Here is a 142,538-nt window from a genome sequence, read left to right as displayed (position 1 = left end):
GCTACAAAGTGTGTTCTCCACGGCAGGCATTTTGGTTTGGATTTGTTTGTCTTTATGTGTAAGATATCCTTTGTCAGGCCTTCCTGTTAACCGTTTTATTTGGATAATACATAACATATTTGTGTGATTAACCTTTGTGATAGTTTCTTGCATACGTACAATGCAGTGTTGACTGCCATGTACGCGCGTACATGATTGTGACCCATTTCACAAAATCCCTTCCACCACAAAAATATCCATGTGCACGACGGACTGCAAAGTCTATTTCTACAATGTGTAATACATAAAAACAACAATACCACCACCCATGCCCCCAAGGTCTTCTCCACCCAATTACCCAAAGGCTAACGTAACAAGAAAACTCTTTCTTGGAACCTCACAAGGGAATCCTCAATTTGGAAGTTCCATCATAGAAATCTGCCTCATTTTATGACAAGGACTTCATTCCTCTTGTGTAAAGCATGTTTTCTGGCAAGGAAAACTGGACAACATTGTAAATGGTAACTTACTGCTTGTAATCCAATTGTCCTCAAATGAGAAAATGTTTGCAGATAAAAAATTCCCCAGCATCCCAGGCAAGACAAGAAAACTTGTAATTGAGTAACATCTGCATAACAACCAATGGCAACCAGCACAAATTTAATCTTCTTAGTAGCGGTTGTGTGAGTCTAATCTAAAACGCCGATTTGGTCTCTCCCGGAGGTTGTGATTATGCCCTGTATTCCTGGGTAGTTCGTTTATATCAAAGACCTGTTGGAAGATTACTGCAGTCAGTTTCCGGACGGCTCAATCAAAATCTCTCATGATTCCCGCTCAGCTAGCCTTAAATTTTACACACACCTGGATAGTTAATAAGCTGGTACAATCCCCTGGAACAATTGATCCCTTCATCTCGATCTGATCTCCCACCCTGAACCTGGCCAGGTTAAGGTTATTCAGTTGTGGATCACCTACCAGACGCATTGGCGTGGGCTGATTGGCCATGAAATATGCAAAAGGATCAACAGTTGGTTTCCCGCACACATAGCTTAGAGTAGGGAAATGACAAACATTCAATTCGCTGGCATCTACAGCAATCAGAAATCCATGATCTGATTTGTTCCCACCAGGCAAAAAGTCACTTGTGATTGCCACTCTGCCCCCCACATGCATTCTCTCCGTTGCATCCGGTTCCCCCAGGTGGATACATAGCAATCCAGAATGCGGAATCCAATTGCCGTTGTCGGATGTAATAGTTGGGAATGGTATATTTTGTGTAAGGATCAGAGTTCCTGAAAGCAGAATTTGTGTGGTGGATGGCAGAATAACTTCTGGTCTGGGTGTATTACAGAGATTTATATTATAACGTCTCATTTGTTGTGGGTAAATTCTAGCTTGGGAGTTACGTGAGAAGATGACACTATTAAAACTAATCATATCACCATGACTGCTTCGTGGGGTATTTGTGTCTAAGAAGCAATTTGCAAAAATTTTCATCATTGTGTGTATAATTTGTTGTAGGTGAATATCAGGAAACAAAGGACTGGCTGGCAAGAAATTCCTTTTATGGTTGTGCTGGCATGGTGATATACATCAGGGCCTTCCAGTTTTTGGGTAGTACATCAAATTTATCTTGGCAGCAGAAATAGCTGATATTACACCTGAGTCATCTTTGGAGTCATTATTCTGTTTTACCACTTGAAGATATCCCACCGCCGGAGCTTAATCCTACCATTCTCCGCCCCTATGATTGCTGCCCGTTTAATCATCACACATAATTAGATCAGAAGATCATTCAGAGTTGGATCTTGTTTGAATCTCCATACAAACTTGACTTCCCTGCCAGTGCATCTTTTGATGTCCACCATCATGTACGCACGTACATGATGGGGATGCTTCTTGTTTCCTCTATCTCCAGTTATGTAAAGAATCATGCATGCGCAGACTGAATCATGGGAATACATATGCCCACATGATACAACCTCAGTTCCAGAGGGGAAATAGAATTTCGTACAACTCACTTGAATACAGATTTCATTTCTGCCTTCGCTTGCCCGTACATGACAATGTACTGAGCAAATTGTTTCCTTGCATGTGCCTCCCTGCTATTGAATCTGTTATATAAACATTTCATTTCATAGATATGTATGTAGTCTATTCAAGTGAATTCTAACTTTGTGATCCTTTCAGCGTGATTTCATAGCCAGCAAACTCTGAACAATTGATACACTATACTTTCCAAGATTCGTCACATCAGGCAAATTTTGTATTTGCATGTTCCTTGTGAGAGAGATGTCAAAAAATCACCTCACATGTTTAAGTTCTCAACATGATTTTGTCTGGGTCTGTTTGGGTCCAGATTGGACCTCACCATCATATCCCCTGCTCAAATCGACGTGTACCCAAATAGCAAATCACAGTTGATTACTCAACATGCTGCCTGATATTCATAACGTCATCCAGTTCCCACTTCCCATTTGTTCATTCAAAGGCTTTTCATGTCATTTAGATGTACAAAGCCTCATATGAGGATCCTAACCATCTAGATTCCGAAATTTCTACTCAACTGGACCACATCTCCCTGATCTCCCACTGGCATCTTTCTGATGAACTGTTGCGAAATATTAATGAGGCAAGGGCTTGTTTTGTCATTTTATCATTGAGGACCGTTGAGTACTACATATATGTATTTCCAGTCTGATGTGCTGTTTTATTTTCAATTGGTAGGGTTTTTTGATCTTCTTGTCTGCTCGCTCGCTCTTTGAATTCGTTGCTTACAGCATCACTCTCCCACCGCGCGCCCCTCATTTCAAATGCTTGATCTAGACCCGCTGCTCCTTCCGGTGAGTGCCTCGCACCTGTTTGTACCTCAGCTAACGAACGATCCGAACCTCGTTTTTGAATGTGAGTGTTGCTCTCTAGAGCAAAGACCTCATTCTTCTGTAATCTTCTCCTGGAATCGCTCAACAACCCCTGCCTGCAGTTTTCAGAACCTCTACAACTTGCCTATCAACTCTGATCACTCGTCTGCATCTGTTGTTCAACCCCCACCTCAATTGTTTCATTGCGCGAGCGCTCATCCACCCATCAACCCAGGAGTATCCTGTATCATCCATGGAGCTAACGGATATTGGTTTCAGCAAAGATAGATCAGGAGCGGGCGTAAGAACACCTTTCCCTTCATCTATCCTACAGCGTTGATTTGATAACAGCGCTGATATCCTCTTAAATGACCCATTCTGATTGTTTGCTCCAGGAGAACGATTTGGCTCTTGAACAGGACAGTTCCCCTGCAAGCCCACCTTGGTTTCCTGGAGCTTTTGCACTTCGGGATCAACCCCATCGCCCGATTCCACTTATTTCGGCCTGCCAATCTGTAACAGGTGCAATCGATGCCCCAGCTCCTCTCTTAGTCCACTTTACCGATCGGTGGTCACATCATCCCCTTGTGTACTCCTATCCCACCCGCCAGAGAATCATGTCGACTTCCTTTCCCCTACAGCCCCCATTTCCTCGGACAAGAAGCGGCTCAACGGTGTACTTCCCCCTCATTGATCCCCCAACCATCTTTTCCTTTGGCGGATTGTTCGATGGTGCCTTACAAGGCGATCTATACTCATTCAGCATTGATCCTGCTGTCTCAACACCAAACTTAACCGCAAAACTTGTCGCCACGCGAGGTCCCGCCCCAACTCCTCGATCTGAACCACTTTTAGCTGCAGCAGATGGTCATCTGTTCCTCTGGGGTGGCATGACAGAAGAACCAGGTCGTGCCGAGCAAGATACACGCATCTATTCCCTCTCGCTATCGACTAGTTCCTGGAGTCAATACACAGTCTCAGGACCCTTTCCAGCTGCGACGTTTGGATCAACAACAACGATATTTGAAGGATTCTTTTACGTTTACGCCGGGACTGACATGAATGGATTGGCTCACGATTGCCTTTGGCGAATTGACATCGACCATTGCAAGCTTGTCTCTCTTTCTGGCCTCTACATGATCTCAAAGCTGAGAGCGTCTTCTATTTCAATGTATATCTCTCCAGTGACCTCCAACTTGCTATGGGAGAATGTTTCATACCCCCGTAGCCCAGCAGCGCGAACAGGCCATTCAGCCATTGTATATGCTTGCTCATGGATCGTTTTTGGTGGTTTGAACGGCGAAAACGTTTTCAACGATATATGGACGTTCGATTTTGGTAAAAAGGAGTGGACATCTGTAGCTTGTTCGGGATCTCTTCCCCCTCCACGCCAACAGCACTCAGCACTTTGACTTGGCAAGAAAATGTTTGTTTTTGGCGGAGTAGATGGCCAAACTTTGAAACTGTGCAACATGTGGGCCTTGGACCTCCTGAGTGAGTATCTCTTCTGCTTATTGGTCCAATTGTGCCTTGCTTACCCTGCACCTGAACACGAGCTTCTTTGTCATATGTAGGTTATGCTTGGTATGAGGTCGCTTGCGAAGGAGGTGCAGAAATGATGACTATCGGCCAACTCACAGCGGCGTGGGATGAAACGATTTACTTATTGGGTAGCAACACTACCACTGCCGGCCTGCCCCTTTGTCATTCGCTCTACCACACGCTTGACTGCTCAAAAATAACTTCATCATCCACACCATCCCGGGATTTCCAGCTAGTATTCGGGGATGTCTGCGAAACTGTTGTGGCGCTGCCACATGAACTGTACCCGACAAACGATCTACCGTGAGTTTTCCTCTGATAGATTCCCTCAATCCTCATGGCTCCCCAAGAATTGGTGTTTTGTAGAGTTAGTGCAGTAGGCGTGCATATCATCCGTGCCACGGCTAATTCTACAAGGCACTGATTCTTGGGGAAGCCGTTGGACCAGGGAGGTTCTGGTGTTATGTACGAGTAGTGCGGTCGGCGTGCACATCAACCGTGCCACGGCTACTCCTATGTACACCACACCTCTTCTGCATTACCACCAAGCGGTGCTCAAGATTATTTGGACCGGCTATTCTCGTTGTATCTCCCTTCTTGTAGTGAATTGTGTAATGTTTTTTTGGCTGATATAAACTCTTCATTTGTTTATTCAGCCCAGGCAAACGCTCACGAATGGGCAAGGACGCTAAGCGATTTGCGCGAGAAAAGGCAAAAAGAGAAGCACCTGTTTGTATCCCCGGCCAGCACAACAACATACACCACCGTACCGTGCCACCTTCTTGTCAACACGATCCGTGCCCTGATGAAGTCATTACAACTGACCAAACAATCAGAGAACATTAAGTATCCCTGACGCATGGCGTTTGCATCGTTGCGCCGAACAACCTTCCTCCGTTCTGCATGGCAGCTTGGTATCCATTCAAAACAATGGCGGCCAGCGAGAAAAAAGGTTGGGAAAAATTTGTCCTTCACCTCCTTAGCCGAATCGACTATGTTTCCGAAATCAACACCAACGGGCCCCAAATTCGTGGATCTTTATGGGGCGATGGCTGGCGGAAATGTTCAAAGAACACTGAACACTTTGGACGGTTTTGCTCCGTGGAGTTTTTGCGGAAACAGATGAAGCTCCTGAAATTTGACCCAGAGGACCAGAAAGCCCGACTCCTTGAAGCTGGACAGTGGATCTCTGACAAATTGAGAAGCTTTGCGCCTGGCGTCCACGACTCAAATCAAAAGCTGCTCATCACTAATCAGTACCCTTCGATGAATCACACGGAGTATGGCGAACCCTATACATCGGCCGACTTCTCCTCTTTCCTGACCTTTACCATGTACGACTTTTACAATCATCCGCACACCGATAACGATGTGAACGACTGGACGCTTGTTGGTTGGATTCCGATCTTCAACCCAAAAAACTCGGATAATCCTCAGATCTTGGCCGATGAAATGTTTGACATGGAGGGGGGTCAGTTCTCCTTTTGTGATTTTCAAGTCTGTCTAGACTTGAACAAAACCCTTGGTGTTACACTGTGCGTATTCAGATCTCAAGACTACCGCCATCAAACTCTGCCTGGCTGTTCCCCTTCTGGAATGTATACCAGAATTGGATTTTCTTGTCAGATAAACAGGAGAATGGCTAATGCTATTACCGCTTATATCAATGGCTTATATAAAAAAGATTTAGACATTGGTGGCTTGCAGAATCAAATTGACAATGCAAACGCTCCTCCAAAGAAAAGAAATAAATAGTTGTTTTCCAAATCTTTTTACAATTAGTTTTAAATGAAATGTCATGATTTCCTCTTTTTTTTATGTTCCTTAATTTCCAAACTCTTCATCCAACCCATGTCTTGAAGTGATCTGTCTTCAATCCAATTCAAGTTTCCTTCTCAAATGTCCCAAACAGTGCTTTGATCCACATCAATTTGTGACAATGTATCTCATCAGTTGTGAAAGTCAATTTCTGACGAATGAATGGTTTGGATGAATGTGGAATATTAAGTTTTTGATGAAGAACCGGTCAAGTTTCTTTCTCAACAGAATCAATATACCACGCTGAAAATAGTCAAAGTGCTCATGCGGTGTGCTTAAACATTTGTGAAAGTAACTGAGATTAAGATTTCTGGTTCAAATTGACCAAACATATGTGCATTTATGTATGAGTTTTGTCACTTTCTTTCCTTTGGACAATTTGAAACATCACAAGCATTTCTCACTGCATTTTGTATTTGAGGATGAAATCATATATCACAAACCATTCCAACAACTCCCTCAATCCCTTGGCTTTATACTGCAATTGTAATCTGATAAACAATAAATCTTTGTGGAGATTAATTGGGCTTTATTTAAGCCATTCAGAGCTGTAATCAATTTAGACAAGGTGTTTTTAGCACTTGTTTCACTGTAGTTAATCCATGGATAATTCTATGCAAGAATGACTGTGTAACAACGTGAAAATGGAATTATCAAAAATTGGATCAATTCAACATGCCATGAACAACAGCTGGCATCATTGAAATTTAGTACTTCAGCAAGATAAGGTTATTTAGTTGTACATTGAAGCCACTAAGCATTAGCATTAACTATTATTTCTAGGTGCAAGTTGAATGGTTTGTTTGTGCTCAACTGCAAGAAACAACATATCCTTTTCAGAAACATTTGTCACTTCCCGCTGGTGCAATAAACAAATGGCCACAAATAATTCAATTATACTTACAGGAAACTGCTTTGATATGTTCCAGTTCATTTACAACTGATTTGAATTTGAGTTCTGGGTTATATTTCAAGATGAGTTATGGATGATTCCCAAATTAGTTTGAATTCAGTTATGAATTACTTATTGATACTGTCTGGAAGAGTTCAGGGTGAGCTGTGCATCAGTTCTGAATAATTTTCCCCTGTGACAAGAAGACTTTTGGGATGAGTTCCAGACCACTTATGGATGATCTTCCTCACTATATACATCACTGCTTAAGCTATATTTACTAAAGGCCTCCAGCACAGTTATGGAAAAAAATTCACGTAGGGCACTCCCTGGAGAGTGGGAACATATCTCCCCTGGTGTGAGAGGATTCCACCAGTGATCAAGAATGTACTCAGTCGCATCCTTCCGGCTGCCGAGACGGTGTAGTTTTGGCGGGTGAGTCAAGGATTCCCCCGGTCAAGGCTGTACTTAGTTGCATCCTTCCGGCTGTTGAGACGGTGCTTCTGCGGCGGCTGAGATGACTCCGGCGGTGCTTATGCATGTGCCAACCGCCACATACATAAGCATCAATGATGAGCGTGGTACAATTGCTACCCTATTGATGATGAGCACAGACAATGTGAATTGGTGTCAGACGCGTCATGATTTGCATCTCCTGGGCTGGTCTCAAGAATGATATCACGGCGCGGGACTTTCAGCCTGCACCTGGGTCCAACGATTTGCATAAATAGCAGCCGTGTTCCCGCCGTTGGTTGCTGCCCAGGGTTCCAAGGCTGGAGCGCATCAGCGTACGCCATGCCCCTCAAATATCTAGCTAGGTGCATCGGCGCTGAGGCTGACTTGAAACTAGGGGAAAACGCGGCGCAAACGCCGCGCAATCAGTGATAGGAAAAGGGGTGAGGGTATGCATGAGAGCAACTGGGGTCAATTTGGCTCCAGGATGATCTCTGGGTCCCTGAAGAAATAAACTGTATAACATAGCATTGAAGGCCCATATTGTATATACATGTGCAAAACATATTAATTGGGGATTGTTCTGCTGGTGCACAATTCCAAGGAAGATTCCTCCAAGCAGTTAATAATGGTAGCTGCTTTCCGGGGGGGCTTTCCAAATGGGTACACCTTGTAAGAAGTGAGACGACTAAGAGCAGGCGAAGTAGCCTTGCTTCTGAGCTGATTGGAACAAATAGAGATGAAGGGCACAAGGCCTGAGATAGAGGTGATAGAGAAGGGATCGGCTAGAGATATGAGAATGAGGAATCCTGGGGCGTTAAACATGCATTGTGTTAGCATGCAGCCTGGTTGCAGTGCAACTGAGTCTGAGAGAGAAATACCTCTGAGTATCTGCACACTGGTTTCGGCAGCTTGTCCGTTATTACGATGGAGATGAAGAAGTCCTGTTAAGACTACACAAGCAGCACTCATGTTAGCTCTTCCGTGCATTTAGCAACGGTGATGGATGCAATAGATCTAGACAGCTTACTTGTTGTTTGGTGAACTGATGCAAGCGTTGAGGCTGAAGGGGCTGTTGGTAATTCTACGAGATAGCGAGCTGTTTGGAGTAAGCAATGATTAGTCTGGTGCCAAATCTCCTGCTCAAACGGCTCTCTTAAATACTCACAGGATCAAATCTTTGGGACCTGTGGCTGCTCTGACGTTGTTACGTTCCGAGTCCGGGTGTTGCGCCCTCGGAGTATTGTCGCTTGTTTTACCTGCTGTAGCGGGAGTGAGACAATCTGATCAATAAGATGTGGCTTGTGTCTGGAGGGATGAAACAGAGGCTTACGTTGCGGTGCGTCGAAGCTTGTATCTCCCCTGCGCCTCTTGGCGCCTTGCGCAGCGGAATCTGTATTCCGACAGGCTGGGTTGCCTTGAGCAGGTATGCTCGAGGCAGAATAAGGGGCTGTGATGACTCCGATGGCTTGGAGAGATCTTCTGATTGAGCATCTTCCAGTTGGCTTGGTCAGGAAATCTGCGAAGTTTTTGATCGTTCAAATGTAGTGAAGAACAATGAGCTTTGAAGTGACGAGTTCACGGACGAAGTGGAGTCTGATGTCCATGTGCTTGGTGCGGAATCCGTTTTGCGAAATTTCACTTTTTGCAAGGTCAATCGCGCCTTGGTTGTCAACGCCTACAAACAGCTGGTGGGGCGTGTAGTCAAGGCCTATTTCCTTGATGAGGTTTGATAGCCAAGCTATTTCACGACCTAAGTCTGACAGAGCCTTGTATTCTGCTTCTGTCGATGAGAGTGATACGGTGGATTGCCTGGATGCCTTCCAGGAGATGAGTTGTGATCTTGTTAGAACTGCATATCCGGTGGCCAATCTTCTTGTGTCTGGGCAGTTGCCCCAGTCCGAGTCGACATGTGCTCGAATTTCTAGGCTGGGTGACTTAGTGAAGACAAGCCCCACATGTTTCGTGCTGAGGAGATAACAAAACACCTGTTGCGCAGCCTGGTAGTGCTGTATGCCTGGCTTCTCCAGGTGCTGCAATAGGACACTGACAGCGTACGAGATGTCTGGGCGGGTGAGGACGCTTAGGTAGTTGAGCGATCCGATCAGAGCTCGGTAGTTTACATTGAGTCTTGCTAGTTCCTCAATCTCATCCGTTGTTGCTGATCTGAGATGAGTTCTTGGGTTCATCGGGCACAAGGCAGGTGTTAACAAGTCGAGGCCGAATTCAGACAGTTTTCTTTCAATGTATTGGGTTTGATGAATGTGAAGGTGATTTTTGGTCCTGTCAATGTTCATTCCAAGTAGAAATGACGCCTCGCCGAGATACTTGATGTCAAATTCACGTTCCATTTCATCCTTAAAGACAGCAGGGTTGCTGCTGACGACAACGATGTCATCAACATGGCAATATAGCCAGGTGGGAGTGCCGGAGGTTCAAAAGAACACGCAGGGATCTGCCACTGAGGCAGAGAAGCCAATGGTCTTCAGGTAGTCGCTTAGTCTTTTGTACCAGACTAGAGATGCCTGCTTGAGTCCGTAGATAGCCTTTTTAAGCTCAAAGATTGTTCCCGTTGGGCAGTTGTAACCTTGAGGAGGGATCAGGGTTACCGTGTCTTGAAGCGGACAAGTCAAAAACGCGCTTCTCACGTCAAGCTGGTGAATGCATAGGTTGTTGTTGACCGCAAAAGATAGGATGAGACAAAGAGATGCAGGCTTCCCATTTGGAGCTTACTTTAGTTCAAAGTTGACACTGAACATTTGACGGAACCCCTGGGCGCAGATTCTCGCCTTGTATTCAACAACCTGGTTGTCCGGGCCGAGCTTCTTGCAATAGGCCCAGGTGGATGCAATCGGATTGTCAGTGGGTCTTCTTTTCCTTTTGATCCAGACTTGGTGCTTTCTCATGTTATTTATCTCTTTCAGTTCCGCTTCAATCCATTTTTGACTGTCCTGGCACTTCATCGCGTGATGGTGAGATTTTGGATCATTCAAGATAGCCACATAGCAAACGGGTCTGCGAGACCGTTTTCCCTTGATGATGTTGTCTTGCAATACCGAGCTGTCGATATTTTCTGCAGGAGTGAAGTCTTTGATATACACCCAGCGTTTTCCGGGTTCAGGACTGATCGGATGTGATTCCACCAGGGGCTGATTGAGTTCATCATCTATCTCAATTGTTGCATGTGATTCATCATGATCAACGCTCGGAGATTCATCAAATGGAAGGATGGGGTCCGAGTTAAAGATTGGCAGAGCTGATTTGGAATTTTCTTGCGCTTCATGACTTCTGTTTATTGCTTGACAGACCGGAAAAATGTTCTCTTCAAATCTGACTTGCCTTGTGATCATTATTGTCTGATCCTCATGGCGCAGAATGCGGTAGGCGGAGAAGTCGTTGGCATAGCCTATTAGGGTGCCTTCCCAAGCAATGGGGTCAAACTTGTTGTCCCGCTTGACTTTTTCCTTGAGGATCCAAGCGCGGCAGCCAAATGGTTTAAAGAAAGCAATGTTTGGGCGCAATTTCAGGAAGAGGGTGATGGGGGCTGTCCTGGATTTTGACAGTGACGGTAGTGAATTAGTTGTAGCGGCAGCAGTGATCACCGCCTTCCCCCACCATTCTGCCGCCATGTGGGAATGCAGAAGAATGCATCGAGTCATTTCAATTATCGTTCTGTTTGCTTGTTCGGCAATCTTGTTGTGCTGAGGAGTGTAAAGAGGGGATACATTGTATTGTATTCCTTCTTGCTGGAGGATTTCACCAAGGGCCTTGTTGCAGAATTCTCCCCCTCCATCGGTCACAATTTTCTTAATCTGATTGCCGGTTTGTTTTTTGAATCTTATCTTGAAGTCAATGATTGAAGCAACGGCATCCGACTTTTCTTTCAAGAGACCGACATGAATGAAACCGGAGTGCTGGTCGACAAGTGTTAAGAAGTAACGGAATCCCCTGTTGGTTGCTGGTCGAATTGGTCCGACCAAGTTGCCGTGGACAACTTCAAGAGTCTTTTCGGTAGGCGAAAAGCTTCCTTTGAATGGTAATTTAACCATCTTTCCTTGCATACATGCGGAGCAGGCGGTCTTTTCCCTTGTCATGTTTTGCTCGCCGATGATCGTCCTTATTTGTGCTGCGCTGGCATGTCCAAGTCTTTGGTGCCAGGTCATGAAGGTGTTGGCGGGGGCAATGACAGTGGTGTTGAAGGAAGAATAGGATGGTGGTAACTTGACGCCTTCGATCTTGAACAAGTTGTCTTCTGTGTTGATCAAGATTTTGTGCTTGTTGTTCAGCCGGAAGATCATCTTTCCTTCTTTTTTTGTTATCTCGGCTTGCTCCTTGATGAGCTGAGCAAAAGAGACTAAGTTTGTCAAAAGATTGGGAACAAAGAGGGCATTGCAAAGAATGACAGTTGGACTGTTCTCAATTTCGAGCTTGACCGTGCCTTGACGAGTTCCTACCATTTCTGGATTCTCCTGCCCCGTACCGGTGACTATTGGTACGTTCACCTCGAAAGAGTCGGTAAAGTAACTGATTGAGTTGAACATGTGCTGGCTTGCGCCAGAGTCCAAGATGACCGAGTTCTTCTTGACCTTGTGATCAGTCGTTTGATATGCAAAGCTTTGTGTTGCTCCTGATCCTCCTGTGGTGGTGTTCAGGTTGGTCGCCCTTTTCTTTGTCGGGCAAAGCTCAGGGTGCAGCGTCCAGCATTGCTCCTCCGTGTGCATGGCGTCTGGATTGTGCCTTCCCTGTTTGCAGGCCGTAAAAGGCCTCTTTCTTGGGTTTGTCGTTGTTGAAAGCGCTGTTCCGGCAGGCGGATCAGATCCTGGACCGCTGGAGATTGTTTTGAGTCGCGTGACCTGCTCGTGGTTGGCGATTAATCTCAGTTTGTCAAGGAGCAAGAATGGGTTGGCCAGCGTTTGCATGTCCCCAAGAATTCTCTCCATGATTATCGGTCTTCTTTCAGTTATAGTTTCGATAATACTGACGCTGATGAGTTCATTCATCACATTGAGACCAATGGTACTGATTTCGGCTAGCACTGCTTCAACCTTTATAATGTATTTGAGCAAGTTTTTGTTGTACAAAATTTGCAGATATTGCGACCAGACTCTGTATATGCCGTAGATTGTTGCGGTAGCGTAGTTGGTTTTCAAACGCATCCATATCTTGTAAGGATCTTGGCCACACGTGCTGCTGAGACTGGTTAGGATTTCCGGGACGATCTTGGAGTTGAGGATTAGCCAAGCTTCAAGTTTCTGCTCTTTGACTTTCTTGTCGGTTGACTCCGAGGTATCCTTTTCAACAACGGGCCAGAGTTTCTTGTATTCCATGTATGCGCTCATTGCGTTTTGCCAGTTCGCGTAATTGCTGCCATTAAACGTGGGTATGACAATTATTTCCTTTTCTTCCTTCAATTTCAAAGTGACAGTCGTCGCGGGGTTTGGCATGCTGATCGGTGGAAGGGAACCTTGGCGCGTGGCAGTTGGCATCTTCAGTCCTGCTCCCAGTTGCTAGTTTTGAGATGAGGTCGTTTGAGCCGTTCGAGACTGTAAATCTGTAAGAAGTGAGACAACTAAGAGCAGGCGAAGTAGCCTTGCTTCTGAGCTGATTGGAACAAAGAGAGATGAAGGGCACGTGGCCTGAGATAGAGGTGATAGAGAAGGGATTGGCTAGAGATATGAGAATGAGGAATCCTGGGGCGTTAAACATGCATTGCGTTAGCATGCAGCCTGGTTGCAGTGCAACTGAGTCTGAGAGAAAAATACCTCTGAGTATCTGCACACTGGTTTCGGCGGCTTGTCCGTTATTACGATGGAGATGAAGAAGTCCTGTTAAGACTACACAAGCAGCACTCATGTTAGCTCTTCCGTGCATTTAGCAACGGTGATGGATGCAATAGATCTAGACAGCTTACTTGTTGTTTGGTGAACTGATGCAAGCGTTGAGGCTGAAGGGGCTGTTGGTAATTCTATGAGATAGCAAGCTGTTTGGAGTAAGCAATGATTAGTCTGGTGCCAAATCTCCTGCTCAAACTGCTCTCTTAAATACTCACAGGATCAAATCTTTGGGACCTGTGGCTGCTCTGACGTTGTTACGTTCCGAGTCCGGGTGTTGCGCCCTCAGAGTCTTGTCGCTCGTTTTACCTGCTGTAGCGGGAGTGAGACGATCTGATCAATAAGATGTGGCTTGTGTCTGGAGGGATGAAACAGAGGCTTACGTTGCGGTGCGTCGAAGCTTGTATCTCCCCTGCGCCTCTTGGCGCCTTGCGCAGCGGAATCTGTATTCCGACACACCTTTGTACTTGGCGGGATGGCTAGGGACAGTTAAAACTACGTGGTGTCAGACGCTTTGTGAATGATATTCCGCATAAGGTGGTGCGTATGTTTCCTTTGTTGAAAAGCGTCGGGCTGAGATCGGCAGCCCGTGACTAAGTGCGAGCAGATGAGCGGACTCGCGGTCACTACCCAGATTGGGAGTCCTGGGGCTGATCGTGGCATGACTTCATGGAAGATGACCCCATGTTACCATTCCTGTGGGAGGACCGGGAAACAGCAGCTGCGCGTGTTTTCTGATTTGCTTAAATAGGGCTCTTGTTTTTGCCATGAAACACCCCCGGTCTGCTAATTAGGCTGTAGCGCATCAGCGCAAGCCCTCCAACCCATATAAATTTGTTTGTGCGCATTGGCGTCTGAACCCAGAGCATCAGCTCAGTACCAAACTGCTTTGGGCACCAGCCCTCCAGGGGCTGAGCATCAGCTCTACCCCGCCCCGCGGCTTCGCCGCAGAATTGCTTCTTCAACTGAGTGGGCGGCTTCGCCGCGAAATTGCTCCTCCGAATGAGTGGGCGGCTTCGCCGCAACCCAACTTGCGGCCCCAAGGTGCCAGGTTCTTGAAGAAACAGCAAGAGTTAAATTAAATAATACAAACAAACACCAAAATTACCCGCATTGGGGCCTTGGGGCATCAGCCCAACGATCCTTTTTTCACTGTTGCATCAGCACAGTTTCTTTGCTAGAGCATCAGCTCCCCACCAAGCACCAGCTTCCGTGCAGCTCCGAGGCCGCCAGCGGCTTCGCCGCGAAATTGCTGCTCCAGCGTTCGGGGCGGCTCCGCCGCCAAACGCGGCTTTGCCGCGACCCAACTTGCGGTCTCAAGGGCCCAGGATCCTGGAGAAACAGGGAGAGTAAATATTAGTGATTGTGTTGAAGCTGTGAAGTGAAAATCCTAGTGAGGATATCGTGTAGTGTTTGTGTTCGTTTGGTTTTGAGTACATAGTTTTTTTTCTTTATCTCAATACCCCTCAGTACCTTTCCAGTCCGACATATTTTCCTTCGTCATGGCTCCAGTAAACCGATCCCCTAGCTCTATTGCTACTCGGTCCACAAACGCAGCGGCAGCCGCTTTAAGCAGCAATGCGGCTGGCAAACGAGTTGCACGTAGTCCACCGCCAACCTCGGACGATGAAATCAACACCGTCAGGGCACCACGAGAAGAACCGCGTCAACCTGCTCCCAGAATCAATCTGCCAGACGATGACGCCGCTCTCCCTCCCGATTTCTCCTACGCGTTGGATCCCCGAAATAAGGATCAGATCATTAAGCATGCGCATCATCTGTTTCCCGAAGCAAAGAAACTTGTACCATTGGGCTCAAATTTCCGTACCTGGATGACAAAGATGGAGGAATTAGCTGATTTTGCTCTTGACTACCGTAATTTTTACTTTGAAGATTTTTCCCGTCATCCGGTCAACCATATCGCGCGTGTCATCTTTCGCATTGCTCTATCCGACGAGATCAAGGAAGATATCAATCATCGAGATTCCTGCTACGCCATCATGCCCTCCATTCAGTGCTGCTTTACCACGTTCAGCCGAGCAGCCCAAATCAATCGATGGGCGGCTTTAAAATCTATTGAATGCAACCAGGGGGTTCCGGCCACTGCGGTCGCAGCTACATATCGTCGGCAATTGTTAGATCTCAAAGAATCGGGTGCTTCATTGACCCAGGATTCAATCTTTGGGATGATGCTTCAAGAGTCAATTGCCCAGGGTTCGGCCTTAAGACAGGAATTCGACTACCGAGTCAATCAGGAGCTAGTCGCACGTTGACAAATTCCGCTTCTCTTCGTAGAGATGATCGATTTGTTGAATGATTGTCAAGAGAAAGTTCGCGGTAGGGAACAGGCACATCGCGGTTCAGTTCCCCCTTCTACCTTTGAGGCTGAACCAAACCACACGCCAGCTTGAAACAATTCTGTCGAAAGCCATCCGGACAATGTCTATACTCTCGCCACTCGACCTGCGAAATTCAAGAACGTCTCTTCTCAAGTCAGGCATTGCTTTCGCTGTGGATCCAGCGGCCACCTGATTGGTACTTGTCCAGTTCCCCCTGAAACGGTGCAGAAAACCTCGACGGCCAACCATCCGGCTCAAAATCATTTGCAAACACCTCAGTACCAGGCTTACTACCCGATCCTGGCTCCTCCGGTCCCCGGTTTTGGTTTTCAACAGTTTTATCAACCAATAGTGCATACTGGGAATAGCCCTGCGAACACTGGTTGACCTGTTTATCCGCAAAGTTCACAACCTTGACCAGCAGCTCGTGAAGCGTCTGCGGAGATCCCCTCGGATGCGCCACAGATGTTTGTTATGCAACCGGCTCCACAAATGTTCACCATGTCTCCCGACGCGCCTCCGATGATCAACATGCAGCCCGCCCCACATATGTATGCTGTACCTGTCCTCAGGATGCGCCTCCAATGTTCAACATGCAACCTGCTCCTCAAATGAACGCAATGGAATGTGATTTTGGTCCAACTCCGCCTGCATTTGGGGATTTGTCTATTTTGACCGCGTCACCAACAGCCTACGCTGCCTCTCCCACCATTTTCAACACCGGAGCTACCCATCACCTAACCGGTGACAGGTTAGCACTCACAAATTTTATGATGCTAAGCAAACCTGTTCCGCTCCGAGTAGCCACTAATGGGCCACCCCGTTTCATTACAGCCAAGGGAACGCTGACTTTCCCGGGGGACACTTCAACCCCTACACTGATTAATGATGTGTTGTTTTACCCCAAAGCCGCCAACACTCTCATTTCACCGGCGGCGTTGCGCTTAGCAGGTTTTTCTCTCTCATATCATGCTGATTCTTTTTACATCTCGCGTGGATCTCACTTTTGGACCAAATCGTCTCTTAACTCAATTTCTTGGAAGTGGGAACTTCCAGCACCTTTTCACACTGTTGTTCATCAGCCTGTTTTCCCTGGTACTACACATTCTCCCGTCTTGCCTACACGCTCTTCTGTGTTGTGTTCCCCTCCTTCTGTCGCTACCATACCTGTACTTTCCTCCATGTCTGTCGCTACCCCAAATGTTTTGACTGTCAATACCTCAAATTTTCCTCATCCTTCAACCTGTACGCCGCCGGAATGGACTGCCTGTCATTGTATCAGCTGCAAATTTGAAACATGATCCTGTGCCTTTTGAATTCTCCATTCCGGTGGCAACTTCTCTCCCATTTGAGATGCCTCGCCTAACGGCAGATGAGGCATATCTTCTACATGTCCATAGACAATTTGGGCATGCAAGTCTCCGCACGATCCGGCCTATGATGTCTTTAGGGGTGGCTCTGGGCTTTCCCAAATCTCTTCCTCGTGGCAAGATTCAGTGTCCCTCCTGCATGATCTCCAAAAGCGTCAACAGAAACACGTTGACTTCCAACCACCGCGATTTCCAACCTATGGACGCTTGGAACGTTGACCTCGTTGGTCCTTTCGAGATTCCTGCGTTAGGTGGTGGTTTATATGTTTTGACTATACGGGATATCGGCTCTGGATATGCCGAAATCAAAGTCCTTGTCAAGAAAAACAAGGCCTGTGGTGTTCTTCAAGAGACTATATTGCAGCTGGAGCGCCGGACGGGCCGCCCTTTGAAGATTCTGCAATCGGATAACGGTGGCAAATTCAATAGTAAAATTCTCGGCGATTTCCTGACAGGAAAAGGGATTACTACGGAAAGATCGGTGGCATATCATCATTATCAAAACGGGACCATCGAGCGCTTTAATCGTACGTTACAGGACATGTGACGGACCATTTTGCTGGATAGTACCCTTCCAAAAGAATTCTGGGGTCTAGCTTTTGTGTGGGCCTGTTATACTCTGAACCGCATCCCGAATGCGGCTAGCGGTGATGTGACGCCTTTTGAGAAGTTGTTTGGCATTAAGCCAAATGTTGATAGGCTCCGCCCTTTTGGCTCCCTTGCCTTTGTCCACGTTCCTGCTGAGAAAAGACGGAAACTTGACGATCAAGCTCTACGGGGGTATGCTGTCTTTTACCTTTCTGAATCAAAGGGTTGGGGATTCTGGGTTCTGGAACTCGGCTCGTACTGTCATTCTGCGGTAGCAACTTTTCCGGATTTCCCTAGCTTGATTTCTTCCTCACCAAATTTCTTGTTTGCGGATTTGCTGGTCATGCAGCTTGGTAATTTTGTGGATGAGGAACTAGTCCAGTCCCAAGACGATTTGGTTGACATGATTATTGCTTGTACTCCGGAGATCTTCAATGCATCCATCCCTACAACATACAAGCAAGCGCAAAAAGATGTTGATTCCTTGCGTTGGATGGTCGCTATTAAGGAAGAACTGGCTAATCTAGCGCGGCTTGAGGTCTAGTCGGTGAAACCTGTACCAAAGGGCACCAAGGTTCTCCGTGCGAAATGGGTTTTTGCCAGAAAAGTTTTGGCCGCTGGTATTGTGATCCGTTTTAAAGCCAGGTATGTGGCAAAAGGCTTCGCGCAGGTTGAGGGTGAGCTATTTCATGGGACGTTTGCCCCAACTGCTACGTTTGTGTCAATGCGCCTTGTTTTATCAATTGCGGCGCTTAATGGATGGCCTGTCCACACATTTGACTTTGTTGCCGCCTATCTTAACTCGCCTATCAATGAAGAAGTATGGGTGGCGGCGCCGGAAGGCTTGGATGTCCCGTCGGGACATGCCTGTCTCCTGCATAAAGCGCTTTATGGAACCCAACAGGCTGCGTGATGCTGGTGGCAGAACCTGTCCGCGACTTTAGGCCGTTTAGGATATGAAAGCTCACAATTCGACAGCAGTGTCTATGTCCTACGCGAATGTGATGGTCCTTTTGTTATTTTGATCCATGTCAATGACGGTATTGTTACGGGGTTGTCTTCGGAAATTCTTAGGGAATTGGAGTGTGCCTTGTTGGATTGTTTAGAGATAAAATGGTCTAGCAGTCTATCTGACATTGTAGGGCTTAAGGTTGCTCGTGACCAGCGCGGTTTTTCCTTGGAACAACCAAAATTGGTATCAAAGCTGTTATTGCTCCATTGGGATGGTGCTAGTCATGCAAAAACTCCGCTGCCTTCCAGAAATCTCCCTCTCACCTGCATGACTGGACCAGGTATTGACTCCTTGAAGTATCTATCTATCATTGGTTTCTTAAGCTACCTCTCTGCCAGATCACGTCCCAATATCACGTTTGGTGTAAACTTCCTTTCTCGCTTTTCTAAATGTCCAGGTACAGAGCACTGGAAATGCCTTCACCATCTGGTCAACTATGTAGCTGCTACTTGGGATCAGGTGTTACACCTCAAGCCTAATTCCTCCAGCCCTCGACTAGTTTGTTTTGCGGATGCAAACTGGGGGGGTGAGTTCTCCCAATCCAACTATGGGATCCTTGTATTATTCCATGGTTGTCCGATACACTGGGTAGCAAGGCGACTTGCGACTATTGCGTTGTCCACTGCCCATGCCGAATACATGGCGCTGGGCCATGGGACAAAACAACTTTTATGAATCCGCCATCTTCTTACGGACATGACCGGTCAGGAAACAATGGGACATCTATACTGCAACAATCAGGCAGCTGTGAAAATTTGTTCTGATGAGACGTCTAACAAACAAACGCGGCACACGGATCACAGATTTTATATCACAAACCAGGCGCTTTTTTGAAAACAAGTTTCTCTCAGTTGGGTGGATACTAAACAACAATTTGCCAACATTTTTACCAAAAATTTACCGCCAGCAATACATAAGTATCAGTTTTAGGTGGTCCTTGGAGCGGTCTTGTCGAGTGGGGGGGTGTTGTAGGCCGTTACGTAATATGCCATTACGTTACATCCCACAGTGTTACAGTAAGTCATGATGCAATGACTTACTGTAGACATGAGACTTTCCCATGTCATACTCAACTAGACAGCCATGCTATATTACATACACACTACAGAGCATGTATATATATAGCCTATGTTTCCTTCATTTTGTATTTCTTTATTCCATTCTTGTTGTTCATTCCTACAAGAAATACATACTCTCAGTGTCAGGCTCTATTATTAAGTCCCTTGGTTTTTCAAATTTTCAAATTCATAACCTATTAATATTCTACATGTGCATGTATAATCAACAAACTTATAGTATATAGAAACCTTGTGTTAGTTGACTCATTAGTTTCCTTTTTACTTATTGTTGAGTTTTTGTCCTCTTGTCCTCCTCATATTGCCTTCTGCCTCCTATTCCCTTTCCTTTCCTCACTCAAGTGATTCCTTCTGATTCCCTTCTCTCACTTCTTATGCTCACACACTTCCTATGATCTGGTATGTTGTTGTCATGATTGTTTTTCCGTACTTGCCATGTGACATTGTTCCCTGCCAAGATTAGACTATTTATCTTTCCCAATGTTCCTTATTCTCTGATGTGCGCGCGCTCTGCAAGTGACAGTTCTGTTTCATTTGTGATATCTCTAAGAGTTCAAGATCCTTCTATTCATTTCTACATATTCATTTTCCTTCTCAACCACAAGTTGATCCATGTATGTAGTCTACATAAACATAGCCTACCACTTGCAATCAACACCATTGGTTCTTCCTCATTTTTCCCGCACCTCCATCCTGAGCCAATCCAGTGAGCCCTCAACCCTCACTGCCCTCTCTTGAGCCCACTTGCTCATCTTTTGCTTCCTTGTGCTGCGGTACTCAGTCAAAATCTCAACACTTATCTTCTCAAGCCCCTTCATCTTAGTGGGTGCTGTTATCATACTGAATATTCATATAGACTATAGTCAACCCCAAGTTGAACATCTTTTAACCATACCATCTAACCCAGCTGGTTCCAATTTAATCAAGCTCATTGGTTCTCTCCTTCATTCATGCCATGCCACTGTTGAGTCACCCTGATTGTGTCATGTGAGCAAAACTGGAACGGCTGCAGCACAAAGTAGTTTGGAGGGTCCCTGCGGGACGGCGTCCCCTTTCCAATAGAGGGACTTTGTCAAGTTAGACAAAGTAGTGGTATAAGGAGGTATTGCAGTGATTTTAATAATAAAGGTACTTTTGCATGAAAGCCTGTGTGACACCCAATCAGGTCCACCAAAACTTGACCAGGGGTCACAAGAGGTTGCATTACAACACTGTCCATATATTTCTGGAAAACTGGGCCTCCATCCCTTCTTTTTCAATGACCAAGAAATTTGAATTGATTTTTTCTGGTTAAATGTACCATGAAACAATTGGGGTGAACAAGAAGCAGGCAAAAGAAATCTAACTTCAAACAAAATTCTTGCCATACACTGATAGAAATTGGAAGAACTTCCTGTTGATCAAGCAGCACCATTTGTTAATAAAAGGGGTTATTTCCAGAATACTAATGGAATCCATAATATTTTACCAATTTTGCCTGAAAACTGATGAGAGCCTGGGTCCATGTGATGGCAGGACACAAGAATTTTGGGGGGCTTTTAAATGTATTCCAAATGTAAGAAATATAAGTAGAACAAGAGAAAGAAAGGATATGAAAGAGATGGTATAAATGATGATGATCTGAGTTCAATTTATGATGGTGGGAAATAGCATCTCCTGGCTATGCTACAACCTTAAGGGTTGAAATCAAAGCTGTGCTGGAGGTGTAAAAGCCTCATGGCACAAATGGCTGCAAGGAAATTTCTTTTGGTCAAACTAGGCTGTATAAAATTGATGCCCCAAATGGAATCCCTTCTGGTAAACAAGGTTGTATAACCTTGATGGCCAGAGGGGAATTTCTTCTGGTCAAAAAGGTTGTATAAGTTTAGGGTCAGCCTTTTTGCACACCAAGAAATACCCCCCCCCCCCCCCACAAACCAAATAATATGTGCACTCAAACATTTCTTGGAGTGCACACCGAGTAACACCCAAAACAGCTGTTTTTGGGGTGCATTGCTCTGCATTCCATAAATGCTGGTGTGCATGGTTACACACTCCATCAAACTTTGGAGTGCATACCTATGGACTCCAATCATCACAAGTCATAAGGGAGAATAAACCTTCAGGCTAGTTCAGCATGAATGGTCAGAGCGTTCATCTGGAGGACTTTACCCTCTTGGAGAAAGAGCATTCTCCTCTGGATGACTGGTCAAGCAGTTAATGAGAGGGTTAATTGCTCCGGATGATTCAACCGGCCATCCGGAGGACTTTACCCACTTAATTTCCAGTTAACCGGTCATTGAGAAGAAGGATACACCTTCTGGATGACTGGTCAACCGGTCATCAGGAGGGTGTGCAATCACTCAATGACTGGTTCATTTGGAGGAATTTGCCCTCTCAATAACCGGGCAACCTGTCACTGTGCTGGACGGCCGGTTGAACCAGTCAGGAGCCGTGCAATCTGGGATCTCCGCAGATGTTAGTTTAGACCCAAAAATTCTAGATTTTTGCAGGGAAATCTAGCTTATTGGGGTCTAGATCACTTTGCGAGGCCCACAGATCTCGACCGGAAGTCATCCAGTGAATGCCATTGCATGCACTCCAGGGTTTTGGATTACCTGACTCACACCTCAAGGTTCTCGGAGGGCACAGGTACACACTCAACCATTTAGAGTGCACAGACATGCACAACTTTTTGGCGTGCGCGCGGGGGGGGGGGGGGGCTTTTTGGTGTGCAAAAAGGCTGACCCATTATCTCTTCTTCCAGTGGTTGACCGTACTATGTAGATACGCGCAGGAGAGTAGCATTCTGCAAGGTTATATATTAACCTGTAGATCTCCGTGATGGAGGTGATAGAAAACCAAGCAGCGCTGGTGAAAAGGTCAGCATAAGAGTAACTCTGAGTAAGCAATTATCAGAGCCGCATCAGACCTCATCTGATACCTAATTGTCAAAGTCTTATAACAAGCTCATTGTACGTGAATACATGAATAAACGAGTGAGCCTTTTTGACAACGATATGCGATACTCACATGAACATCTTTGATGAAATACGTAGTATATGTGGAACAAGAGGATGGCAGCATTTCAAAATCAATTAAGCATAGGAAAAAGTCGACGGATATGTGTATATATGTGTGGGTGTACAGGGGGAGTATAGGAAACAAACAATCCAAAGAGAGAGATGAGTGCGACTTAGGCAAACACCTTGCGCTTCTCAAGCTCATCGTCTGGCCGCATCTGCTTCATGATCTCCTTACGTGCCTCCCTGGAACTTTCCTGCTCCTTGCGACCGACGTACTTGAGTGCAGCTTCGGACTTCTGCTCCTTGAGGACTTGGATGGGCGGCACAAAGTCTGAATCCCCCAAACAAATAGATAGAAAATACGATCATCGATATCGCATGTTAGTTACCCCTTCTTATGGCTTACATTGATGCAGGTTTGCAGGATGGGGAATTCGGATCGTACCTTTGTTTTCCCATAGACATGGTCCAGAGAAACTGCCCTCAAATAACTTTATTGGCGTCAATACAAACCGGGGCCCGATCTCGGTCAAGCTCAAGTCGTCAGCCTCGCTCGTCTTTTTCTTGTTAGCCGCCGTGGGATCAATCGTTGATTTTTGTAAGATCTAGAACACACAGAAGAAATCATATGAGATCAGGATGTGTCTTTTTGTGATGTTGATTGATTCTTCATGCTGGGGCTGGTGACGGTAGGGAGGAGGCTGTACTTGATAGTTTCGGAACCAGATCTTTCCGTCAACGATCGAGAAACTGATAATGTGGTCCACAAAGGGTTTCGCTTTCCGGGCCGTCTTAGGTACCGCAAACACCTACAATTCAACCCATCAAATGGAAAAACCCCGCTCTCAGTCAGTTCAAACACGCGCAGACAGCTAGATTTTCTTCCTTTGGCCGCGTTCAAAAAGAAAGATGTAGATGTACGTTCGTCAAGACTTCCTTGCACACTTTCCAGTGCGCCTCGTCCTCGAATTCTTTCCCAAAGGTGACTATCGGACGGGATCCTTTGAGACAATTTCCTATGGATGATCCAAGAAAAATTCGAAACAAGAAACAGTTATTCAGTGATATTAGGTATGGTTTTCAACTGGTCTGTTTTGTTATTCACCAGTCATCTTCATCTCGTCCATCGTGTGAACATTGACAACATGGAAGCGGATTGAGGGGCCGTTGGGACATCGGGTGGCCCACAGGTAGAGATCGGAGTGTCGACGAGCCTCGAAGTAGAGGGCATGGTTGCACGAGTTCAGGTCTGCCAATTCGTTGATTGACGGGAGGGCATGCTTTGAGTCCAATTTAGCGTCTGGCCAGCAACAACACCCAGAGATTATTTGGTCAGCGGGGTTATGGAGTATGGAGTACTGAGAGGAGAGACATACCTTTTTTACCGTGAGTGATCAGATTCGCAAGGTCGTTCATCAGGTGTCGCATTCGGTAAGTGATCCCTCGCGAGCAGAGGATCAAGACCTTCGACTTGTATGGCCTCGACGGTCTCGTCAGCGCTCTTCCTTCGCCATCTTCCTCCCCTAGGTCGGCATTCTTTCGTTTCTTGTTCGCAGCGGCGGCCAGAGTGGTTGCTTGGGCGGATCGAGAGGCCATCGTAAGTACTAGTGGGTGTTGGGTGGTGCTTAGGAAGTGGAATTGATAAAAAATGAGTTCATGAACTTCTGTGCGAAGGGTTTATGCATATTCAATATCCATCCACACCCCGACCACCCATCGACCACCTCTCGATGCGATCTTGTCGATAACTTTGGGGTTGAATCCTGGAAAACTTCATCCAATTCACGCCCGGGCCTGCCCTGGATGCTAGTAGTTTATCTACCAGGTATGTGATCTACAAGAGCCACAATAGGGGGGCTCACAATAGGATAAAAATAAAATTTGATAGTCAATTTTAAGGCCTTTATCAACAACTTTTTAGGCCCCGTTTGGCAGCAATAATGTTATGTGATGTCGCAAATGTGATACACATCACTCTTGAATTTCACATCTTTCAACATAACACAAGTGTTTGGCTGCCACTGCTTGCCTTACATAACAAGCTCCATGGCCGGTAAATACCGGCCATCGAGCGTACATACCGGCAAGGCCAATTGAGTGCTTAACTCCTCTTGACAATGGCCGGTACACGGTCATCAAAGGGAATACAGAGTCCCTTTTGGGGAACACATAGTCCCCTCAATGACCATTGGTCATTTGGATGACCAATGGTCATTGAGGAGAATATGTACACAGTCCCTTCAATGACCAATGGTCATCAAGGAGAATACATAGTCCCTTTGATGACCAATGGTCATCGGGGAGAATACACAGTCCCTTTGATGACTGATGGTCATTGAGGGGAATACATAAATACATAGTCCCTTCAATGACCAATGGTCATTGGGGGAATACATGGGCCCTTCAATGACCAATGGTCATTGAGGGGAATGTCCCTTTGATGACTATCAGTCATTGATGGCCAATTGTGATGGATTGGTCATCAATCTCAATGACTGGTTGTGTTGGCCCATCCGTTGGAGTGTGTACTCTGCTTGTGGACCGGTACAAAGTCTGTACCGGCCATTGAGGGGAGTAACAGAGGTAGAGTTGGGGGTGTGTTGTGTAAGGGTGCCAATATCACCCCAAATACACCCCCAGGGGTACTATATTGGAAATGGCGGGGATGATGAGGAGTGATGAGGAAAGCTGTGATGACCCTCATAACTTCTCAAATCTGCCAAACATGTGAGTGATATGATATGGGCCTTGGTGAGGCCCGGTTAAAGAAAAGCAGTGGTTATTACATAACATCACTGCTGCCAAACGGGGCCTTAAAAATATGGCAAGTTGTGCAGGATTGGATGTCCCCTGAAAATTAGAACAACTCCCTCATGTTTTAAAAAATTGTTCAAAAAGGCCTTAAAATTGACTCTAAAGTTTTATTTTTATCCTATTTTGATTGAATTACTTTGTGAACAACTTTTTCACTCTCTCCCCCATCCATCAGATTGAAATCCTTGCAACAAGCATGCCTCAAATTCTTGGCACTTGAAAATCAAATATCTGATATACTGGCATCTGGAATCTGGCACTTCTTTCATGGAATTTCACTTAGTCTTGCTCTTCCATCTTGTCTTTCTATTACCTGTCTAACTGCTGTCACTCATAGTGTCAGATCATGTGATTCCCTTACATACTTGTGGATATACATCTTGTTTCTGGTCCCACAACTTGATCATAGCCTGTCTAGTATATTTAATCTGGTGTATTACACAATAATAAAAACTCATCAGCCCTGACCAAAACTGTTCCTTTGAGGACACTTAATCCTTCCAAGACTTACCTCAACAACACATGAGCCTCATTGAGTAAGTAAGCTGGTCCTTTTTCAGAAATCACCTGCTATGGCTAAAGCCAATCTTCCCACCTCTTTCTTTGTCTCCTTAATCTCAGCAACTTCACCCAACAATTGAATGTTAAATCCAAGAGGGATGATCATGTACTATTAGCAAGTAGGCAAGCACTTCAACTCTGAACTAGTGTGGAATATCTTGAAAAAAAATCCAAAATTTGAAAGTCTCAATGGCAAAGATAAAAACACCCAACCTTCTAACATGCCCCAATCACAAGCACCAGATATTCTTTCACCAACAAAAAAATTAGATTCTGATGATACTGCTGGAGCTCCAAGATCAAAGGACTGGGAAAAACCTTTGGGTATTAACCAAGCCAAGTGCAAAGTTAGTAATGATGAATACAAGCAAAATTAGATAGAGCTGCTTGAATCTTGTGAGAAGCAGCCAAGCAGACTGCAGGAGCAAAAGTGTGAATCAAGAAGCTCAACTTGAAAGCTGAAGCAAAATTCAAGCCAGGTGTGTTTCTTTGGATCAAGAGAAGAATGAAATACAGATTTATTTCAAAATTTGGATAACTGCACTGAAAATTAGACTAGAGGTTAGCTGATGGCACCCTGTGCTCACTACTTACATGAGAAAACAAAATATAAAACAAAAAAAAACACAATGACAAAAGGAAAAGAAACGGACAGATTGGAGCGGAGCAAAACACTGTAACCTTACCATCTTGATCTTGAAAGGTATTAAATGTCTTGAGTTCTAACATGTACACTATGAATCCTGAGGCAGAGGTGGAGCTGAAATTTGAAAAATTGTGGAACTTCTGCAAGCTGAATTTTGAGACTGTGAGTGTGATATTGCACACCACAACAGGTACCTTTAAGGTCAGACAGGCAACTGCCTAAATGCACCAGGTACCTACCAGCTTGTGCCCAGAGCCATCCCTACCCTGTAGGGAATGCATTTTGCACCCAGGTACCTGTGGTGGTTGCAGGTGCCTGCCTAAATTTTCACGGAGATTAAACACCTGCACCTGCACCTGGTACCTGTTGGCGAGTACCTGCACAGCAACAAGGGCACTGGGTACCTGGATACAAGTACCTGTTTTCCATCTCTAAATCATGTCATATAACAATGATGAAAGCCTCAGGATAGATGATAAGTGGTCTATGCTGTGTGAAACTGCAGCCCTCAACTTACAGTGGTGGAGTGGCACAGCTGACTTGATCTCTATTCAGAATGATTTTCAAAATTAGTATTTAAAACTCCCAAATGTTGGCTGGCAGCTCCCAAAAAAGGTGTGACCCAACAACAGACCCAGGTGGAAGTTTGGAGAATGTTTGAGAGCCAGTCCTCTAAATTTAAACCCAAATTTGGGAGTTGTTGGCCAATCTTTGGGAGTTGTTTTTCCAACCCTCTAAGATAATAACTGTGTTTGGCAGGGACATGTTTACATAATCCCATCCAAAGCCATCTATGCAGTTATGATTTAATTTGGAAGACCACTATTCCCTTGTGGCTCTGAAGTCAACTTACAAACCCTTCACAGGTCAACTTGGAAACCATTCAAGATTCTCAAGTTATCTTGAGAACCATTTTTGGCTCTGAAGTTTGACTGAAGAACCACTTTTTTTCTCAAGTCAACTGGGGGACTAAAGAGTAAGATTAATCAAGATGGATTCAAAAAATCAAAACATCCTGATCAAGACAAGTTGACACCTCCAAGTTTTCTTCAACTTGATGAGACTATGGTTTTTCACAAAAACAGCTTGAGAAAAAAAGGACAGCTGCTGTGAGCTAAGGAGGCCTTTATGGGAGGCCAAAAAAAGGAGGAGTGGTGGAAAAGGAAAGAATTAAGCACCTGAGAATACCAGAACAGCTGCGGTGAGCTAAGCCTAAGGAGGCCGTTATGGGAGGCCAACAATTGGAGAAGCAAAGGAAAAGGAAATAATTGAGCACCTAGTCAGGTGCGCAAGGATTGACAAGGAAGTTGAGTCATGAAATTGAATAGTGAAGAGGGCAGAGTGAAAGAGAAAGAGAATAAAAATACAGGCAAACCTGAGAAAACCAGAAAAGCTTCTGTGATCTAAGGAGGCCATTATGGGAGGCCAACAAAGGGAGAAGCAGAGGAAAAGGAAAGAATTAAGCACCTAGTGAGGTGCGCAAGGAGTGACAACTAAAATAAGTGAGTAAAAAAAGAGCCATGGATAAAACAATTCAATAGGTTAGGTACATGCATCTAAACCCAAAATAATTATAAACTAGGTTTTACTGGTTTTGCTCCACCTGACTACCTTGCCGCAGTCATCCACCTGACCCCTTCTCTGGCCTGTAACACCATGTGAATTTCACTGAAATAGAGCTGCACCCATGGTCTAAACCACCTTGTAGAATCATTCAAACATGTGGGGTCAAAATATTCACTCAAACCAAACTCAGCATAAGCTTTAGCATTACACCTCTCCAACAGATTTAAAAATACTGTCTGGATGGGGGAGTGCTTAGGAAGGTTCAATTGTGATATTTTATTGATTTTTCTGATTGGTTGATTTGCTGATGTCATAAACATTTAGTGCTACACTGCAGCATTTTTTTAAGAAAAAAACAGAATGCTGATGGTGTATCAGCAAAGCTGCTGAAACTCAGACATGAGCTGTCCTAGTTGTAAAGACCTCTGTGCAGCCAAGTCAGTATATCAGCATCTCTACATCAGAGCCTTTGGGACAAGTTGGAGGTTCATCAAGCCCCAGCTCCCTTGACTTCCTTTTTACTGGTCTGAAGGCCCATTTTTTCCTATTGGGAATCTTAAATTTACCAGCATCTGTAAATTTACTGGCAAAGATAGATATGTTGCTTCAACAGATTCTCACCATAGTTGAGTTTTCTGAACAGCTTTTCTTTACAACTTGTGAGAGGAATGTTCAAAACTAACCTTGTTTATTTGCATAGAATTGTGTGATCATTGGCCTAACCTTTTCAATTCCCATGGAAAAATGGGGTTCAAAAGCCGCAAAGGAAGAAGCCGACTTACAAGAATTGCCTGCCTTTCTTGATAAAATGATGTTTCCAGAAATCACCCCAAGCCATGCATCAATCAGTCAACCACATGTCCATGATCAGAACCTTTGTGGTGATAGAAAGGAACAGGCACAGATTCTCACCATAGTTGAGTTAGCGTAACAGCTTTTCTTTAAAATCTGCAAGAGGAATGATCAATATAGCACTGAGCTTATCTTTATATATCTGCAACATAAACTTGTGCTTTGCGTTTAATCTTCTAAATACCCATGTAGAAAGTCTGCACAAGCCGCAAAGCAGGAAGCAAATCTGGGAGTCTCACGGGTCAAAATGGTACAAACCCGTGCATCTGCCAGTCAAGCAGCCATCCATGAAGAATCTGTCAATGACACCACGTCAAGACAAATTAGATCAAAAAATCATCCCAAGCCCCAAGATTTGATAGACTTGGAATCCTCTAGAACTGACTTAAAGGAAGCCACATTTCCTGAAGATGTTGCCATGAGTAAAATCACCACAGTTGAACGTGATATGCCGCTACTGCGCCTTCAGGTTTTTATGGCACTGTATTTCACTGCTATGGCGAGCGCTAGTGCCGTGTACATGTACGCACCCGGTCCCAGCGAGGTTGACCCTGAAGTCATCACCCGTTTGTGTTTGGTTTGTTTCAGTCACGTTTTTGGCATAGGCTTCCTCTTGACTCTCTTTGCTACGAGATCTAACTTAACACAAGTCCCCCCTGGTGGGAGCGCTGTGGCTGGCGGCGAAGCCGCCCCTCCCGCAGGGAGGGACTTGTGCATTATCCCAAATTTTACGCGGGAGCAGAAAGTTCATTTGGCTGAGAGGTTTTTAAAATTTTTACAGCTCCTCCCCCAGCCTCTCCACCAATATGCCCTTTGTTGACCACTGTACACAACATTGGACCGGGAGCGGTCCCTCCCGGTCAAGAATTGCATACCACAGCCGACCGGGAGCAGTCCCTCCCGGTCAACAGTCACCTCCAACAGGCGACCGGGAGCGGCCCCTCCCGGTCAACATCAACATACACATGTCAACCGGGAGGAGTCCCTCCCGGTCGAGAATTGCATACCACAGTCGACCGGGAGCAGTCCCTCCCGGTCAACAGTCACCTCCAACAGGCAACCGGGAGCGGCCCCTCCTGGTTGACATCAACATACACATGTCGACCGGGAGGAGTCCCTCCCAGTTGACATCACCATACACATGTCGACCGGGAGGAGTCCCTCCCGGTCAAGAATCGCATACCACAGTCAACCGGATGTGTATGCTGATGTCAACCGGGAGGGACTCCTCCTGGTCGACATGTGTATGTTGATGTCAACCGGGAGGGGCCGCTCCTGGTCGCCTGTTGGAGGTGACTGTTGACCGGGAGGGACTGCTCCCGGTTGACTGTGGTAGGTGATTCTCAACCGGGAGGGACTCCTTCCGGTCAACATGTGTATGCTGATGTCGACCGGGAGGGAGTCCTCCAAGTGCTTGTTTGTCTGGTCCTCTTGACCCGGGAGGAGGGGCTGATGCTGCCTGACAAGCCCAATGGATCCCAGCTGAGCAGTTTCCTCAGACACCATGCAGATCCCAGCTGAGCAATTGCCTCAAAGCTCAGCTTGTCTAGTGCACTGTGCCCTACAAGAAGTTGAGCAACTTCCAAATATTCCAGGGTGTTCCAGCCTGGGATTAGTTTGTATGAACCTGGTTCTAATTGATTATTGAATTGAGTATGCTGCATGTCAACTGGCAGTGCTTTCTTGAGTTTTTTTCACAGTGGTAACTCCCTGAATATCCAGTTTCCACTACTCAGGCAAGCAAACACCCCTTTTCTACAGGCCCTGACTGCTATTACAGAGGGCAATTAAATACACTAGCTCTTATCTAGGCCCCTCTGTATTATCTCTTTTAGCTATTTTTTGCCTCCTTCCATTATAATTGCAGTTCACATAGCTAGAAGATGTTAGTCTTGGTATCACCGCTCTGACAATCTCCCCCAGCTTCCATAGATCCACAATTTTCATGCTTCCTCCTGGAAGCCCGGCCCCATCTCTTGCATAAACTTGGCTAATTCTTTTCCTGAGCCTTTGCCAGAAAGCTCCCTAGAGGCTTGGAAAAACAGCTCCCAAAACTTGGGAAAACAACTCCAAACAATTGGTTACGTTGGCAGGGCCTTTTCTTGACCAACTCCCCAATGTTCACTGGGACTCCTTTTTGGGAGTTGGTGGGAGAAATTTTGGAGTAGTCACCCAACCGTCCCCAACATGATTAGAGAATGCTGGAGTCAGCTTCACCTCACCTGCCACCTACTCACCGCAACTTTATCAACATTCAAAGAGGTTTGCTTGGAATGACTGTTCAGAGCAGTTATGGTATTCAAAATTGCATATGTCACTATTTACATAAAATCATAAAACCAATTTTGGCTGGGAGATGTCAGCATGCATAAAACTTCAAGTGACATCTCCCAGCCAAAATTGCAGTTTATGATTTTATGTAAAAAAATCTTATGCAATTTTGAATACCATAAGTCCCAAGGCAACCCATAACAGCAGGGACAGATGAGCAGAAAAAAATAACTCTGAAGAAAAGGTTCAAATGTGTGCAGTTATCAGAGGTCATGCTGGATCATCGGATGGGGGCGGATTCAAATTTGCAATTATCGCCGACGTCAACCTGGGTGGTCGATTAGCTCAGTTGGTTAGAGCGCCGTACTAATAATACTGTGTTGTACATGCGGATGTCATGGGTTCGACCCCCATATTGACCACTTCCCACGCCGTGGGCCTTTCTTTTTGCCTTTTGAGAACAACTAATTCGGAAAACCCAATAAGACGGAGGAGGTACAACAGGAGTACAACATCATGTCGCGATACAGTATTATGGATCAACCGGACAGCAACGATTCCCAATGGATTTTTCGGCCCTGAAACGAGTCCGCAGGGGTGAAAGGCGAATGGCGGCGGGAAAGAGGAGGAGAATGGGCAGGAGAAGGCTGGGAAAGGGGGAGTTGTTGGGAGGGCGGATGCGGGCGATGGGCGGCTGGTGCGTCGCCCCGTCTCGAGGCGACGTCTGAGGGCTGCCCGAACTTGTAGAGCGGATAACACGTGGGCCGGCCGTGGGCACACGAGAAGGGGAGCCGCGCTCGGCCGAGCTCCGTCAACAGCTTTCGGCTCTCACTGGGCGTCAGTTTATCTCCAAACATTATCGAGCCTGTTCCCGCCAGCAGAAAAAGAAGCAACATCAACCGGGAGCCCGGGAGTAGCTCTCCCCTGAATTCGGCCGAGGTTCTGGGGAAGGATGGTGCGAATGTGGGGATTGGGGTTGGGTAAGGGTCGGGAGGAACTCACCTCGACAGGCTTTAGAGTTGAGCAAATGGACCAAGACCGCGGGACAATCCTTGACGGAGGCGAACCAGTCCCTATGAGGATCGGGGAGGATGGCATGATGATCGATCAGGCGAAGGTTGTGGTCGCGGAAGCGATCCTCGAAGAAGCCCAAACAGCCCCGCAAGATCGTTTTGAGGCACTCGAACTGGCCATCCGTGCATTGGACACGCGGCCAGATGAGCTCAGGGACGGCCCGCATAAAGATTTGCTTGGGCCCCCCGTCGTCCTCTTCCTCTTCTCCTCGAGCTTCATCGACCGACGCCGATCCCGTCAATGTTTGCTCGTATATAAACCCCCACCGACCAAACAGTTTCTTGAACTTCAACAGCCCATCAAATTCGTTCCGATTTACCAGGATGGGCACGGAGTTTCCCGGATGTATCCCGCTTTCGGGGGCTTGTGTCTGGTCTTCTGGGTGCTTGTTTTTGGGGTTTAGCTCCTTGACGGCGAAGGTGCCGCTGCAGACGTCTTGGAGGAAGCGCTCGATCCGGATCCGCTCATGGACGGCGTGCTGATCAAAGGCCACGATCAGCCCGTCTTCCGGGCCATGATCGGGACGGCAATGGCCATCGATTTTGGCAATGATGAACTTCTTGTCGAGTTGTCCGATCACCGCGAACTTGGAGGCGTCTGCGAGTTGAGCGAGATCTATCCGGAACTCTGCGTCTGCGTTTTCGATCGTGACCCCGTCGAACTTGTGCGAGTGGCTTCGTTTCTTGCCGCATTCGGGATGGAAACTCGGCTGAGGACTGTGGCTTTCAATCTCGCCATCCATTGCCGTACTGTTCACATGTGTCGAATCGCTTGAAGGCTTGTACGCAAACCGTGACTTCAAGTCAGGTATCATGCTGTGCAGGCTAGGCGGCTGCCCAGAGGATGTAGCAGAGGACTTGATACTCTGGGCATGAGCCGAGCAGCCCGCCGAGTTTTTAGGGTTGGTCTTGTCACCGCCTATGCGCAAGTTTGTTTTGGGGACACAAGCTTTATGCTGAACCGTTTTGTGGGGAGAACGATTAATGTGCTTTTTGGGGGGAGCGGAAAACCGATCGGTGAGAGAAATCGATTGCGGAGCACTCGGGCGTGTGGGTGAATTGGGCGGAGATAGGCGAGGCCGCTTGGTGACAGGCCATCGCGACTGAAGAGTCCGCTTCACTGCACTATCTTGCTGGGGCTTTTGGTCAATACTGGAGGCTGACAGAGCGTGTTTAACTGGCGGAAACGCTTGGGAAAAGATGCGAGATGCGATTCGGTTCATTTTCTCTTCAGTCTGAGGAACCAGATACTGCTCCTTCTCGTCCAAAAAATCAGCAACAAAGTCGTGATCGGGTCGGGTGGGATTGGGAAGAGAGGTGAAGAGGAGCAAGTAGACTGGATGACGGTCGACCGAAGAAGCCCCGTTTTTGGGGGCTGAATTGGTTTTAGTCCCCTGCGATGTGCGTGCGGCCGAAGATCGAGAGGTCTACAAAGGCAGAAACTGGCTGTTCTTCAGCTACAGACAGCCCGACTAATAAACAGATTAAATGGTTTGCTTACATCTTGTGACAGTTGCCCAGCAAAGAGGCTGGCGAGACCCCGATGGACCAAGCTATCAGAAGTGATCAGCACTCGGTCCAAATCTGGTATATGTCCAAATGGCGAGAGTCAGTCGGAGGTATGATCAGAAGACAGCGAGAGCGCGACTGACAAATTAGCTGGATCGCCCGACTGGAATGTCGCTTCCTGCTAAACAGACCAGTGACTTGTAGCCCATCCATCGACACATCCAAGGGGATGGAGTCCTGTGTAGGTTGCCGCCAAACAGCAATCGCGGCGTGAGAAGAGAAAGAATGCACAGTTTGAAAACAGTCTTCTTTTCACAGACGCTCACGAGAACAAACTGCTGGCCAAAGATTTTGCCGAATGTGCTTGAAGATAGCCCGGTCTACGATAAGTGCGAAGGGTTAAAACAACTCTGAAAGTAGGATGGGCGGAGTACAGCTGAGCTTATCTACCTTCGAGAGCCGATAGAAGGAGCCCGTGGAGTTGGGAGCTGCTAGAGTTTGATGGGATGAGTTTCGGAGGATGAAGGTGATGTGGGGGTAGACGATGGCCAGGGATTGGAGCGCAAGACGCGCTTCCTCCCATTGTCGTTTAAGTCGTTGTTGGTGTCGCGCTGGATCGTTTTCGCGGATCTGACGGACCGGAAGCTGGAGAAGATGAAGAGAGGGCAGGAGACTCAATCTTAAGAGCCTCCTCGGCCAACATCAGATTGAAGAGGAGCGGGACTGACGTTGTGGAAGAGGTCCCGGACTGTGGTCGTTGTGCCATGATTGTGACGGCGAGAGGTTTTGGCGGGGGCAGAGAAGATGACTTTGCCTTCCTGTGTGGACACGTGATACGATGGGATACCGGATTAGCGGGGCTGTGTGGATATGGGTTTCTCGCGTATCGGCAGCGCGCAGGAGAGAGGGTGAGGACTGAACTCTGAACAGGGTTTGATGGGTGTAGCTTGCATCAGCGTGTCGAGAGCAGATGTCGAGCAGCGAAAGATGGGCCAGCGAGTCCAGGACCCGATGTTGAGGGAGCGAAAGATACGACGGGATCTGCGCTCCAGACGATTGCGTCGTGCTTCGAGACGAGACCAACGCATCTAAACGTCCAACCCGGAGACAGAGAGATATGTTTTTTTTCAGAAAGAGTTCGAGGGATTCGTTGGGTGGGCATAAAAAAAAGGAAGACTGACTGGAATCGAATCTGCCGAACAAGTTGACCAAGCGAGTATCGAGGCCCACGCCATTATCGTCGACGCAGATGGCGCCGACGGCGGGGTCGATCGAGCCCGAGATGGTATTCGCGCCCGAACTGATGGCGATCTCGAGCAGGGCTTGGAGCGCATGGGTGAACGAGGGGAGGTAGACGCCCGAGCGGAGCAAGCCGACCGAGTGTGCGTCCAGGGCCTGCAGCTGTCCGTCCATCGTGGATTCCTGCCAAGGCAATCCAGCTCAGCAGTCGACCGGAGTGGATGGAAATGGGTTGCCCATATCACTCCCCATGACTGGCAACGGACATCCGCCCAGTCCGACCTGGCCAACTCCAACACGCCCATCCCATCCAATCCAGGCGAATGTGTGCAAGCTGTGCCTATAAATTCCAAACTGATTGCACCTTCCGCCGCCACCACACCTGAAACAGCGCACCATTGCATCCAATTCGGAAGACGCAGTGCCACTAAGATCAGGCTCCATTCTCAACACAGTCACCGAAAACCAGCCAGTCAGCCCGGCCGACACGAAGGAAGCGGCGCGCAAGATGGCAAGAACCCCTAGCAAATCCACCAAGGGCAAAGGTATGCAGCTTCTGATTGTCGATCTACATGTCCAGAGACTGATTTCCTGCGTGCACACATCCAGAAGCCGGTTCACGGGTTTCCCCATACCATCGGCTGAGCGCCGGGGAGCTCGAGAAGAGGGCCGAGGAGCGCGAGAGGAAGGCCGAGGAGCGCGAGAAGAGGGCCGAAGAGCGGCTCAAGGCAGTGGAGAAGAAGATTGACCTGCTCGGGAGGAGGATGGACAGGATCGAAGAGTGGGGCGACCACACCGAAAACCAGATGGACGAATTGGAAATAATACTGTCAGCCTTTGCTAAATGCGCTCGTGGGCTCCGGACAGTCAATAGTGAACCAGCTCCTCAACTGCGCCGCTCCCCAAGAAATCTTCCCACCACATCCAATGTCTGAGATCACATTTTCCTTGGCTACCTTCCATGCATACATACTACTCAACTTCTCTGTTGCCAAATACCAATTAACCTTGTCCACACATGCTCCAACACCCAATACATTGGTGAACATAAATTCACGCGCTACCTGAATGTGTCTTGAGGCTTTTCTTGAACTTGTCTAAGATAAGTTCACATAAGTTGACATTTGTTCACTATTTTTTTTTTTTTTTTTTTTTTTTTTTAAGTGAAATTTGGCCTATGGCATTGCACACTATGAATCTAGGTAACATCTACGTGACATGGGGCGTACACAATACTTATGACAAACACAACTACAGGATTGCTAGTGTTATGAGAGGTGGGGGTGGATATTGATGTAAACGAGATAACAGAAGAGAAGGGGAAAGGAGAATTGAAAGAGAGGGGGTTGTGTCTGGGAAACCAGGGAGGTCAAATCAATGAGGGAGTTGTTCAGAGAATCGGTTGGAGTCGATGAGGAATTTTGCCAATGCCACCTCAGCTCTTCGATTGCCAAGAACCAAGTCGAGTCTATCCGCTCTGAAACGGATTCGTAAGAGCCGCAGGTGCCTTCGCAATGCCCTCCTCTGAACTCGAGCACTCGGGCAGAAGTTCATAAGGTGGAAACTTGTTTCTCTTGCTCCACAATTGGGGCAGAGTGGATTGAATGACCTGCAAATTTTAAAAAGATGGCTTTTCAGTGCGTTATGACCAGAAGCCAACTGATTTATCAAAGAACTAATGGCAATATGTAGACCCAACAAGACTGCGGGTTTGGGAGAGAGGCCTGCTGTTGCAGTCCGATGCACTTTTTTGAAATTTCCCTTGACGGCTAGATTCTGTGTGGAGGGGGACTCCAATGCATCCTTAGCAAGTTCATCCGCGAGTTCTTTACCCAAGATGTCCCTGTGACTGGGGCACCACACAAAAGTGATTTTCAAATGCCCTGGCAGCTCTGACAATGCCAACCGTATTTGCTCAAAAAGCCATTGACCTGGTTTAGGGGCTCCCAAGTCGCCGGTTCTTATGAGTACACCTTGGTTGTCCACGAAGATCAATAGGTGAAGGACCGATGAATCCACGATCATTTTAGCCAATCCCAGAGCCGCCAGGACACCTGCCACCTCGCTTTCGTGGTTAGACACAAGCCTGTTGCCTCCTAATGCAAATGAGCTAAATGCATTTTTGGCCGGGCAAACAGCCGCCCCCGCACCTCCCTTCTCAGGGTGGAACGACCCGTCACTGAAAACTAGCAATCTTGTCGGGTCAAACTGATACATTGAAACAAGGGACTTAACCGCGGTAATTGCTTCCTCCTTGGAAGCTTCCAGATTCATGAATTCCAGCGTTCTCGGAACCAAGGAGCCGAAATCAAAGTAAAGATGGACCATCTCCGGGTCCATCCCCATCGCCTCTTCCACCAAGTCAGACGCCAGACCCACTCTTGCCGAGTCTGCAAGGCGTGTCGCAGGATCGGATCTGCTACGTAAAACAAAGGAGCGCACAATGTTGTTTGCTTTCAGTGTAATGCATTTCCTGAAAAAGAAGGCAAAACAGGTCTTTGAAATTTCATTAGCGAAGTCCGGTACAGCTGATCGATCTTGAATGAATTTGTTTGAGGTTGACTTGAAAACACCGAGGGTGAAGATACCCGCTAGTCGGTTGATCTTGTGTGCCAATGCTGTAACCTTGCCTTTGTTAGGAATGGTCGCCCAGAGAGAAGCCCCATACAAAATCCTAGGGAAGAGAACACATCGAATCAGCTTAACCCTGTCCGCTTCTTTAGTGCCCCAGCAAGAGTTGCCAAAGATCCTCAGCTGGTTTATTGTTCTGTGGGCCTTTTCCTCCAAGGCCTTGAAATTCCGATTGAACAGGAGTTTGCTATCGAGCCAAACTCCTAGCCACTTCACCTTGCTTGCCGGTTTGAGGGTCTGACTGCCAAAAGGGAACAAAACATCAGCAGCTATCTTTTTCTTGGTTAACCAAAGAAACTGGGCCTTGGCCTGATCAAAAATTGCACCATGGGGCACGCCCCACTTCAGGGAGCGGTGACCCTCCTCAATCAACGACGCCCTTGCTGAATCCGCCGTGTTTGCCGCGACAAGATGGACAACATTGTCCACGTAGCCTATTGACACTGTGTCTGAAGAATTAGAGAATGTTTTGTTCAGCAAGGAGTTGTTGTATAGAATATACAGGATTACCGAGAGGGGAGATCCTTGGGGGAGGCCAATTTCAATAGGGAACGCTTCGGACACAAAGTCATCGAGTCTGATTGTTGTCAACCTGTCTTTCAAGAAGTCTGCGATGATCAGCACAAGGTAAGTCGGGCATCTCAGCTGGAAAAGGTAGTGGATGAGTCTGGAGGGGTGGACAGAGGGGTACGCCAACTTCACGTCAAGAAACAGTGCGGCAACCACCTTTCCCTCCCTCCACTTATTCTTAACCCAATGTTCCAAAGCAAATAAAGCGTCTTCTGTGCCAGATCCCTTTCTGCCACCAAAATGTCCATCGGCCAACACGCCTGCACCTTCAGCCCATGCCGTGAGTCTTCTGGCCAGGATAAGCTCGAATAGCTTGCTCATGGAACCCAGTAGCGCAATCGGACGATAAGCTGCGGGGTTTGTATAGTCGGGCTTCCCCTGCTTCCGGATGATGGCGGTGACCGCAATCTTCCAGGAACGCGGATATTTGCTCTTGATTAGAATGTCATTGTACAAATCGGCCAGCTTTACTGATAGGGGTTCAGAAAGGGACTTAAGAAGCTCATTCGCCAATCCATCTATTCCCGGAGCCTTCTTGGGTCTGATTCGCCGGATCGCCGATAGAACCTCCTTTGTAGTCACTGGGGGGTAGCTAACGAACCTGCAAGATAAATCAAACTGAGTATCCGAGATGTCTATGGGTACTTGTGAAACTGAAGTGCCATCGAAAAGTAACTTAGCCTGTTGTGATTTCTCATGAACAACCAAGCCTCCTGGGCCTTTGAGTGGGAGGACTTCTCCTCCTGCCGACTTTGCGGAGAAACGGAGGACCCGATAGAGGTCGCCCTCTGAAGGGTCCTCCAGTAACCTCCACCAACTGCGTTGTTTAAGGGAGTTCACGAGGGAAAGGAAGTAGTTGTTCCATTGACGGTAACATTCAATGGACTCGGGCGACTTAGCTATGAGCATCCACCTTCGGGCGCTGTTCCGGGTACGCAAGACGGGGTCCAGCGTCTTACTGCACCACCAAGTTTTGGTCTTGGTCCTGTCGGCTCGTACTCGTCTACCCAACGTCTCCTGCACAGATTTGAGGAAGGTCGTCAGCTGTTCGGCCTGCCCATCCGGCACATCACTTGCTGGGGGGTTCAAAGCAGATAACTTAGCAGATATAGATTTAAGTTTATTGCCATCAAGTTCCGCCCATCTGGGGGGGCACCAACGAAAAGGCGGGGTGGGCTTTTTGACCGAGAGGAGAGCGTGGAGGGCCTGATGATCCAAACCAAAATTCTCGCTCGAGACTGACACTGCTCTGACCAGCTTCGCGCCTAAGAAATTCGCCCAGGTCAGATCGATTGTTGATCCCCTTCCTTTTGTCGAAAAGAAGGTTGGTACATGTTTAGGTGAAGCCAAACAAAAACCAAAAGCTGAAAGATAACTTAGCAGGTGCCTTGCTTCCGGTTCGACCTTCCGAATTCCAGGGGGGTTCCAGTGCCGATGGTGCAGATTTGCATCCATCGCAATGATTGTCGCGTGTTGCCTGGAGTAGTGCAATGTCAGCCAATTTTGCAGTTCCCCTACTGAGGAGAATGAAGACGGGGGATTGTAAATATTAAGAAGTCGGAAAACTTTCCCGGATTGGGTCACTTCCAGTCCAATCATGTTCTGTGATCCACCCTCCAGTAGCCTAATGGCCTCTGATGGAACTGATCGCCGAACGTAAATAACAGCCTTATGCCGCTCCCGCCAGCATGTCGGAGTATGCTCATAAGCTACAAACGAGCGCCAAGCCAAATGCTGCGGGGGGCAAAGATCAATCGGGTTAACCCAGGGTTCTTGGATGAGGAGGAAATCAAAAGAAGAGGAGGAATTGAGAAGACTTAGCGTGACAGCTTTCGCGACGTGGCAATTTAACTGTAAAAAAGAAAATGAGTCAGCATCAGGGTGAAGGAAAGAGGTTGCCGCCAAGGTGTCTTGACGAAGGGGATCAAGGAAATCGGCCGGAGGGGGGCAGGGTTGAGAGGATGCAGTGATGAGAGGTGGTTGATTTTGGGGAGGATGACGATCGGGGGTTCCGGAGGTTGTACCGATCATTGAGAGGGGGGGCGTTTTTTGTCGAACCAGGCCTTCTTGAAGGGGCAGGCCATGTTGAAAGGGGTGTGGTCGGCGTTGGTGATGCCTTCTAGCTTGTTCTTGATGCCTTCTTGGCAGAGGATGCAAGTCTTGACGCCGCCGATGCCTTCTGGGCATTCATTTGTCGGGTGGCTACACGCGCATTTAGCGCATCGCGCCGGCTCACGACACCATTTACCGAAGTGTCCCATTCTCAGGCATTTGAAGCATTGAGGGGGCCTCGGCTTGAAACACTCGGTTCGATGGTAGTCGTAGTTCAGGAAGATCCCTGAATTTTGAAGTCGGCGAGCCAAATCCTTGTTGGTGAAAGCCAACACCAAGGAGCCGGCCTTCTTGGCCGACGGCTCGTTCGATCCCATCCAGCGGACGCGGGCTAAGTCGGTCGCCTGGAAATTGTTTTCGGAGGCCAGCAAGGCGAGGTTAACAGGCTTGCTGATGTCAAAGGACTTAGGAACTCCGTGCGCCATGATCGAATACGTGCTAGGAGTTGCCTCAAGATCGGGGTGAACTGCTTTGGACCACACGTGTTTGTTGTCCATGAGCCACTTCTGGTGAGACTTGTTCTTCGTGTAAAATGAAACGTCACCGGATGGGAGCATGCTGACTCCTCGGACCGCGACAGCCTCCCCATCAACTCGTGCTTCAAGACCGAGGAGGGTCTCGTTCGTCTTCTGAACCAAATAGGCGCTGGGTACATCTTTCAAGGTTGTATTCGCCGGGTTGGAGTGGATGATGACCCGCTTCGGTTTCAGCGATGCCAGAACTTGTTTGGGTGGGGGACGCGTCGTTGGCGCGGCGATCAGACCAGCAAGCGTCGGCGGCGCATGGATAGAACCATCAAGATTGGTCGACGCGGCAGACGCGAAGGACTTTCCTAAGCTTGTCCCGGGTTTGGGCCCGCTCTTCAAGAGTTTCTCGAACGCCGCCATGCGTTCGATGATCGGATCAACCTTGGCATCCATCTTGGCGTTGAGCTGATCGATGGTGGCCTCGAGGCGGTGAATCATCCTCTCGTTGTTCGTCGAGAGTTCCAGCAATAGGTCCACGAATTTCGCGTCCAACAAAACCGCGCCATTCGCGTCGCGTTCGCCAAGTGCCTTGGTGAGCAGGATGTGAAGGCTGGATGCGGGGGGTTGAGTGACCGGGCGGGGCGGAAGTCGGACCTCCAGGTCGTCCATCATCTCCGAGTCGCCTGCGTTTGGCGCGCCTCGAGGTGGGTCGGGGGGGCGGTGGGCGGGAAGCATGAGCTGCCCGGAAGGAAGGGGGGAAGGGAAGAGAGCTTTTCTGATTATTGGGGGGAGGGGGTGGTGATTTGTGGAATTTTCGGCGCGTGGGGTGGTGTTTTTTGTGGTTCGCGTCACAGCACGACGCGAACCACAAAAAACACCACCCCACGCGCCGAGCTAGCGTGTCGTAACGGAGATCTGCGCTCCGGACGAGGTGACATCGGGTAGCTTCTTGGGGACATAAAAGAGCATAAAAGCCGGAAGGTTTCGTCACTCTTGAGCCTCAGATAACATCAGCTCGCAACTGTTTGCCGGATATTGCCACAATCATTCATTACCCTACAGCAATAAGCTCGCCCTCACTCTTTCGGGAAATTATAACGAAGTCAGGCGCTTTTAGGCAGCTACAAACCAATCAACGAAAGACTTATTCGTAAGCCATCTCGTGTTCTTGATCCATGAATGCAAGCGTTGGCTAATTCTTCTTCCTGCGCCCATGTTCCTGTGGTCCGCAAATCCGGCTTACCCCTAATCCGAGAAGACTTGAAGATTATCAGGATGCAGACCTTCCATGGAATCGGATCCCCATTAGTTCTCCTCTTCGTCATGATCGCGGCCGCCCAATTAACTTTGGGCGTAATTATTACCCCTCGCGGCTCGCCAGACCTGGCGACCGGGAGGGTGACTGGAAGTTGCCAGGTCACCGGACATTGTGATCATCGTAACTCACATTAAGGACGAGGTCGGACAGCGAACAGTCATTGATCTTACTGTCGACAATTTTCGAAGGGCGGACGGGTCCAACGAAGATAGCGAACTTCCTTTTCGGTAGCACACCTGCATACTTCCTCATCCTCGCCCCAAACCACTGCCCTGAACGTTGTCCTCGATATATTCTTGTCATACATATTTATCCATCGTCAACTTACTGCACCACTCCTTTCAGTTAATAGTAAATTGGTAATTTCCGGAAAAACAAAGCAAGATGTGAAAACCTGTGCAAGTGGATGTGTTGTCTGATGCTTGTTACTAGAGTCCAGGGGTGGTTTCGCAGCCGCCGACTGCTTGGCTGCGGCTGCCTCCCTGATTGTTCGCTTTCGCGAGGGGAACAGCGGGGGTCTATAGACCAGGTGACTCCAGGTGACTGGATTGAGTGCGGGTGAGACCAATGAGTCCTGCGATGAGACTCTTGAAAGATGATTGTGGAGAACGCGAGGAACGAAGAAGTGCGTGGCGTGTGTTGTATCAACCTCCCGTTGGCTGCAAGCTTTTGGCCAGGCCAATCCTGAAGCGAAGTAAGGTCAGTTCGGCATGGTCATCCTGGGGAATGGACATGCAACACTCCTGATGACTTTCACCACATCTGATGTTTAAAATTTCCTTAAAAATCCTCCTACAAACTATTATCTAGCCACGCCCGCATGCAATTCAGACAAGCTGTTTTTCATTTGCAGCGCATATAAAGATAGGCGAGATTGAGTAGTGCGATGAGGGGTGTTTTCATGTGACTCGTGAGATGAGGTGGTTGCAAAAGGTTGTTGTTGACGGTGGGAAGTTATGGCGGCCCATTTGGGTCATTATCTGCAGCCAAGCCGAGGCGATCAGAGCTGGGCGGATGACGAAGGCTGGTGATCTGCTCCCACAAAGAGATCACACCCTCACTCAGCCGCATCCGCTTTCAGCCCAGAACCGTTCCGATGGCAGCCTTGCACAACTCGAATCCACTCGGAAAGGCTCCGCGCATCAGAGAGCCAACAGGGGGACAGTCCACCGCGGGGGAGAAAAGCCATGAGTTGACCGACCAGGTATGTATCTCCAACTACCTTTTCTCGCGGCGATAGACTGCCAATCGATTCACCTCCTCAAACATTGACCACTATCTTTGTGTCGAATGTAGTCCATTCGATTACCCCCGAGAAAAATTATCAGTGTATGTTGTCAGCAGTGTTTCCAGGACTGTGGTCTCTTCTGCCGCGTGCAGTCTCTTGTGCCGATGTACTGACCAAGAAAAATCATTTCGATACGTTAACATGCAGGTCTTTTTGGCCTGTTGCCTTACCGATGTTTGCTCCCTGCTCGACTACACAAGCTTGGCTATCGCCCTGCCGGCAGTCTCGGCGGACCTGAATGCGGGCTCGACGAGCAGCTGGATCGCAAGCTCATACTATGTCACCTCCTCGTCTTGCCAATTACTCTACAGTTGAGTTCTCCCTTCAAGAACGCAGTTTCTATCCTTCCTTGCGTTCTTAAACAAGTTCATACCCTCATTCCTTGTTTCTTTTCGAATCTCTCCCTCACCCCTCAGGTCATCTTTCGGACGTGTGGTCACGGAAGGTCGTCCTGCTGGCATTACTGGTGGTTTTTTTTCTGGGGTCTCTGGCTTCGTCGCTAGCCACCAGCGCCAACCAACTGAGTGAGTACCCCCGCTTACAAAACTACGCATTGCGGGACTAATGGGGCGCCTATCTCATTTCTTTCTTCGTTGACCGTTGAATGTTTAAGTCATCTTCCGAGCTATTTCAGGCATCGGGGGTGGGGGGCTGGTGACGGTTGCGCAAGTAATTGTGTCAGACGTGGTGTCTCTACGAGACAGAGGTAAATACCAAGGCATCTTGGTCAGCTTATCTTGACTTTTTAAGCGCATTGCCGCGTGTCTTACTTCTCCTTGTCGATTTCCTTCTCCAGGGCGCTGCGACTGCACTATCAAATGGAATCGGACCCGTACTTGGCGCTTCTTTTTCACATGGAAGTCGCTGGTCAGTTTTCCATTCATGGGGTATTAGGAGACGTGAACTGAATCGTGTTCCTACTTTCAAAAGGCGTTGGATTTTTCGCATCAACATGCCGTTAGCCGTCCTATGCGCTCTCGCTGCAATATTTTTCATGCCTTTGAAGAAGGTTTCTGGTAGTTGGAAAACGTATGATGCATTCGAGTGACAGCTTACTTCCCAAAACTCTGACGCTGACGAGCTTATGTTGCGCTTCATTCCTACTTGCATTACATTAGGAAACTGGCCCAAATGGATTTCATCGGCTCAGCTCTAACGCTTATCAGCTCATGCTTATTCATCGTATGAAATTTTCATAAAGGCTTAAAGACTTGGGTTTAACTCGTTAATCTACCGCTTCATTTCTGAATATCTAGCTGGGATTTACTTGGGCGGGCGTAACATACCCCTGGCTGTCTCGACAAGTAATCGTTCCGGTATGCTTTTCGGCTCTGGCTGCCGGCCTTTTCTGGATTTGGGAATGGAAATTTGCCTCAATCCCAGTCATGCCGCGTAAGCCCAACTGAAGAAAACAGCACCTCAAGCCAAACATATGTGATAGACCATTGATTACCGCTTATATCTAGTTCGAATCTTCAAATCGACAATCGTTTGCGGCGTACTGGTAACACAAGCTGTGAACGGTTGGGCTGCCTTAAGCCTTTCATTCTACTTGCCTCAGTTCTATCAACTGATTTACGGCTATTCCCCGCTCAAAAGCGCATGCTTATTGATTCCAATCACCGTCAGCCAAAGTAAGTTGAGAACAATCAATATTTGCAGGGATGTCTAGACAGTGCTGACTAATTTATGTTGTCCCCTCGATAGCGTTCACGAGTACTCTTAGCGGCCTCGTTATCACGTGGACAGGAAACTACAGGGTCAGCTTGAAAATCATTGGCGCCCTTCGAATAGCAATTGTTGATTGAAAGTTGTTTTCAGGTCTCTATACTTTCTGGATGGGCGATCTGGACAGCTGGTAATTTTGTAGCGAGTTTACTCTTAGAATGATAAACGGCCTGCTAAGATGATTAATTCTTTGTTTCGTTGATAGGACTTAGCTTGATTTCGACGCTTCATGAGAACTCCAACTTGGCTCGACAGCTATCTTACAGCATCTTAACCGGTAAGTAGAACCCAATTTGATGTTCAACCGTCAGATTTTCTCTTAGAATAATTCCGACCCACCACATGATGTTGACCTTCTGCGTTCGGATGAACCAACAGGAGTTGGAATCGGATGTGTTAGTGATTGCATCATCTCCAGAGAAAGCTCCATCTCCGAAACCGACTTGGTTTTCAATTCGTCACCTCACAGACTTTTCAATCATCGCTTATTGCAATACAAGGTGCTGTAGAGAGACGAGATGCCTCAGTAGTGACTGCTGCCCGCGGATTTTTCAGGTACCTATGTTAGTCACGGTCTAGCAATCATTTGCAATTGCTGTTTAGCTCTCCTTCATCAAAGATAGTCCTTACTCGTGATTTCATCATTGCCTTCAATTCTTGATCGGACATAGTTGCGACGGTTGGCTTATCAGTCTCGGGAGCGATTCTGTACGCGGTTTGAATAACATATTCACTCTTTTCACTTCATGTGACATTCACTGATATGTTTTTTAAATAACGGATGGTTTCCTAGCAACAACAAAGCTAAGCACATTCTCGAGAGGCAAGGCTTTGAGACCCAGCTTATTTCCCAGATCTTGGACTCACCTCTCGCTATCCTTGACGGATTGGCTGATCAAAGCAACCAGAGGGCCCAGTTGATCAGCGCATACCGAAGTGCATTCCGGGCTGTCTTCCTGTTTTCGACTGGGCTAGCGGCCATGTCCTTGCTTTGCACCTTCTTCTTTATCAAAACCAAATCGGTCGATCGTCCGTTGGAAGATGCTAAGCTTCAAGCCGAATATCAGCAATCTCTGCAAAGGAAAAAATCGGATTCCCCATTGGTGCTAGTCGGTAATAGCAAATGCCCCAAACCAATCACTTGAGTTGGCAGTTAGGTTTCCTCAGTATGCAGTTTTAACCTGACGGCGTTCAACTCTGCTCTGTTGAGAAACTAACCTTCTCAATCTCAATGCTATTAAACTTTAAAGGAAAACTCGCTTGTATGATCTAATTCAAGGGGTGCTCGATTTCCCACAAAAAAATCTCATTTCCTATAATTTTGATGGAAATACTGTCCACCCTGATGATAACATAAGACTACCATAACCATTCTCCAAAGAACAAGAGCTGAAAATAGCAGACTGGGGTTTTGGCGGACTAACAGGGGTTGTTTCATTGAGCACGTCGCTGAGAAAGCAAGCGACTTTCTCTCTGTACATAGATGGAAAAGAAGCAAAGCACAGGCGTTTAACTAAGAGCAAAATAAAGTGCTGATAATGAATAGTGTCGCTTGTATGTTGACTACGGTGGTTATAAAAGAGAAATCCAGTCAACTAGCGTGCTTTAGAATACCGAACCCGGTCGCATTCAAATAGATACATAAATAACAAAAGGGTAATGGAAGTGCAGGCAGAAATGTGTGAGCCAAAGATATTGTTTTCTAATTGTACAGGGGGATAAAGCCTTTCCGCTGGAAGCAAGAAAGGAAAGATCTGCCAAGCGCGCGTTACTGGATGGGTATGGCCCGTACAAACGTTGCATGAACCTCAGCCAAGCCGCGGGGGTCAGAAAAATCGTCGGGATCTCGGGTTTCGTCCTGGGAGAAGTTCTCGACGCCGGTTGTAATGCCGAGGGAGCTATCGCCACTGACGAATGAGTCCCTGTCCATCATGTGCACTCTTCGTCTCCAAAACCTGTTTGGAAGCTGTTGGTACGAGTACTTTGCAGGGCGTAACTGACGGGATTGCGATGTCCAAGCCAAAGTGACAAGAACGATAACCAAGATCGAAAGTGGCGCCATTCGCATCGCGGAGAACTGCATTTGGAAACTTCGGGGGAGGGTGATCTGTGAAGGAAGTACATAAGATTGGAGGAGTTCAAGCGCACAGAGGTTCAGAACACTACTTTGGCAAGCAACCAACGACAAGACGAAGCATCGGTACCTACGTGACGGAAGTACTATCAGGCTCAGTAACAGAAATAGACTTTAGGAAGGATGCCTAGAGACGGAGGGGTGGACTTTTGTGTTGGGCAATCGCTCTGAAGTTTTTTCTTGAAGGCGGAGTTGAGATGCGGATGAGGCAGGGTCTGCTCATCAACAGTCAGCCTTTTAAAGGGCAAACTGACTATCGGCAAATGTTGCACATGCTCCCGAGTCTCCGGCCATGAGATTCATCAATTGGACACATAAGCCATCTTCTGCACTTCGAAGATCACGATATCTACACTACAATCAGCCCAAAAAGCCGTGATGATAATGTATTTTACTGTATGTGTATGCATTTAGATGCTTATTGGGATTACCATCCAAGGCGATTCCAGCTGCTTCCAGGGAGGCTCGAATAACAGCGCAGAAGGTCATTGGTAATGTAAACTATGGACAATTTAACAGGTGCATTCAACTCATCAGATTCTATTAAGCGAGTCAGCAGCAGTTGTTGCATTCCGTTCTGGCGCCGGTGTGGCCGCTGCAGTGGCGCATCGATTCGTCATCACCACAGTGGCAACAGTCGATGTGATTTTCAGCTGAGAAGACCAATTACAACCAATGCCCACTGCATGCTTACTTGGAGGCTGGATACCAAGCTCACCTTTCGCTGTCAGAGGCATAGCCTGCAACTCCCCTGATGGCAACCATGAGTTTCGCCGTGCCGTGATGTTACATACATAAAGGCCATGGGAGGATGTCTAGCGGGCACGAAATCAAGTCTCAGCTAGTACCTGCCAGCTGGAAGCAAGGCTTAGCTCAAATTAGTTCTTGTCAAGCGCAAGGGAATCTTAGACGACGACGTACTTGGCTCTTTGTCGGCATGGGCTTCTAGAGCCTAAAGCACCTCGTCAAGGTTGTTATAGCGTACTTCAGAGTCAAACCAATGTCGACGGCTCGATTGGCAGACTTTTTTGGCAACTTCAGGTCGGCCTAGTGCTGGAAAAACTCGACTTGACCCGTTTAGACAGCCTGCCTACACCGTTCTCTTGGCATCAAGGAGTCTGAGCCAAAATGATTGGGCCCATGCGGCTACCCTGAGACGGATGTCGTCAATCAGGCCTTGCTCCGTGCTACCTGCATTTTGGATGTTATCGAAAAGAACATGTAGGTCTTGCAATTGTCGCAATATTGCCTGCTTGTTAACACGAATGTTTGTAGATTGCATTTGGGAAAAGGGGGGACATGTTCGAAATCCAAGTCCCAATCCCTGCGAGCGAATAGCTTCGAGAGTGCCCTTGGCATAGGCCAAAGGGGAAGGTGCAACTTTGGAAAGATAGTCAAAACACGCCAACAACCGCTGCCCAGGAACAAATTTCTGGGCTCGTATGCAGATGAAAGAAGGGAGCTACTGCATAGTATTCTGAGTCAAGATACGTGTTTTTCTCCCTCGAATCAAAGCAGACCGGTGCTCTTGCAGAATGTGAATCCAACTTGGCCCCAATGGCCAATCGATAAAAATATTACCCTTGCAATGCATCACAAACGCTGTCTTGAGTTTTCAGAGCATCGGGTTGATGAAACTGACTAGGCTTTCCAATCTTGGGAAGTAAATAGATAGAGGAAACAACAACACCAGCGCTATTGAAAATATTCAGGGATTTCCAGAGAAGAGTGGACACATGTGTCGATAATAATAAGTATAATTATAGATAGAGAGAGAATTTTCAACGGAGGTGACGTTGAGCGAGAGGAAAAGTGGGAGGCAGCTTAACCAGAAGCAAGAGAGGGGTCCGATTCGAATCCAGCTCAATCACTCGATGGATACTGTAGTTTGAGGCAAACACATTGATCAATTAGAACCTCTCTGCATTGAGAATGATAAGCAGGTCGTGGAACATCGAGACCTAAGTTATAGCACTTACTCGGTAAACGGTAGTCAACATGAGCCTCCAGGTGCGGTGCTGGTAGGCCAATGTCGTTGATGACAACAGGGGCTCCCGCCACCTCTAAGGAGGAATACTTCTCACCGTGGTTGACCTTGTGAACCGAGCCGTGCTGGGAGGGATGGTGGTGATTGTGAGAGGATCCATCACGGTTGGCGACAACATCAGGCATGTCATCAGTTAAGTCCTGACTGTATTCATTTAGCTCGGGGCCTCCGATGGTTGTTAGATGGTCCATGTTTATCTTGGTTAGGTCAGGTAGACTCGTAGGTCGGGCCGTTGAGACGCCGCATAGAGCCATAAGGGCAAAGACAAGCGCGAAAAATCGAAGCATTGCGAGTAGAAACTGGAGATGTTGATGGCCTGATCAAGGTACGAAAGTCGGCGAGGACTAGTTGAAAGCGAGGTAAGGGAATACATTCAAGGTTGATCTCGGAAACTCATAATACTACATTTTGTAATGAAAACCAGAGCTTACCTGCAGTTAAATTAGAGTCTTTGGAAGTTGGACCCGAGAAATGTTTTGAAGTAGATAATTGGAAGCGGAAGTGGGCCCTTGGCAACCGAACGGAGGTCTGTTTTATGTTGGAATCCGTCGGCTGGCGAAAAATGTTTCTTGGATCACCTCACGGGAAGACACACGGCAGTGGAATGATCCAGAAAGAAGCCCCAGGCACGCGGAAAGCGCGCTGGTGACGTGACTGGAGAGATGAGATGGCTCAAAGCCGACGGTTGCGTTAATTAGTTTCCATCCAACTGGAGTCGAATTTCGAAAAATGCCACAATGACCTCCGTCACATGCAACACCAGTCGTAATACAGCTTGCAACCAGAGCCGAATCTGGGAAAAGGATCTTGTAGGATCTTGTCTTTGACAATTTGACAGACATATGCAATATGTATCCATCCAAGCCCTTCTGGTGGACCTCGGACGCTCGGCGATCGTGCGACGGGAATGGTTGATTTGATACATAGGAGGCCACAAGCTGCCACAAGATTGCCTGGTGACGTACATATTCAGCTGGCGGCGGGGTCACAAATCGGGCTGCGGTATACAGTTCAGGGCTGTACTGGACCAGCGGACGTGGCACCATTGGAGGAGTCCAGTTGATTTGTACATCGATGCACAAGGCATGTGTTCTTTCTTATCACGAAGGTGTTTCTTCACTTCAACAATCACCTGAAACTGTGAATGAGATGATGCTAGGTGGGTTGATTGATTTCCAGAATGATGAATGCCTGGCAAAGGGTTGGTAGGTGCACAAGACGGAGTGGTTTCTACCATACATAACTTGTTCACGTTTTAACTCCAAAATGTCGTCTACAATCGTGTCAGTTTCATTGCTCAACAACATTAACGTAGACAGATGTCCGCCCTTTACTTTAGGGTGAAAACGAGAGGGACATCCTCTTATTGTTATGAAGCCTGGAGTTGGAAAACGTTTTAGTAATGCATCCCGTGACGGCTACCTTTTGGGGAGAACATGCTTACGTGGCCCACCCAGTAATCGCGAAAAGCAAGATAAGGTCATGAGAATTGCGATTAGGACGTTGCTCGAGCCATCGTTATGAAGGATTTCATTTTGGTGTTGCTTCGTGGTGGCGAGTAAGCAGGATGAGTTTTTGATCAGGATTGTGTCAATTTTATCATGTTTGTAGCTGCTGTTCTTCTACATCCTGCCACCAAGGGGGAAGTGGGTGATTGTTGGCAAGAACGATATCGGAGATCAAAGTCACCCGTTTGGAGGGATGGCACGGGATGAAGCGTATGCCTCACAGGTGTCTGTTCTGTCGTTGATTGAGAGTCGTCATTGGTCTCCAATTCTGCCAAAGAAAAGTCCTCTCTTAATGTGGCAGTGCCGGATAAGGAGTGAGTGTGGTCTGGGACGACCTTGATTCCCCCGTGCTCACAACCTGACCATTCAAGCTGCGAAAGGAATTCACCTCCCATTTCAGTGCGGAAACATGGGGCCCTTACCAAAGGGATTGACACAATCACAGCCCAATTCGAGTCGGATTTTCAATTCTGTTTCTGTCACATTTATGAACAGTTATCATTTAAACGTTGCAGCTTTTTCAAGCTGTTCAGATAAATATGTAAATTGTGATAAAAATAGCCTTCAAGTTACGAAACTTAACCAGGCTTATTGATAGAACAACATGGTGGCTGCTGGTGGCTGTATTCAAACTGCAGTCAGCAAAAAATCTGACATCCAATGGGGGATCCATATACGTTAGACACAAGCATCAAGCTGTCTCTGTTTGTTTCTATCCCCGCCCGTCACTTAAGGATGCATTTTCTTCATCCATTATCGCCCTGACCCCCAAATAGGTATTTTTGCTAGTTCCATTACGAATGAACTCCGCAGGAACATAAACAGCTGTATCGAGGAGCTCAATCCCAATCTTCTCGTCCCGTGAAGCTCTGTGAGCCAGCAAAGTAGGCCTTGATTCCATAACCTATTGGAGAATACAAATTTCATTCGTGAAAACATTTTTTGAACTTTCGTATACAGTTCTATGACTGAAGTCTATATGAGCACGATTTAAATGAAAGGGGGTGTTACGTGCACTGTGAAAAGCACTTCGCGCACTGTGGAAGCCGGCGACTCGACGTCGCAGCCCTTGCGCGCTTTCCAGTAACATGCAGTACATCTCATCGTTTTTTTCTTTTTTCTTCATCTCCTTGAGTTTTATAAATTGCAATGTGATCAAGTGATGTGACTGACAACAGTTGATTGAAGTATAGTTTCAAAGCGTATCTTTATCTTTCAGCTCTTTTCCTAACGCATCGAACGATAAATCTATTGTTATCTGGTGGGAGTCGACACTGGTGATCTGGAAAACTTGCCAGAGAAGCTATGTTTCTTTCACGTAAAAAATAGAACTCCTGATGTATCAAAATTCTGACCCTCGCAGCCTCTTAAAAACTGCCATCACGTACCCAATGAATTTTATTAGGAGGATGGAAGTCGCGCCGAAGAAATACATTTCTCCTATCCTCGTGACACATTTGCATTCGCGTTCAATCTCAAGAATGCTCAGCCGGACACGGCGTTCATAGCGACGAGCTTTTAAGATGCCGAAAAATAGGCGCGTCTTCCATTCCCCATAGGCGCAGCATTTGGGGCATTTCCTACCGTTGAAAAGAGAAAGATGACATTGCGCATTCGGGGCTTTTCATCAATTTCGGCTTTGCCTGTTTTCCTCTCACCTAATAAGCCTCTCCCAGGTCCCCAGTCCATATCCCTGCTCTTCACTTCTGCTTCCGCCTCCTCACTATCTTGTCGCAAACTAGAATCCAAATAAATACTTCACTAATTCCAACCGGTCTTTAAGCAATCTTTCGTAAGATCAAATAATATCATAATATATCTCATCTTTTTGCGCAATGGAAGAGATCAGCAAGAATCAGAAATCGTATAGAGGTGTGAATACAGGAACCTCCGAATGTGCGTTCCTTCCAGCTATTTTGATTTCGCGGGATTACACGACACTGACCTAATTTCTTTCTCTGCATACAACGAATCCGGTAGCGATCGCCCTTCCTCTCGCCGCCGAGCCTATAGAAGATTACTCTGAATTTTTTCCAGAGGACAATGGACGCGATAGTATGCTTGCTTTGTTATTCTTCAATGATAATTGTTTGTATTGTTCATTGGGTTGTTGATAATCTTTCGGTCACTCTTTGTTTTATCTCAATAGAAGAATCCCTCGAGGCCGACCAGGAATTCACAGACCTGGATCAACAAACCCTAGATGGTGCGTTCTTTGTGGCTATTGGGTTTTTATGGATGCAAAACACTCATGATCATTTTTCTCACTGGGTAGACATTTCCTTCCTCATCAACGAAAGTCCGCCAGACGATGAAGACTTCGAAGATGACTTGGAAGATATTTGTTCAGGTGCATCCGGCAAACAAGGTTAGTGGGTTTTTGGTCTGTCCGCTTTCCAGGGCACAGAACTGATTTGATGTCCTCGCTTGAAATCATCAGATACCGACTCCCACAGTAAGTTCGGTTCGCAAAGTGGTCGAGGTCAAGTTTCCCCCCAAGGTATGTTGAATTGAGTTTCTGGTAATTTTAACAAGGCGGGTGCAATGTTGATCAAATGTTTGGCTCTCTGATCCTTCAAGCCGACAACTCGTCTAGCAACAATAAAAATCAGAATGGCCGGAGAAAACCTGGGCGGGGGGATTTCTTAGAAGAAAGCTCCTTGGATTACTACGCACAGACCCACCCTGCCGTGGTGGGACCACGGCATCCAGATTCCCCCCCTGTCCGTCACCCGAGAGCTTTGACTTTGATAATTCGGGAAGGTTTAACCAAGACTCAGGGGCTTGGAACCCCAGCTAGACCACGCGAAGATGCGCAAGGAGTCCTTCGAAATCGAACAAGGGATGGGCTGACCGCCAAGAACGCAATTCTCGTGAGTTTTTTCTTAGCTTTCATTGATGAGGGGTAAATCAAGTAACTGATCACATCTATGCAATTCAGTCAAAGAATGCTGTCTCTTGTAATGTTCCTGCCCAGGATTAAGATTTCAACCTAATTGTATTCATATCATATTTTCTTGAAATTCAACCTATGGGTCCCTTGAAAACTGCCAAAAAAACATCTAAAAATAATTCTACCCAAGCTCAGCGTTTTCGTAAGTGCTGGAGCCACATTGCTGGTAGGTTTATCCCATGTGGCCAAAACAAATCTTGTGCGCACTTATTGATCAAAGCAGAATGCCATGTGCAGCTGTAGCTCTTCAACGTTTTTTGGTTTGTACATAATTTGAATGGGGAGGTAAACTTTCTTTCGCTCCTCTCCACAACCTTACTTTCTTAACCATTGTTGTTGACAAGCTGGGATGGGGAAGATCGAAGTGATTTGTTTTTCTTATGTAACAAGTCAAGCTCCTTGACTTCCCATCACATAGGTTCTTGATTGTGGAATGAATTTCTGATGAGTTTTCTATTGTACATTTAACCCAACCTTTGGTAAAATCCGCATGGCTCTTGTTGGAGCCCAAACTTGCATCAGCTGGACCTTATAACTGTCCAGACGGACGGTCAACAGCTTAGGCAGGTTAGCTTGCGATAACAGAGCCGGATGATGGCGTTTTACCTTGGAAAAGCCGTGGTCTCTCCAAAAACGGATTGATCAGTCGAACCAAGACGACGAAGTCAACGAGCAGGATGAACTTTTGAAAAAAAACAACGCAAAGATGGTTTCTCTTGGAGAGGAACAGGATGGTAGACGAGACGAGGAAGATGTTGTTCCGTAATCAGGACTGAAGTAGAACATCACTCATGACTGTCTGTGTGCTGCTGCAGGGTTCTTTTTTTGTATGTATTTACAAATGATATTAAGCTGCAGAGATGATGGCGTTTATGAGATCACCGTCGCTTGATTTGAGCGCCCGAACTGAGGAAAAAAGGTGATAGACGGATTTAGTTAGGTTTGATCGGGTTCGGGAAAAGGTGGAAGACAGAGAGAGGAAGAAGCAAGCCAAGAAAGACTGACTGGCTCGATTGCGACTACATTTAACTTGACCCATGACGGTTTCGATATCGTCGGGATCGATTCCCTCAGCGTCCTCGGGCTCGGCATCCTCAGGCTCATCCTTTTGCTTGTTGGCCGCTTGTTTACCCGCAGCGGAGTTCGACATCATCATCTCGGGCTGGAAGCCGCCTCCTCCCCCAGCATTCGGCTGTGCTCCTCCTCCTCCGGTCAGGTTCCCTAGACCCGCCGCCGCATCCTCCGTGCGGGCTTCGCCAAACACTATGTAACAGTTGGAGTGCGGTGACTTGTACACCTCCGCATTCGCGATCACAAAAAAGTGTTGCTGCACCCACGAAAGTCGTTATCGTGAAAGAATTAAACAGACAAGAACCGATTCCCCGTCAATGAAAATCAATAATCCACCAATCATCGTTGTGGTGACTCTCGAGTATATCAAAGCGGATTAAACGCAAGATTGAACAAGGAGGACTGACAGCTTTCGAGCGTCGCATAGTGACTCTCGAGATCCCAGGGACTTTTTTGAGACCGAGTTTGGCGAGAGCCTTCCGAGCCTTACGTTCACCTCGAGATTGTAAGGAGTCGTCGCCGAGGGTAGGGCCGCCTTGATCGGTATCGTCTTTCGAGGGAAAGAGCTGGAACCCCATGTCTTCCTGTTCCTCAGCATCTGAAGAGATAGTTGTGATCTACGATCGGTCGGATGCCAGTACATCATCAGTGAGCGAAAACATCTCCAATTCTCGGCCGTCATCTCATTCCCGAGGAGCGGAGAAACACTCACCTGAGGTTCTGCCATCTTGAGATTTATGGAGCGTTGTGATCGATTCGGAGATCTTTCTAGATGGTGTTCCTGGGAGAGAGCCGCCCGTCGATTGTGGATGATGCCAGGTGGATGTGGTACAGTCAAGAGACGCTGGCGATGATCGGCAGCGGGTGTACTTGCGCTGCGCCGCGGAAGTGCGCACAGCCCACCTCGGAGTCCGGAGTCAAGAAAAACCATGGATCATTTTCATGTGACATCTTGGGTATCACGGCAGCAATTAGTAAAGATGGGATGATACCATGAGGCCAAAGGGCAAAAAGACAGCACAAGGCAGGACCCTGCCTCTGCCAAGCATGGAAGCAACTCCAAACTCACCGGAAAAGAAAAAATAAGGCACAACCCCACCTCCGCCAAATGAGTAAGCAACTATGTAAAACCCCACCAACCAACCAGCAGACCCTGATCCTGGCCCCAATGACCAAGACCCCAGATTAAAGACTCAATAATGGGCCTCAGGAACCACAGAATCCCGGAATAGATTTCAGAGAATGCCTCCAAAAATAGATTAAACTAGTATTCCAGGGGACAAAGCAGAGTTCAAGGAGCTACTCCCAATTATGCACCTCCAGGGCTGGATGCTGTTATGGTTTCCAACAACCTACCAAGTGCCACATGCATGAACAAAACTCCCATTTGTAAAATTATTTTTTCAGAATACTTCAAAATAGATAACCCAGCAGATTCCTCAACTGCAATTACTGAAGAATGTTAAAACTCTCTCTCATGTCTTACTTATACCTCAATCATGTTAACTGAACTTATTAGTCTAGGCCCCGTTTGGCTGCCGCGTTACATCCTTTTTTCTAGACGTTTGGCTGCCGTGTTACATCCTTTTATTAGAATCAATCTCAAACATCACTAGTAAGACTGAATAGTACCAAATTTAATGTAGTCATTGCACCCCAAGTAGTAGATCATTTGAGTCATTTCTACTTCTTATTTAGATTTGTTGATATTATTTTATTAATTTTGTATCAAAACCACAATCTGAATAATTGTAGATAGCCCTTATGAATTATATCTTAACCTACATCAATCAATCAGAACCTCATTGGTTCTCCTCCTTCCTTTTCCACCAATGTGAAAATCTAGTCAGACAAACTCTTCTCACTTTCCTACATCTTCATGCCATTTCTCCACCCCCCCCCTCTTTTTGGGCTCTGTGGTCAAAAATTCAACAAAGAATTACCCACCTTGAATTCAACCAGCAAAAAGCAACTGGACCTCAACAACTTAAATCTCCCTCAAAGTCATAGAAAATGAACCAGTGGATATATTGACCCCATCTCTGACATGGAAAATTGAAATCTTCCCTGTGGACTCAAAAATTGACAATTGCTCACTAGATGTGGAAGGCCAATCAATTACCATAACTGTAGACCAATCTCAATGTGTAATATTGACAAAAAACCAATGGAGCATGGGGTGACTTCCTGTTGAGATCTGCGGGTCTCCCAGAAGTGATCTAGAGCTCAAAAAGCTAGATTTCCCTGCAAAAATATAGACTTTTCAGGTCTAAAATAACATTGAGGTCTTTCCGGTCATTGAGAGGGTGGTGCTGGATGGCTGGTATTTCTCAACCTGGGCAATCCCCCCCCTGTGTGAGTTTCTTGGGGAGAGCCGGTGGCGCACACGGAGGGGGGCCTGACGTCAAGTGATGTTGAGCCAACGTGAATTCTTATTATTGCCCTTAGTTTTGCATCAAACAGAGGGTTTAAAAATTCTAAGAAATTAATGGAATGAGGAGAAAAATGCCCTCTTCTGGATGACAGCAAAAAAGTTTGAAAATTCAGATTTTTTGTATTGCAGTGCGCAAAGTGTTTTAAACTACTGCACACTGTGGACAAGACTTCAAGTGGACACTCCCTGCAGTGCATGTCAAGTTTTTCACAGTGTGTTATAAAGTATATCCGGATAATATTTATAAGATATGAGGGCTTCAGCACTGATAAATTAATTTTCAATCAAAAAAGAACTTATTGTGAACAGATAGCCCCAGGCTGAATGATAAATATCATCAAGAATTTTGTCTTTAACTTTTGTTGGAATTAAATAATTGAATGTTCTGATTGCTTGCCTGATTCCTCCATAAATTGAAATGGATAGTTTTTCTAATATCAATTTCTGATGTTCCTCAATGAATAGCGAAGCTTGGATTTCATGAGGGTTTTTTTTCACATCCTTGGATGGTCCATAAATCAAATCCAAAAGGGTAGTTTTTTCCTTGGAAATTCCCAGCTGGAAAAGCCTTAATGCTTTGAGTGTTTTCATATCTTTTATTGATTGTTCAAATAGTTTCATTACCACAGACAATTTCTTGAGATGAGTTTTCTTCCTCTTCTTCATAAGCCATCTGATAAGGCTCCTGACTTTTTTTGGGTATTGCTCTAACTTCGTTGAATAATTTTCAAGCAATTCAACCTTATCTTTGAGTCAAAATAATTTAGTATCAACTAAACAGCCAAACAAATTGATCATTTCAAGAAACTGAAAGAAAACAGATTGCCTTGATTTAGATCCCAACTATCTCTTAAATCTATTATCACAAAAATAGTATATCATCAGAAATAATCACACATCAGATAGAGCTTATGAGCAGGTGGAAAACTCACTTTTTGCATCAGGTGTAAGTTCCTCAACTTGAATATTTCCTTTGGCTGATAAGCAGTTTGCAAAAAATGAATTTTCTGAAAAATGTTTTTCTTCTGTTTCCTTAACAGATTGCAGTGCTTTGAGGATAGTTTTTAAAGACTTAGCATTCAACAGGTAATATTTCAATGATGTCTATCTTGTTTTTCAAGAATAAGAAACACTCACCACTTAGTCTACCTGGATTCTTCTTGACTCTACTTAGTGAGAAACTCTGCTTTTTCCCTAGATGGACTGCACTCAAGGCAGTTGGGATTGAAGTAGACCAAAATATGAGAAGAAGAAATCGGAATGCAATCATGATTATAATGAACATTTTTCTTCTGAATAGGATGGAGATGGTTGTGGTGATTTGGAACAAGCTGAACTGTTGCAAGTCAGAAAATAACACCTTGCAAACCAAGCTGACTGCTTTCAACTCAGCTTGTTGGAGAGTGAGAATCATATCAACAATACCAAATATTTGAAAACATGCAAAAGAAATTGTACATCCATCAAGGCAACCATACAAAATTGAAAACTCTCACTTTGTGCAGACATACAGAAAGATGTATGTAGTGAGTTTTTCTTTGTATTAATTTCCTGATCAGGGCCAACAGTGAAACAGATACAATACAATACAGTATCTTCAGATATTTGTGTATTTTATCTGTTGAAAAATACAGAATTTGTAAACACAATCGATTTTATCATTAAAGTATTAAAAATTTACTTTCTTGTTTTTGGCCATTGTGGAATTTATACAGAAAAACTATCAAAAATCATAAAAATACAGTATCTTTCATTGGGCTGTATTTGTGAAAAGATACCAAAGCTTGAATACATATGTATTGTATTTGTTTTGCCGTTTTCAGGGCTCATGAAAACAGTTGTTTGTTAGGAAGTGCACAGTGTATGTGTGTGTGTTTATGTACACAGAAGGGTGAGGAGCAGATGGTCTGATTGAGTTGAATCCTCAGCTGAAAGAGTCCTCTACAATCCCAGATCCAGCTGAGATCATCTCCACTGCGGGCCCTATATGGCTCAAACTTCCACAACAGATGTAGGTCCGTTGAGGATTATCTTTCTCCAACAAAGTGAAAAGGGCTGTGTTGACTGGTAAAATTCACTCATTCTCAATTGAGGTTGTGTTGTTTAGGAGATTTTGTGAAGCCTTCCAAGGTTGCAAGTTTTCAAACAGGATAGGGCAATAGGGCCAGGCCCTCTTTGGCCATTTGACTCTTGTCCCTATTATTGTGCCTCAGATGGGGACTTCTGACCGGTGGCTGCAGTCTTGGGACCCATGGGCCCTATATAGTTGTATAGTGCCGGCGGTGGAGATTCTCAGACTTTTCTCTGAATCTTGCCTCCACCTTTCCTTCAGGAACCACAACGGCACAACTTAGCCAACCAACTCTTTATATCTAGCAAATTTCTGTTCAACCAAAAACATTCCTACACCCTGATCCCCCTCTTTCTCTATCTTGCTCTTTCTTTGAACTCAATTGGCCACCACAATCCCTATTGATCCCCACCGGAAGCCTTGGTCTGCGATTTTGACACTCATGAGACTCCCCAGGAAAATTTATCTCCATTTGTCTCCAATTTGGATGGCAGTTTATGGTTCCATTGATACAGTTCATTTTCCTCTCTCACTCATCCAAGTTTATTAAAGACAGCAAAACACAGATTTCAGGATCAAGGGTTCCCCCTACAAAAAGGCTTTTACAAAAAAATTACAAGCCTTAAATAATTAGAGAAAATTTATAGTACAATATCTAAATACAACTGATATAATAAAAAGAAAATGTGTGATTTGTCCCTTCCTGCCTAGCAGGTTTAAAAGACAAAACACGGATGACCCCCAGCGCGCGCAGTTAAGGCATTATGCAAAGGGGGGCCATCAATTTTTTAAACCCCTCAAACTGTGCAAATGCGACAGCGGAAGGGAGTGAGCCGAGTGAAGCACTCGGCTGGGGAACACAACCCTCCGCAAACTCGCCACCCTTTTATGTCTCGCCAAACCTCAGCCCCGTCGACCGCCCCATCCTCGCCTAGACCCCGAAAGCCACAATACTCAACACCAGCGAACTACCCCCCCACGCCACGTCAAGCCTACGGACAATGCCTATACGTAACCTGCCCACCAACGCCTCGCAGTAACCAGACCCTCACCTGGCCGCCGTGTAACTCCGCTTCGACCAGCCTGGCGAAGTAACCTATCGACCCAACTGCCCCACATGTGATGTCACCGCGGTCCCTCGGCCCTAGCAACCTTTCAGGCCATACCCAACATCCCTGTCATCCAACCCTTGCCCGCCAGTAAGTCTACTCACTCCTCCCGCATCGCCCGCCTACCCCGTCGCCCAGCCCGGGCTGCCACGCCCGACTCAGCCCTACCAATACTGACGACTCCAGCTAAACTAGCTAGACACCCTGCGAGACTCGATCCTCTCCCTACCTCCCCTGGAACCCTTGCACCCCAACGAATCCTCCCTCTCAGCTTTGGCCCGAAAGGATTGCGTAACAACAAGACGTAGGCCTTGTCGTCTATCTGAGTCGGTTTCCTGAGTTTACTCACTCATTCAACTTGCAAAGACGCGTTTTTTGGGTGTCTTCTGTCGCAATGTAGTTTGAGGTTTGTTTGGCTCATTTATAATTTAGACGAAGTTTGAGCCGTCGTGGGGTGAGGTGAGCCTGCATTGAGGTCTTTCTTATATGCATGAGAAGACATAGTATAGTGCTCATGGGGGTGAGGAAGGTAATCCGGGTCGGCGGGCCCGCGGACCTTGATCGGCCGATCGGAGACCTGCTTGAAGAGCAGGTCCGGTTCATCATCATCCATCGAATGGGCCAGCCTCCTGAACAAGGCTGGGATTGGGAACGCGATGACTCTTATGGTTCGCGCTCTTCGTCCTGAGTTCTCTCTTTCTCTTCCCCCCTGCATTCACCTGAGTTTTTATTTATTTTTCATTCTTTCGAAATCAGATCATACTTTATACGATACCGGTCAGCTACTTTTTTTGTTCGTTGCATTAGCTATTTTTGGGGAAGATGTGCTCATACTGCTCCGTCTTCGGTGCTGGGCTTTCGCGCCTTGAAAGATCGGCCGGATGAGATTATCCAAGCTATAGATCTCGCGCATGCTCGCAACTCGGTCCCTCTCAAGACTGAGACCGACAAACCACACGTGGGGACAATTTATCAACTACAAGTTCAGTTTTTTTCCCCTTGTTTTTGTTTGATGGACATATACTGATGTAAAATGGAAAAAAAACAATCGTGGTCTTGCGCGTGCATGTCGCTGTTCTTCCGGATGGGTTTCGGCTGTCAGGCTACTCCGGCGAAGAGTTAAGCTTCCCGTCCTTACTCCGAGAGAAGAATAAATGAGCTGACAAAGGATGATTTGGTGATGCGTGTTGTACATGTACAGGCATAGCAGACGACATTCTCACCTCGCTCACATATTCCAAAGCGTCCTCTCTGCTTGTATATACCAAAGCTAATCTGGACCCGTTCACTTATAGCTGGGTCAAAGGCAGACGTTTCATCGAACCTGGTAACTCTTTCTTTTCAGAATATATTCTTGGTCTCGAATCGGATGCATGTACCTATTGATTTGCGCGGTCTCACTATTTCTTCTTTTTTTTCGGTGGCGTTGGCAGGCTTGGTTGTCTTGGTCAGTCCCGTCTCTCCACTTGCTTTCCCATTTTGCTCACATCGGTAGGCACCACCAATCCTCATCGACACTGACATTGATTTTTTTTTTTTTTTTTTTTTTTGGGGGGGGGGGGGGGGGATCAGCTGAACGATTTTGTGGATTCAGGTTGATTGTGTTAGTCTGTGGATACTTCTAAACTCAAGGTCAACTGTTTTGATTGGTGAAAACTACCATGTAATGAACATTTATATCAGTGAACTTTAGTTCCATATGCCTGTGCCATTGAATCTGTCTTTTGAGAAATGAGTGCATGTTGCACATAGGAGTTTCTAATCAGGCACTGAAAATTGGATATAAATAGGCTTGTTTTTTTAAATAAACCATGGAGATAGTCTTATGCAACACATCAAGTAGAGACAAAGGAAACTCAATTTGCAGCAAGAAATGTTCAAATTGATAACTCAATGATTCTGATTCATATATAAATCATCACATCATCAAAACCTTTCATGGAACTTATTACCCTAGGGCTCTCATTTGTTCCAGAACTCACTGTTACTCCCTCTGAGAAATTGTATTGAATTTGACATCTTGACTTGTCTCCATGAGACTGAGTAAACAAGATTGACATAGATGGTGACTATACCAGTTTGCCATCACCTTCCTTGGTTTGAAAAATCATACTGTCAAAAACACTACATAAAATTTTGCCCTATTGTACAAAACAATCTTCTTGGCCCCTTTTGCATTAAGTGCTGCAGCGGCGCAGCCGCCTTCATGACCCCGCAGCGGCGCAGCCGCCTTCATGACCCCGCAGCGGCGCAGCCGCTTTAGCCTCTAGTATAATCAAGTTCTATCAAGTCTACAAGAAGGAGAAAGATTGTTTATAAGATAATTTCATTGTACTTATTCAGTGGTAATACAGCCTGTGATACTCTGGTTCTCTGGTTGGTTTGCCTGATTTATCAAGGAAAGGGGCCATATCAACCTAGTTCAATGGGTAACACATCAAAAACTTTTGAAATTGATGACAGAGAATAAGAAAAAAATGTTTAAAATAGACAAGAAATATGTGGTATATCATCAATGGAGAGCCAAGAGAAAATGTGATTGATGACAAAGAATTTCAATGTAAGGTTATGCTGTTGAGGTTGATGATAGAGAAGACATTTTAATGTGGGATTTGATCCAATTTTGATTTAATTGAGGCCAGTATGCAAGTTCAATCCACATATTTACATACATGATATGAATTTTGCAGCTTGTAAGTGGGAAGTTTGGTTTGAGAATCTCAATGTAATTTCTAACGACCGGGTGCAGCAGCAAATCTGATTAACCGTTGCATATCTCTGATGACCTGAGCACTGATAAATTCATTCTCAACCAAGAAATCCTGTATCTTGAACACATACCCCATGGCTGTACTATCAGTGAACTTTTGGTCCTGCAACCTGTTTGGAAGTAGACGGCTGAATGATGACATTGCTTTCCTGATTCCTGAATAAATTGACCAGGATAACCTTTCTAATATAAATTTCTGATGTTCCTCAATGAATAGGGAAGCTTGTATTTCATTGGGGGTTTTTTTCACATCCTTGGATGGTCCACAAATTATATCCAAAATGGTACTGCTTCCATCAGAAATCCCAAGCTGAAAAAGCCTCAATGCTTTGATTGTTTTTATATCTTTTATTGATTGTTCAAATATTTTCTTCAACTCAGAAATTTCTTTGCGGTGAGTTTTCTTCTTCTTATTCATAAGCCATCTAATCTGTTTCTTGATTATTTCTTGGTATTCCTCTAGATTCTTGGAATTCTTTTCAAGCAATTCAACCTTATCTTTGAATCAGAAACACCCTGCATCAACCACAGAGCAAAAAATCTTGATCATTCCAAGAAACTGAAAGAAAAAAGATTACCTTGATTTAGATCCCAACTATCTCTTAATTCTAGTCTCTCAAAAATGGTATATATCTTCAGACCCAATCACATCTCAAATAGATTTTATGAGCAGGTGGAAAACTAACTTTTAGCATCAGGTGTAAGGTCCTGAACTAAAAGATTCTCTCTGGCTGATAAGCAGTTTTCAGGAAACAAATTTAACAACAAACCTTGCTTTTCTGTATGCTTGACAGATTGCAGCGCTTTGAGGGTGGTGTGTAAAGATTTAGCAGTCAACAGGTAATATCATAAGCAATGATGTCTATTTAAATTTTCAAGAAAAAGAAACACTCACCACTTAGCCTACCTGGAGTCTTCTTGACTCTACTTATTGAAGCACTCTGTTTTTTGCCTAGATGGACTGCACTCAAGGCAGCTGGGATTGAAGTAGACCAAAAAATGAGAAGAAATTGGAATGCAATCATGATTATACTGATAGTTTTTCCTCTGAAGAGTATGGAGATGGTTGAACTTGTGGTGATGTGGAGCAAGCTGACCCACTACAAGTGGGAAAAGGAATACCTTGCAAACCAAGCTGATGGTTGGACTCAAGAGTGAGTCTTGAGACTCATCAACAATACCACGTTTTTGAAACAATGCCAACCAAATTGTAAATCTATCAAGCCCAAGCATACACAATTGAAAACTCTCACTCTGCGCAGATATACAGAATGAGGTACAATGTAGTGAATGATGCTTTCTTTGCATATGTAACCTGATCCAGACACAAACAAGAGAAAGGCCACTGTGTGTGTGTTTTTGTACACAGCCGGGTGAGGGGCAGATGGCAGATGGTCAGATTGAGTTTAATCCTCAGTTTAAAACCCCTTTGAGTTCCCCAGCTCCGACCGAGCCTCTTTCCGTCAGGAACCACGACGACACAACTCAGCCGACCACCTCCTTACAATATCTCGCACAACTATCCATCAACCCCAAACATTCCTCTCCCCCTCTGCCCCTCTCTCGCTCTCGCTCCGACCCAACTCGCCACCACAATCCCTATCGATCCCGGCCCGATGGACTCACTCCACCCGTCCCTATCTCAGGCTCTGCCGCTCAGGGACTACGATGCCGAACAGGCGCTCCAGGCTCCCTTCAGAGCTGCCGCTCTCGGTATCGCTACCTTTTACAAGAAAGCGTCCGAAAACGGTCGCAAAGGTCTGTCCTTGCTATCCCAGCCAACTTGCAGAATCGATCGATTGCCCAGAAAGCTGACTGGATTTTTGCATCTACACAGCCTATTCGCTAGGATACTCCTCGGCTCTCCAGGACGTCCTGGCTCATCTACAGTTCGTCGACTTGCACAATGTTGATCGTTCCACTCGAAGAAAAACAGATGCTGACTTCGGTCTTTCCCTTAGAACCGCTCTGGATCAACTTGATTCTCCCAATTCTCAGGACTCGATGGCATCAACAGTTCAACGAGTAGTGGACTACATCCAAGTGAGTTTCGCCAAGAACCGATGTGCAGTGTCAGATCTAATCGCACCTTCTGTTTGATTGCAAAAAAAAAAAAAAAAAACAGAGACGTCAAGAAGCCCTCCGAGCCGAATCACAAGACCCGAACGATGAAGACGGTGCTCAGCCCTCACCAGCCCCGCAACATGGCCATCGTCAATCAACAACACCCCCCTCTCGCAGCACACTCTCGCCAACCTCTGAACAAGCTCTGCCTCCAACGACCACCCAGGAACCGACATCGACCGCCCCATCGACACTTGAGCCCGGTCCATTGGCCCCTCAATCGACCCGTCGCAGGACCTCTCCACGCCGGATGACCCCGGTGAACTTCCAGCCATCACACGGCTCCGGCTTCGGTCCCGCCCGCCAGCCCTCCTCACCAACATCCACCAGCGCCGTTTCCCGGCCAACTTTCAACCTCAACTTCAGCTCATTTGCCGCCAGCCCCTTGCCCCAACACCAGCAACCGAGCTCGACCGGCCCGACAACGACGACCTCATCTAGTCGACGCCATCGCTCAGGCCCGACCGAGGGTGCTCGGAAGGGCAAGGTCAAGGAGCGGGCTAACGAGCGCTCCACATCCGCTGCCACTCCAGACCCTACCGGCCTCTTCTCTCACGGATACTCGCACTACACTCCCTCCACCACTTCTTCCTTCTCTGGGGATTCCAAAACACTCTCGTCAGTCGGGAACAAACGCCGCTTTCCTGCCGACTCGACCCTCGATTCTTCTCCCCTCAACGTGCCTCCTCAACCGGTCCGAATCACTCGCAGGACACCCACCCTCCCGATCCCTAGCAAATCGCTGGCTACCCCAATCGACCATCCCCTCAATCAACCCCCCTCTGCTCAGTCTCCCGATCAACTCGACCCGCCTCCCACCCAGATCCATCTCCACACTCACCCCCATCATAACCAGGACGATGTGCTCATGCTCCTTCAGGCCTCCCCAGACCTTCATGATAATCATCACCGCCACCATCATCAGCAAGACGGAATCGAACGCGCTTCCAAACGCTTCTTTTCTTGCAAAAATCTCTACTGATCTTCTCCTTTCTCATCAAAAAACATTCTTCCATATGCGTTCCTTCGTTGAGACAAGATCAAACATCAACATCTAAGAAACCATTCTCTCATCTCTTCCGCTCATCTGTTTCTTCCTCTTCACCTACCTTCTTAACCTTATACAGATCCTTCTCTTAGAGAGCCCGAGACTTGCCCTAAAACCCTTTTCATTCAATCATTTTGGTTTATATTACATTATCTATGATGTACCATCACCTTTCTTTTCCCTTTTCTTCCCTGAAATACATATTTATGTATACTCCCTTCTACAGTACTCTTCTCGTCTCTCTTCCCCACTCCCCCGTTTTTTTTTTTTCACTATGCAAAACAGAAAACACATTTAATGTCTAAAACCAACATATCATACTTTATTTATGGACTTAAGTTTGTGTCCAAGAAACATGCAAGAATGATATCTTTATATAACAAGTACAATGGTAGGTCATTCAGATTCTAAGAAGGATGGAGTATAAGAATGATCACTTCCAGATCTCATTGGAAATACAGTCAAACCCTTGAAACTGTATACCCCTTGATGGCCAGAATTTGCTATGTGGTATCACAGGTTATATGGTTACAAGGTGTAGCTATGTATGGGCCAAAATGAAAATTTGGTGGAACCAATGAGATGGGATGTTATGCCCTTGTAGAAGTATCCAGTTTCAAGGATTTGACTGTATCCATCTTGCTGTAAAATTTCACCAGAGGACTTCTCATGAGCATTTGAAGACCTCTAGATGTCACTCCAAATCCTAAATTAACAAATTTATCAAAACTGCAACACAGACATGGAATCAGTGAATCATAGGCTTCTGAAAAATTGCTTCTTTTTGCCCCAAATCAGGCTTTAGGGTGTGTAAATTAAAATCTACAGGGGGCACAGACCCAACAGCAAGCACCTGGCCTCTTTTACACAAATTTGTAAGAAGGAACAAGAAAGAGATGATACAAAGAGAGGTGATTCAGAGATGCAGATTAATAGGGATTCCAAATCCAAGTATACAGGGTTATGTTAGACTTACAAATCAGTGATCCTGAGGCACTATCTCTAACCAGTACAATCAAGTATAATGATCCTGTTAGGACGGAAAGAGTCTACATATATAGAAAGAGAAATAAAATAGCTCCTTTCAAAATAGTCACCTCTTAGATTGTTCATAGGGGAGAGTCAGATAAATACTGGTATTAGATTATCACTAAGGCCCCGTTTGGCTGCTGTGTTATGCATCATAAATGGTTGAATTTATGACACACAACCCCCAGGTGTTTAAAAGTTTTGGTGGCAACAGGGGGCAAACTTTGGGTTGCACGTCATAAATTCAACTGTTTATGACATATAACACGGCAGCCAAACAGGGCCTAGGTTGTTATTTATAACCAGCTAGTAACACAATAATAAGTAGTATCTTTCTAGGATTCTTCCAAGTAGGATTAATCAAATTTGTAGTTGTTCTGGTTGAGTATGAGGGGGTTCTTCTCCCTTGCTGAGCAGTGAGATGATTTTCTTGATGAGTTCAATGTGTTGGCCAAGCCAGATGTGGTCTGCCTCACCATGCTGAAAACTTGATCTCAATCAGTTTTGACCAGCCAGTAAGTTTTAGCCTCTCTCTTGAAGTACTCCAATAATGCTGGTCAAGTTACAGAAGGGAAGGGTATGAGAAAAGGTCTGTTGCAACTTGTGGTTATTCTCTGAGGAGGGTGAAATTCTTTGTTCAGTTGCATGGTTTTTGACATTTTATCACCTGGTTCTTCATTTGCGCAGTTAGGGATGGAAAATTTCACCCGGTTACCTGTGGTGGGGACCTGCCTAAAATTTCAATAAAAGCAGACACCTGCACCTGGAACCCGCAGGCGGTACCTGCAGACAGGCACTACATAAAGGTGCTGGATACCCAGTGCCATTCCAGACCTGTAGGGACATTAATTTGAAACCAGGTGTGTTAAATGGTGCATCAAATACAATACATGTATTGTATAGGCATATACATTGTATTGTATTGCATTATATGTTGGACCATCGGTGCAGAATCCGGATACCTGCAGTAAATTTGACTCAAATGAGAAACACATACCTGCACCTTGAGCCCACCAATGGGTACCTTTGAGGGATGGCAGGTACCTGCCAATGGGTGCTGGGTCCCATGTCATTAAAAGAATTATGCAGTTTATCTGCATGCATAGTGGTTCAAAGTCATGGTATAGTGGTTCCTCAGATAGCACACTATGCAAAAAACTCAAGAAATTGGTGTCAGTTGACATGCAATTACATTGATACATTACTTTGATTTGAACCTGGGGTTTTCCCTGTTCATTCTCAGCATCTTCCAGACTAGTTCAGTGTGGCCTGGTGCTGAGCCACACCAGATCATTGCGGCTCATGAGCTATCAGCCCTGATCAGTGTGAATTCCTCAGCTGGGACAAGGGAATATGTACTAGTCCCTCCTAGTCCAATGAGGCAGGCTGCCCTTGTCCTCCCGGCCAACAACATCATACACATGTTGACCAGGAGGGATCCCTCCCGGCCGGCAACCAGATACAACATGCATGGCCCAGGGCAGTCCCTCCCAGCCAACAACATCATACACATGTTGACCAGGAGGGATCCCTCCTGGTCAACAATAATAAATATACAACACTTGACCGGGGGCAGTCCCTCCCGGCCAACAACACCATACATGTTTTGACCAGGAGGAATCCCTCCCAGTTGACGACTGGGTACAACCTTTTCATCAAGAGGGTACAAAACCCTCTTGATGACCAGAACACATTGGTTGTTGAGTGGGTCTCAACCCTTTCAATGACTGGCACCCACCGGTCATCAAATGGATACACAACCCACTTGATGACCGGCACACGCCAGTAATTGAGTGGGTCTCAGCCCGCTCAATGACCAGCACTCACCATTCATTGAGTGGGTCTCAACCCTCTCAATGACTGGCACACACTGGTCATTGAGTGGGTTGTGTATCCACTCAATGACTGGTGTGTGCCAGTCATTGAGTGGATACACAACCCACTCAATATGACTGGCAAACACCAGTCATTGAGTGGATACACAACCCACTCAATTACAGGCACACACTGTTCATTGAGTGGATTCTCAACCCAGGCCCCGTTTGGCACCAATATAATTATAGGTGATATAATCGCTGATTAATTCAATAAAAAATAGAAAATTCAACATAAAGCCTCCAAATTTTTTTTTGTAGGCAAACTACAGTGCTGGTCTCTTCAACTTTGAAATCAGATTCAACTGATTCAGCCATCTTCAGCACCATAATACCATTATATCACTTTTAACCAATATGAAGTGATATAATGGTATTATGGTGCTGAAGATGGCTGGATAAGTTGATTCTGGGTTCACAGTTGAAGAGAGAAGCACTGTAGGTTGCCTACAAAAAAATTTGGAGGCTTTATGTTGAATTTTGTATTTTTTATTGAATTAATCAGCGATTATATCACCTATAATTATATTGGTGCCAAACGGGGCCCCACTTGATGACTGGTGTGTGCCAGTCATCAAGTGGGTCTCAGCCTGCTCAATGACCTGCACACACCAGTCATCAAGTGGGTCTCAGCCCTATTTATGACCGGCACACACCAGTCATTGAGTGGGTCTCAGCCCCCTTGATGACCGCACACACTGGTCATCAAGTGGATACACAGCTCACTCAATGAACAGCACACACCGGTCATTAAGTGGATAATTAATGCACTCAATGACCAAAGCCAATGTCAAGCCAACCAAAAAAAATTCAAATAGGTTTTCTGTGCCTGTTTCCATGTAAGGAAAAAGGCTACATAGGAGAGAAATTACAAAAAAAAAAAAAAAAATACAAAAGTGAAGTCTTGAGAAGAATGAGAGCCTCTGCTTTGCTCATAATACTCAGTAAATCCTGGATTCAAGAAATATAGTGCATATTACTGTGTTCTACTTTTGAAAAGTCAGACATGGTCTAGTGGTCATCATTGATGCTTGGAATCCAGTGCTGAGCAGGATGAGCTTCTCATGCGCTGGTCATCATGGGTTCAAGCCCCAGGGAAAAAGTACTTTTGGCGAGTTGCCCTCAGGTCTCTTGACCCAATCCTGACTGCGGCGCCTACGTCAGGCCAACATTGGATGCAGGGCTGACAGCGGTGCACCAATGTCAAACTGGTGTTGGGAGTTTGCTTGACCGCAGGCTGACAGTATGGTTTTACGCCAACCCTACACTGGCAGTCAAGCCAACCGCAGGTGCCATCTTTTCCAGCTACAAAGCCCGCCCAATTATCTGACGGGACGCGGGAGGTTCGGCCCAACCCCAATTTTTGCGTTGAGCCACATTCAACCGTGCTCTGTGGTGTACTCCTTCTAGCTACATGTGGTGCAAAACTAGTATAAAAGAGTATAAAACTCTGGGACAAAAGTCCAAGGGATAATTCCAATGATATATTGGTAATTATGGTGTAATAATATAGGCAAAAATAGAGTAACTATATTAATAAAATCAATATAATTAATTTTAAGAAAGGTCTGATAAATCAGGGGTGTTTAATCCCTCAAAGGTATCATGCAAAAGCAGAGGATTTAGTTACCTGAAACACACTGGGGCCTGTGAACAGGGGTGGTTTAAATCCCAGTAAAGAATGGTGGAGAATCTCAAGAGAAGTAGCTTAAACTAGAGATGGTCACTTCGCATCTGGGTACCCGCGGCGTTTTTAACCCATATCCCGACATCCACATCTGACAGCAGGTACCCGCTCTCTGGGGCGGATACCCTCCCCTCAAAACGTGCTTACCGGTTGACTGCTGCATATGTCAGTCAACCGGGAGGCACTTCTCCTGGCCAACTGCTTTATATGGCTGTCGACCGGGATGGACTTCTCTTGGTTGACTGCTGCATAATGCTGTCGTCCAGGAGGGACACCTCCCAGTCGACTGCTCAATATGGCTGTTGACCAGGAGGGACTCCTTCCGGTTGACTGCTCAATATGGCTGTTGACTGGGAGGGACTCCTCCCGGTCAACTGCTTGACATGACTGTCAACCAGGAGGGATTCCTCCCGGTTGACTGGTGTGTATAGTTGTCTCTCCCGGTTGACTGGTATGTCTAGTTGTCAACCGGGAGGGATTTCTCCTGGTCGACTGCTTGATACATATGCCTGTTGACCGGGAAGGACTCATCCCGGTCGACTATTGTATGTTGCTGTCGACCAGGAGGGACTCCCCCCAATCAACAGCAACATAGAACGGCTTCATGGCTGCCAACCGCCACAGCTCCCATACCCTAGGGAGAGCGGATACCCACCGGAATACACGGGTACCCGCTGGATTCTGCTGGAATCTCAGACATCCGCATCCGCATCTGCATCCGCTGGCGGGTATCCGCCCACTCTGGCGGATATCCGCCAGCGGATAGCGGATACCCGCAGCGGGTTTGAAGTGACCATCTCTAGCTTAAACTTACTACTAAAAAGCCCTTAAGGTCTTGAGGTTCTGCAGGATAGAAAATGGACAGTTGGAAGCGCTTGAAGAAGTTGATTCTGAAGGCTGGATGGACACTGGGCAGTTTCTGGCAAACAAATGAGGCTAGAAATAACTACTAAGGGTCTTATCAGGCTGGAAACAGGCTATTGAGCACATTTTGAAGGTGGATAAAATATATTAGTGTAAATAAGCATGCCAAATCTCCTTTTGGGCCAAGAAAGAGCCCTTTTTATAGCCTAGGCAGGCCTTCAGGGGCGCTCAGGGGACATGGGGAAACGTGTGGGCGTCTTCTGAGACTGAGGCAAATTAGCTGCGCAGGAGGGCGCTGATGGTTGTGGAACCTTCGGGCTTGGATACAAGGGTTGCCAAGGACCAATTACAGAGGTTCTGCATGATTTTATAACATCTTTACCCCGTCATAGGGACTGGTTGGGGGTTGTGCAATGCTTATTTCCGTGGAAATGTGCCACAGAATGTACTAGAATTGGATTCTGTGGAGTTGTACACGTGTAGGCAGTGCTTTATACATGCTCTGGAAGCACTCATTGAATTCTGCAGGTCATTTGAACCCTTCTACATATTTACTACATGTGTAGGTCACGTGTGCTGAGGTGTAGGAGGAAGCTAGGGTGCCTTCTATGCTCTCCTGCACACGCCACAAGGGGTATTCTGGTCTGGTAAGACGTGTAAGGTGTCCATATTTGATGATCTGTTTATTATAACTTATCTAACTGTAAATTACATGTGTGTGGTACGTGTAACACATGTAATATTCCTATTGGGGCGTATTCTGGCCCATTCTTGGGTACTGGTAAGTTGTAACCCAGGTGCTTTGGTTGCAGGCTGGTTTATGCATTATGCATATGTGTACACCACACATGGGGGCTTGAGCTCCAGGCAACAGGGCTCTACTGTTGTCAGGTGCGCCTGGCTACAGAGCAACGGGCTTGGATGTGCCACATAACAATATTACTATCTTCTAAACTATACACAACACCTCAGTTTTGTCACTGAAACTGGGGTAAAAGCATATGTGCTTATTTATGTATATAAGCATACAGGTGCATTGACATGGGATGTGCTGCAAACTTAACACAAGTCCCCTGCTGCGGGGCGCGCCAGCCAGTTGGCTGGCTGGTTGGTTTGCAAAGCAAACCTCCCCGCAGGGGAGACTTGTGCCTTAGGTTGGCAAACCCGCATGATGAGTTTCCCACATTTTGGTGGGAGAAAAATCCAGCCTTGAATTACACAATGTCCTCAAAACTTTGAGGATGTCTGAGCAGGGTTTATGGAAGAGCTGCATCTTCCTGTTCATCCAACCCAAACTCAGAAAAACTGCATAACCTTGTGATTTTATAATAATGTTCCAAAAGTGGGAGCCTTGAGGTCCTCCTAAGTTAAGCTTACTGATCCGACTAACTATTGTATGTACAAAACCTTATGTGTTTAATCCACAAAGTTAGCAATCAAAAAAAAGAACACATATCATCGGACATAATCCCAAAAAAGACACCCTCCTCACAAAACAAGCAGCCACCGGAAGCAGTCTTCTTGGGACAGAAACTCTTGACAAAAGCTAAAAAAACTCAGACCGGCCTCAATCAAGATGCAATGGAATGGCTTTTGCCCTCAACTGAAAACTGAATATCAAAAAGTCCAATACATGTGTGACACCATTTTGAGGTTTAATCTAACCCCAAAGAAGTTTCTCCAGGCCTTTCTCACAAACCAGCCCATCCAGTTGGCCTTACTTCGTGTAAGTTGGGGCACCAAGGACAGCTGGCCTTCAACATTAGACCTAATTCAGTCAATCAAACGGCTTTCAAATAAGACAAAGATTGGTCGTGCTTTCTGGAAGGATTTCATTTTGAACAAGGTCAGTTTAGTTCATAATGAAGTGACTCTTGCATGCTAGACTTGACTGACTTGAATACTTTGATAGGCAAAAATCTGTGTTAATAGTGAATCTCCCAAACGTGGCATATTTCCAAATGGCGCTTACCACAGCTCACACAAGATTGACAAAAACTTCTTCACTAGCGAATCAAAAAACACCAGGAACTCCCAGCTTATCAAAGAGGATATGCCATTTCTGTATGAGCTCATCTCCTCAAAGCTTTTGAACAGGATCAAACCTAAACATCAAGATGATCCGGAAAAAAATCTCAATTGTGACATTACCGGCTGCGTCAACTCTGAGGATAGTGTAGAAGAACTCGATGTTGACAACCAAGATGCTCCAACTGTAGAGCCCGGACACAATCAGAAGAAGCAGCTTTCCCAAACTAGACAAGAGAAGCAGGCATGCATGGTGTGTACAGACAAACACAAGGGTGTTTTCTTCTTCCATTCTACAGGACTAACTAGCTATCTTCTGTTGTTTTTTAGACAGCAAAGACAATATGTGCCAAGGTATCGTTAGGAGAAAACCGTTGAGCAAACTCAATGCAGATCCATTTCAAATCCATTGAAAAAACTAGCCACATGTTCCATGGAACATGGGGCTATGTTCACACTCTTGATCCTACTCTTATCCAGGGAAATGATCCAGAAGATTTCTCAATGGAACATTTCAAACAAGCTATCAAATATTCTGCAAATTTGAAGATTCCACCAAAAATGTTTATACCAACGCTTGAGCAGGAGATCCACTTCCGCGCTGCAGTCAAGAGCCAGATTGCTTGAGTGATGATGACCTACATAGCCACCACAGATGATCCAAAGAACCTAATTCCTCTCAAACCACCAAGCATCAATAAAATACTTCCGAAAAAGCCTGATATTACAATGCTGAAACTCATGTTGGCATTGGATAATTGCGCTGAAGGGATCGGCAATATCTTGAAGGAGATCATATCTCAAACAAACCTTACACCGGATCAATTCTTCTCAGAGATACAGGTCATGGAGGGCTATCTAGGAACAATTCTGAACTTGGAATGTTTGCGGTCACAAAAAAAACCTAGCGGGCAAAAAGAAGAAAGTATTGGAAATATCTTCATGATTTTGGGCGCCGCTCACACCTTGTGGAACATTAGCCAAGCTATATTTTTGAAACACTTTGGGAACAACAAGAATCAAGATGATCTTGGAGCTTGGAGGACCCTTCAAGCCCTTGGACTTCCATCTGAGAAACCGGCTGCAAAAAAGGATTTCACCCTGATGCTCAAAAATATCCAGAAGATACACCAAGTCACTCTTATTCATTGTTTGCAGTAAGTTCCTTTCTCTATGTCCTGTCGATCCTCTTACCATTTTCCTCTGACATTTCAGTTTTTCCGAACCAGACTGGTCATGAAAAAACCCCCAAACAGCTTGCCAAACGATTAAAATAAAATTAGCAGCCACATCAATCAACTGCATTATTGATGTTTGTTACAATCAATTCTTTGGCCCGGCAGAACTCCGAAAGGCTGAGAGTATGAATTCGCCTGATCTTTTCAATCTCATGATTTTTTTACGTGACTTTGTAACCATTGTCAAAGCCAACTGGTCGATGAAAGCAGGTGATATTGGTCAACTACTAAACATCTGGCAAAGATGGTCAGTAATGGCACAAGGCATTACCGGATTAACTCACTATTCAATCCACCTTCCTAGAATGATTGTCTTGATCACAAAAGTTCTCCCACCAGCTCTTGGCCAAGCAATCCAACACTCTCTACTATTCACACCAAGCAGAAGGCCAGGTCATTTTGTAGCGAAGGACTTCTACCTTGAAACCAAAAATTACTGGCTTAAATTTATGTTCAACAATAACGGGATTGGGACCGATGTGAAACAACTGAGGGATTTATTCTCCTCAGCTATCCCGCTGGTCTGTTGATCCTGCTTTTTGCCAGTAATCACGCTTGCTGAATTTATTATTGTTCCATTTTTTTGAAGCTGCAGCAGTTAATTTGATTGATCAAGGATGACTCAGGTGCCTGCAATTATTATCAATCTCGCAAGCATAAAATCACCATCCAGTCAATCAACGCCTTCCTCCGCATGGCTATATCAAAGTCTATTGGAGATAGATCCAATTCTTTGAAGCCCGTGACAAACCCTCCTCCACAAAAAGGTAAAAAGAAGGCCAAGAACGATAAAGGAAAAACTACTAGTATTATGAAACAAGGTATCCATGTGATGCAAGAAGATGCTGCTGGTGCAAGGACTATTCTCAATCAATTCCGACCATCAACAACCCTTCTGAACTCAACCTGGATGATGGATGAAGATCCCTCACCAGGCAAACTCAGCATTTCGCTTGGGAACTACTTTGGTCCTCTAGAAAGCCAAGATGTAGACCCTACCCAAAATACTTGGCACGCACTTTAACAATGTATTTCTTTTCTTCTGTACTTGAAACAAATACATCTTTGTGTTTTCACATTCTTTTTTTTTATTTAAAGCAAAGAAGGATTGATTGATCCATTAACAACCAAGCTTGTAGAAGCCTCTGGACCAGCATTGATCACCCAAGTATTCTTGCAATCAATCGCCACTTGAGCCTGAAATTGACGTAAAACAATCTTATCACTTTCCCACTTAGCCCTTTTCTTCTTGCTTTCAATGAATTTTGCCTCCTTTGCAGTACGTTTACGCTTGGCGTTGGCTTGGTCTTTTGCGGCTGTCTCAATTTTTTTCAGCGCAGTGGCTTCTTGGGTGGCTATTCTTGCCGCAGTTTTTTGATTCTCTTTGCTCTCCTTTTCCATTTGCAGTCAGCTTGCATTCATGTCAAGTTTGGCATCCACTTCTTCTTGCTTGCGTAAGATATATCTACACTCATTGGTTGATTGGAAGGCCTCAATATGTTCAAACAGCATTGGAAATTGACAATCAAACATTTCACCACCAATCAAATCACCGAGGTTTTCAAAAGTAAGTTTCTTGACATTTTTTGCAATCTTGCGCGCGTAGTTGATGGTGAAGTAGATGTCTGATGAATATCCACCAAAACCTTTCATCTCAGCCTTGAAGAATTCGTCATAGTACCAAAAGTTTTGCGCAAAGGTCTCAAGAACTCTGTGTAGTGGTTTTTTGCCAGATTTGTCCACCCAATCCACTCGACTGTTGACAGCATGTTTTTCTTGGCTAATTGGATGCAACTTGTCAATGTCTTGTGGGGAGTCTGATACAAATGATTCAAAGTTATCAACATTTGCTCTTTTTAGGTTGCTGATCACCCATTCACTGCTTTTGGGTTCACAGTTGGAACAGTCACATTTGCCAAACTTCTTGACTTCACGTTCATCTTCTTTCTTGTAGTTTGGATTGTCAAAGGACAAAGGAACATATCCTATTCTATAGTAAAAAGTAAAGTAAGAGTTTTATACAACTAATTTAGTTTGCAACTTGGCATACAAATTATCCAGCGCATAGGCAGCCCGCAGGCAAACAGGTGTAACTGCTAACGCATCCATCCTAGTGTTGTTGTTTTGAAACTCCATGTTTGTGAAATCACTAACAGAGTTCTTTCCGTTCTTGCAATGGGACTCAACAAGCATGATAGCAAGCAAACTTAACCAAGTCCCTCCCAAGGGAGGCCGAAGGCCTCCCTCTGGGAGGGACTTATGCCTTATTGGTGAAATTTGCCTGAGAGAAATGAAAATAATCCTACCTTTTTATGCTAAGGCCCCTGCACAGTGCTGCCTTGGTGTAATCACCCTCTACATTTACACTTAGACTCTTGAGATGCCTGGCTATCTCCTGCCACCTTTGTGTACATTTTTCTTCTTCCCAAACCCAAGATACAAGGCATGTAGTAAAAAAACTTCATGCTGGCAAAAACAGTCGAGATATAATTGTTTTTCAAATGAGATCCCTCGGAATCTTGAGTGAACAGGCCCAAATGCATTTTCTCACGCAGTTGGTTGGCAAGGCTGGACATCAGTCCTGGATACCTGTCATTTTTTTTCTTGAGGAAAGCGTATGGATTTACACTAAAATGATGTTTTACGGACCTCAGGCTTGGCTTTTGCAACCCACCAACTTCAATGTGTTATTATGAGCAAGGAATGATGAAATTTGATGATCTTAGAGCATCAAAAATTAGTCAAGATGCAGGGCTTTCTTAACATCCAAAAATATTGGTGAAATCTTCGGAGGTAAGGGAGCTATTGCAACATTCGTTGAAAATGGCGTTTTTGGCCATTCCTCTCAGGCCTCAATCACCGATACCGCATAAGTCCCTCCGGTGGAGGCGCTTCACGCCTCCACCCTCGGACTTAGCTAAGTTTGGATAGCAAGGCCCTTTTTACCATCTCTCCCACACCGTCCGAGCATTTGAGATATGGAAGGAGAGGTCTCTTTGGCCAATGTGGATAAGTTATAACAAGGCTGAAACGCTGCGCTGCGCTACAAAAAAGCGGTCTTTTAGCGCAGCGCAGCGGGGAACCGCTGCGCGGTCAGCCCAAAAAGCGGTAGCGCAGCGCCAGTCCCGCTGCGCTACCGCTGAAAATAGTGGGGGCCCGCTTTTTCCCCGACCCAAAAAGCGGTAGCGCAGCGGACGGGGCCGCTCCTTTCAGCGCCGCGCAGCGGCCACCAAAACAGCTGCGCTGCGCTTTTTTGGCTGGCAGCGGGGGAGCGCTACGCGGCCAGGTCAAAAAGCGGTAGCGCAGCAATGGTTCCGCTGCGCTACCGCTGAAAGTAGCGGGTCCCCGCTTCTTGCCAGACCCAAAAAGCGGTAGCGCAGCGGGCGGGGCCGCTACTTTCAGCGCAGCGCAGCGGCCACCAAAACCGCTGCGCTTCACGCTGCGCTGCGCTTTTTGAAGCGCAGCGCTTTCACCCTTGGTTATAACCAATCGAACTCTCTTCCAGTTTTGGCCTAACCCAAGCGCCATTGTTGAAGATACTACAGGAAAGCTTCCTTTTTCAAAATCACCGGTGACATCTGCTTTATCTAAGTCGCCAGTAACCAAGTGGTAGCGGCAAGAAAAAGTGCTGGACGCATCATCCTCTTGATTCGACCCACGCGCGCAGTTGAGGAAGTGAAGCACTTGTCACCAGGGATGCTTGGGGGGCACTCCCCAGTAAGTGCCTTACCTTGAATTTTTTTCATAACTCAGTGCAATGTCTACTACATCATATGTGTAATCAAACATGAAATGATATACAAGTATATATGAAGTACAGTGCCCCCCACGACTTCTCAACTACCCCTACAGGGGGGGGTTCCAAATTTTGGAGATTTTTTCCCAAAAATTCTTTTAAAAGTGGGCTGATGCTGGGCTCTTTTTGGCCCATTTTTGGGCTCTTTTTGGCCCATTTTTTGATGCAAATGTCACATTTCACCAACCAGACCTGGTAACATACATGATAATAGTCCAAAGTCATTGAAATTTCACTGGACTTGCTGCCAAGAGAGCAATGAAGAAATATTCTTAACATTGCCACATTCCAAAGAGTGTACTGATGGATATGGCAATCATCAATAACTAAGGAGGTACATATTTACATAAATACCTACACCTGTAGTATGTATGTACATAGATAATTTAGTCTCTGAATACATAATACATATTCTATAAGTCCATAGTACATGTCTGTAACCACATACTATGGTCTTAAAACCAGCTGTTCCAAATTATGCATCTGAAAAAAATGAAACTTTTTTTTGAGACATTGCACAGACTTCCAAGTTATATTTTTGAGTTCTCCTACGTCTTTAGGGCTCAAAAATGTATAGTTTACATGTGATACATGTCTGGTGACTTTGAACACATTGTTCAAAGTTCAATTTTTTTTTGCAGGTGCGGGGTAGTTGAGAAGTCGTGGGGGGCACTGTATCCATAACTCAGCTGGAACTCTTCCATAAATCAGTAGTAACTAGACTGGACCACAGAAAACAAAGTGTCTGTGACCAAAGTTTAACTAAAGTGTCAAGCACCACTCACACATTGTTTGTACCCAAGGGTGAAGTCAATCTGAATAGTGTTGGAACCATTTCATCATCCTGTACCCATTGCTGTGGCCTCAACAGAATGTGATTGGTTTGTGATTTGTCACCCTATTGTGCGCGCGTACAATAGGGTGACAAATCATATTCCATCAGGGCAGTTACACTAATTTTTCTTAAATTTTACCCTCATTTACTCGGCAGAAGTCCCCCTCTGGTATGAAAAGTGCCTGATTTGTCACCCTATTGTACTGCGCGCGTACAATAGGGTGACAAATCATATCCCATCAGGGCAGTTACACTAATTTTTCTTAAATTTTACCCTCATTTACTCGGCAGAAGTCCCCCTCTGGTATGAAAAGTTTGTGATTTGTCACCCTATTGTACGGGCACCCTGATGGAATATGATTTGTCACCTTATTGTCTGCGTGTACAATAGGGTGACAAATCACACACCAATCACACATTTTTTGGAACAGAGGGGCATTTGCAGCTGAGTGATTATGAACCCTGTCACCCTTGTATACCCAGCCAAAATACAGTTCTACTTCTCTTGTGCAAATATTAAAATGTTTTGCACTTCTGATATTTTCTTTATCCAAATCTAAGCAGTTGTGTTTCAGGTGTGATATATATTTGATGAAGGCAGTTCACCCCAATGTAAAAAAAAATGGATAAGCAAGAGCTACATGATTTTAAAATGTAGAACTTGAGTTAGGATTGACATGAACTTGACTTCAAGATGAATTCAACAGAGTTGAATGATAGTTCATGTCCAACGGTTACATATCACTCCAAACTAGATTGGTCTATAGCTCTTGCCCAGTAATTGAACAATTCACCATCACATTGTAAGGAATTCTGCCCCAGTTCAGTCAAAAACTAACCCCAAATTCAGCTGTGGCACTTCCTGGGGAGTGCCCTCAAAGCTTCCCTGGTGTGTCCGCCAAGGTTTCTTGTAGTAGAATATATCAAAGTTGGTATAACTTTACTATCTGGAGTTTGTTCTTGTGTACTGTACAGATCAGCAAGGTCCTCCAACAACGCAAGGGAATGTTTCATATTGATCCGCAAGATGCAAATCTCAGGTCGGACAAATTCAACCATATTTCTGGTGAGCTTGAGTGACTCAAGAATCTTTTTTGATTGCGATAGGGCGGCAGGTGGCGGAAACATCATAAGCAGCGGAGTTCCATTGGTCAACATCAGCCTGCCACCTAGTCCACCTTATCCTGGTCAAAAGCATCCACGCTCCATATGTTTTAAATGAGACGCAAGCCCTTTTGATTTGCCACTGGCAACAAGGCCCCACACATACACCATGTGTGCTTCATTGACAACAACCAAGGACAAGCAACTTTGAAACTTTGAATTGAAATATACATTCCGGAAGATTTTGCGGTTGAGGAAGGCTTCTGGGCTCAGTTGCCCAAAAATTCATCAGTGGTCAGTTTGTATTCCTGCAGAGTATCTCCTTTTTATCTTTGGATTTTCACATAATCTACTTCTTGCGTTGTGGTAAGCCAATCCTGAATATGGCACCAAAATCAAAGTCTTTTCCCCTCAATATAACCCTCTCTGGAATACTCAAGCACCCACCTCCCTTAAGGATCAAGGCCAGGACAACTCATACCCATCAACAGGCCCCCCTTTCTCTCTTCACCCTTTTTCCCCACCTTCTGGATACCCACCTACACCAACTCAGTATTTCTCAGGCTCCCAGCTAGGCACAAGTGGGAGAAAGTCACCCATCAGACAGAGCCAGACTATTAGGAAAGACCCTGGACATTGACCATCTTTTCTTCCCTTCCCAAACCAGCATAACAACCCCAATTAGGATTAGCCACACATGTAATAACCATAGAGATCCCATCTTGGTTACCCCTTGTCCCCTTTGGTTTCAGCCCTTCCCTTTTCAGACTCTCATGTGATATGTAAACCCTTGTTGTGATGTTTCATTGTCTCTCCACATTTCAGCCTCTTCTCAGAACTTCCCATCTCCATAGTAGTTTCAGCCTCAGCCCCTTGATTGAGAATTTTCACTGTTTCATCTTTTCTTCCAACCACAACTCAGCCCCATAATATTTTGTATATAGTCTGCCCTCTTTGGCCCTACCTTTTGTCCCCCATCAGATCCTGTCCCAGCAATCCAGATCACTGGTCACCATTCACTAGCCTAGCTTATGCCATTAAATCAGAGTGGACAAGCTTGATAAGTCTATGCCAAATATATCAGGTTGGACAGACTTTACATTACCTTTACCTTGCTATTAGATTAGTAGAAAGTAAACCCTTAGACATACCTCAAGAATCTCCATAGCCACACCTTTCCTTAAGAGTCCATACTCTTATATTCTTTTTCTTGTTCCCCTGAGAGGCAGCCCTTCAAGCACCAAATCCCTCTCAAGCTCTATTCTTCCCTCAGAGTAGTTCCACAGCGTAGAGATAGGTCTTACAAGGTACACAAATTCAAACTCCCCAGCAATTAGTTGTTTAGCCATGTCAGCATCCAAGACATTCCTTGTCAAGTTGACCGCCGTGATATGTCTACCATCAACTCCAACCAATTTTTTTTCTCTTTGACCTGGCCAGATCAGGAACAAAGAAATCAATGTAAAAATGGTTTTATGAATTAAGGACGCTGCATTTTTCCAGAAATACAAACCTGATTGTCTCTGAGTGAATCCAAAGGATTCAAGACCAGCACAACGGCCTTTTGATAGGGCTGGAAAAGATTGTGATACATCTCTGCTATGCAAGTCTTTCCAAAACCGGTGCCTGCAAGAACAAAGGTGTGCCGGTCATGGACTAAGGCGGCTACAGCATTGACTTGTTCATCCTTGGCTTCATCTCCATAGAGTTTTCTGGACTCAATTCAAATGTACTCTTTGAGTTCTTCATGGTTGAGCTTCAGCATACTTTGGTGCTGCTTGTAATAAGCAGGTCACCTCATCAGGAAGAGGTTCTATAGCATCAAGAGCATCAATCTCGGCAGTCAAGGAAGGCTCCGGCAAGCTCAGATGGGAAACCAAATCTTCCTGATTGCTAGGATTTCTCTGATTTTGCATGGAACCTTTGTTGTTGTCATGATTTGGCTTGTTGTCGTGAACAGCAGCTCCTGTGTTGCTGACCAAGCTTGATTCCTCATGTTCCGGGTCCATTTCTATGGTTCAAGGGGAAGGTTATGATTCAAGAGGACTCTCCAATGGCCTTCTTTACGTTTTCAAAGGTCAAGTCATCATTTTATACGCTATAATACCCTATATAATTGTTATTGGCTTATTAATTAAAAATCAAAGACCTGAAAAAAATGGTACAATGTGGTGTGAGAATGAAAGCTGGTTGGCTGATGTAGAATGTCCGCTAACCGCCTCCTTCAAGAATATTGATGTCCGGGCTGTGTGATTGTTGGTAACTCGGCTCCGCACTGCTACTTTCCGCTAGCCTTCAGCGCTCCTTTACTGAGCCTGATCTATAGCGTAATAGTCCGCGAGTGAATAAAGCTCCGCACTTTGCAAGCACAATAATCCGCAAGTAACTCTTGATTAAGGATAAGAACACAGATAATCTCTCAATAACTCTTGTACGTCCGTAGTTGTAAGTACAATGATGATGAGTGTAATCCGTAATACGATAGGATAAAGATCCTCCTCCCCCTCCTCCAAAAAGAGAGCCGAAAAACCCTTTCCGTCCTCCCCTCCGCACACATCGCCGTTCCCACCCAATCCCGCACGTCTGACACTTTCCCGCACTAGTCCGCCTACTCCGCCCGCTATCTCGCTTGTCACTTTCCCAGACTCCGCTCCTCTCCGACGCTTGCCCTCCCACCGTCCTCTGTCTAGCCCCCGTCAGTCGTTCTCTCGCCACCGCCTTCACCCCGGTTCCACCCGCTGATGGAACCCGCTCGAGCTGTCATGGCTCACCCGCTGACGCGCCGCTGCTACCAGTCCACGTGTGTAGTCCCGCCACGGTCCAGCCCTGTCTTTTTCCGCTCCAATCCGAATACTCAATCTGAAATCCGCAATCCGCAATCCGTGCATTCCAATCCGCGCGTGACTTTCCGTAAGCTTTCCTAGCATGCTTTCCTGACCTCATCCTCAGTGCTTATGTCACCGGAATGCACCATGCCTGAGCGGCTTTGTGCATTCCCCGCCCGTGCTATCCCCTGCGTGGACATTCTACCGCGCTCGCCTATATAAATCACCACAGCGGGGCCAGCTAACTTAAAACTGGCAACTCAAGATGAAAACAGACATTTTTCAAAAATCATTATAAAATCCTTCAGGACCAGTACAACATGATACATAACACCAAAAGAAGGACAAGAAGCAGGCCTTAATTGCCTGGTAAGGAAATTGGGTGGATGTGATGAAGGAAGCAGGTACAGGAGGAGGAAGACAAAAAAGGGGGTTTTCAGGCCAAATCGGGAAACTCATCACGCGGGAACTCCAACATAAGGCATAGGCCTCCATTGGTGTGGACAGCTCTGCTGCTTGCTCCCGCTCCCACCAAGAGGCCTAGTTAAGCTCAGATGTGCTGCACCTGTTAAACTTTGAAGTCAATTTACACAAGGAAGGAATAACAATTAAGGGTACCTTGAAGTGAGGTACCCTAGGTTAAATTAGGCTTAGATTCAGAATATGGAATAATATTCCAGGTTTTATATGTGTAAGTATAAGTAATAGCAGTAATAATGTCTCTTTTTTATGTAATGATATTTCATGTTTTCTGTTGATATTATGTCAAGGTGCCTCTGACATAGTAGCCAGCTGACAGATAAAATGACAAAAAGGATCAGAAGCCCAACCTGGAATCAGATGATCAAGACAACATGTTTTATCCAGATGCTTTGAAGAATTTTTTTTCTGTGGAAATCTCATAGTGAAATTGATGTGAACTTTCTAACACCAGTACTTTTTTGCAGTGTTGGTGATTTTACTGATCAAACTGTAAATCTAGCATTATGTAAGTACAACCATTTTGTAACTCATGACAAGTATAAGTTGTCCAATCAAGAAGTGTGGCAAGCAGTTGATTTAGTCGTCAGGTCATAACTTGATTCAAATGAAACAAGGGGGCTAGCACAAATTCTTTGAGACACATCTCTTCAGACAGCCTTCTTTTTTGGGGGGGGTTCCTCGTCTTCTCCTCTCACCGGCTTCTCGCCACCTATTGGAATCATCAACGCCCACTGCTCGACATTGCCTATGTCGCCAAGTTTTCCATGGTATATTTTGCCGTCTTGGGTATGATAATGCTGATATTTGTAGGTCGGATAAATATTGGACGGAACCACAAAGTAGAGTCTTGGGTGAGATTTGGACTTCACCCGCTTGAGGGCCTTGCGTAGGCCGTGATATTTGATCGGATGTGTTTCAGAAACTGTCACTTGAAAAAAATTTGCTGGTCCACGCAACAAATCAATTGATGGGTTATGTTTACTTTCTGGCTCCCAGAACACGTTCTGGCCTAGGTCAACTTCGTCGTAAGTTTGAAAGGTTCGACGTTTGGCTGCAGGAAACGTGATCCTATTGTCCAGGCCGCTTGGTGGATCTCCTTTGGTAAGTCGACGGACTTCAAAGCTTCCACCTTCTTGCAACACGTGGTGGGCGTATATTTCAAACAGCATTCCACGGAAGTTGGTATCATCGGAAGGAGCTCGGAGCGCATTTTGAATGTTTGTGGAACGTTCCACCGTATATTGGTCAGCCATTGCCCTCTCAACCTCGCGTGATGCCCATGCTAAGTGAAACTCAGAGAGATCTTGACTAGGGTGACTACAAATGTGTATCACAAGATGCGAATAATTTTCGTTAATAGCCTGTTGTACAATATCGGATAATTGATATGTTTTGATTGCTTCAAGCAAATCCTTCGTCACTTCTACAAACGCCTTGTCCTCGTTGCCACTGGATTTGAAGTGAATTGACGCCTTCTCAAAAACGTATCTCGACACACCGCCGTACCACTGGAAGGCCTGGTCCATGAGCGTTGTGGGGAGTAATTTTTCATCTGGATAGAGAATGCGTTTGGAATTTTGGAATTCCTTGTAACTCCAAGGTGGCATATACAACATCCGTGAACACCTTCCTTTGAGAAATAAGTGGTAATGATCGCGCTGTGGAGAGGTGACCAGGAGTGTCCATACGTTGCGTATCTTGGGAGCATGGCCATCCACGATGTATACTGTGTCCGAATTCGCAAGAGCGTCTGCAAGCGCAGGACTGTTGGTATCTACCACTTCAACGCCACTCGATGTCATCAAATAGGTCACAATGGGAGTCCCTGGAGCTACGGCAGGCTCCCACACCACGGTTTTTTGCTTGCACGCGGCGATCCACATGACGTAAGCGGAAAAAACGGTTTTTCCGATGCCAGGTGTACCGTTAATGACCAATTTGTCCCAGCACTTGTTGGTCTCAAAATACTGGTAGAGGTCTTTGTAAACAGGGCGTACAATGAAGCGGCAACCGAGATGTTGCCGTCCGAGAACATAAGATTCTTTTAGCTCCAAATATTCGACCTCCCCGTTGGCAACCAGATTGGCCTTGGGTAGAGCCTCCCAGAAGCGTACGACGTGCAATTTTGCTAGAAATAACGAGAAAAAATGTTTTATAATCCAGCAGAGAAGGGGGATAGGAGCGCAGCGAAAGCTTTAACCTCCCATTGCTGGCACAAGAGATTGGACGCGGACAGGACAGAAGCTCACTTTTCACTATAAGGGGAGTCTTCGGGTCGGCACAACAGGAGATTTGTCCAGCGTATTCAGCAAGGTTTGAGGATGAAGTGAGCGCCTCTGCGTGTTTGGTAAGATGGAGGGTGATATCCGAGTTATCAAAATGACGCAAAGAAGCCGAGTATTCTTCTTTTGCTGCGGACACAAGTTGAGCCACAAAAACGAGTCCTTTTGTTTTGACACTGACAAGTTTGTCTTTGTATGATAGCCAGATTATCGCAGGATATTTCACTAGAAGAGGAGTTTCCAGGGCAACACCCAGTTTTAGTACACAAAATGTTTAATAATCAAGCAAGGAGAGGGAGCACAGCAAGATCTTTAACCTCCGATTGCTGGCACAAGAGATTGGACGCGGACAGGACAGAAGCTCACCTTTCACTATAAGGGGAGTCTTCGGGTTGGCACAACAGGAGATTTGTCCAGCGTATTCGGCAAGGTTTGAGGCTGAAGTGAGCGCCTCTGCGTGTTCAATAAGATGGAGGGTGATATCAGAGGTGGGGATATCTTGCAAATCACCCGAGAATTCATTTTTTGCTGCGTGTACGAGGTCATCAACGAGCTCGAGCTCTTTGTTTCGAACGCTAACAAGCCTATTCTCGAATGACAGCCAGATCCTTGTAGGAACCATCATACGAGTATGCGTGTGACCGACTTGTGAGAGCTGTTGAAGTACGGTGCTAAAAACAGAGCCAGAAGTGAATAGAAGAAACAAGGACAGATAGATACTGAAAGAAATGATTTACCAGTGTGATTTACGTATATTCCCTACGAGAAATAGACGACTAGAACAGCGCAAAAGATGAACAGGAGTACAGTGCCCCCCACGACTTCTCAACTACCCCTACAGGGAGGTTCCAAATTTTGGAGTTTTTTTTTTCAAAAATTCTTTTAAAAGTGGGCTGATGCTGGGCTCTTTTTGGCACATTTTTTGATGCAAATGTCACATTTCACCAACCAGACCTGGTAACATGCATGATAATAGTCCAAATTCATTGAAATTTCACTGGACTTGCTGCCAAGAGAGCAATGAAGAAATATTCTTCACATTGCCACATTCCAAAGAGTGTACTGATGGATATGGCAATCATCAATAACTAAGGAGCTACATATTTACATAAATATCTACACCTGTAGTATGTATGTACATAGATAATTTAGTCTCTAAATACATAATAAATATTTCATAAGTCCATAGTACATGTCTGTAACCACATACTATGGTCTTAAAACCAGCTGTTCCAAATTTTGCATCTGAAAAAAATGAAACTTTTTTTTGAGGCATTGCACAGACTTCAAAGTTATATTTTTGAGTTCTCCTACTTCATTAGGGCTCAAAAATGTATAGTTTACATGTGATACATGTCTGGTGACTTTGAACACATTGTTCAAAGTTCAATTTTTTTTTGCAGGTGCGGGGTAGTTGAGAAGTCGTGGGGGGCACTGTAGGACTGAGGAAAAAAGGTTAGATCAACATGCGAGGGACAGTGAATTTACAGGCGAACCTGAATGTAGCCTAAGCAATGCAAACTCAATTTGGTTGCTAGGCAGGAAAAAAACAATATGTACAGCCAAAAGGGGTATGAAAAAAACACATATGAAGGTACCTAGCCAACGAGCCGGGATGAGCCCACACATAGAAACCGGCCCTCAGAGCCGAGCAACCAGGCGTGATTCCTCACCGGCATGCCGGTGGTGCTGGCTGCCCGCCGAGGAGAAGGTTTCCTGAGACAGCCGGGTATGTATCAGGCAAGCGGGCACACCCCGTCATAGCTGCTCTCTGCAAGAACGTACAATGATATCGCCGAGGAGGAGGCCTCTCCGGCGAGCGGGTCTTTTGACTGCTTGCTGTGGAGGAATCTTCCTCGGAATCATCCCCGGCGAGCGGATCGCCACTCGCCCGTGAGGATTCCTCCTACGCGAGCACCTTGCACCTGCTTGCTGATAAATCTTCCTCGACAAGCAGTTACAAGTGATCCGGGGCAATGGAAGAATATTCATTCCGGCCGAGTACAAAGGGCGCCAGCGGAAGAAGCCCCAAGTGTATGTATAACATGTATCTGCTTGACCGAGATAATTCCTAGACCTTGGCAAGCAGGTGTCATTTCCACATCCAAGGGCAAGAGGAAGCCTGCTGGGCGAGCGGAAGGGAATCCATCTTTGCCGAGTGTGTGCAAAATTGCTTGCCGAGGTCCTCGGCAAGCAGGCACTCATTACTCCCGGGGGCAAGCCAAAAATTTGTCCCCACCAAATATGTACAAGGGTGTTGCCCGCTTGGTTGGCCAGGGACCCAATTGGGAGGTTCAATAGCTAAGGTTGATCCTCCATCAAGTGCATATCTATGGTGGATTCTCTCAATCCAGAATTGCTTAGGTTAGATTCAACTTGCCAATTTACAGCAAGAACTGCTCACCAGATTGGAGATGACCGTCAGTCAGTTTCTCCGAGTGAGTGAGTTGAGTTTGTAGTTGATGTCGTTGAGGAAGAGGGTGAGGTGGGTTGTGGCGGTGCGAGCCTAGTCAGGTTCCTGCCCAATGGCCTGCCGGATTATGGACTTGAGCCCATCTGCATAGTTTTAATCCTTACAGTTTCGCACCCTCTGGCCTCTTGCTCCCCGCCAGACATCAACCACCCTGACCGGCAGCAACCTACAACCAACCAAGACTGAACAGCAAACGAACAACCCACAAACGAGCTTCACGAGATCCAAGAACAATGGCCTCGAATCCCTCAGCAGTCCTTCTTCGTAAACAGCTCGCAGGTACAAGCCATCCATAGATTCAGTCAATGTCTCCAGCAAAATGTTCATCTTGTTACCACCATCTTCTTCAAACACAGAGTTTCGAAAGAGACCAGTCGAAGGTTTCTCCGCCGGACTCGTAGACGACAACGATGTCTACGAATGGGATATCACTATCTTTGGGTACTACTCCTAGTCTACACATGGCCCCTTTGACCACCTTGGACGGTCAATCAACGCAACTAATTACTCTTCTTTTCCCTTCCTTTTCTCAAGACCAGCGGACACACTCTAGTAAGTCAACATCTCCTCTCAAATTTGCCTATTCCCGACCGCAACAAATAAAAAAAACTAATTACATGATTTTCTGTTTCTTTTTTTTCTCTTTCGAATTTTGAAATAGTGAGGGAGCTTTCTTACGAGCTCGGATGAGTTTCCCGGCCGAATTTCCACTTCTGCCGCCCAAGCTCAAATTTACGACTCAAATGTGGCACCCGAATAGTAAATTTACAAAACAAACAAGTCGTTCCGGCCCCGGGATTTGATTGGCTGACTGATTCTGATGTTATTTTGTTAGTTTACGCTGACGGTACAGTTTGTATTTCCATCTTACATCCGCCTGGAAATGATGAATACGGGTATGAGGATGCGGGCGAACGGTGGTTACCGGTGCACACGATAGAGTCGATCGTACGAGCTCTTCTTCTGACCCTTCTTTCCCTGGTTCATGGCCTGTCTATTCCACCCCATGCTCATCATTCTTGATCCCTTAAATAGCTGGTCTCCGTTACCTCCTTACTCGCCTCCGAGAACCCGAACACCGAGTCACCCGCCAACATCGATGCCGCCAAGGAACTCCGCGATGATCCCGCTAGCTACAAGAAACGGGTCCGAAGGCTGGCTCGTAAATCCGCCGATGATTGCTTTGATTGACCCACCTGCTCCCTCTATCTCTTTCTCATCCTCACCCTCACCCTCTTTTTTTTCCTCTCCACTATCATCATGTTTTCTCTGTCTATGAATCTACCATAGCCAGTCTGGAAGTGATTTGATTTGTCATTTCCTCCTCTCTTTCCTTTTATGTCTCATGTGTTTTCTTTTTTTAGTACCGAATACAGAACAAAGTCTTGTCTATATCAACAGATCCCACTCTCCGCCGCACTCAGACACCCATTGACAAGCAACTAGCGCGTTGCTCCCTCTGTTGTTTGTTTGTAGGAAGGACAGCAAAATAAATGCTCTGAAGCAAAATGGGATCGGGTGAATTACCCACTGATGAAGCACTCTTTGCAAACTGATGCGCAAGCTAACAAAAGCTGCTACATATTTCCCCGACCCCCGTTCGAAGTACCCGACCGAAGACCGAATCGGCAAATTGTCAGAAACCCTTTTCGGGGTTTCACTTGAGCCTTTTGCGGTTGGAGGGTGCTGAAAGTCGGTACATACAGAAAAACCATCGGACAAAGCCTTCTCTGGACTATCAACCCCATTGCCATTTCTTTCGCACACCAATGGCGACTCTCAATCAACGACAGAAACGACAGACGTACTGGGACTCGGGCCGGATGAGTCCAGGTAAGAAGTTCTTGCCATGACCCTTGAGATAGAAGGAAGCTTTATATTTCCGAAGAGACTAATTCTCATCATTTGATTTGATGTAGCTCTACAGCGAGCCCGACTACCATTCCGAGCAAAGAATTTGATGATGGGCGCCGGGATATTATCGTTCACGTTTGGAGTGTACATGTACTCGATAGCGGCGGTCAAGCAGGACGATTTCTCGGACATTCCAGCCCCATCGCTAGAGAAGATCCAGCAGATCAACCGGGAGAACGAACAGCGGATACAGGCCGAGCAGGCAGCTCTCGACGCTGCGCGGGCTGCCTCCGACCTCACGTCAGCTAGGCCAGCCGCGAGCCTGCCCCCCATCGGCCTGCTGGGCTCTACCGCCAGCTGGCTCAAAGGCCGCAACTCGTCTAGCGAGATTGTCCACGGCGCCCCACCCGTCGATCGGATTGGAAAAATCGACGACCGTCAAGTGGTCGAAAAAGAGCGCAAGTTGGTCTGAATCCCCCACTTACAAAGGCAGTGGGAACTAGACTTCCAGCCAATCTATGTAGCTGCTCCCTTTTCCCCTTCCCAAGTAATTATGCATTTCCAGCTGCCTCCATACTTGGTGGTCTGTTTTAAAGAGGGTATGCAGAATTGAAAGCTGCATCTGTTTCACAATTGTCATTTTTTGAGATGACGGAAACAAAACCATAAATGTAACACTTTGGTCAAGGAAGCAGTAGATCCAGGTAGATCTAAAAATAAGGCCTATAAGAGCATCCTTACCGGTCGAGCTATGTTGGCGCGAGTTTTGACTCGCAGCTGTTGCAAACTAACTTAGCGACAGCGATTCAGCCGTATCGGTTCGGCTTGCGCGGGGTGGAGCTGAGTGGTGGGCGCGGGAAATGGCAGTTAGCTTCGAGCTAACCGTCACTAGATGTAGTGACGGTTAGCTGAAATTCAAGCTTCTCACTAATTTAGCTTGGGCTTAGCTACACCCGGTGTGGTTGAGATTGGTGGCTAAACTAGCTAATTTCGAGCTAAACTAGTCACCGGTAAGGATGCTCTAACGAAACATGTACACACCCCGACTTGCTAACGGAAGATTACGTGACAGCTATGCATGTTGCAAGAGCTCTGCGACTCCTCCCTCCGCGGGCCTATCCCGTTCTCTCCCTTTCACGTTTTGACTGAATGTGTACAGATGGGTATTTATATTTTTATGTGCTTCAAGCGGGAAAGACTTGCAAGGGCAGGCCACATGAGTCTTCAAGGTTACTGACACAGCAGGGAGGCAAGCGTGAACATGCTTAAAGATATAAGGTTGGTGAAGTCAAATGCTACAGGATTGGTAGAAGATCACGACATTATTGAAACCGGCTTGTCCTTGTCAACATTTGCAATGCTAAAGCTCAAACCATTGAAAACAAGATGAGTGCGAGGCAAGAGAAGCTACAGCCCGAGGCTGATATTCTGACCCGCTAAAGTGTGACGCGTGGAAATCGGATGTATACTGATAACATGTGAGACTAAGGAATCTTAATTTGGATCAATCTTTCGTACATGGACATGTCGGATCTGAAGAATCGAATCATGTGCTAAAACCCTATCTTCGTGCGGATGTAAAAGACTGAGAATGGATATAGATCAAGAAGTACATTCGAGTGCTGAGAGTATCAATGGGTAGGGTTGGGGTCAAGGGGCATGCCAGTGACCATTTCTATTCTTCGGCATTCTGTTCAAGCAGGTTTCGAGATTGGTCACTTCGCACCATCATCTTAAAAGAGAATAAAAAAACCTGAAAGGATTGAAGAACAGCTTGGGCTTACCAATTTCAGTCCTTGATGGATCGAAAGGCAATTGGCAGAAAAACCTACCCAAAAACAGCGCAGAGTGATCGAAACTAAGTGTGATTAGTCATGAATCGGTCGAGGTAAGATTGGGCATGCAGAACCAACCCAAGTTTCTGCATGTATTCGAATAAATGCCGGCTTTCTATAGCGACTGAGATACAGTTATCTTTGCGATTACTACCGAGAGGACCGGAACCTCTACATAGCTCGGCGATCTTCGCGCCTCGGTGGGGAGCATCAAAGAGATACACTGCAGTTTGGTTTGCGAATTCTCAGCAAATGAAACGAGGTGGGGTGGCTGAAAGGAGCGACTCACTTGAGTTGGGCGACTGAGTGACGAACTGTTACGGTTTCCCAACACAAACGAATAAACCAGGATTAGGAGCGTGAAGCCGGCGACTCTACCCAAGTGAAGGGAAGTAGTACGGACCTTATCAACCTTCGCCTTCTCTTCTGCTGGAAATTTCAATGTCGACATGGTCTTGAAATCGAGGGGTTGAGGTGGTAGGGGACCAGGGGTTCGATAACGTGATGTCACCTTGGAGCGGTCCTGTTGTAAGCCCAAGTTGCATGCATAGGGAATTGCATAATCATATTTGTTCAGCCCAGAAACTCGAAACCTTGATCACAAACCTTGTCCACCGAAGCTATTTACATTTCAAAATTGCCACCTGTTAAAACTTTTTTTTATCCTGCAATTTTTTAGTTTGGTGGGAAGCTACTCTGTGGAAGCAATTTACCCTTACTGAAAGGGAGCAGCCAAACCATGCAGATTTGGTTTTTGGGGCAAAATGAACCCGCTTGATAACATACAAGAGTTGATCCTGACACAAACATGTCCTCATCTCCCTACATACACGCACATACAAGAGACAGAGGGCAGAAATAAGTGGAACCACAGCAGAGATCAAAGACAACAGGTAGCCAAATACAAGTGGGTATCATTGAGATGTGAGAAGTGAAAACACCAGCAAACAGAGAGATAGAACAGGATAAATCACCAAAAAAAGGAATAGTAAACACACAGACAATCTGTGTTAGCACCAAGAAACAAGAAATAGAGAGAGAGAATTGAGAAGGGAACCGGAAGGAAGTGGGGGGGGGGGGGGGAATCTTGATGTCTTGAGGAGGGGGATCTTGAGGTCTTGCCACCTGATGCTCCGGAACACTTGATCCTGAAATGTGTACTGGTGTGGACACCACATCTATCACCCACTTGCAGTCTATCCCTAGACTTCCCTTTGTATTTCTTGACTTTTGAGGGTGTGTAGGAATTCTAAGTCTCCAATCACATTGCAGAAACCCAGAATTCACCACTCCACCTGCTCTCCTTCTGGCAGGTAGCTAGTTTACCCTTGTTTTGGAGCACATCCTGAAATGAGAAGGCTTGAGGTGGGAAGTCTTGAGAGTGATCCTGAAACAAGGAATGAATCTGAGAGGATGGTGAGGGAAGGTTATTCATATTGCCAATATGTTCTTGATGAGGGGCAGAGAGAAAAGTAGTCCTTCAAGGCTCACAACAGTGGTTTGCAATAGATTTTTCAACATTGAAAAGGCATCTAGCCCAGAGGTGCATAATTGGAACTTACTTTCATTTGACAATCCCACCATGTTAACCTATGTTCCCTCCTCATTTGACCAGACCTTTAGACTTGGGTAAGCTTGAGGTTTTTCAACTTGCTCCTCATCTTGAAACGGGGTGTCTTGAGCAATGGAATCTTCATCCTTAAACAAGGATCCTGGATGTGCACCATCTTGATCCTGAAATAAGAAGTCTGGATGTGTGCCGTATTGATTCTGAAGCAAGACAGTGTGCAAGGAATGATGTTGAGAATGTTTAAGAAGAGATGGAAAATGTAGTTCATTCACATTATAATGAGTTAATGGTATTTATTGTAGAGCTCAGAGCTATCATTGTCTTCAAGATGTGCTTGCATCTTTCTTTTCAAATATACCCTATTTTTGGTGTTATAGTACTTACCCACTTGTTGTTTCTGGTAGGTTTTCAAGACATAACTATGTACCTGGCACCCATAGGCGGGTACCCTTTCACAGGGAGATGACCTGCCAAAAGGTGGCATGTGTGGTTCTGGGTGTGCAAATTTGGGAAACCTAGGCTTTTACTGGGTACCTGGTGGTGATACCTGCATTTTGGGTGTATAATTGTGCCAGATTCCTAATATTCTGGTAAATATCAATATTGCCGGGCATGCAAATACTTTTCAGTTTCATTGATTGAAGTCATTAATATTCCCATGCCCCTCCACCATTTCCATTTCATGAAATAGCTGGGATGTTGTTCCTTTTCTGTGTGATGTTCTGTTTGTGTGTTGGGTGTTTTTGTAAGGTCTGTGCACGTTTCACATGTGAGGAGAGATGAAATCCTCCCATGAAATGTTGCTCCCAGAGTCCAAGTGCAAGCCCACACTTGGAAGATGGAATGGCACGGTAATTTCTGATCCAAGAAAGAAACATCTCAGTTTTGAGCTTTCTCTGATTTCCTGAGTCTGGCAGAGTCTGTTGCATGTGACAGGTCTACAGGATTCCAAGTCCAGTGCGGGCTTGGATCATAGCTGAGGCCATGGCATTCTGTCCTGATCCAAGATGGAGGCTATCAAGAGATATATAATCTGATCTCAATTTTTTGATCCATTCCTGATTCTGCACACCCAAGCATTCAATTCTCTGCCCAATCCTTCTCTGAATTGGCCTTGGGACAGCAGTGGCAAAAACATGGGAGGAAAAGTATTAAAAAACTTGTGTCCATGGGTTTGAAGGTTGGCGCAAGTGAACTATGGCTGTGCATGGGTTTGAAGGTTGGCACAAGTGAACTATGGCTGTGTGGGGAAACATGGATTGGCTGATCAGCATCCCCCTGTCTCCCTGCAGATTGTTTTTTTTTTTTCTTTTGTAATGTCCACACTCATGTTTTGGTGAAAGTTGGGGTGTACATTGGCAAGCAGCATACACATTTACTGGGACTTGATGAAAAGTGTGTGCTTTTCATTGTGCTGGAAAATTCCCACCTCAATAACCACCACATGCTGGCCATCCAGCTGGGCTTTTCCGGGCTCTTTGGAAAGTATACACTGCCTACCAAGCTCAGAAAGGCTGGTGCAACGAACAACATGTGCTGGCATCCAGATAGGGCTTCCCCAACTTGGGGACCCCTGTCATTTGTCCACTGCAACGTTTGGCCAAACATTGTGGTGGACAAGTGTAGTGGAAATCAATCCACTGCCTCTCTGAGCTCAAATCCAATTACCAGTACATACTGGTCATCACATGGGGGAAGCCCTAACCCATGCTCTTGTAGTGCATGTGCTTTTTTCCACCACACAAGGTAGCAGACTCAGCCCCCTTTTAGGGCTCCCTTGTTTTGTTCTCAGCCGCTGAGCCTTTTTCCTCTCAGCCCATTTTTTTCGCATCATTGTCGCCTTTTGCCGCAGCTTCAACATGTCTCCAGTTGATGGCTGTTACAGATTGATCATTTTGTACTGAATCTATTTTAAGCTTGCTATGTAGACTTCCAGGAACACAGAATTGACAGAGTCGGCCCGTGGAGGAAATGTGGCTGGGTTGATGCATAATGAATCCGCGCGCCGGTGCTCCTGAGAGCACAACCACATTTTGACCCGACCCCAGCGGACACCATAAAATCTGCATGTCCAGTCAGCCATATGCGCTTCAGCCCAGAACCTCAAGCCGACGAAACTCGCTCCATGTCGAAAGCACTCACTCCATGCTGATCCCGGTAAGTGAAAGCTTCTCTAGCAACATCCCTCTCTCCGACAGACCCAACACCGAGCCTTGATGAACAGTTACACTTGAATTTTCTACTTGAGATATCCTATGGAACCATCAGTCTTGTATGACGCCGGTGCCAGTGACGAACAAAAAAACTTTCCTGCGTTATTAAACTGAGCTCCCCCTCCCCCACTAAACACCTCTTGTTCTCTTTTCTGGTGCTTACTTCCACTCGATCACTGACTCCTGCTTTTCTTCCTGCCCTTAGCCTCTTCTTTTCTTCGCCCATCAAGTACCCATCGGACCCACTCTATCCATGTAACCCAAAACCAATTCGGTGGCATTTCCATATCGATTGTTTTTTTCTGTTATTTGATCCTGAAATGTTTTCCTCAGTGCCTTGATCTCTTTGATTGCAATCAACAAATGTGCACATACATGTCCCACTACGGTCTGCATTTCATCACTTCAAAACCTCCTACATGGTACTCAGCTCTAAAGTGAAAACAGTACCAAGCGGTTATAATTGGAATAAGCAATCTAAAGAGCGTCGAAGGCGAATGACATCCCAATACATGCAAAGGCAGGCCAGTCCCACTTCCCGTGAGTCTGCCCTTGACTGCCTCCGTGCAATTCTACTCCATAAACTTTCTTTCGGTTCAATACTCCAGGTAATGGGTGGCTTCCTGTCGAGTCTGGGAGCTTTCCTCAATTCACACGACCAAATCGTAATTTTCAGGATAAAGGAAAATGTTTTCCTAAGCCTGTAGTTTGTTGCTTTCATGTGTGCTGTTCGTCAGTTTGGTAGGTGTCTTAATTTAGGAGTTAGAGGGGCATCTACAGCTCTCTGAATGCCGGTGGGAAGTCATCTAATCCCAGCCTATTTATTCATGCGGTGTTTTCTTTGAACACTGCTTTACTATTATTAATGCGTGTAAAGTGCTATTCTAAAGTGTAGTACAAGTCACCTTCACGTCTTGTGGAAGTTTCTGGATCCAGGGAAGTGCGGTCTTGGCGTCATGAGAATAAGGGTGGCTCAACCGATCCCCAATTTTGTGCATATAGATGTAGAAAAATAAATAGGGAAAGGTCTATAGCTAGTTGCTCATTTGGTTGAATGGTCTTCATAGATACTCCATGTCTGAATAACCATACACACACAGCAAAGGGGTAAAAGAGAGATGAGAGCCGTGCCCAACGGTAGAAAGCGGATAAGAGAGACTACTGACTTTTCTCCATTGTCGGTACTTATACAGATGGATAGGACCACTGATTCCCCAGGCGCAATCTCTGAACCAGATCCCAGTGAGCAGGATGGCGAAGCAGAGAGTGATACAGATCGCGAGCTTGGCGGGCTTGGTCAAACGGATGAGCTTGCTCGTCTTGGCTTTAAAGATGAAATGGTCCACAATCAAGCCGAACATCAGGATCGAGAACCATAATGCGGGGAAGTAATGGTGCAGATAGGTCACTCTTCCCATGAACAAAAATGGAGCTTGAAAAAAACAACATGTTACGTCAGATACGACCCTGTTTTTTTTTGTACTGAATTCGGAGGAAAGAATGTTTATGCCCGAACAGGTGAGGGGGGGAGGAGGACAAACCGTAATGCAAGATCCAACCACCCAGCGCGACTTTACCGCCGAAGATGAACCGCCTCCATTCGACGGGCGACAGATCGTTAATCTGTCTCTTGTACCTGCCGAGATACCAGACCAAGGAGACACAGTAGATGATCAAACCGGAGCTGGAGAGCCACCAGGTGAGCGGATTGCCGATAAGATAGAACTTGATCCCCGTGTCGATCCAGGCATTCATCCGCATCCCCGTGTACACAAACGGCCACTCCAGTGGCGCCGAGGCCGTCGCATCCTCCTTGTCCGGGTCCGGTATCAGCGCATTGTTCGACGTCATCATCGCCACGTTCAAGTGCCAGAAATCCTTCAAGAATGGCGACTTCATAAGCTTCATGTCTCCCTCAGGAACTACCAACATCATTCAGAAGAAGAAATCAATTCGAATTCAGATGTCCTATCACCAAATCCTTCAGAAAAAACAGAGGAATCAAAAACTCACTTACGACGAGGATTGACATGTCCTTCAATGTTCCAATAAGTGTGGTGATCACTTGGATCGTTCTGTTTATCGCAAGATACCTCGACCTGTTTGAATCCCCATTGAGGCAGGACGGCGTTAGCGGCCCTCAAATAACAGCCGAGGTTGAGATTGCGGATGCGGAAGCGAGTGGAGAGGATGTTGATGTTCTCGAAGTTCTTCCTTTTGCCACGGATCATGTCGTCGACGACTTCGATCATCCAGTACGAGTTACTGTCGTCAATCGTCGCATTACCGTAGCCAGCCACCTCGTGGTTTAGCGTCGTGATCGGTGCCGGGATCGTGTGTGTGTGCAGGTTCCTGCCCGTCAGCACGTGGACTAATCGGACCACGCTCCCGTGTTTCACGAACCTGATTGGTTGAGACTCGTTGTAGGCCGGCTCGTGCAAAAGAGGCGTCACCGTCCAGTCGTTATTCGCCTTTGTAAAAATAAAACAAACGGCCGCCGACCAAAGTTAGTCATCAGCTGATCAACTTTTGTTTTCTCAAGCTGGATACCAGTCCCACCAACATCACGGTAATGGTAACATGTCACTTGTTGTTGCTGTGAGCCTGTCGGATAGCTCTGAACATGGGAATGTAAAAGCCCACCCCCATAGCCCATATTTTTGATCGTCACTCGTGAACCAATAGCGATTTCTAATCATGGGAAGTGATTGAACTTTGAGAACTCAGCTAAGGTCAAGAAGGGCATGATGAGTTGCAGCAAGACTGACCAAGAGGGCTGCGAGCAAAATTATTTCCGACCAAGTTGGCTTGGAACAAAGAGCTCATCTGAGCGTCTCCGGGACCAGACCGATTCAAGACTTTTTAATTTGATTAGGCGAGTGATCGAAGGCGAAGAATTAGCCATGCAATACTTGGGCCGTTGCGTGTGTTTGTGTGCGTAGGTGGCCGGAAAAGAGTCAAAGAAAACTTGCCCATAAAGTGGATCTTGAAGCAGGACATGTAGACTAAGACTGGCAAGACTATCAAGCAGATTATTCTGGCAGCCCAATGTTTGAGATACGTCCTCTGTGTGTCAACGATATGAATCATAAAACCAGCCAATGAGTTCCAAGATCGCGGAGTGACGGGAACGATGTTTTGCGAGAGGTGGGAAAAGAGAAGGGGTACATGAAGACGACAAGACTGACAAGTGGCATTCTGAGGTCTCCGAATTTCTCCCAAAGCTCGTCCGCCGTGTGGGCCCCGACCAGTGCCGTGACAAACAACCCGATCCATTTCACACTCGCCACACAGCCGATCGAGAGGCCGGTCATTGCTAGCCAAAACCACCATTCAAAATCAAACGGACTAGAAATGGCAGATGCACAAGCTATCGTCAATACACGACTTTTTTGGGGGGGAGCTGATGGAGATAGGAAAAGACGGACGATTAATGGATATAATTAGCAATAATCAAAGTCTTTTTCAAGGGCGGAGCCGGGTGAAAAAAAAAGAGAAGAGAAGGGAGGGGAAGAAAGAACCAACTATCTTCTTTGGTTGTGGAAGCATGCCAAGCAGTAAACCGTCGTGAAGGTGAAAAATAGCAGGGTCGAATCCAGGAGGATGAATCGTGAGATAGCGGTGAATGCGATATCTTTGAGGAGGGAGCAGGAGGATCAATAGAGGCCAAAACAAACCTATGTTCGAGTTGAAAAAAAAGGACGAACCAGTGAGCACCATCATGGTGACGATATGTCTAGAGTATTCGGAGAAGCCGAGTTCGAGGGCGGTAGCCCAAGCGATAGGGACGAGGGCGACGCCGGGGAGAGCGAGGAGGATTCGCATGGAGGTGAAGGGGACGTGTTTGGGATAGACCTGGCCGGAGGGGAAGTCGTAGGTGCCGTCGAAGCCGCTGAGCACGCCGGCCAGCCCGACCATCATCTTGGCCAGGGGCGGATGGACATCGAAGTAGAAGGTCTGGTTCAGGTAGTACGCCCCGAACTTGCCGAAATGCGCCTCGTCCCATACCACCGTGTTCGTCTGGCCTATCTTGTACAGTCTCGTCGCGAGCGATGCGAGCGTGTAGAGCAGTAAGGGGACCAGCTCGCGGAGGTCATCTGCTAGTTCCGGCTATCATTCGTTCACCCCATATCAAAGCGAGTATTCTCAGTCTTCGTACCGTTCGGTCTGTGTGTGTGTGTGTGTGGCGATACTCAACTGGTTCGTATTTCGGGATCGGCCGCGCAGGAGGCCCGGGCCGATAAGCGTGCCTTCCCTCGTCCCGATTCGCAGGCCGCAGGATCGGCTGCTTTTCGGCTTGGATGTTGTACGGCGAGTGCTCGACGGGGGCTGGCGGCTTCCGTCTGATGGGTATCTGGTCGGAGTAGGAGGTCGACATCGAGGGCAATGGTGTTCGGCGAGCTTTGCTGTTTCCTCGACCGACATACACCCAGCCCGGATTATATAACCCTCCCCCTCTCCAGCGCAAGTACACCACGGACGCACTTCGTTGCGTCTTTTCCGAACGCCGTTCGAAGTGACGGAAAATTATCGAAAGAAATTCGAAGTGGCCCCACTCGTTGGGATTTCGAATACTCCTCGATTTTTTTCCCAATTTTTGGGAAATAATTCGAGGAATAATCGAGTGGAAACTCAATCCGGCAAATATCCGGGATATCCGCCGGAGTTGCCGGAGAAACTCCGGTGAAAACCTTATTCGACTGCCATTCGAATCTCATTTGATTGCCCTCCAAACCGCTTTCGAGGTCATTTCGATTCCACTTCGACTATCATCCTCAGCCACCGACAATCGAACAGAATTCGAACATCACCAGAAATATTCGTTCAAAAATCGATCATCGCCAGCAGTATATGAACTCAAGTCATGCATCCAACATGGATATCTCCCCCATTGCGATTCGTCTCCGCATTGCAAACTCGCCCTCCCAGCTTGCCTCCAACCCACCTTGCACGTCGTTATGGAAAACCGGGAACCTAGCTCACACCACGACAACGGAGGAGGAGAAAACCAGAGTGGTATCTCCCAAAATGTAAGTTAACTCCCTCCCATCTTTGACCCAATATTGATATCCATTTGGGCCATGCACTGATGGCTCGCACCACCCGGCTCAGGCCCAATTGCAGCCTCACCGCAATGAGGCTCCGGCCCCTCTCTCAGGCGACGATTCAGGCAACAATGACGGACCCCCTCCCCCGCGGCGCCTGCTACCTCGGAAGCGCAAGTCTACCGTCGAGAGGCTTCAGGCACTCTGCCCGGACATGTTTGACCCGTCACGTGCCAAGGCCGAAGATTGCAAGCCGTCGCCGTCTTTACTTGTCGACCAACTTCAGTCATTGGGCTCTTCAACCCTGCCAAACCCAAAGCGCGCGAAGTTGTGCTCCAGTTCCCCCCCCTCTGATGGTGACCTCACAATGGAGGCCTATCTTGACCTCTGCCACATCCAGCCCGGCAACACCCAGACTCACACGGCAATCGAGAGGCACTCCCTCTACCACTGGTCAATCTTCAAGACCACCTCAATCCAAAGGCTCTGCAAACTTGGGATCCGCTATGGCCCGGCAGTCTTGCTCAAGGGCGGGGTCCACGAAGCCATGAAGAGACTGCACCAGGATTAACAATCCCAATCCTGTTCTGCACATGCCTTGCTCCCCCCCCCCCCCCCCCTTCTCCCCTGTTCATCCTCCATTGGCGATGTTTTTTTTCTTGCTTATCTTACACTTCCACCTACCTTTTCCAGGCTTGTCCTGAATTTTATTTTCTGCTACTGGTCAGAAAACTTTGTGTTGTATGCTGCTGCATTCTTTATCTTATTCTCCAGAGAATTTTATACGATTTCTTGGGTGCTTCCTTAAAAATAGATATGATAAATTTTCTGCTTATCATATCTCTGCCAACTTAAGTCTGTCTGCCAACTTAAGTCTGAAGAGTAACTCTGAGTCAATTCAACACCATCATGCAGTATAGTCTGGTGACAAGTTGAACATGCTTTAAAATATACACAGGTGTAAGGTAAAATATAAGGCCAAACATCCTCCACAGGGTTAGGGTAAGAGAAATAAAAACAGGAAAACATTTACACAAGTCCCAAAGATTTTTTTTCATAATTTGCTGATTTCACACACAATAACAATAACTACCAGCTTGGATTCACATCTAATCGCTTGGATTCACATCTAATCACTTGGATTCACATCTAATTGCTTGGATTCACATCTAATCACTGATGTCATCACCATGATTTTCTCCTTGCCACTTCTGAAGTCCCTTGGTCAATGCTTGCATCATCTGTGATCCAGTAACAACCATGTGCCGCAATCCTGATAGCTGGCGGTGGCGTTGAGCCTTGTGATGTGCAAATGCATTCAACAGATAACTATTGTGACTAGTGTGTTGGATGTGATAACAGACAGATGTGCCCTCTTGTCGCTTGTTCACTGGCACAGCTGCCTCCACTGCGGCACACCCTCCTTCAATGCAATTATGCTGTACGTTGAGGCAACACTTAATCCACTGATCAAACGATTTTGCTGTCAATTTTCCTGGTGACATAATGTTTGAGGTTTATGTATAATTTACTTACTGGGACAGGTACAATAGCATAGCTGGACCTCTTCTGCAGTGTAGGCATTCGGGTATGACGATTGATGTGTCCTCTCTGACATTCCACACGTCTCACATAATAGTGATTCCCTGGGGTGAACTCCCACAACAATTGGACACATGCAATAACTTCAACTTGATTTGGACCCCCTTGCTCCTATTCACACAAAATTAGGTTGTCAGTGCATTTTTGTATGATAGCATAATTAAAATTTTCCTGATAAAACATCCCCTTGTGAATTGTTTCCTTGGCATTCAGATGGATAGCAGATACTTGTCTAACACTGCTGTTTGGGTTTAGTCTTGCCGTAAGCGCCTCAGGAATTGGTTCAAGTTCTGCCTCTGGGATATTTGGTTTGTTTGAGTGTAAGCAGGGGTATGATTTCATGGGGTTGACTAAGGTGGAGTTGTACCCAAATAATTTTTTGGATCAGGACATTTGATTTAAATATGTTGGTAACATTAGGTTTGGCTTGAAAGTATTCCCCTGTCTTGGAATCATGAAGGTAGGCGCCAGAGTATAATAGCCTCTCAATGTGATAGTTGCTGAAAGTCAGGGCTAAATCGTGACTTGGTGCTTGTCTGTTGGAATGGATTGATGCAGTGCGGACTATTCCGTTATAACTTTCAAATTTCTCAGTCGCAAATAGGATTGGGGGCCCAAATCGTCTAATTGATTGAGGTAGGTGCAACAGCATGTGGATCTTGGGTTTATTTGACCACCTGCCAGACATTTTTGATATGTGATACATGAACTCCCGTATAACCCCTTCCAGTTGTTGGATATAGGTTTCCATGTCAGGAATGACTGTCTGAAAAACCATACTTGACATAAAGCACATTGAGTACCAAACATTCTTCATGTCTTCGGTCATGTAAGGAAACAACACAAATGCTGCAACCTGCAAGATGATTTGGAAATCTTTACCAATGAAGGATCAATGGTGGGCCATCATGTAAGTTGCCTGAAGTTGTGGAAAGTTGAGGGCATTGGTGTTGAATGATTGCAAGCGGGCCTCCACTTCTTTCAATTTGCTCTTGGGTATCCTATTTGTCATAAGGTCAGCCATAAGATATTTGACACATACTAGGAGGACTACGTGTAGTATCTCCACTGGGGTGTCATTACATCCATCAAATGATGCTAGTTCCAAATAAGAGTTGAATATTCTTGGATGGGAGTGTTCTGCAAGTTGGGCAATTCTGACCCGTTCATGGACCTTCTGAGTATGCAATTCCATCAACCTGTGTGTTATTTGGTCGTTCAATCCATACTCTGCAGTTTTCAACTTGAATTGATTCTTGGATTTTGTATAGTATAGCTCCCAAAGTTCATGAGATTGACTCTTGGTTTCATGCCACTTTCTAGCAACGGGTAAAGCTGGTAGGCCAAAAAAGGCACGGAGGAATTCCAAACTGCACCGGTGTTCTTTTGATTGAGTACTGAGATGACACATCCTGCAAGGGTTATTGGCTTGACCTGGTTTGAATGTGCTTGTAATTTCTGCAGACATAGGTGAGTCCACAAGGAAAGCAAGTGGGACCACCATATACAATACTTCGTGTTTCAGACCTGCATCAAATGCTATGCTACCTTGAGTTGCCAAATGACTGTGTGGATATTATACAATGTCAGAGACAATGAAAGGAACTATCCATTATGTGTTGTTCACTCACTTGATCTCTGCAACAATGGGCTCACCAATCTCCAAAGCTGAAGCAACATTGGAGGTTGCAATAAAATGACAATTGTATTCCATGTTGGTCATTTCAGGCGGCAGTCCTCCCAATGTGAAATAGTAAGAAATATGTTTGTTCCATCTCTTAGACTGGTTACCTGAAGTGTCATCAGAGTAGAGGGTAATGGGGACATGCCGAATGATCTTTTTACCTGCCCTCTCTCTCCAGGGATTGGGTATGCAAATAGGGTCGGCCCCAATTGGGGCGCCATGTTCTGTCAAAACAACACAGAAGGGGGGGTGATACTTGTCAAAACAACACAAAAAGTAGGGGTGATACTATCATGTGAAGAGTTTCATTAACTGCTTACCATATAGCAAATTATCACACTTTGACATAAGCAATGATCCATCTTGATGGCGGATTTCTGAGTATAACTTGTTGAACTTCCTGACAGGAATATCAAGCAAATCTTGGTTGTTATATCCAATATTTGCCCGTATGTAGAATATCATTTTACCAGACTGATTTGGTCTGGAAAATTTGGCACGAAAACACTTGCCCCATATTTCATCTTGATACTGGTAGAAAAATATTGGCACCACAATGTGACTATCTGGGTGATCCATCAAAGTTATGGGCTCAAATATATAGTAGTGTTTGCCATTGTAAGGTGCCATTTGGACGCGGTGTTCTCGGTTAAGACTTTCACGCCACTTTTCACTTTGGTACAGAGCCCTGATGTTCTTCCCTTTGGTGTCATGTGGGTAGAATTGCATATGTGGGTGAACAATGGGATTTGCCAATTCCTGGGAAATAAAATCTCAGGGGAGATAATGTGTCAGTCAATTGCAAAATCAAGCAGAAGGAAACAAGTTGACCCACATGTCCAATCAAGTCATGCAGACTCAGATAATAACATGTATTATTAAATATGGAGACATGCTTGTTGATTTTCACATCTAAAGTCTTCCGGATCATATCCCAGTTTTGTTTGATGCTGTCCCAATGGGGCAGCTTCATGCCCCACACACGTAGGATGACCCGCAACTGGTGATACATGGTGCGTGATAAGCAATTGTGCAGATGGCCTAGCATGAGTGCTGAGACCAGATGCTGCGAGTTTGTATGTATGGTAAGCGTGGGGTGGTCTGATCAGCCGAGATTTATCCATACAATATCAAGGGTAAATTTGTCACTCACCCCCTTGGACCTAAAGGGAAACCAATTAGAATTTTCCATTGTTGCCTCTGATTGTTCATCATCATCATCATCCTCTTGACCAGGGGTTAACACTTCATCTTCCATCAATCCAGCCATAAGTGCATCATGAACCCACTGAAGCATGCCTTGATCCCCACCCATGACTTCCTCTTGATCCTCAGAACCAAAACCAAAGGCCGCACTGTCATTCATATCAACATCCACTGTTTGAGGCTCTTCTGGACCCATCTGCAGGGATCCAAGATTTTGATCAGGAATTTCCACCTGGGGATCTGCAGGCACCTGATTCCAAACGTGAGGGAGTGACGAGCTAGAACCATGTGTTTGAGAATTTGATTGAGCCATTGCATTTTGGAAACTCTGGAGTTCTGTCAACTTGTTCATATGAGTTCTGGTTTGAAGATGTAATGGTATGTTGCTCTCCTTGGCCCATTTGGATTTGAAAATCACACATCTGTAAAGGTATCTACCATCTTGATCCAAATTAGCCTCAAAACCTGAGGGTAATATATTTCCCATCAGGATAGAACAACACAACCAAAAAAACACCATATCAAAAAAACACCATATAAGAATCATAACCAGATGGACACAATCATATACCATTGTGTCAATGAATGCATTCACCAGGATGATTGATTGGTGCCATAGCCACCAAGCAGGGGGGGAGACTGAGGGATAATATGTATATCCTTGGAAATTCTGGAGGAACTTGAATGATTGGCTTGATAATTATTGATTTATTTAAAACAGTAGGGACTGATTCTTGGGGCTCAATAGGAATGATAGATATCTGATTTCCCAAATTTTTGATGAACCTGAATGCCTTGAGTTTTGTGAGATCAAAGGTGGGTTTAATTCCTTGGCAATTCTGAAGGCACTTGAATGATTGGCTTGACAATTATTGATTTATTTAAAACAGTAGGGACTGATTCTTGGGGCTCAATAGGAATGATAAATATCTTATTTCCAAATTATTTGATGATCCTGAATGCCTTGAGTTATGTGAGATCAAAGGTGGGTTTAATTCTGAAATGTTGTGTTTTGGCTGGTTGAACCCAACTGTTGGTGGTTTGTGGCAAGAGGCAAGGAAGTCAGGATTTTGCGCGGCATGCACGCAGCTTGGCCCCACAGTCAAGTCTGGTCCGCAGCAACGGTTGAGGTTTTCTCCGACTCCGTCGGAAGTCCGGCTCCATCGGAAACACCAAACTCAATCAGTTCTCACGGTTTCATTCCTGCGGTCATCGGTGAGTGTTCTATGAGCCACCACCCCCTAACCCCTCCCTTCAGTCGGTAGTGAAACCGCCAACGCTCATGAACGCCTGTAACATATCAAACTGAAACCCACCCGCAAGTATTTTACTTTGATATGTGATCCGACTGAGCCCAACGCTTATCTTACCCGTATGACACCGCTGTAGGACACAGGTCATTGAAAACCCAAACATGTCGCAGCCCCTCAGCGGGCACCCCTCATGGGACCAGCTTGACAGCAACCCAAATCCGTTGTCCAACCCAAACTCAAACCGCGGGCCACTGTCAAATCCAAATCCCCTCCTCCCAAGCGATGGCCGTGTCAATCACGGCCAATACAACTACTCTAACATGGCCAACCCGAATCCAATGTCCGACCCAAACTAAAACCGTGGGCCACTGTCAAATCCCCTCCTCCCAAGCAATGGCTGTGTCGATCACGGCCAATACAACTACTCTAACATGGCCGGATTCAACCACACCCCCACTCCCATGGTGCAACCCAAAGCGCAAGACCAACATGTCGATACTCGACTGATGGACGTGGCGGATCAGGGCCATGGAGGCCCGGGCTTTCCGCAAGGCCCAAACCCTCCCGGTGAGTCCCTTGCGCGCTGGAGGATTAAATATGTAATAACATTCCATCCCCGCACTCCTTAGGCGTTTCAAATCGCCAGAGCCAAGCTGGGCCCCAGCAATCACTGACTTTTACCCAAATGAGTCCACCCCCCTTGCCATATCTGCCGCAGGGCAGTCCAGGTATGCCTTACAGCCCCCCTAGCGCCAGTCCTGCCCCGAGCTGATCCTCCTGTTTGAGTTTTACGGGCTCCATCGGAGTCCGCCCAGACAACCTTGAATTGATCGGGAACGCCCTGCAACTGGTTGAGAGCTCCTTCACCCTCAGCAGCGAGCTTATTCAACGGGCACAGCCCCTAATGCAGGTTAGTGTTGTGAAATGCCATGGGGGTCACATCCACTAACCCCCCATCTTTATTGTAGATGACCTCAGAGGAACACACCCTTGTGATCTTGCTATTGGCCCTCCACCGTGGCCCCCCCCCTCAGCCGCCAATCGCCATCCCCGTTGCGGAGCCAACTGCGGCCCACTCGACGCCGGACCCCTCGCAGGGCTATAGTCAGGATTTCAAGGCCCACCTCCGAAACACCGTACGCGAAGTCCTGCTCCAAGAGGACCTTCAGTCCTATGGCAGCTGGGCATCCCGTCGCTTGAAGGTGTCGGACACACCGTTCAATTGCGTCACCGTGAGTACCCATCCTGTGGCTCAGACCAATGGTGACACTTCAAATCACTGACATGCGGGTTGCCCACTACCAAGATGGATGAATTTGCGATGTCGTATATTGATCAATATAGCGTATATTGATCAATTTATATTGATCATTTTTTTCATTCCTCTTGATACCTTTGTCTGTGTTGCATGTCTCCTTAATAGTCTTCTATAATCTCTCTCCTTCCCCCTGTGTTAGCTTCAAGCCACATGATTATTTTTTTGCCTGATAACATTCATAAATTTCTACATACACCATTTGATTCTTCATGAAAAAAAGACATTGCAAGTTTTAGGATTAATCCAGGGTGGCTGAGGGGTCTCAAAGTTTTTTTCTTTTTCTGTTTTACTTCAACAATTGATGTTATAAGAAGTCTCCAAATCTACTTTTTTTCAAAAAAAGGAAAAACATTGACCCCTGACCTCTCTCATGATACCATCCTGCAAACATTGTTAATTTGGTTGGTTGAACTTCCTGAAGATATTGCACATCATACTTGAGGTGCTACATGCATAGAAGGCCTTTTTGAAATTAGTTTACCATGGTTTAGCATATTTTTGTTGGGTTCTTTGTTTTATCTACTTTTGTTATCACCCACAGATTAATGAGGAATATTTTGACATAAAATTTCATCCAAAAATTGTTCTGCATATAAAACCCAGAAATATTGTGTTTTGGGACACATGCATTATGCAGCAGCTACAATCTGATCAGTTGCCAAATATCACTACTTTTGTAGTTTCTTGGTGTTTCTGCCACTATATCTCATCACAGTGTGGGAATTCTTCTGCCACATGGTTATCAAAATGTTTGAATGCCCCCAAACATTCTTCGTGTACCTTTACTCACCACAAAACCGCCAAATGTAGCAGCTACAGTCTGATCTGTTGCCAAATATCACTACTTTGGTAGTTTCTGGGTGTTTCTGCCACTATATCTCATCCCAGTGTGGGAATCCTTCTGCCACATGGTTAGCAAAATGTTAAGAGGCCCCCAAAGTTTCATTATGTACCTTTCCTGACCACGAAAACCCCAAATGTAGCAGCTACAGTCTGATCAGTTCGAAAATATCCCTACTTTGGTAGTTTCTTGGTGTTTCTGCCACTATGTCTCATCCCAGCGTGGGAATTCTTCTGCCATATGGTTACCAAAATGTTTACAGGCCCCCAAAGATTAATTATGTACCTTTACTGACCACAAAACCCCCAAATGTAGCAGCTACAGTCTGATCTGTTGCCAAATATCCCTACTTTGGTAGTTTCTGGGTGTTTGTGCCACTATATCTCATCCCAGCGTGGGAATCCTTCTGCAATATGGTTACCAAAATGTTTACAGGCCCCCAAGGATTCATTATGGACCTTAAGTCACCACAAGACCCCCAAATGTAGCAGCTACAGTCTGATCAGTTCCCAAATATCACTACTTTGGTAGTTTCTTGGTGTTTCTGCCACTATATTTCATCCCAGCGTGGGAATCCTTCTGACATATGGTTACCAAAATGTTTACCGGCCCCCAAAGATTCATTATGTACCTTTACTGACCACAAAAACCCCAAATGTAGCAGCTACAGTCTGATCTGTTGCCAAATATCACTACTTTGGTATTTTCTGGGTGTTTCTGCCACTATATCTCATCCCAGCGTGGGAATCCTTCTGCCATATGGTTACCAAAATGTTTACGGGCCCCCAAGGATTCATTATGGAGCTTATGTCACCACAAGACCCCCAAATGTAGCAGCTACAGTCTGATCAGTTCCCAAATACCACTACTTTGGTAGTTTCTTGGTGTTTCTGCCACTATATCTCATCCCAGCGTGGGAATCCTTCTGCCATATGGTTACCAAAATGTTTACAGGCCCCCAAGGATTCATTATGTACCTTGAATGACCACATAACCTCCAAATGTAGCAGCTAAAGTCTGATCAGTTCCCAAATATAACAAATTTGGTAGTTTCTTGGTGTTTCTGCCACTATATCTCATCCCAGCGTGGGAATACTTCTGAAATATGGTTACCAAAATGTTGAAAGGACCCCAAAGATTCATTATGTACCTTTAGTCACCACAAAACCCCCAAATGTAGCAGCTACAGTCTGATCAGTTCCCAAATATCACAACTTTGGTAGTTTCTTGGTGTTTCTGCCACTATATCTCATCCCTGCTTGAGGATCCTTCTACCATATGGTTACCAAAATGTTAGCAGACCCCCAAAGATTCATTATTTACCTTTACTGACCACAAAACCTCCAAATGTAGCAGCTAAAGTCTGATCAGTTCCCAAATATAACAACTTTGGTAGTTTCTTGGTGTTTCTGCCACTACATCTCATCCCAGCGTGGGAATCCTTCTGTCATATGGTTACCAAAATGTTTACAGGCCCCCAAAGATTCATTATGTACCTTTACTGACACAAAACCTCCAAATGTAGCAGCTAAAGTCTGATCAGTTCCCAAATATAACAACTTTGGTAGTTTCTTGGTGTTTCTGCCACTATATCTCATCCCAGCGTGGGAATCCTTCTGACGTACGGTTACCTAAATGTTGAAATGCCCCCAAGGATTCATCATGGACCTTAAGTCACCACAAGACCCCCAAATGTAGCAGCTACAGTCTGATCAGTTCCCAAATATCACTACTTTGGTAGTTTCTTGGTGTTCCTGCCACTATATCTCATCCCAGCATGGGAATCCTTCTGTCATATGGTTACCAAAATGTTTACGGGCCACCAAGGATTCATTATGGAGCTTAAGTCACCACAAGACCCCCAAATGTAGCAGCTACAGTCTGATCAGCTCCCAAATACCACTACTTTGGTAGTTTCTTGGTGATTCTGCCACTATATCTCATCCCAGCGTGGGAATCCTTCTGCCGAGTTTTGTCAAATGGATACTACCATTCCAAACCGAAGGTGCATGTGTCACTATCCTCGGTTTGAAACCGATCTCTGGCTGGAGCTGTGAGAGCTCAGCTCCAGCATCCCATTTTTTTCAAGTCATATCTAACTTACCATTTCCAGAATGAAATATCAAATTGGAAAACAAGTAATCTTGGTTCTACATCATATTGTACAAAGTCTTGCAGCTTTAGGAGAGGAACCACCAAGATTCAACATCTGAGCTTAGTTCAAAACACCATTTTATAGCCCCAGCTCCTCACAGCTCCCTGGGAAAATTGTCACAGCTTGATGGGTTACTGTAGCAAGATTAATCAGCTCCATCCAAATGGACTTCGAAACAGTCACAACGGTGTAGCTTGCTGCTCAGAAACGCTGGGGAAGAGACTGTCACAAAATTACTCAGCTCAGCCCAGCTCCTGACTACAATCGGAAACAGTCTTTCAGCTCCGCAGAGCTCACAGCCAAGACTTGCCAAGATTACACAGCTCAATTCAGCTTGAACCTACACCAGGACGGTCTTGCAGCTCTTTACAGCTCACTATTAAAAATTCTACTGAGATTAATCAGCTCTACCCATCTCCCTCCTACACTCGGCACAGTAATAACTTCAGGAGGGTTGTATGCTCTTGATGACTGGTCTGTACCAGTCATCAAGAGCATACAAATCTCTTGATGGCCGGTACAGACCGGTCATCAAGAGGATAAAACCCTCTTGATGACTGGTACAGACCGGTCATCAAGAGGATAAAACCCTCTTGATGACTGGTACAGACCGGTCATCAAGAGGGTTGTATATTCCTCTCAATGAACCGTCTGTGCTGGCAATCAGGAGGTTTGAGTTCTCTCAATGCCTGGTACGCACCAGCCATCTTGATGACCGGTACAGACCGGTCATAAAGAGGATACAACCCTCTTGATGAGCGGTACAGACCGGTCATCCAGAGCATACAACCCTCTTGATGACCGGTACAGACCGGTAATCCAGAGCATACAACCCTCTTGATTACCGGTCTGTGCCGGCCATCAGGAGGTTTGAGTTCTCTCGATGCCCGGTATGCACCAGCCATCAAGAATCCTCTCGATGACCAATAGACCAGTCATCAACACTGGTGAGTCACCTCAAATTAGTTGCAGAGGTACATTATCTGCTAGAAGGTACTTTGTGTGCTACCTCGCTTGAATAAGCTAAAAATATCCACAAAGAGGAGGGGGGCTGGGCCGGGGCACTAGGATGATTGCAAAAACAGGCAATAATTAGGAAAACAATGTTAAATTATCTACTGGGAATCGGATTCATGATTGTTATGATTTTCTAGTTCCTCAAGCTGCAATATCTCCTCCTCTTGTTGCTCTTCTTCATTTTCAAAGTCGAAAATCACTGACTCCCCTTGGACAAGCTTCTCCCAGAGAGAGGAACAGTTTGATACAACTTCACTCCACTGCTGTCGAAGTATTGGTTCATTTTTGTCTTGAGTTTTAATATATTTTTCACTCCAATCCAGAATTTTCAGACAGTCTGAGCTCCATGCCATCCATACTTGGCAGTACTTCTTAGCCAGACTGCAGTAAACTGAGGAAATGACCGATTTTGGAGAATTGTGCCTTGTGCAAAGGTCGGATAAGAATTGTTGTCGATCGGGGTCTACCGGTGGATCTGAAACCAATTTATTAGCATTTAAATTTAATTTACACAATAGAAACTCTGAGATTCCATACCTTGGGTCAGCATTTGACATAGGTTATCCAAACATTTTGATTTTGCGATCCCCCACTTGACTGCCTGCCGAGCTTCCCTGGAAATCCGGTGAAGTTCATCCTGGCAATGGCTGGCAAGCAGCATTGTCTCAATTCCGGTTTGGATGTTTGAGTCGACCGCCCAAGGTTCATTCGGATGTGTCAGCAAGCCAATATTCCAAAAGGGATCCTCAAGATTCAGCTGCTTAACCTCTTCAAAACTCGGCGAAGAAACTGGGACCTCTGGGTCAAAATTTAAATTGTAATCATGCGCTTTCTTGTTTTACGATGTCCACTTTCTCTTCAAAAGCTTGACTTTAGCACTCATCAACTTTTTGAATCGAGCTTGCAACCGGGTACCTATATGTTCTTATACAAGTCAGTCTGTGATCTTAAAACAAAAGTGAATGGTTAAATATTGAATGACCTGATCCCCTTTGATCCCACTTCTTTTGCACTTCGTAAACACCAACTTTAGATTCATACAGCTTTGACTTGCTTATTTTGAGCTTTATCAAAGCCTTAGTCTTGGCATCTGTTTTTTTGATTGAGCAGCTTCAGTATCATTCTGAAACTCATAACATTCAGTTTTAAAAGCTCACCCGAAGCACCAGGCAAATTACGAAATGATTCCGAGCCAAGTTCGTCAATAATATCCGCAATTTGCTCTTCTAGAAGCAAAAGAGAATCTGGAAGCTGTTCAAGATGCCTTCTTTCCTCCTCAGTTCGATTCCTTCTCCGCCTTTGTCTCAGCAACATCATTTCTTCACTAAAATCAATTGGACGTCATTGATTTGCATAATTTGATTGGCTATGTATGAAGTACATACTGTGTTTCTTCGAGTTTGTCTTCCAAATCAACAAGCTCTTAAACTTGTTTCATCAAATCCCTCTCGGTATCAGTCTCCATTGCAGAGAGCTGGCACTCTCTTTGCCTAAGCCATTGTTCATTCAGGTATGCAGTAGAGTGACCAAATAACTCTTCCAATTCTTCGAGTTTCCTATGAGCATCCTTCATCAAAAACTCAACCTCTATACCTCGTGCTAACAATAGTTTAACTGAAGGAGTTGAATTTATTAATATTTAGGGGGGATCTTCGAGCAAAAATAGAAACACACACCTGCATTGTTTTTTCCTACTTCATTATGGTGAGAAGACATTAACTCCAACGCATCCAGTCGATGATCCTTAGTTGAGTATCTCAAAGAGCTTATCAGAGGCAATAAACCAGACCATTTTCGCTCCATCCCTTCCCCATCGGACATTCCCCATCCAATGTTTAGTCTGGGGTTGTATTGGAGTTGGCACAACCACTGATGTACATAAGCATGGAAAACACTTGTTCCAAACATCAACCGATTTTCACCGCGCTCTTCAGGGAATTGATTTCTCTGTGGAAGATCAAGGATTAGCATGATAAACTTTGAAGAGATAGTTTAAAAAGATGGAGCTCAAACACTGATGATCCCCTTTTCAATATTGCAACCTATATCGTACAAGAAGGCCAACTTCTTTGGTTTTTCTCCGGTTTCATTTGTTGTTGTGATAAGATTATTGATCATAGTCATCGGAAAGCATGACCTTTTCATTTAACATAATACAGTTAGTTTTTTGATGTTAAAATAACTTTGAAGATTTTTTTTCAAAACATACTTCTCGCCGCTCTGAACAATATTGATCAACCTCAAAAGTTGATCGTGTCGACAAGCCATTCCAAAAATTCCAGTATCATCACATGCCTTCCATGTGTTTGGACCACGCAAATCATTTGCTGCTGTATGCTGCTCTGTACATCGATCCTAGATAATCAAAAAATATGTAAGCTAAGAATTGAGATCTCTGAGGAATCAACATAATGTACTAAGCTGCTATCTGCATTGATTGCACCGCGTTCAGTATTCATCTTCTGTTCCATTGTTTTGACTTCTTCGGGGGATATGAAGAGACTCCGGTTTTTTTTTTTTGGCAAGCTCTCAACACTTGCCGCAAGGTGCCTTCGATGTTGGAAGTTTCCATCCATGCACAAAATATAGTCAGGCTCTTCCGGGTTCTTTCCAGCTACTGAAGGTCCGTAGCACTTGGGACAAATATCAGCCATCTTATCCATTGGTCCCATTTCAAGAATTTCTTCCAATACCAGCTTTTCTCTTCGTAACATCTCTCGATAGGCATCAACAGCTGCAGCAAGGGTTCTTCTCCATTGTTGGGTCTAAAATTCAATAATAAAATTGGTATAATGCTCTACTTTTATGATCTCTGCTACATACCGATTTAACAGATTCTGAATTGGGTGCAGCACAAGCTACAAGAATAAGTGGGTTATTCAGGTCGAGGAACTCGTCCAAGGCTTTCGAGAATGGATTAATAGAAACTGCACAATGCTTCCATATAATATGGTGAAGGTGTAGAAGTCGGATTGAGAAAGCCGTTCTTGGGAATTTAGGAGAGCCGCCTATGTATCCCATTTGGATAAGCCGAACCTGATCTGCTTGGCAATCACAAAATGTTACTTCTTCTCTTTTTCGACCTAATGAATGTTTTGAAAAGTGAATCAGTCATCGCAAGTAAAAAAAAGTGTATTATGATGTTAATAGAACCAACTTAAAATATCTACCAGGACAACCGGCCGCTTTCTTAAGTGACTGCAGACACATGTCTCCTTCCAGTCAACATTCCATTTTTCTTGATCTCCCCAATCAGCAGTTTTTGAAGAACACTGTTTGAAAAACAAGAACATAGCCTCATAAACCTCCTCCCAGTACCTTTCATCAAGAGCCCTCTGCCTTTTGTAATGCTCGCTTTGAAAATAATTGTGTAGTTGATCAACACGTGAGTAGGGAGGCTGCTGCGTGTCATGTTCCCGGGAGTGGTGAAAGCCTTCATATTGTATCTCGTCAAGGTGAATATCATCGTGATTTGGTAGTGCCGGATCCAATCGTGTAGTTGCTGTACTGTCTCCTGGCTGGGAAAGATTGGAACGAAGCGCATGTTGATGTTCAAGTTCAATCGATCGTGAAAAGGCCAAACCTGCAGCAGTCGTTGGTTTGCGAACTCTCTTTCTCCTCTTCCCCCCCTCACCTTCAAATGGAGGCATCTGGAAATTATGATAAACATTCATGATCAAGGGAGAAAACACCGTCACTTTTGCAAAAATTTGATGTAGAAAAAGAAAGCATATTCACCAAATCGGGCACAAGAGCGATTGAAAAAATCAATAGGACTGTTGATCGGAAGTTTTGGATTATTCTTTGATTTGAAAATTAAGACGAATCTGAATGTCACAGGGTAAAGGTTAGTCAGTAGCAATGGAACAAATGGTTTGAGTGTGTAGTTAAATTACCGATCTTGATAGGTTTTCAGAATGTGTACCGAGTGTTTCTTTGAAGGTCGGGATTGATTTTTCAACCTCAAAGATTGCACAGGTTACTTTTGCCCCCTTTCGGGCGGGACCAAGGCCCAAAAAGTCCCAATTCTCACAGGGAAATTAAGCATTTGAGTAAACATTTTGAACTGAATCAACCGAGTTCCAATCACTTCATGCATTGGGTGATTACCTGGATCAACCTCCCAGTAAGCTTAGATGTGTGAATAAAGATATGAATACAATTTTCATGTATTTTGTAAGATGTTTGCAGTTGATTTTTCATTGTCTTACGTTTTAATTATCATGAAGGTCCCAGTATTAATTCTATACAACTCTTCCTTGTCATGAGATTAATAAAATTCCTGAAGAGAAACTTTGGGAGAAATATTGAACTTATAGACTGGCAGAAGTAACTTGCAATCAAATCCATCCAAATGTTCAATGTTCACTCCAGTTTAGGATTGTATTACTCCACGCAAAAAAAAAACAAAACACTGGATAGCTGCTGTTTCATGATGTTTAAGTTTTACATTGATATAAAATCCAAATGTTCAATTTTCACTCCAGTTTAGGATTATATTACTCCATGCAAAAAAAAAAAAACACCAGACAGCTGCTGTCTGTTTTATGATGTTTAAATTTTGTATTGATATAAAAAATGGTTTATATTAATAATGCCTCAAAATTTTTGGCTTTGATCTGAGTGAAGTAAAATGAGACTCAATTTGGACCAAAACAATGTTTCCAAAAATATACATTGTACAGTTCACATGACTTTGATTGGAATGGTTTGTTATAATTTGAGAAAACCTGCAAACTACTCACCAAGGCTATGATTCTGCTCCACTTTTAATTTCCAGTGGCATTGTCAGTTGTCTTCAGGAAAATCTGGTAATGTTATGCACAGATGCCATGTTCTTTTGTAATGGATATTTGAATTTTCATCAAGAGCTGGTATCAAAATTACTCTCAATCATAAAACATAGAGCAGAAGAAAATTTTACTATGGCTCATTTGTAATCATAATTTAAATCAATAGGATCAGGATCATACTTTGCTCTCTGAACTTTCTGAATGACAAAATAAAGATAATCTTTTGCTTTGGTTTATCCAAACATTCCAAATAAAGAAAAAAGAGAATCTTGTACTTTGGTTTATTCAATTAATGGTTTGCTTTCAGAAAAAAACACAGTGGAAAAAGGAGTCAAAATAAGGACACTGTGATCATTTATATTAGTTTTAATTATTCTCATCAATCTTCTGACAAAGCCATTCAAGTTTCATCTTCTCCTGATTTCTTCTGTTGGAGATTGGCTTTCTTGAGATTATCAAGTTGAGTCTAGAGGGGTTTGTTTGTATCTGTGCTATTGCAAGTTTGGTCGCTGTGCCTGGGGGTCTTCCAGGTGAAAGGTATGTGAAATATACATATTGCCAGATAGATGGGCCCCCGGCATTCGCACTTTTCACACTTCCGCCGCCCCCCAACTGCCGGCCAAATTCCGCCAACCATCCGGCCGCTACCAGCAATACTTTGCCATACGCCTACATTCGATCACGCGAGCTCCGCCACGGTACTTGGACCAAACGGGTGGACTGTGAATCGCGTATAGTTGGCTCTCCAGGTATGTATGTATCAATGCAGTTTCGCATACTTCCGTTATTCACCCGACTGCTATCAGCCAACAGTTTCCCATACAGTAGATCTAACGAATTCCGCCGAGGTACGTAATCCAATTGGGCAGACTGTGGATCGCCTATCGCCCATTGGCTCTCCAGGTATTGGTGCTGTTTGAGATGCTTCGGCCATCCACCTTACCACTATTGGCTGATACAAGTTTCACAAATATACCCAGCACAACTACACAGGCATTCGACGATTTGAGCTGGTTTTGGACAACAGCCCCCTTGCCGCACTGCTTGCACCCAGCTCAAAAAAATCTCAATCTAGCACTGTTTTAACCGCTTCAAACGTCGTTGGCACCCAGCTCGCTCCACCGTTTTTAACCGGCCTGCACAATCCGAAGTCGGCTGCTTAACTCAATCACGGTTTGTTAATTTTATTTTGATTGTGATCTCCCTCCCCCGAACCCATTTTTTATTGTATGGTGCTGCAGGATGGAGGTGTTGGGCGTACAGTCCAGCCTCCATCCTATTGTGGTATGGATTGGTCTTTGGCGTACAGTCAAGGCCCTTTCATACCTACCATGTCCGAATTTCTTGGGTTCAGGACTTAGAGGCAAGGCGGGGTTACAGCTCAACTGACTTGCAATTCTTGATCCAGTTTTCGCGGAGTTAACACAAATCATCATGCGCGGTATTGACTACACCGAGGCGGATTCCTGCACATTGATGAGACAAACGAATAACTGGCTGCTAAAACTGCATCCCGATTGCTCCACCGAGGTGGTGGACTTTGATTTGATGGCGGTATTTATTATGCAGGAGACAAACAATAATATACATATCACCCGTTTGATCAAGGCGGTAATTGAAACTTTCTCTGATCCTGGTCAACCTCGTACTACTCGTCAGAACCAGCTCCTACATGCCTCCCTTCTTGTCCAACAAACGATCAAGAACTATGAGAAAGATTCCCAGGTGCAATCCGGTTTGAGAATGCCTTTCTGTCTTCGTTATCCCAACCTTGTCTCTGTTCGAAATCACGCACGGAGTTTGGAAATGCAGTGTAGAATATTAGATCCCAAGAAGATGGTGGTTCTTCTTGACGAGAATGGGATATGTGTCGGTGTTGGTCTGCCACCTTATCCGACCCCAGCCCAAGGTTCAGTGCATGTTGCCCATGATGTGTGTAATTTTTATCATCCCAATAAATTCAATAGCCAAATAAACTGATTGCGTCAATTTAAGACCCGCGCATTGAACTCTCTTAAGGAAATGGTGGCAAAGAAGGTTTGTAAGTTGCACATCAACCAGCAACCTCCAGCTTATCTTGCCGAGGCTCCCAAAGGACCGCCAAAAACACCTTTTCCAATCAACTCCACAACAAAAGGGGATATTCAATCACCGTCAGAAAGCTTGGATGCCAGTGTTTCATTTCAGGCATACGGATTTGGGCTGGGAGGGGTACATGTTTTGTTTATCATTGTTGAAAAGAATTTCCTCAATTTACTGAACACTGTTTCTTTGCTAGAAAAAATCTGTTGGCGTCCTCGACAAGAAAATTCAGTTCACTGCAGATTCAATCAAGATCGATGAACTTCAAGGACACGGATCTAGTTGGAAAGACAACCAACAAATTCCGGCACTGCCCAATCCCCTGCGTGAATGCCCCAACACCGATGATACTGAAGCTATCACGAAGTTGCAAAACGAAACAACCTTTTATTCAAAACTCAACTACGCGATCAATTGCGCATTTCTACCCAAATCGACCTCTGTAGCCATGAAAGCCATTGAATATCTGAATGAACATGGGAGCGATTCAGTAAAAGAAAAATTACAGCTTGAAAAGAATATGATTGTTGCCTGTAAGTGGTGTTTAACAAATTTCTTGCTTCACATCAAGCTAACATGTATTTATTTCATCAAACAGCTCGGACAGCAAGTGTCAATACGCAAATCCACACGCACCGGGACAAGAAAAATGCGCTCCTCTTTGATTCTGTTTTCTTTTTTGGAAATCATTATGGAGGCGAATTCCTTTTGCCTTCGCTAGGAGTTGCATATACTGGTCTACATGGGTATTCCTTTCATGGACCTTTCCGCATTCTCTACCACGGGGTTGCTAAGTTTTACTTCAAAGAAGATTTAAAGGAACCACCACAGCGATTTTCACTTGCGATGTGGAGCCGTGAAAGTTCATTTACTGCAGTTGCTAGGCACGCAGCCTATTTTTTGAAGAAAAACAAGGTACTGCACTTTATAATTTGGTTTGGATATCAATTTTCTGACAATGTATTTTGTTTCTCTTAGATTTACAGCAATCCAAATTATTGGCTACCACTTTATCCAAAATACCAATCCAGTTTGGTCCAGACACATTTTGAAGACTTCAAGAAAAGTTCGAGAATGAGAACAAAAGCTAAAAACCGATCATAAATATAGTTTCATTTCAAATTTTCAATTGGTGCTCCGCTTTGTTAATTCATCAATCAATTTGAAATTCTACACTTGTTTTCTCTGCAACTCAAATTTTTATGATGTTATTTTTATTTGAGAGGAGACTGCACAGTTTGGGTTTGGTTTATAACCCGTATTTTTATTCCTATTATGAATCAGATAAACATAGTTTGGCTATAAAAATAATTATCAATCCAAATTCAGAGGTTGATCTTTTCAATCTTAAAGGCACCACTCTTGATGTCGGCTAGCCATGCCCTCCTATCATCTGTCCACATCTTTCCAAATCCCTTTAATAGGGATTCTTTGCTTAGCTTCGAATTCTCTGACTGGATGAGCTTTAATGGCGGATTGCTCTCGGAAAGAATCTGGGCAGGATCCTCGTTTTTGGGAAGTTTGCCTTTTCAACCCCCTTCGCATTAGCTGTTGAAGGAACAAATCAGAATAGTCGAGTTAATTTAATTTAAGATAGAGCTCACCAAGAAGCTCATTAAGGGCCTTGCGAAGATCTGTTTTAGCCAAGTCGGATGCCTTCTTGTTTTTTGTTGCTGATTCTTCGGTAATTTTCTCCAAGTGGGCTTGTATTTCTCGTCCGTGGCTGTAAGTCTCAAATAATTCCTTCGCAGCCCATCGGCTTTTTGCAATTGAAAGCCAGCAAGAATCGTTACTATACTCTTTGCAAAAGCTGTTGACTCCAGGGCTTCGTGTCGCAGTTAGAAGGTAGTAGGTTGTGTTATATAAGTTCGATGTTGTGTAGAGCTGGCAAACAAAAAACATCAGTATCAAGAGTTTCTGGTTTGATCTAAACCATTAACTCACTTCAAGATTTATTTTGGTAATGCTTTGTAAAGCCTGCTTATATACCTTACTAGTGCTTGGTGCTTGATGTTCCGGAGCTTTAGCCGCAAATGAATTGACTTTGGTCTGGTTTACGAGATTTTGATAAAGAGGTTGGTATAGATCTATCTCTTCTTGGTCAAGCGTGTCCTCTCTGTCGACATTTTCACTTTCATCGTCTTCTTCAAAGTCGCATGGGATTTTCGAGAAGTACTGAAAAATCCTGGCACTGAACACAGCCTTCTCTGTCTCTGTAAGAGAAGCCCATGCTTCACCAATCTTCACGTTCTGATCATCCCAACCTTCAGTAACTCCTCTCGAAGGCACTTTGATTTATGAACTCATTAGCTATTATTAAATTATTTTGTTAGAGGAATGGAACTTACCGGGATGGTTGGTGCTTGCCAAGCTGAATCCAACAAATCGGTTCCAATCACTTTTCTTTTGACCAGGTTTTCCCTCTCCACTACCGGTGAAAAATATTAATGTATAATTAAAATTGCATTATTGAAAGATTAAAAATACCTTACAGGAATTTATGGACCGTAACCTCAGTTACAGTGCCAATAAGAGCCATCATCAATTTACTTTTGATATAATTCTGCTGAATCAACTTTAAAGTATCTTGGACTTCGGTTGGAATACGATTGGAGGCGTTCTTTTTTTGCTTCTGCAGAGTTTCTCGGAGTTCTTGTATTGACCATAAGCCAAGCTGAGTCTCGTAGTTGTCCAAGTTTAAACCGATGAACTTTTCTTGATTGTTGTTGATGTTGTTGTTGTCATCGTTGTTGTCTTCTCTATCGGTGGTGTCGTCATCGTTGTTATTGTTGTTTTCTTTGCCGTTGATAGTGAATGAGTGATCATTGTGGTCTTGATCTTCATCCGACTGAATTTCAGAACGATCTCTGGTGACTGATTGAGGATTTGATTTCTTTCCGTTTTTTCGTCTTTTCGATGCAGCATTAGATTGAGATTTTCTTCTTTTGGATTTAGGAGCGACATTTGCAGAAGCATTATTGGAATCGGTTCGACTTGAGGAGGGGTTTTTTGAGTGACGTGTGGAGCGGGTTGATGCCATTTGATCTGGTTGATGGAATCTGGAATCTGTTAATTTGATTAGCAATGGAAAAAGCTGAGTTTAGCGCTGACAGTGTTGGTTTTCTGGGAGTGAAAGACTGGCTGCAATGGGATGATCCGGATGGTTTGAGCTGTTGTGTGGTGTTTTTGGTGATTTATGAATGGAACTGACTTTACTTGTGGATGCAGCAGTGCTGAAAGTGATCTGATGGATGAGCTGGAAGACAAAGTGTATTTGGGAGCTGGGTTGAGCTGTGACGATCTGCAAGACTGTACCGCAGTGTAGGTGGGAGCTGGGTTGAGCTGGGAGGAGCTGGGAGGAGCTGCAATACTGTACCTGAGTGTGGGTGGGAGCTGGGTTGAGCTGGGTTGAGCTGTGAGGAGCTTCAAGACTGTACCTGAGTGTATGTGGGAGCTGGGTTGAGCTGGGTTGAGCTGTGAGGAGCTGCAAGACTGTAGCTGCATTGCAATTTAATTTCAGCACGTTTTCTCAAGAGAGTGAAAAATTATCAATATTTCCAGCATAATCAGGCTTGATCACCATCTTATAGTGTATCTTCATATTAATGACTGGTAAAAATCTGATGCTGGAGCTGAGCTCGCCCAGCTCCAGCCTGATGTCGGTTTCAAACCAAGGATGGTGCCACATGCATCTTTGGTTTGGAGTCGAATATTTGTAGTGACACAGGTGCTTCTGCCATATGGTTACCAAAATGTTTACAGGCCCCCAAGGATTCATTATGGACCTTAAGTCACCACAAGACCCCCAAATGTAGCAGCTACAGTCTGATCAGTTCCCAAATATCACTACTTTGGTAGTTTCTTGGTGTTTCTGCCACTATATCTCATCCCAGCTTGAGGATCCTTCTGCCATATGGTTACCAAAATGTTAGCAGACCCCCAAAGATTTATTATGTACCTTTAGTCACCACAAAACCCCCAAACGTAGCAGCTACAGTGTGATCAGTTCCCAAATATCACTAATTTGGTAGTTTCTTGGTGTTTTTGCCACTACATCTCATCCCATCGTGGGAATCCTTCTGACATATGGTTACCAAAATGTTGACAGGCTCCCAAGGATTCATCGTGGACCTTAAGTCACCACAAGACCCCCAAATGTAGCAGCTGCAGTCTGATCAGTTCCCAAATAGAACAACTTTGGTAGTTTCTTGGTGTTTTTGCAACTATATCTCATCCCAGCGTCGGAATCCTTCTGACATATGGTTGCCGAAATCTTGACAGGCCCCCAAGGATTCATTATGGAGCTCAGGTCACCAGAAGGCCCCCAAATGTAGCAGCTACAGTCTGATCAGTTCCCAAATATCACTACTTTGGTAGTTTCTTGGTGTTTCTGCCACTATATCTCATCCCAGCGTGGGAATGCTTCTGCCATATGGTTACCAAAATGTTTAACAGCCCCCAAGGATTCATTATGGACCTTAAGTCACCACAAGACCCCCAAATGTAGCAGCTACAGTCTGATGAGTTCCCAAATATCACTACTTTGGTAGTTTCTTGGTGTTTCTGCCACTATATCTCATCCCAGCGTAGGACCCCTTCTGCCATATGGTTACCAAAATTTTTACAGGCCCACAAAGATTAATTATGTACCTTTACTGACCACAAACCTCCAAATGTAGCAGCTAAAGTCTGATCAGTTCCCAAATATAACAACTTTGGTAGTTTCTTGGTGTTTCTGCCACTATATCTCATCCCAGTGTGGGCATCCTTCTGCCATATGGTTACCCAAATGTTTAGAGGCCCCCAAAGATTCATTATGTACCTTTACTGACCACAAAACCTCCAAATGTAGCAGCTACAGTCTGATCAGTTTGCAAATATCCCTACTTTGGTAGTTTCTTGGTGCTTCTGACACTATATCTCATCCCAGCGTGGGAATACTTCTGAAATATGAATACGAAAATTTTGAAAAGCCCCAAAAGATTCATTATGTACCTTTAGTCACCACAAAACCCCCAAATGCAGCAGCTACAGTCTGATCAGTTCCCAAATATCACTACTTTGGCAGTTTCTTGGAGTTTCTGCCACTATATCTCATCCCAGTGTGGTAATCCTTCTGCCATATGGTTACCAAAATGTTTACGGGTCCCCAGGGATTCATTATGGACCTTAAGTCACCACAAGACCCCCAAATGAAGCAGCTACAGTCTGATCAGTTCCCAAATATCACTACTTTGGTAATATCTTGGTGTTTCTGCCACTATATCTCATCCCAGTGTGGGCATCCTTCTGCCATATGGTTACCAAAATTTTGAACCGCCCCCAGGAATTCATTATGGACCTTTACTGACCACGTAACCTCCAAATGTAGCAGCTACAGTCTGATCAGTTTGCAAATATCCCTACTTTGGTAGTTTCTTGGTGTTTCTGCCACTATATCCCATCCCAGCGCGGGGATCCTTCTGCCATATGGTTATCAAAATGTTGGCAGGCCCCCAAACATTCAGTATGTACCTTTAGTTACCACAAAACCCCCAAATGTAGCAGCTACAGTCTGATTGGTCCCAAATATCACTACTTTGGTAGTTTCTTGGTGTTTCTGCCACTATATCTCATCCCAGTGTGGTAATCCTTCTGCCATATGGTTACCAAAATTTCTACAGGCCCCCAAAGATTAATTATGTACCTTTACTGACCACAAACCTCCAAATGTAGCAGCTGAAGTCTGATCAGTTTGCAAATATCTCTACTTTGGTAGTTTCTTGGTGTTTCTGCCACTATATCTCATCCCAGTGTGGGCATCCTTCTGCCATATGGTTACCAAAATGTTCAGAGGCCCCCAAAGATTCATTATGTACCTTTACTGACCACAAAACCTCCAAATGTAGCAGCTTCAGTCTGATCAGTTTGCAAATATCCCTACTTTGGCAGTTTCTTGGAGTTTCTGCCACTATATCTCATCCCAGTGTGGTAATCCTTCTGCCATATGGTTACCAAAATATTTAAGGGTCCCCAGGGATACATTATGGACCTTAATTCACCACAAGACCCCCAAATGAAGCAGCTACAGTCTGATCAGTTCCCAAATATCACTACTTTGGTAATTTCTTGGTGTTTCTGCCACTATATCTCATCCCAGTGTGGGCATCCTTCTGCCATATGGTTACCAAAATTTTGAACCGCCCCCAGGAATTCATTATGGACCTTTACTGACCACAAAACCTCCAAATGTAGCAGCTACAGTCTGATCAGTTTGCAAATATCCCTACTTTGGTAGTTTCTTGGTGTTTCTGCCACTATATCCCATCCCAGCGCGGGAATCCTTCTGCCATATGGTTATCAAAATTTTGGCAGACCCCCAAACATTCAGTATGTACCTTTAGTCACCACAAAACCCCCAAATGTAGCAGCTACAGTCTGAACAGTTCCCAAATATCACTACTTTGGTAGTTTCTTGGTGTTTCTGCCACTATATCTTATCCCAGTGTGTTAAATAATCCTGCCATATGGTTACCAAAATTTTTACAGGCCCCCAAAGGCTCATTATGTACCTTGACTGACCACAAAACCTCCAAATGTAGCAGCTACAGTCTGATCAGTTTGCAAATATCCCTACTTTGGTAGTTTCTTGGTGTCTCTGCCACTATATCTCATCCCAGCGTGGGACCCCTTCTGCCATATGGTTACCAAAATTTTTACAGGCCCCCAAAGATTAATTATGTACCTTTACTGACCACAAACCTCCAAATGTAGCAGCTAAAGTCTGATCAGTTCCCAAATATCACTACTTTGGTAGTTTGTTGGTGTTTCTGCCACTATATCTCATCCCCGCGTGGGAATGCTTCCGCCATATGGTTACCAAAATGTTCAACTGCCATCAAGGATTCAATATGGACCTTAAGTCACCACAAGACCCCCAAATGTAGCAGCGACAGTCTGATCAGTTCCCAAATATAACAACTTTGGTAGTTTCTTGGTGTTTCTGCCACTATATCTCATCCCAGTGTGGGCATCCTTCTGCTATATGGTTACCAAAATGTTTAAAGGCCCCCAGAGATTCATTATGTACCTTTAATGACCACAAAAACTCCAAATGTAGCAGCTACAGTCTGATCAGTTTGCAAATATCCCTACTTTGGTAGTTTCTTGGTGTTTCTGCCACTATATCTCATCCCAGCGTGGGAATACTTCTGCCATATGGTTACAAAATGGTTACAGGCCCCCACAGATTCATATGTACCTTTACTGACCACAAAACCTTCAAATTTAGCAGCTACAATCTGATCAGTTCCCAAATATCACTATTTGGTAGTTTCTTGGTGTTTCTGCCACTATATCTCATCCCAGTGTGGGAATAATTCTGCCATATGGTTACCAAAATGTTAAAAAGCCCCCAAAGAATCATTATGTACCTTGATTGACCACAAAACCCCCAAATGTAGCAGCTACAGTCTGATCAGTTCCCAAAATCACTACTTTGGTAGTTTCTTGGTGTTTCTGCCACTATATCTCATCCCAGTGTGGGAATCCTTCTGCCATATGGTTATCAAAATTTTGACAGGCTCCCAATAATTCATTATGTACCTTTAGTCACCACAAAACCCCCAAATGTAGCAGCTACAGTCTGATCAGTTCACAAATATGACTACTTTGGTAGTTTCCTGGTGTTTCTGCCACTATATCTCATCCCAGCGTGGGAATAATTCTGCCATATGGTTACCAAAATGTTAACAAGCCCCCAAAGATTCATTATGTACCTTTTTCGTAACCATATGGCAGAAGTATTCCCATGCTGGGATGAGAAATAGTGGCAGAAACACCAAGAAACTACCAAAGTAGTGATATTTGGGAAATGATCAGATTGTAGCTGCTACATTTGGACGTTTTGTGGTCAGTAAAGGTTCATAATGAATCTTTGGGGGCTATAGAATATTTTGGTAACCATATGGCAGAATTATTCCCACGCTGGGATGAGATATAGTGGCAGAAACACCAAGAAATACCAAAGTAGTGATATTTGGGAACTGATCAGACTGTAGCTGCTACATTTGGGGGTTTTGTGGTCAGTAAAGGTACACAATGAATCTTTGGGGGCCTCTCAACATTTTGGTCAACATATGGCAGAAGTATTCCCACACTGGGATGAGGTATAGTGGCAGAAACACCAAGAAACTACCAAATAGTGATATTTGGGAACTGATCAGATTGTAGCTGCTACATTTGAAGGTTTTGTGGTCAGTAAAGGTACATATGAATCTTTGGGGGCCTGTAACCATTTTGTAACCATATGGCAGAAGTATTCCCACGCTGGGATGAGATATAGTGGCAGAAACACCAAGAAATACCAAAGTAGTGATATTTGGGAACTGATCAGACTGTAGCTGCTACATTTGGCCGTTTTGTGGTCATTAAAGGTACATGATGAATCATTAGGGGCCTCCAAACATTTTGGTAACCATATGGCAGAAAGATTCCCACACTGGGATGAGATATAGTGGCAGAAACACCAAGAAACTACCAAAGTAGTGATATTTGCAAACTGATCAGACTGTACACTGCAAGAAAAACTCTAGAAACTGCTTGCAGTTGAGATGCAGCAAGCTTCAATCGAGCTTCAGCTCAAGCTGGAGTCAAGCACCCAAATTCCTTCCTGGTGCACCTTGAGTGTGTACCTTGTTCAGCATCTCAATCTTGAACATGCTGGAGTGCTCAATGCTCATGCAGTAGTATGTATACATGAAAGGGGTATTTACGCATGAAAGGTGTATGTGCAGTAAGGGATATTTGCACATGAAAGGGATATGTAAACATCAGAGGGGTATGTAAACCTGAATGGTAAAAGGGGTACTAAAAGGGACCTAAAAAACTCAAAGGGGACATGTTAACATAAAAGGGTCATGAACAAATGATGAATGGGGTATGTACACATTGTGAAAGGGATACATGCACATGAAAGGGATATACACACATGAAAGGTGTATGTGCACATAAAGGGCTATGTACACCTTATGAACGGGGTGAATGCATAAAAAAGGGATATATGCACATGAAAGGGGTATGTGCACATGAAAGGGGTATGTGCACATGAAAGGGTTATGTGCACATGAAAGGGGTATGTGCACATGAAAGGGGTATGTTCACATGAAAGGGGTATGTGCACATGAAAGGGGTATGTGCACATGAAAGGGGAATTTGCACAGGTATCAACTGATGTACTTAGTTTTTTGTACCTTAGACTCACTCTTGCATAAATTAGACAATGTGCATGGAATCACCCAGTGCTTGATTCTTGCATGAGGCACAGCTTGCCTTGAGCTCTTGCATCTCAACTGCAAGCAGTTTCTAGAGTTTTTCTTGCAGTGGTAGCTGCTGCATCATGGATATGACCCCAAACACAATATTTCTGGGTTTTCTATGCAGAAAAATTGTCCGATGAAATTTTATGTGGAAATATTCCTCATTAATCTGTGATTGACAACAAAAGTTGATAAAAAAAAGAACCTGACAAAAATATGCTAAACCATGGTAAACTAATTTCAAAAAGGCCTTCTATGCATGTAGCACTTCAAGTATGATGTGCAATATCTTCAGGAAGTTCAACCAACCAAATTAGCAATGTGTGCAGGATCGTATCATGATACTGATACAGGTCAGGGGTCAATGTTTTTCCTTTTTTGAAAAAAAGTAGATTTGGAGACTTCTGATAACATCAATTGTTGAAGTAAAAAAAACAAGAAAAAAAAGACCCCCCTCAGCCACTCTGGATTAATCCTAAACCTTGCAGTGTATTTTTTTCATGTAGAATTGAATGGTGTATGTATAAATTTATGAATGTTATCAGACAAAAAAAAAGATTCCTGTGGCTTGAAGCAGATACAGGGGAAGGAGATAGATTATAGAAGAGTATTAAGGAGACATGGAACACAGACAAAGGTATCAAGAGGAATAAAAAAAAAATTGATCAATATAAATTGATCAATATACGCTATATTGATCAATATATGACATCGCAAATTCATCCATCTTGGTAGTGGCCAGGCTGCCATTGCCAAGGAACCCCAAGAGTTCCGCGCCACGCACCTAGCGGCAAACTACGACAAAGGCCAAAACAAGGATTACTTCGAGGGCCTGGTCTCTGACTGTATCAAAGAGCAGAAATTGATCCTCGCCACTTTGCTCAAGGCCGGCATGACCGGCAAAGGATTGGACAAGGTACCTTCCCTTTGGAGTCTCATCGCCAACACCTACTCCGTCTTCCATCCAATGTTCAAAAAACACGGTGCGAAGCAGATTCACTTGGACAAGCGACTCTGGGATGATGTGAAAACCATCCGGAGTCATGAACCAGCAGATCAACAACCTCCATCTGAAGAAGAGGTCAAGGCGCGTGCGCAATCTATTCTCCAAGCCCAAAATGCGCCTGAGGTCGAGATTGAACTTGGACCACCAAACTAGTATCCGCTCCTTACTCCCCCTCCCTCTTGCTCTCTCTCTCTCCCTACATCTATCTCTCTCCTCCAATCCATATGCCTCCTCCCCCCAGTTTATTATCTAGTTAGTTAGTTTGCTACATCTACCTCCCAGATACACGAGTCTCCTCCCCACTGTTTATTAACTTGTTATATTGCTACACATACCTCCCACATACACAACATTATACACAATAAGAAATGATATTACAATACTATTTACACAAAATGAGTGCCCCTTGTGGGGCTCTGAGCCATTTGAACCCTGGCGAGCAGAACGATGAAATTGCTAGGGGGGGTGTGGGGCGGGTACGAGGGATCAATTCCCCGGGTCTGCATCCCAGGGATATCGATTTCATATTGAACATTGAGTACTCTCCAATGTACGTTCAAATTTCAATTGAGTTCGCTTCGATTGAAACTCCAAGGTATCCCGAAGTCAACAATCAAATATAATTCAAACACCTCTGAGTTCGAAATATATTCAAATGTATTTCAAAAATTAATTGAAGAGACTTTGGGTTTTGTTTGAAGTCTCCACCCGATCAATATTCGAAGTCATGGGCCCATCAGATTACATCCGATGGGTGTTTGAAAGGACTTTGAACACTCAGTTTGAACTCACTTGGTCAACTAGTTTGACGAAGTTGGCGACGTCCCCTCTTGCTGGCGGGGAGTTCGAACATCTTTCGATTGAACTTCGGAAGGCTTTCGATCTTTTGCGTCCGTGGTGTACTCCACTGGCTGCTCACCCCAAACTTGGCTAAGTGCGAAGGTGGTGCGCTACACCGGATTCTCTTTCCAATTGTATTCAGGAAGATAAGCTGAACTTATCTCCTGGTACATACAAGTGAAATACAACACACAAGTGGTTCATAGAAGCTTCTCTCCAGGCTTTGTGCCTGTGACAAGCGCCTATCTGCCTTTCAATGAAGAGCCCACAGGACTCTTACATTTTCACTGCCAGAGGGTTAATTGTCCTCTGGATGGCTGGTGTGACCGGTACATAGTCATCTGCGCCCCTCCTCCATGATTGGAGGCACGGAGCTAAATTAGGCTCAAACACAGCCTTATGTATATCGATTATATATCTTCCTTGCACTGCACAGATAATTGGTAGACTAGACGCTGCGAGTGTGACAATGAGGGGGTTATCTGGGAGATATTTATATAAGGGACAGTGGTAAAGTTGTAATGAATGATGGTAGAGGCCACTACAGAATCATTGTCTAGCGTCCCATTCACTCGCCAGGAATGCCAATCAGATTGCTACTGATCGCTCGCTGTGACCGCAAACATGGAATGAGATGTTTGATCAACGACAGCATGGGGCCTTTGCGGTACAGCACGCTGCACGTGGGTCAATGCCGAAGAGCTGATTTTTGATAGTTACCATGGTTTGCAAACACAATATAAAAATACATTAGTTTCAGTCAAGCCCGACAATTCTCTGAAAAATAGGGATTTGGATGGGAGATATGTATCTAGACTCACCACGGGTGTAGAATTGGCCGGCAAGGTGCATGCCACGATGATAAGGGCAAGCAAGATGAGGGGGTTCGACATTTGTGAGCTGACGGACTGGTGATCACTGGTTAGCTGCATATACTCCTCATTATCATCATATTTTAAATGAGGACAACACGACTAGTGGAGAAGGCTCACGCTAGAAGGTTGTGGGTTGGTTGAAAACGAGTGCTGGCTCGATGAGCGAGTGTGGTGCGCTGAGGTGGTTGGCTGGTTGGGAATGGCGCAACGGCGAAGATATTTATGTGCTGCTAGGCCCGCACAGAAGTTATAAATACATTCACCCTGCAAACCCATCGGTGTGACCGACGAGTCGACTCTCAGGCGCCAGCGATCGAGGCTGATCGAGGAGTCTCTTGGCCGGCTCGCCCCGCGTTTGCATCGGATCACACACTATTGCGGTGCATCTTTAGGAAAGCTCCCATGGAGCCTTACATACTTCTTGGAATTTCACCCGGTTCAATGTTCCTGCGGCTGACCAGCAACGCCCCAGCGGTTCGCTGTCAGAACTCTAGAGTTGCTGCCCGTTCACATGCTGGGCAGCTGGCCGACAGCCTGTGTGATGGTCGAGCTGCCGATAGCCTCAGTTGCCCAGCGGGTGACCGTCAAAGGCTTGGCAACAGTCTGCCGGGTACGGACGAGGTCAGCTGACAGTCAGCCCGGGGCAGGCCATCCCACCGACTGTCTGCCCGGCAGACCTGCAATGGTCCAATGGATCCACCACGGTCCGCCCGCCCCTCCTCTTGTCGTCAAGAGGTATGCACCCCGACAACTTGCTGCCCTGCATTCACACAGCAGCCCGATGTGGGCCAAAGGCCTCCCTCTTCGGCTCCCTCGGGAGGGACTTGGTTCAGTTGGTGTTCACCCCTTCTCTCCAACTCTACATAGTACCACTTGCCTGTGGGCAATGGCCATCCCCATCATTTACTTTGCTATATACTTCACAGCTCAGCTGGATACAATGCAGTTAAGCCACACATCTTTCAAAGTAGAAATACTTAAGCTTGAAGGAAGACCGCTGCCATGAGCACCCCTATAAGAAAGATGAAAGTCCGATAGAACAGACTTGATTGTCCTCAAACAGCGGCTGCTACCCAACATGTATTGACATGGAGAGCCCGACAGCCCTTTTTGCCAATGCTTTCAAGTTCAAAGACCGCAGTAGCATGCATATTATACATTAATCATAGGGATTTTTCGAGTGGGGGTGGAGAAGAGGACCGGAGCATGACCCGTTTGGTCATCAAGAAATGCAAGGCTGGTGAGATCATTGAGAGGCGCGTCTTACTAAAGAGAAATAGTGACAGGTAATCGAAGAGGGCTAATCACTTCTGACTCTTCCTGTTTTTCTTTTTCTTTTTGGGTTGATTGGAGGTATGATCTGAAGATAAATCAGTTGATGTAGCTTTGCGTTTTGGATGGCGGGCGGGTGACGGTGGATCCTGTTCGTGGTGTGTTGAGCCTTCTGAGTTTGCAGGCCGGGGCGAGCTTTCTTTGGCGACACTGTTCATGCTTTTCAGTGCTGCCTCGAAATCCAAGCCTTGCATGAAACTCTTGACATCGTCGACCAGTGCGTCCTAGCGGAACAAGAGCCATCATGGGAATCAATACACACCCGTCCATCCATCAACTCGACACTGAAATACGACTTTCTGCAAGAAGAAAGCAATAGTCGACTCACATCGGCGACGTGCTCTTCTGCTATCACGGCTTGTTTCCACGGCGAGCCTTCCAACAAATCCAGGTCCTCCGCCGTTCCGCCCAAGTTCTTGATCTCAGCGAGTAAGACTTCATCGTCGATATCGCTTTCGTCGCCCGAATCTTCTTCCTCTTCGTCTGATGCTTCTTGCTTCGATGTGGTTTCCGGGTCCGGCGCGGGAATGGCTGGACACGCGTTGGCTGATTTTACAGGCGGTTTCTCTTGGCGGACGGCTGATGAGGATCCGGCTGCCAGCTGCTTCGCTTTCCTATCCCTTCGTCGGTCTTTTTTTGGTGGCTTGTCAGAGGATGCTTCGTCTGATGCTTCTTGCTTCGATGTGGTTTCCGGATCCGGCGCGGGAATGTCTGGACACGCGTGGGCTTCTTTCACAGGCAGTTTCTCTTGGCGGACGGCTGATGAGGATCCGGCTGCCAGCTGCTTCGCTTTCCTATCCTTTCGTCGATCTTTCTTTGGTGGTTTGTCAGAGAACGCTTCGTCTGATGCTTCTTGCTTCGATGTGGTGCCCGGATCCGGCGCGGGAATGTCTGGACACGCGTTGGCTGATTTTACAGGCGGTTTCTCTTGGCGGACGGCTGATGAGGCTGCCAGCTGCTTCGCTTTCCTATCCTTTCGTCGGTCTTTTTTGGGTGGTTTGTCAGAGGATGCTTCGTCTGACGCTTCTTGCTTTGATGTGGTGCCCGGATCCGGCGCGGGAATGTCTGGACAAGGGTTGGCTGATTTAACAGGCGATTTCTCGTGTCGGACGGCTGATGAGGATCCGGCTGCCAGCTGCTTCGCTTTCCTATCCTTTCGTCGGTCTTTTTTTGGTGGTTTGTCAGAGGATGAAGGTGTCGGCTTCTGCGCAGCATTTGATCCAGTCGATTCCTTTTTTGGGTCAGCTTTGGAGCCAGAGCGGGCACGATTAGCTGCGTTTGGCTTTTTCGCCGATAGTTGCTCAAGCTTCGCGAGGATCGTCTTGCCAAGGTCGATGGATGAGGAGGACATGGCTTGAGAACTGAAAGCGGTGAATTTTCGTGGGTTGAAGAGCGGCTTGTTTGTTGAGCGAGACAGGGGCTGAGGACTGAGGACAGCGGGCACGAGGCGCCGGTGAGTGAAGATGATGTGGAAGGATTTATTTCATATCAGACATGGAGAAATAAAGAGAGAGACAGAAAAAGGAAAAGAAAAGGACAGAAAAGAGAAGTGATGACTATACCTGAGGACAGCGGGCACGAGGCGCCGGTGAGTGAAGATGATGTGGAAGGATGAGGAAAGAGTCCTTCCACACCCGCTGCCTCAGGTAGACTAACTACATGATGTGACATCTGAGTGAAATATGTGAGACATGTATGTAGCATACAACTAGAAGAAAACATAAGATGAAAGAAAAGAACCTGTAATCTTAACATTGTTTGAGAGCTGCGGGGTTCTGCTGCGGAACAGACTACCCGGGTGGTTTCGGATCTGGGGTTTGGGACGGACAGAAACAGACGGCTGACACATCTAGTGCACAAATGGAGCCATGTGGAGTTTTATTATGCATCAAGCTGTTGTCCTTGTGGAGTTTTATTATCAGTCTCATGGTTATGAGGCACCACATTGTGCAAGATCAGTCCAATTTGAATTGTAGATCATGATGTTGGCTCTGTTTGGCCTACAAAAAGATGCTGCACAGTGTACTTCCCAGCCTGTCCAATTATAACCACCTAACAACCAAGGTTCTGAACTTGTGATCAGCATCAGCAAAAGAAAATCCATGTGAACAGGGTTTACCTGGCGCAGGGGGCAACACGTGGTCACAATTTCTATTGTTTGTCCGCAGATGTGTGGACTGAAAGCTTCAATTTCCAGTTGGTCTGGACTCTGTCCTTGACGCCATCCAGGTGACCCATAGGGATAATATGCTTGCCTTGCCAGATAATTGAGGGCTGAAAAAAACTGGATCAATCTCCCAAGCCCATCCACTTGACCTCCCAAGTGCATCCAAAGGGCTGAAGCCTCTCCAATTGGCCTTCCACACCCACCCATTGTCTTTTACCCAACAACCCAGGGTTCCAGGGGGTACTTTAGCCTTTCCCCCACCAACCGCAGATATGTGTACAATTTTGCCTGCTTTGTTTCATACTTCAGTGTGTAACTTCATGTGGATATGGGTTTCAACTGCCAAAAAGAGAAGCCTTGGTTTGCTAGGTATGATTTGTCCGGGACCCACTTGCACTTGGTCAGCTTTTTTCCACATCACTTGAACCATATCCATTCTCCTGACACAAAAAATTATCAGGATGAACATGATTTGGTTCCAAATCCTTCTTCTCATCCTCTGGCCTACTTCAATCCCTACTGCCTTGAGTACATCTCACATAGGCAAAAATTGGAGCTTTTCAATAGGTGGAGTCAAGAAGACTCCTAGTCCTCTACGGGGTGAATATTTATTTATCTCTTGAAACAAGAGATACCATTTCTCAGAATGCTCCCTGCTGACTGTTTTAATCTTTACACACTATGCTAAGCCCTTAAATCTTTCAACAAAGGAGAACACAGACATACATTGCCAAATTTGTTTTCCCTAACATGCATATCATCCAGAAAGAAGGTTCAACTTGAAAAGCTTACACCTGATGCAAGAAGTTAGCTCTTCCCTAGGCTCATAAATTTTTCCAGACATATGATTTTTTCTGATCATATACACCTTTTGAGAGGATAGGTTTAAGAGATAATTGGGACCTAAAACAAGGTAAGTTTTTTTCATTGAGTTTCTTGAATTATTCTACACTAGTTTGTTGATGAAATATGGTTATAATTCCCAGATAAAGTTGAAAACCTTGCAAAGTATTCAAAGGAGTTCAAGAAATATCAGAAAGAACTCCAGAAACAGTTCAGATGGCTTTCAAAGAAGAAGAAGAAAATTTACCATAAAGAACTGTCTGGGGCAAAGAGAATATTGAAGCAATCAAAGAAAGACCTCAAAACACTCAGAACATTAAAGCTCTTGCAGCTGGGAAGTCCCAATGGAAGCAGTACCATATTTGATATCATGTATGGACCATCTAGGGATTTGCTATCAGATCAAATCCAAGCTCCACCACTCATTGAGGAAATGCGGAGATTGATTGTAGATAAACTATCCCTGTCAATTTTTGATGGAATCAAGATAATGATTACAAAGTTCAGCAGCCTATTTGAAGATGTTGATCTAAAAGTAAGGTTCAATAGTCTGGCAGCCTCAGAGTATGTGTTCAAAATACTTGATTTTTTGGTTGAAAATGAGTTCATCAGTGATCAGGCAACTAGATCCATATTTCTAGAGGAGGAGACAGTGGTGAAGTTTGTTAAATATGCCCAAGAAGCTTCCCAGAAGAAACACAATGACTACTTTTTTTGGAATTACATGGGGAAGTTTACTGAACATTGGTACTGGCCACATTTAAATAAATTTGTTCATGGTATGTATGGCTAGGCTTCCTTCTCCAAAAATGAATTCATGCATTCTTCTGATTTGGGATGAAAATTATTTTTTGTTTATCTTTTCTTGATGGATAAATAGTTCTGACAAAACAAGAAGAAAATATAATCAACTTTGTTTTACTTGTAAAAAGATTGAAGACAAGAGGAGCAGATATCCAACCAAGCACCAACTTACTTGATGATAAAATTGATATCTTTGAAAAATCATTTTCATGCCAAAAATATATGAATGAATTCATTCCATCCTCACATGATTCAAAACCTTCCGGAACTGTAAACCTGCTAGCTTATTCTCCACTTTCCATTAGTTGCTCTGAGCTGGAGGAAGAAGATATGAAATATCTGATAGAGAAGCTAGTAATTCAGCACCCCTTTTATGAACTAATTGATAATTGGGAGTATTCAGCTGCAAATATTCTGGTGTTCATCATTGTCAATTTGTTCACATTTTTGGAGGATGAATTATACCCAAAGATTAAATCAAGGCTGTAAGTTCTACAAGATTGTTGTCCTGATGATTAATGCGACTCAAGAACCTAACAGAAATACATAATTCCACCTTTCCCTTGCTTATTTAGGTTAGAATCACCTCAGTTTATCAAAATATTGCACAAATCACTGGGATACAGTTGCTCAGAAAATTGTGAAGAGCCTGAAGTACTATTTGAGCTAGTGAAGCAAACTGCAAGATATTACATTGCTTGTCAAGAAGCTTCCGGGTATGATTATTTGCACATCAATCCAAAGGCTTTTGATGTACATTGGCAGAAAGAAATTTACCAAGCAAAATTGAATGAAATGATGGATGCCCTTACAAAATTTGAAGAAAAATATTTGGAAATTCAATCAAGAAACAAATTCAATATCAAGAATTGTGAAAATTATTTCATAATAGGAAACTGGAACTTATTACAGAAAAGGAAAAATGCAATCACTGAAATGCAATCAGAATTGGGGGATGAAGTGATATCATGACAGAATTAGAAATATCTTGTGCAGAAAAAGATGAAGCTTCTTTAGCAGTTTTGTGACCCATCATCCACCCACATCTTAAAATTCAGGCACAATATTCATGGCACAGACCTGTCTGAAATTTTACTTCACAGTCACACCAATTCCCAGGCATTATCCTATTTTCCTTATTAAGACCAGCCCTGAATTTCAATTTGTCCCCATTGAATGTTTGTTGATATGATGATATTTTCAATTTTGAACTCATAGTATTGTTGCTTGACCTTACTATGATAAAATAGAGGATCAGGTGGCTGAAAATCCTGTTTGGATCATTTTCCAGAAAAACACTTGGTTCTCAGGTTTTGAATATTAGAGATTTCCTGTTGGCCCAAGGGCCCTGTGTATTTTCAGAGCGCTTGGGTCCTCCTCTGGCCATTGAGTATTTCTAACCCTAGCATTCTTGATTGAGAGTAATAGCTTGAAAGGGAGTTCATTGTGGCCTATTAATTGAAGGTTTTTAATCTCCATGGTCAAAATAATTCATTTTCATCCATTGAGGTTATACCAACCTTATAGCCAGAGGGTATTCCATTATTGCTGCCGATGTTTAGAGATTGCCAATTAGAATCTGTTGCCCAAAATCAAAGAAGACTCAGGAAAACCCTATCTGTACCCAGAACCCATGGGGGGGGGATGTCAGCCTTAGAGTCAGCGCAGCTGACCTAATGTCTGCCTTTGTCATTATTTCTACCTCAACTCTCTTATATCTTTTTAAGCTTAAGTTTTAACCTTGTTTTGACTTCAGATCCTGTTTTCTCATGCAATTTCAACCCTAGTGTCCACTGGCCACTTTCCAATAGCTCAACTCCTTCATAGAGTTCCTTGTTTGTGATGAGCATGCGCAGCAGCTCCCTGTAGGCGCAACAGAGCTCTCCAACCACATGTAGATATGTGATAATTATGTCAGCCAACCTTGAAAATTTTCAAAGTCAGCATCCCCCATGCAGCTGGAGGATACACAGACTTCAGCACACCAAAACCACACCCCCAGATAGCCCAGGATCACCACCAAATAGGATACCACGCTCCCAGTATACCTACCGTCACAGGCGCCTAGGATATTGAAAGTAAGTATCACTCTTTCACTGAAACTTGTTTATCTCAGAGGTACAACTCTGTGTCTGCTTGATTGCTCTTCTTTTTGCTGGCCTTTGCCCCCTCTTTGATCACAGGTCTGCACCTGTCTTAACTTCATCAATGAAAGGATTCTGCTTCATTACATCCTGCTTTTTCTGTGGGTTTTGTAAGAAACAAACCACATAGGTTTCCCTTTACAGAACCTTGAATATCCAGAAGGAAGCTAAAAAATTGTGGCTGGATTAAACTTGTCTAATCCAGGAGCCCTCCACGTTTCTTTGGTGAGAGGAGGCTGTTGCACTCTCTAGCACAGCTTGGCAGCACTCCCTTAAGCCAGTGGAAGTTAGTAACCACCAGAATAACCTTGAATATCTGCTTATCTTGAATCTGCTCAGTTTTTCTCTCTCTTTCTCTCTCTCTCTCTTATATTTGTATTTTCTTTATCCAAAGAAATCCAAATATTGCCCCCCATTTTCTTGTGTCCTGTTGTCACTGTAGAGACTCAGGCTCACAGGGGGAGCTTTGAACCTCTTTGTTTTATTCCTGGTGCATGGAAGAGCTTTAAGTCTTAATGCCTTGGCAGAACATTGAGGAAACTGGTACCTACCAAGAGGAGGTAGTCTCAAAACCACACCTGTCTAGTTTTCCATGATTGGTGGGAATTTATAACACACCTTGCATTGATGATGGGTGCTGAAAACATAATAGAGCTCTCAAAGCTACATCCACAGGCTGGAAAGTGGGGTTCAGGGGGACATACAGAAGGAAAAATGCAGGGCTGTACCCCACTCAGACAATACACATGTATCAAATTTGTATTTGTGGAGTGAGAGTTTCAAATTTAAATTTATTCATGGTTTTAGTCTTGTTGGATATACAATTTTGAGTGCTTTGTTTCAATGTGGAATGCCATGTTGATGCCAGTTTCACTCAAAAATCAGATGAATGAAATGTAGTCTTGGTTTGCAATGCTTTTCTCACTTGCATCCCCCAGAAAGTTATTTTTCCTCACATCACAAAAACTACTTTTTGCTCTTGAGAATAAAATTGTCACTTTGATCATGATTGGATTGCCATTTATTCTTCTCATATTCTGCTCAGCTTTACTACAAACTGGCTTAAGTGTACTCCACACAGCTAAAAGTCCAATTTTTGCAAGTGATGGGGTCAAGAGGACTCCTAGTTCACTCCTAGTTCACTCCGCGGTAAGCATGCGTTTTCTTGAACTGCATATACATATTATTTCTCCAAACTTCACTTGCTTATTCTTACTGATTACATCTTCAAACACTATACTTCCAGCACTTAAATCCGTTGAGGAAAGAAAAACCAAAGAAAATTGGTTTTCACTAAAAATCTTACTGGCCAGAAAGAATATCCAGCTTGAGGACCTTACACCTAATGCCCAAAGTCAGTTCTTCCCCAAGCCCATGAAAGATTCCTGATTTTGGACTTAGTCTGATCATATACAAATTTTGAGACCTTAGAGTTAAGAGATAATTGGGATTTAAACCAAGGCAAGTTCTTTTCTACCAATTTCTTTGAGTTATTCAGATTTTTTGCTATTTAGTTAATCCTGATGCAATATTATTCTGATTCACAGATCAAGTCACACTGATTGAAAAGTATTCAACAGATTTGAAGAAATACCAACAAGAACTCAGGAGACAGTTGAATTGGCTTTCAAAAACAAAGAAGTAGAAAAAGATTTACTGTGAAGAACTGTCCGAGGTGATGAAACTATTGGAGCAATCAGAAAAAGATATTGAAAGACTTAAAACAATAAAGCTCTTGTGTGAGCCTGAGTCTCTATAGTGACAGCAGGACACAAGAAAGAATGGGGGAATATTTGTATTTCTTTGGATAAAGAAAATGGAAATATAAAAGAGAGATAGAACAAGAGAGAGAAACTGAGCAGGATCAAGATAAGCAGATATTCAAGGTTATTCTGGTGGGAATGCACGTCCACTGGCAATTCTAACTCTTCAGAAGAGTGCTGCCAAGCTGTGCTAGAGAGTGCTACAGCCTCCTCTCACCAAAGAAACGTGGAGGGATCCTGGATTAAATAAGTTTAATCCAGCCACAATTTTTTAGCTTCCTTCTGGATAGTCAAGGTTCTTTAAAGGGAAACCTATGTGGTTTGTTTCTTACAAAAACCACAGAAAAAGAATGCAGTTAAAGAGGGACAGCCCTGTGATCAAGAATGAGGCAAAGGCCAACAGAAAAGAGCAGATCAAGCAAAACACAGAGTTGTACCTCTGAAATAATCAAGGTTCAGTGAAAGAGGTTACTTACTGTCAATATCCTAGGCGCCTGTGACGGTAGGTATACTGGGAGTGTTGTAAACTCTTTGGTGGTGATCCTGGGGTTATCTGGGGTGTGGTTCTGGTGTGCTGAAGTCTGTGTATCCGCCTCAGGCAAGGGGGATCCAGACTACAAAAATTTTCACAGTTTGCTTATGTAATTTACATATGTACATGTGGTTTGGCGCGCCTGGTAGCGCTGACACGTCACAACTGCGCATGCGCGCCACAACTCAATAACTCAGGGAAGGAGTGTAGTTACAAAGAATTGGTAAGTTGTAACTAGGGTTAAAATTGCATGAGGAAACAGAATATAAAGTCAAAACAAGGTTATCCCATAAGATGAAAAAGATATGAAGTAATTCATATGTAAAAAGTATATAAAGGCAGACTTTAGGTCAGCTGAGTTGACTCTAAGGCTGACATCTTGCAGCTAGGAAATCCCGACACAAGCTGTACCATGTTGGATATAATTTTTGGCTCATACAAGGATTTGGAAGGTTCATCCAAGGATTTGGAAGGTTCATCCCAGGATTTGGAAGGTTTATCAAAGGATTTGGAAGGTTCATCAATTGATTTGAAAGGTTCATTGAAGGATTTGAAAGTTTCATCCAAGGATCTGAATGGTATATCCAAGGATCTAAATGGTATATCAAAGGATTGGAACGTTATATCCAAGGATTTGAAGAAATCTTCTGATGAAGTCCAATTATCACCCTTCATTGAGGGAATTGAGGAATTGATAGTAGATAATCTTTCCCTGTCAATATTTAAAGGAATCAAGAAGATAGTCAAAGTTCAACATTCTATTTGAAGATGATGATCTGACGAAAAAAATTGATACCCTTGCAGCATGGGAGTATGTGTTCAAGATAGTTGATTTCTTGGTTGAAAATGGATTCATTAGTGATCAGGCAACTAGATCAATATTTCTTGATGAGGAAACAGTGGTACAGTTTGTAAACTATGCCCAAAGAACTTTCTCCAAGTTAAATGGCTCCTACACACCTCAATTGGACTCACACACAAAAGTTGACTGAGAATTGGTACTGGCCAAGTTTTCATAAATTTGTGAAAGGTAATGGTATGATTTCCTAAACTTTATTTCTACAATCATGAGCTGATACTTCATCTTTCTGATTCTTGGATCATAATTATTTGATGCTTCTATCAACAGTGAAACAATTACGTTACACGTAATTTATTGGCCTGTAACTGTATTGTAATCTCTGACCATTACATGTAATTTAAGATCACTTGTATTGTATTGGTGGTCCAATACGATACAGTTACAAAGTATTAATTACATGATACAAAT

At 45.1% G+C, this 142,538-nt stretch overlaps 18 protein-coding genes across 18 annotated transcripts; 9 read left to right on the top strand and 9 right to left on the bottom strand.

Moving 5' to 3' along the window:
• Positions 1–22,936: 22,936 nt before the first annotated feature.
• Positions 22,937–24,362, bottom strand: PtA15_6A655 (uncharacterized protein; the record flags this gene model as incomplete). Its single annotated transcript, XM_053170383.1, has 6 exons — positions 22,937–23,097; positions 23,212–23,371; positions 23,474–23,575; positions 23,688–23,782; positions 23,872–24,066; positions 24,143–24,362. 6 exons carry the CDS (start codon positions 24,360–24,362, stop codon positions 22,937–22,939), a joined length of 933 nt encoding a protein of 310 aa, XP_053021580.1.
• A 7,653-nt stretch (positions 24,363–32,015) lies between these two features.
• PtA15_6A654 (uncharacterized protein) lies at positions 32,016–35,471 on the bottom strand (the record flags this gene model as incomplete). Its single annotated transcript, XM_053170382.1, has 9 exons — positions 32,016–32,341; positions 32,479–33,976; positions 34,051–34,133; positions 34,202–34,295; positions 34,385–34,438; positions 34,509–34,703; positions 34,787–34,876; positions 34,980–35,146; positions 35,240–35,471. 9 exons carry the CDS (start codon positions 35,469–35,471, stop codon positions 32,016–32,018), a joined length of 2,739 nt encoding a protein of 912 aa, XP_053021579.1.
• A 76-nt stretch (positions 35,472–35,547) lies between these two features.
• On the top strand, positions 35,548–36,232 carry PtA15_6A653 (uncharacterized protein; the record flags this gene model as incomplete). The annotated part of the gene is made up of 3 exons (XM_053170381.1): positions 35,548–35,622; positions 35,689–35,842; positions 35,907–36,232. 3 exons carry the CDS (start codon positions 35,548–35,550, stop codon positions 36,230–36,232), a joined length of 555 nt encoding a protein of 184 aa, XP_053021578.1.
• Positions 36,233–43,491: 7,259 nt separating this feature from the next.
• Positions 43,492–46,556, top strand: PtA15_6A652 (uncharacterized protein; the record flags this gene model as incomplete). Its single annotated transcript, XM_053170380.1, has 17 exons — positions 43,492–43,599; positions 43,692–43,724; positions 43,831–43,993; positions 44,100–44,207; positions 44,297–44,409; positions 44,480–44,550; positions 44,614–44,712; positions 44,802–44,865; positions 44,940–45,075; positions 45,150–45,317; positions 45,391–45,443; positions 45,505–45,541; positions 45,617–45,688; positions 45,790–45,806; positions 45,881–45,974; positions 46,083–46,119; positions 46,205–46,556. The coding sequence occupies 17 exons, from the start codon at positions 43,492–43,494 to the stop codon at positions 46,554–46,556; spliced, it is 1,725 nt and encodes a 574-aa protein (XP_053021577.1).
• Positions 46,557–47,179: 623 nt separating this feature from the next.
• On the bottom strand, positions 47,180–47,494 carry PtA15_6A651 (uncharacterized protein; the record flags this gene model as incomplete). Its single annotated transcript, XM_053170379.1, has 1 exon — positions 47,180–47,494. One exon carries the CDS (start codon positions 47,492–47,494, stop codon positions 47,180–47,182), a length of 315 nt encoding a protein of 104 aa, XP_053021576.1.
• Positions 47,495–49,412: 1,918 nt separating this feature from the next.
• Positions 49,413–49,879, bottom strand: PtA15_6A650 (uncharacterized protein; the record flags this gene model as incomplete). Its single annotated transcript, XM_053170378.1, has 2 exons — positions 49,413–49,426; positions 49,525–49,879. The coding sequence occupies 2 exons, from the start codon at positions 49,877–49,879 to the stop codon at positions 49,413–49,415; spliced, it is 369 nt and encodes a 122-aa protein (XP_053021575.1).
• Positions 49,880–52,935: 3,056 nt separating this feature from the next.
• Positions 52,936–54,009, top strand: PtA15_6A649 (uncharacterized protein; the record flags this gene model as incomplete). Its single annotated transcript, XM_053170376.1, has 6 exons — positions 52,936–52,996; positions 53,081–53,155; positions 53,250–53,306; positions 53,376–53,468; positions 53,541–53,600; positions 53,681–54,009. The coding sequence occupies 6 exons, from the start codon at positions 52,936–52,938 to the stop codon at positions 54,007–54,009; spliced, it is 675 nt and encodes a 224-aa protein (XP_053021574.1).
• An 891-nt stretch (positions 54,010–54,900) lies between these two features.
• PtA15_6A648 (uncharacterized protein) lies at positions 54,901–55,851 on the bottom strand (the record flags this gene model as incomplete). The annotated part of the gene is made up of 4 exons (XM_053170375.1): positions 54,901–54,959; positions 55,059–55,380; positions 55,532–55,741; positions 55,837–55,851. The coding sequence occupies 4 exons, from the start codon at positions 55,849–55,851 to the stop codon at positions 54,901–54,903; spliced, it is 606 nt and encodes a 201-aa protein (XP_053021573.1).
• A 9,273-nt stretch (positions 55,852–65,124) lies between these two features.
• On the top strand, positions 65,125–66,614 carry PtA15_6A647 (uncharacterized protein; the record flags this gene model as incomplete). Its single annotated transcript, XM_053170374.1, has 4 exons — positions 65,125–65,266; positions 65,346–65,397; positions 65,470–65,551; positions 65,634–66,614. The coding sequence occupies 4 exons, from the start codon at positions 65,125–65,127 to the stop codon at positions 66,612–66,614; spliced, it is 1,257 nt and encodes a 418-aa protein (XP_053021572.1).
• An 18,476-nt stretch (positions 66,615–85,090) lies between these two features.
• PtA15_6A646 (uncharacterized protein) lies at positions 85,091–87,350 on the bottom strand (the record flags this gene model as incomplete). Its single annotated transcript, XM_053170373.1, has 3 exons — positions 85,091–86,571; positions 86,693–86,950; positions 87,092–87,350. The coding sequence occupies 3 exons, from the start codon at positions 87,348–87,350 to the stop codon at positions 85,091–85,093; spliced, it is 1,998 nt and encodes a 665-aa protein (XP_053021571.1).
• A 2,081-nt stretch (positions 87,351–89,431) lies between these two features.
• PtA15_6A645 (uncharacterized protein) lies at positions 89,432–90,389 on the top strand (the record flags this gene model as incomplete). Its single annotated transcript, XM_053170372.1, has 6 exons — positions 89,432–89,477; positions 89,555–89,639; positions 89,733–89,750; positions 89,860–89,957; positions 90,034–90,146; positions 90,234–90,389. The coding sequence occupies 6 exons, from the start codon at positions 89,432–89,434 to the stop codon at positions 90,387–90,389; spliced, it is 516 nt and encodes a 171-aa protein (XP_053021570.1).
• A 578-nt stretch (positions 90,390–90,967) lies between these two features.
• PtA15_6A644 (uncharacterized protein) lies at positions 90,968–91,524 on the top strand (the record flags this gene model as incomplete). The annotated part of the gene is made up of 2 exons (XM_053170371.1): positions 90,968–91,031; positions 91,118–91,524. The coding sequence occupies 2 exons, from the start codon at positions 90,968–90,970 to the stop codon at positions 91,522–91,524; spliced, it is 471 nt and encodes a 156-aa protein (XP_053021569.1).
• A 1,159-nt stretch (positions 91,525–92,683) lies between these two features.
• PtA15_6A643 (uncharacterized protein) lies at positions 92,684–93,338 on the bottom strand (the record flags this gene model as incomplete). Its single annotated transcript, XM_053170370.1, has 5 exons — positions 92,684–92,742; positions 92,837–92,880; positions 92,966–93,110; positions 93,177–93,201; positions 93,291–93,338. 5 exons carry the CDS (start codon positions 93,336–93,338, stop codon positions 92,684–92,686), a joined length of 321 nt encoding a protein of 106 aa, XP_053021568.1.
• Positions 93,339–97,712: 4,374 nt separating this feature from the next.
• On the bottom strand, positions 97,713–101,048 carry PtA15_6A642 (uncharacterized protein; the record flags this gene model as incomplete). The annotated part of the gene is made up of 11 exons (XM_053170369.1): positions 97,713–97,748; positions 97,837–98,102; positions 98,212–98,592; positions 98,688–99,141; positions 99,234–99,361; positions 99,439–99,528; positions 99,643–99,736; positions 99,859–100,018; positions 100,196–100,304; positions 100,378–100,780; positions 100,869–101,048. 11 exons carry the CDS (start codon positions 101,046–101,048, stop codon positions 97,713–97,715), a joined length of 2,301 nt encoding a protein of 766 aa, XP_053021567.1.
• A 6,843-nt stretch (positions 101,049–107,891) lies between these two features.
• On the top strand, positions 107,892–108,232 carry PtA15_6A641 (uncharacterized protein; the record flags this gene model as incomplete). Its single annotated transcript, XM_053170368.1, has 2 exons — positions 107,892–108,027; positions 108,090–108,232. 2 exons carry the CDS (start codon positions 107,892–107,894, stop codon positions 108,230–108,232), a joined length of 279 nt encoding a protein of 92 aa, XP_053021566.1.
• A 7,969-nt stretch (positions 108,233–116,201) lies between these two features.
• On the top strand, positions 116,202–118,747 carry PtA15_6A640 (uncharacterized protein; the record flags this gene model as incomplete). Its single annotated transcript, XM_053170367.1, has 4 exons — positions 116,202–116,246; positions 118,147–118,333; positions 118,413–118,487; positions 118,578–118,747. The coding sequence occupies 4 exons, from the start codon at positions 116,202–116,204 to the stop codon at positions 118,745–118,747; spliced, it is 477 nt and encodes a 158-aa protein (XP_053021565.1).
• A 271-nt stretch (positions 118,748–119,018) lies between these two features.
• PtA15_6A639 (uncharacterized protein) lies at positions 119,019–120,770 on the top strand (the record flags this gene model as incomplete). Its single annotated transcript, XM_053170365.1, has 5 exons — positions 119,019–119,516; positions 119,580–119,621; positions 119,863–120,199; positions 120,265–120,581; positions 120,645–120,770. 5 exons carry the CDS (start codon positions 119,019–119,021, stop codon positions 120,768–120,770), a joined length of 1,320 nt encoding a protein of 439 aa, XP_053021564.1.
• A 12,217-nt stretch (positions 120,771–132,987) lies between these two features.
• Positions 132,988–134,366, bottom strand: PtA15_6A638 (uncharacterized protein; the record flags this gene model as incomplete). Its single annotated transcript, XM_053170364.1, has 3 exons — positions 132,988–133,239; positions 133,344–133,467; positions 133,555–134,366. The coding sequence occupies 3 exons, from the start codon at positions 134,364–134,366 to the stop codon at positions 132,988–132,990; spliced, it is 1,188 nt and encodes a 395-aa protein (XP_053021563.1).
• Positions 134,367–142,538: the final 8,172 nt, after the last annotated feature.

Source organism: Puccinia triticina, chromosome 6A, assembly GCF_026914185.1.
Source record: "Puccinia triticina chromosome 6A, complete sequence".
Lineage (NCBI taxonomy): Eukaryota > Fungi > Basidiomycota > Pucciniomycetes > Pucciniales > Pucciniaceae > Puccinia > Puccinia triticina.
This window is presented reverse-complemented; position numbering and strand designations above follow the sequence as displayed.